The following is a 144,179-nucleotide window of genomic DNA, read 5'->3' as shown; positions in this document are numbered from 1 at the left end:
GAGGGCACTGAGAATCCACTTACTAACATTTAGTAATAAGACAAGGACTCTCAGTTGACAGCTTTGTGCTGAGAAATATGGAGATTATTTTTTAAAATGATTTCATAAATATAAACACATTTTTATTATTACTTCATTATTGTTTTATTAATTTATTTAATCTCAATCTCCAGGTCACAAGCATATGAATTTTAAATGCATCGATTTATCTAAGAAAATATTGATGTATTGTTGTACAAAAAATATCAGCTGTTTCAAATATTTAATGTAGTATAATATAAAGACAGAAAATGTAGAGAGCGTAAACATTTGAACATTTTCATAGTAGATTATAAAATAAGCCCATAGAGGAGACTGAAATACAGCATTGAAAATACAGTAGGTAGGTTTTGTTGTATGTTGTGCATCATTGAGTTAACATGGTTAAATATAAACACTGCGAATGATTTTGAACTCCATATTAGTCAGATAATCACAACCTTCATATTTCAACAGTGACTCATTCTAACTTTCGAGTGAAGGTATTAATGATCGTCTAACAACTGTGGGCCTTCAAAATATTTCCCTAATAATTAATCACCTTTAATAATAGCTTCTTCTGCGTGTACGCAAAGAGCACACCCAGGCCATATCTCATACCATGAGTAAAAAGGAGAGAAAGAAGTACATTCCTTCCCTCAAGGCATCATCATGGGAGGAGTGCTGCTCCAGGGATGGATGGAAGGACGGAATGATGCTCTTTTGTAAAGTGAAATGTCACGTTACAGTATTTGGGTATTGGTTTTACACATAAGCCCGTCCATTTGTTAGACAAAATGGTGTCAATATGTTTGTTGTGTGTAGATTGTTTAGTTTTCCTTGGCAGAGTTTGTGATTTTGGGGCCTTATTTTCAGAGAATATGAATGATAATACAACAGCTTTTCTTTTATTCATGGCTAGTGTTTGGGTGAAGCCATTTATTATCCAACAATGGTATTTGTCCTTTTTAAATCTTAAGGACAACAGAAACTACCCAAATGACACCTGATCAAAAGTTTACATACCCTGGAAATTTTGGCACACACACGGGTTTAAATGGCTACTGAAGGTAACCATCCCCATCTGTAATAAGTGTGTGCTTCAGCTACAACTGCCAGGAAAATTGTTCGAGATGCAAAGAAAAACTCACAAATAACCTACAGGACTCTCTGATAAAAAGTGTTTCAAGATGCAAAATAAGGTTGCACTTGAGCTGCATTGTTAAGTCACCAGAAGAAAGCCCTTATTATGCCAATCTCACAAAGCAGCCCTCTTACAATATACCAAACACTACAGAGACAAGCCTTATAATTTCTGGAGCATTTATTTGGAGCGATGAGACCAAAACTAATCTTTTGCATTTTGAGAGGAGTCTGACCTGTGATGAAAAGTACACCCTATTGTGAAAACACAGGTACAGGGAGCTTGGTCAAAATTGATGGCAGAATGAATGCAGCATTTTATCAGACAATACTGGAGGAAGATTTGCCCTCATCAGCCTGGAAGCTACACATGGGAGACACTTGGATGTTCCAACATTACAGTGATCCAAAACACAAGGCCAAGTTGACCTGTCATTGGCTACAGCAGAAAAACCGAATGTTGTGGAGTGCCCACCTCAGTCTCCTGACCTCAGCATCATTAAGCTGCTTTGGGGAGATCTTAAGGGCAAGGGTATGTAAACTTTTGATAAGGAACAATTGTTTGATAATAAATGGCCTCCCCCAACCACTAACTATGAATAAAAGAAAAGTTGTTGTATTATCATTCATATTCTCTGAAAAAAGTATCAAAAATCTCAAATTCTGCCAGGGTATGTAAACTTAGGAGCACAACTGTATGAGGCTAATGAGGCTAACTGCATGAGGCTAATGAGGCTAACTGTATGAGGCTTAGTAAGTTCCCAAATTAGCATTTGCGCCTTGCCTTAACTTTTGACGAAATGTTGTCATTATATGGTATGACACTGTTAGTTAACTTACAATACAGTCAGGATGCCAATAATATTTAGATGATATTCTGCCTGAGTGTATTAAATATTTTTAAAATAATATTTTTAACATTTAAATCTATCATTTTTAAAACCATTTAGAGGCTAGAGATGCACTACTGAGTGGTTCCTAACTTTTACAAAGTAAATAAATGCTCTCTATTCACACAAATGCAGACATTTCCTGCTTAACTAAGAATTTAAAAAATCAAATTCTATTTTAATTACACAATAATGAGGCCAGGATTTATAAAAAATATATTAATTCATTAATTACCCAGAAACTACAAGTGATGTTCTCCTGTTCTAATCAATGAATAACTCCGCATTTGTTTAAATCTTTGCTTGTCTTATTATAGGGACATAAACATAAAATTAAACATAAAATAAATTAAGCATAAGATAAATAACTTTAATTACAATATTAAGACAAGCGAGCATTTAAACAAATGTGCACTTGAGAGGTACATTTTTCTACTCCACCTGTCTTATGAGCTGCTACATTACTGGACCTACCGACCTGCTGGGAGGAAGCCAGTACTGAGCCAATTCTCAACATATGATTCAAAACCATACAATGAAGTACAAGACATAATTTTATATGAATCCCTGGAGTTAATGTTTGCTGAATTCACATGCATAAGAACAATATTACTATTTTTTTTTATAAAAGATTACTATTGGTGTAAAACAATATAACTATTATTACACCATAAACTCTGGAATATTACATGGTAAATATGGGAAAGTTACACTTAAGATTAATTGTTACTTGTTTCTTGTTGTCCTTGTTTTCTTTTGCTGTACATACATTTAAGTACCAGTATAGGAACAGATAAGTGTTTCTAATGATTCATACAGGGAAGTTACTACATAAGTTATGGGATGATGCTCTATAAGTACTAGATAAGTACACTTTAAAATGCAGGAAACTACTCCCTAAAACGTGGGTAAGTACACTTTAAAACATGGGCTGTGGTTTCGGCAGAAAGAATAGATAAGATTGTGCTAGTGGAAAAGTGTGGACCAGGGAATGAAAAGTGTGTAGAGCCGTGCTGAGCTGAGCCGAGTAAGTACCATGCGTGTATGTGTATGTGTGTTTCATTCTCTCAAACTGTTGATTTCAGGTAATTTGTGTTTCATCTGTGGGTGTCAAAGAGCCCCTATGTGGGAGACTCCTGGAATATCCTGGAGAGGTGCGATGTCTGTGTAAACATTAATAATTTCATTCATTCATTGTCTGAAACCACATATCCAGTTCAGGGCCGAGGTGGGTCCGGAGCCTAACTGGAATCACTGGTGCAAGGCGGGAAGACACCGTGGAAGGGGTGATAGTCTTTCACAGGGCGACACAAACTCACACACTCACACCTATGCACACTTGTGAGTAGCCAATCCACCTACCAAGGTATGTTTTGGACTGTGGGAGGAAACCGGAGCACCTGGAGAAAACCCATGCAGACACAGGGAGAACACACCAAACTCCTTACAGACAGTCACCCGGAGTAAACATATAATGTTTTTATATTACATGCCACTGCCTCCTGTAAAAAACATTTGTATTTTTTAATGAATTTTCTGGTGTAATTTGTAGATTTTAAAACTCATATTCAAAAACACATATTCTGTGACTTATATGTATATTATTAAACTGCCTGAAACTAGTATTGCTAAAGAAAGATTGCAAAATGTGTTTTTCAGTTATGACGAAAGGGACTTTTTTTTTTTTTCACCACCTTGCTTTTGTATTCTACTTGTGTGCGTGCAGGCCACAGGGAACATTTCCTTAATACCAAACCACGCTTACTCAACCTCTAGGGCATTATCAAGGCTAAAATTGCTTATCAGGATAATTTATGTACTCATAGTTTTAGATTTCAGACATGATTGCCTAGAGATGAAGAGGGAAATTTTACCCAGTTTACGGCAAACCTTTATCTGCTAAATTTAAAATTTCTAACTTTGCAGTCGATTTTTAAGACTAATGTAAGATACAGATACTTATATTAATCAATTCGCATGGTGTTTATTGTTCCTAAATCATCACAAACTTTCCTCAGATTGTGTTCAAAATTTTGGATCACAAAACTCTGCTCAAAAATTCTGAATGGTCTTCTTTTCCTCCAGAGAACACAATACCATTGGTCCACAAAACAGTGCATGGTTTTATACCTACACTTTGCTCAAGATTATTATGTGATATTAGACTAATTATGCCCTCAGTACAATTGCAGGAGTCTTCCAATCAAATCATATGCATTTTCTGATTATATACTGTGATAGTTTTATACTGGCAGGTCATTTTGACATTTAGTTTGAGTGATATAATTTTTTTGTGCTGAATGAACAGTTGGTATTATTTAGAGAGTAGACATTTTATAATTATTGCTTTTGAATTGTTTATACTAAGAAAAACTAATTTGGTTCACATATTTCACATGATAACTATTTATGGATGAATAATTAGAAAAACATTGTGCTGTGTTGAAGTTCAAATATGATTAAGTTAGACTGACCAATGTAGAGATGTTCAAAAGGATCAATTTAATACATTGAAATCTTCTGTTCATAGCATGATAAACTGATATTTATTAGTGACCATTTTTATAATGTCCATAACTCTAACCCTTGACTTCTCGGTAGAATTGGGGGGATTTGCCTGCAAATAACTTAAAGATTCTAAAGTAGAATCACTTCATAATTCTGATGTATAATGAACTCTAAACTCAAATCTATTCATTTTATAAATGCCTTATAAGGAATTACCATTTTCTAAAGCAGTGAATTTTACTTTGAATCTTGGACATACCTAGTGTAAAGCACTGCAAACCGGAAGTAAAATACATTGGGGTAAAACAGAAACTATACTGAAAGTTACATTTTGCAATTTTTATTTTTCCCTTAAACTGATATTTTTATTTGTTTAAAAACCAAGATCAAGGATCACTGCATTATTATCCTAAACATATGTAACATAGAATAAATGAAGAATGACAATTTAATGACTGATTTACATGGACATCAGGCAAACTCTGTGTAGGTCCACTCAGTAACTGCTCACTTAGAAGGCACAGAATCTAAAAATGACAAAACAACAACAAAAAGAGACATAAGAGAAAATGAAAGCTCATCAAAGAATGCTGTTATCTTTGATTGTATACCTTTATCTTCTCACACATAACCATCTTGTTTTGAGAGTTTAAACAGCTGTTATTTTGAAAGTAAACATTCTTTCAGCTCAGGTCAGAAGCTTGTGTCTACCTCTAGTTATGGTGTTTGTGGCCATTGTTAAAGGAAGTCTTTCAATATCACATATTTTAGGAATCTAATGCCTTTCAAAATGAGGAAGAATTTTGTATCAAAACAGGCTACTGAAATCTGCTCAAATCACATATTCATCATTTTCATCAATTGTTGTGATCAAGCCACCATAAAATGCATATGGTGCTTATAGGTGAACCATTTATTTTTATATAAGACATGGGCATCATGCATCTGATTTCTGCCTAGAACTGGTGCTAAATAGGCTTAATACATCAAGCCAAAAGACTTTACAAATAAAATATATATAAATATGATATAGGAAACTATTTGGCCAGGTATTAATCCCAAACTATATATGATATCTACTTTTCAATATATCAATTTTAAATTTAAATTTACCATTCACCAATTCATCTTCAAAAGAATTTCCCTAAACACTCTGGTCTTTGTTTTAAATGTAAACAAAAAAGGGTACCTATTGTCATTCTTTTTGGTTTTGTAATTAGATACAAACTTTTTGGAAGGGGATACACTGCAAACGTCATGAAGGCCCTTTTATTTCTGAACTTTGACATAAAATCTAACTCAACGATAAAAGATCACACGGGTAATGATGGTACTACCTTTGGAACAACTGACTTAATTTGCATCAGAAAATGCATAAAAATTTGGCAGAGGCTGACATATTATCTTGAAGACTGGGTATAATCTATCCATCTCTGTTACTGCATTCTATCTTTTTTTTTCAATCTGTATTTTTTTCTGTCACACGTATAATGCTAATTATGAGCTTATCTATGTCAATTATGAGCTTGTCTGTCCAATGTTGATGTTGACAAACAAATGTGAACCAGACTTTATGTGGCAGAATTGGACAGCCTGTCCACATGTTTTGTCAGGGCAGTAATCAAATCAAATCAAATCAAATTTATTTATATAGCGCTTTTCACAACTGATGTTGTCACAAAGCAGCTTCACAGAATTCCAGTAAGACAAAGATTTGACATGAAATGTAAAAACAAATGTAAAACCCTCAAGTGAGCAAGCCAGGGGCGACAGTGGCAAGGAAAAACTCCCCCAGCTGAAGAAGAAACCTTGGGAGGAACCAAGGCTCACAAGGGGTGACCCATCCTCCTCTGGTCAATCTATTGGTGATGATAGTTAGTAGTCCATGAGAACTTCAGTGTAGAAATTCAGTAGCCAGAATGAGCCAAATACAATAAATGTTTATGTAATAATTGTCAGATTTTAGGAGTGATTTCAAATATGGTTCGGAAACATACCTGTGGCTTTTATTTTGAAATTTATAGGTCATTCGTCATTAAAAGACACGGGAGCCTTATTTGAGTGACAATAATTGCCTGGATGCGTTATCAAGATGGCTGACACAAGAAAAGACTATCATGACTTGGGTTTCACTGAATGAGTGCATGACCCCTATCTAGACTGTAGATATGCTAACGTAAACTTGTGCTGGGATTTGTACAGACTCTGTGTGAAAACACACACATAGCTCAGAGTAAATGTCCTGTAGATGTGTTCTACTGTTTCATTTTACACTCGCAGATTCTTTGAAAACATTCCTGGTGTACTGAACCCTTACTGGATTTTTTTTGAACTTGTAAGCATGACTTTAGCTAATGTGTTCTTGGTGTTAGAGGCATGCAGGTTGCTGTTTACTGAGCATTTGAGGAAACTGTTGTGTGAAATTTCAATGTGCAGTACATTTAATCTTTCTGGTTACTATTGGGTGAATTATAAATGAACCTTCATATAGTCATATATACATTTGTCAGCAAATTCTGTTGATTCCGTTGTCCTCATTAATGATATTAATGTCCTCCACCGAGAACATACGTCTGCAAACATTTCAAAGCACAATTATTTTGCAGAATTTCACTTATTTACTTTTACTGGGAAATAGATTTAGGAGCTGACACTCACCTCTGATTCAGGAGCATGTCCTATATTCATAAAATGAAAAAGAAAATCCAAAAAATAAATCTCCTTCCTGTCTTTGTAGTTTTAGTGTACTTTAGTTAAAGTCTCCTGTTACTGAGATATTTCACTTGAGAAACAGAGCTCAGAAATCACAAATGTTTCTCCTCAGTGGAGATTTAGTGTAAACCTCTGTAAAGTCTCACCCTGCGCTCAGATTAGCTGAGATAATGACACTCATGATTATCTAGAGCTGAACCGAAGGCAGGAACTCAAATATAGCTCATTCAACGTGTTGCAGTGAGCAACTGTTTTTTTGTTTTTTTGTTTTTATCTGGACAAGTCTCTTATTTGTCTGGTGTTATTCTCCTGAGAAATTGTAGGAGAATTACCATAAAGTCTTGTGAGAAATATTTTTTTTTTTATCAGTGTTTGTATGCATTGTGCATTGTCCCCATCTGTGTGTATGTTTGTGCGTGTATATGCCAGGAATGTATCATATTGTGGGGACCTGTCTTCCTTTTGGGGACCATTTTTTAATGTGAAAACATGTTTTAAAGTTGGGTTAGGGTTAGGGTTAAAGAAGTTAGAAAACTTGCAACTTAGAAAAAAGAAAGTAGTAATAAATAAATAAATAAATAAATAAATAAATAAAGACATTAATTAATTAATTAATTAATTAATTAATTCATTTTAAAAAGTTTAATGTCTCCAAAATACAAGTGTGTGTGTGTGAGTTTATGCGTGTGTCACAGGGTCACTCTCATATGTTGCTGGACCTGTTCGGGCCCTTGGCCCCACCCTGTCGTCTCTGCTCCATCTGCAAATCACAGCATTTCCGGATCAAGCTTTTGTTCCCTGAGGCTGTGAGGAGCTCCTCTCCCCTCAGGGGTTTCTTTCATGGAAACTGTATTAACTGTAAGTCTGTCTTTTACTATGCACTGAATGATCTATGCATCTCCAGGTGTATTATTTCACAGCAGCTGTTGTGAGGCTGGTGGATCTTAAACCTTAATTTAAAGAACACTGGTAAAGATCCCATTCAACCTGAAGAAAAACTGTAGTAGCTCAATTCTGAGTTTGTCACAGTGCCTCCATTTGCAGTCCGTTAGTAATTCAAGCTAATAAGAAAGTTTAGCAATTATTGCCCATAGAATGATGTGCTCAAAAAATAAAAACTCTCAGAAAAACGGACAGTATGGGTACATTATTGTTCACTGAAGGTACAAGCAGTCTAAATCTACCTTTATAGGTACAACAATGGTTTTAAGGTCCAGTTGTGTTCCCTAAAGTACTTTACATTTTATTCTCCAGATAAAGAGGTGAACATTTGTAATTGTTCATTATATAACTGTGTAACGTAAAAGAACATACGTCCTGGAGATTAAACTGGGCATATGAAATCAACACAGCTGTAAACTCTAGAGAACTCTATTAGAATAGAATAAGGTAGAATCATGTTTTCTAAGATACAGAAAATGCAAGTCTGAGAGTACCACCGCAGTGACAGTTTTTCTGACAATGTAGCAGCTACAAACAAGCTTAAATTCACCATTCTCAATGTGTGGCATTGGCTAGAAGGGTATAAAATCTCCCAACTCCTGTCTGGAGATTTGCAAATCCTGCATCCCTTACTTCATGGAGCTCCATCAAATACCTTTGGAATGAGTTGGAATGGATGTTGTGAGTCAAATGTAAACATCCAACATCAGTACCAGACCTCACAAAAAAAAGTTCATGAGGCTGAATAACATCAGATCCTTACAGAAATGTTCCCTCATCTAGTCTAAAGCATTCCCATAAGAGTAGACGGATAGACAGCACAAGAGAACTATGATAAACATATAAAGTCAAAAGAGTATCATTGACGACAGAGAGAGAGACAAATAGAGGCTTAGCATTGTGAATTTTCACTAGGGGAAACAAGGTCAATGGACTTTACAAATAGAATGAAATGTGTGTGTGTGTGTGTGTGTGTGTGTGTGTGTGGGTGTGTGTCTGAGACATGCTCCACCTGAAAACTACAATATTGCTTTGTGAAGAATCATACAACCTATCATGTTTGAACTTTTCCTTTATATACTGACTTTTCGTGCATGTGTGTGTGTGTGTGTGTGTGTGTGTGTGTGTGTGTTTGTGTGTGTCGTGTGTTCCCCTATCTGGCTTTATGCCAGTTAGTCAAAAGCCTCCAGTATCATATCTCTATTTCTCCCTGCACAGATGTCATTCAGATGTGTGGGCTGGAGATATAGCTGCTCATCCAATATTTCTTCAGAAATTAAGACTATTAATAAGAAGTTTGTCTCATTTTACTGCACCTAACAGCTTCAAATCTTCTGTAAATTTTGGAACATTGCTCCGACTATTGAATATATTCAGCCATAAGAGCATTAATGATGTTGGATGATTAGTTGATGTAGTGAATGTAAATATATGGTGTATCTATAAATATTTGGAAAGACATTTTTTATACATAAGACATATCACAAAACTGACAAAATGTAGATTGAGTGAAACTAATTATGTCCTCTGTAGTGATACATATGGTACTGTGTCTTACATAGGTAATGTACATTGCTTTTCATGAACATTAAGTTTGTAATGATTTTGTGACATTGCCAGTGCATGTGTGTGATGTTGGTGTTTGCGTGTGTTTGCGTGTGGTAGTTTTTGAACCCCTTCCCAATGGAATGCTAGAACGTTACTGGGGGAAGTAAGCACATTTCTGACAAACAGGTTTTACACACAAGTGCTCTGGTCTATCATAGAGAAGGAATGTGTGAACGTTAGCGGCAGATAGAATAACCAGAATGAATGAGACTCTCACTGTATGCCACAGTTCGGCCTCTCTTTGCAGTCTCATTGTAAGCACTCTTTAAGCAGGGCTGTAAAATATTAGAATTTTTTGTTTATTAATATTTTAATATATTAATATGAGAATAAATTATATATAGTCATATTATTGAATTAAGTGATTCATTTAGTCCCATGGCTGCAGATGTATAAAATCAAGCATCTAACCCAACTAAACTCCATTTACCTACATTGGAGAAAGAATGGGTTGTTCTATAGTGTGCTGTAAGAGGATGACAGCCAGTCAGTTAAACTAGCACCCTACGGAAAATTACACACAATATGTAAAAGTTGCCAATGCTCCACCGTGTTCCAAAACTCATTAAGATTAGCACAAAAACTTTATGCTGGAAGCTTGTGGCATGGGTTTTCATAGTCGAACATCTGCATGGAAGTCTTACGTCACCAAGTACAATGTCAAGTGTCAGATGAAATGGTGTAAAGCACACCACCATGGAACTCTGAAGCAGCGGAAATATGTTTCCTGCCTGACTGCTTTGTGCCAACTGTAAAGTTTCATGGAGGAGGGATAAGCGGTTGATTTTGAGGGTTGGCCAAGGCTAGTTAGTTCCAGTAAAGGGAAATCTCAATGCTTAATTGATTTTGGAAAATTGCATGCTTCCAACTTTGTGGTAATAGTTTGGGGAAGGCTGTTTTCTGTACCAGCATGACTGCGCCCCTCTGCACAAAACAAGGTTCATAAAGCCATGGTTGTTTGGTGTGGAAGGACACAATTTGCCTGTAAACAGCCCTATATTTATATGGTACTCTATTGGGCCCATCACAAGTACCCAAGCCCCCTACTGCATCACTAGCTCTTCACGGCCAGAACACCTCCTGAAGGCTCAACAGTGAATTCTGGTGAATTTATAGAACTAAGAAGCGCATCAACATAGTCAGTGAAACCGATGAAATGGACAATGATTGTAGGAGTTTGTCATGTTTGCACTGCTTGGTTTATATATTGTGTGTGGATATGATGAGGTAGCTTAATTTTCAGTGTTTCCAAAGAAACAGCACATTTTGAAGAGAGGCCCTTCATCAGCTGTGTAAACAAAGTGGCGCTGAGAGGTTAGAAAAGTTTATATTCTAAATTACACTCGTTTCAATCTTAATTTTCTTTCCAAAAGGAAATAGAGAAAATGTTGATTCTTCATGTCATTGCTGCCACGGCAACAGCTGACAATGCAACAGATACGTCATTAATGGGGAGTTCATTATCAGTGAAACGTCTGGCCACAGGAAATAACAAATCCTAAATTCTGATGGTCTGAATGTGCTCAATGAAATGGTCTTCCTTTCATCTCCCCAACTGATCACATCTGTTGCATAAGAAGGAATAAACAGTTCCTGCAGCAATGCATGAAAAGGAATGTAAGTGAGTAATCCTTTCAGGCCAGTTATTTTAGTTACAACAGCCATTGTCATAAACATTGGCATCCCTGCACGTCTTCCAGAAAATGTAGTATTTCCAGAAAATGTTTACAATTAAAAATGCTTTGATATTCACCTGTCTATGTCTTTTTTACCAGTGAGAAAGTATTGTGTCTGTGTGTACTATGCTGAGAATGCAGAAAAAAAGATGAGCAAAGAATTGTCAGAGAATGTGAAATCCAAAATTGTGGAAATGCACAGGCAGTTTTGACTACAAGTCCATCTCCAGAGATCTTAATGTTCCTGTGTTCACTGTATGCAGCATCATTAATAACTGTAGCTGACATTCTTTGATGTAATAATAAAAAAAAACAATTAATAGAAGAATGAAGTATTGCTCAAATGGTGGCAAAAGCCTCCACTGCTGACACAGAAACATAAAAAAACAGACTGGAGATTGCCAGAACTAACCTGAGGTATCCACCTTCTCAGAGGGTTTCTCATGGACAGAGCAAATTGCACAAGAGACATTTGGTAAAGCACATCATTGTAAATGTGTTATAGGTACATGGAGGACAGGACAGGTGAGTGCTGTGGTGTGTTATTGCGGCTGACGGTGATGTATTATGTAAAATTCACATGGAACTGGTGGCACTGAGCATGATTTAACAGTGTTAGTGGGTCTTGGTACAGCCTTTGTCACCAGGGAGGCCAGTTTGAATTTACGGTTGTTGAAGGATGGTAGGCTGTAAAGTAGCTTGGAGTGGGGTGGGTCTGAGACATTAGATTTCACTGTCGAGCCCTCTGGAAGTGTTGTGGGCTTAATTAAACACAACACTGATATGAGGGAGACTCCTACCTAATGACGCCTGTGAAGAGCTGAGTAGGTGGTAGGTTTAATCAGCTGGTTGCTGAATGGATCGCCAATGGCTAGAACAACCTTATTGGTTTGTCATAGGATGTAAATGGCCAAAGGAATATTATTACAGGAATGTTGTGGCTGCAGGTAGGAAGAGAGTGAAGTGGACCCTGTGTGAAACTCTAATGGAGTGCCATTAGATATTTTACATCTTATCAAAGATATTTTACATCTTTTCCTGTGTATAATTACAGTTACAGTTATGGAAAACATAATAAGGGCCTGCAAAAAAAATCAATAAAATAAAACATTAATATTTACATGAAGCGACAGATTCCATGTTTTTTTAGTCCACTTCATGGTCTATATAATAGGTTAATTGGCAACAAATAAATTACATCAATGGATTTAAAAAGCATCTTTCAGAAGAAAGAGTCATTCAGAAGTAAAGATGGGAGGAGTTCACAACTCTGTGAAAGTTTGAGTGGACAAATAGTGAAACAAGTCAAAGTAAAATGGCAAACAACCTGGGGATTTCTTTATCTACAGTACATAATACCATAAACAGGTTTAGAGAATCCAAAGGAATCTTCATATGTAAGGGACAAGCCCCAAAACCGATGTTGGCTGACTGTGATCTTCAGCCCTTCGGTGTCATTGCATTTATAACAGACACAATTCTGTAGTGGAAATCATTGCATCTTATCAAAACCATATTCTTTAAGTTCTTGCTGCATCCACAAATGCAAGTTAAAACTCACCAAATGCAAAGAGGAAACCATATACTGCCTTGTCTGGGCCTGGGCTCATTTAAGATTGACTGGGGTGAATAGGAAAAGTGTCTTGTAATCTGACTGAATGGGTTCATTATGAAACAAAAAACACTGTTACAAAGATCCTGTGGTTGAGCAATTGGAATCCCATAACAAGCAAGAATGGGAAATCATTTTACTTTCAGAAACACAGCAACTGGTCTCCGCAGTTCCCAAATGCTTATGGGTGTTGTTTAAAAGAAGACGTGTTGCAATGTACCCGTCCCAACTTTTTTTAAATGTATTGCTTGAATCAAAATCAAAATGGACATACATTTAAAAAATAATAATAATAATAATAAAAAACAAGAACATAATTTGAAATAGTTTAAAACATTTAATGATTAATCTAACACAAAATGGCACTCTTTTATTTGTTTATGGTCAAAATATTTGTAGGGTTCCAAGCACCTTCTTCTTTTTTTTCTTCTCCTTCTCCTTCTTCTGAAGTTGTATTATTCAGTATTAATTAATTAATAATTAATAATATTGTTTTATATTGTTATATATGTGCATAAAAAAGTTTTTCAAGCAACTACTGATTTCCTTGTTTTACTTTTGTTCATCTTCTTCCTCCTCTTCTCAATTCCAAAATGTATGTTATTACATCTAAACGTTTATTATAAGGTAATTACATTATACTACATAATATATATTACAATATATATTATACACTTTTTAGTTAATAGAAATATGTAATAATGGTTTCTACTTATTTGTTTTCTTATTTCATTAACACTGCAATTTTATTACAAATGTAGGTGGATTATTTAGTAATTATTCATTTGTATTCATAATTCTTCTTCTCTTGTTATTTTTTTGATTATAGAAGTATTTATTAAACATTTGAAACCACCAATAGCTTTTAAGGGTGCTAGCATGTGTAGATTTCAGTTTTTGATGTAGTTTTTCCTTCTTCTTTTTCCTTTATGATCATCTCCATATTTTTCCTTTGTCCTCTTCCTAATTCTTTACAACCCCAGGTTTATTACTAAGCTACTGCTAAACCTAAGGTTTATTATTCATTAATTACACAGATTACCAAAAAACTTGGTTATTACAAAGGTATTCATAGGTTACAGAAGTGTGTAATAAATGTTTGGGCCGTACAGAATGCCCAGGTTTTAGGGGTTCATGCACCTGTTGCTTTCCTGCTTTTAATTGTTGTTTTTCTACCTATTAATTTAGTTCTACTTTTTTTTCCCTTACAATCCCAGGCTTATTAAAAAGATATTGCTAAACCTAAGTTTTATTACTCTGTAATTACATGGATTACAGCAGGCTAATGTGGCTGGTTGTTCCTAAGTTACAGAAATGTGTATAAAAATATATACATATATGTATATATATATACACACACACACAGAAACCTTTATATGTTCTTTTCCGGAAGTGTATTGTGGAGATACGTGATTTTTGCAGCTGGTATGCAGGTTCGTTATGGGGCTGTGGCTCAGCATGCCATTCCTAATCCATCGCACAAGCCCAGACTCGCCCAGTTACCAGCTCTGGATTATTTTGGTATTTATATGAGAGGGGACAAGTGACAGTGACACTGCTGGATGAAGTACAGGTGAACACTTGTAGGCGAGAGTTAGCATTGCACAGCACTGACTCACTTCATTAGTGCCCCGATTATTACAGCACAGGGGGTGTGACAATGCCTTTGAGATGTTAATTAAATGCTTTTTTTTTCATACAAATATTTGAATCAGAACTTGTCTCTGGCATTACATCAATTTTGGCATGAAACCACATGCCTCAAAAATCAGGACAAGGAAACAAACTTTTTAAATTGAACTGGAACTACATGGAACACAAACATTTTCCGGGTAATTTTAGACCATTTCCAATTGTCCATTCAGTATTATTCACATATTACAAAGAGCCTCTGGTATTTTAAAATGATGTCCAAGTTGAGCAGCTGTTGCTCTGTGGTTTTTGTCAGGATGCTGGGATGGCTTTGATTCTGGCACTTGCCTGGGTGTTTTTTTATCTTTCTCTTCTTCAATTTTCACCTGCTGCTGGTGCGCTGACTTGGGGAGCTGGCTGTTTGCTTGCTGCCTGGTGCATGGATCAGTGTAATATTGATGAAGTTAACATAATCCTCCAGATGTCAGGGGGGCAAAAAAAAAGCAAAAAACAAGTGTTTATTTCTTTTAATGTTGATGATTATGGCTTACAGCCAATGAAAACCCAACAGTCATTATCTCAGAAAATTCGAATATTATATAAGACCAATTTAAAAATGATTTTTAATACAGAAATGTTGGCCTAGCCCTGTGAAGGACTGGCACCCTCACCAGGGTGTGTTCCTGCCTTGCCCCCAATGATTCCAGGTAGGCTCTGGTGAAAGAATGAGTGAAAGAACGTTGGCCTACTGAGAAGCATGTACGATATATGCACTCAACACTTGGTCAGGGCTCCTTTTGCATCAATTACTGCATCAGTGCAGCAAGTCGCAGAGGCGATCAGCTTGTGACACAGCTGTGATGTTATGGAAGCCCAGGTTGCTTTGATAGTAGCCTTCAGCTTGTCTGCATTTTTGGGTCTGGTGTCTCTCATCTTCCTCTTGATGACGTCAGGTGAGTTTGCTGGCCAATCAAGCACAGTGTTACTGTGGTTATTAAACTAGTTATTGGTAATATTCGCAGTGTGGACAGGTGCCAAATCTTGCTGGAAAATGAAATCTGCATCTCCATAAAGCTTGTCAGCAGAGGGAAGCTTGAAGTGCTCTAAAATTTCCTGGTACACAGCTGCACTGACTTTGGGCTTGACACAACACGGTGGACCAACACCAGCAGGTGAAATGTCTCCCAAAACCATCACCACACTAGACCTTAGGCAGCTTGGATTGTGTGTCTCTCCACTCTTCCTCCAGACTCTGGGACCTTGATTTCCAAATGAAATGCAAAATTTACTTTCATCTGTAAAGACTTTGGACACAGAGCAACAGTCCACAATGTAAAAATATTTATGGTAAAAAAAACTGTTAAACCATGACAGTAAATGAGGGAGCTCCCAGGATGACTTGTGGCTTCATATTTTCTGCGATTTTCAGAATTTCTTTGTTTTTATTTCTGTCTTTGAAGCTTTTTGATTTCAGGTTTCACTAGGGTGATTATTTAGTGTATTTGTGAGCGCGTGTTTGTGTGTGCACTCAAAAAATTAAATATTTGCCTTACAAAATGAAAATATATTGGACATTTTTAAAAATTTATTTTATTTATTTGTTATTAGTTATTTAGGTTTTGCTAGAGTATCTAATTCATTCTTGTCTGATTTACATAAATATAGGAGTTTTTGGGTGAATAAAATGTCTTTAGTTGGGTACAACTAAAATTATATTAACTGGCACACTATTTCATTCACTGGCTCCTACTGAGCATGCTCAATTCCAAACGAAAATAAGGAGCAAGGAGAAACAAAGCTGCATGGGTGCAATATCACTGAAGGAAGCTGAAAACTGAATCTGTCTCCAATCCAAGTAAAGTTCTTGAAAAATTGTAGATATATTTTTACCTCAAAATATCAAAAATACAGGCTTATCTAATTGGTTTATTACTTTAAATGTTGCTTGCTAGCATGTGCTGCTGAAAGTAATTCCCTCTTTTAAAGCTACATTTAGCACTCAGAATTAAAAAAAACAACAACAACAACCAAGCAAATACAACCCATGTCCTAAACATTCACCTCTTGTGCATGGTAAGTAATTTATTTATTTATTTATTTTTTGGGGAATAACCATTTACGTATTTGCCTTTGTTGTGGCACCAGTAATGTTGTCAGTGTAGTTGCTGTTCAGAATTTTGATGTAGTAACCAACAGTAAATGAGATTATAAGCAGGGCAGTAATGACCAGCCTTTGCCAGGGTGCAATATATTTGGAGATTACAATCTAATTGCAAATATTTCATCTTAAACTTTAGCGATTTGAGCTGTTTCATTATCATGAAAATCACCATGATGCATTTTAGGACCCTTGTCAACACTAGAATCACTGAGCCTCACAGTGACCCTTGACAAAAAAAAAAAAAAAAAAAAATGATTTACATGACGTGCACCTAAGTACATTCTTGATTATTTACATATTCCAGCGTCCCAACTTTTCAAAATTGTGATGTAGATATATTTAATAATCACATTGACTGCATTTGGGTAAATTATATTGAATTATATTAAATTATAAATTATATTGAAACCATTGCTCTTAAACCATTCAAGTTATATAATAAAATTCATAATAAAATATTATACCAGGCAAAAGTCTCCAAAAGATCATCATGAACCTTGATGCAAAGATTATTACCAAAGGTGCAGTTCCTAAAGAAAAAGCATCTACAGTGAGTAGTTTTGCAAGAGGGACCAAAAACACTTTTTAACTGTTCGTATGCATTAATGGATGGTTACTTGTTGCTTCTCAAACATATATGTAATGGCTATATATTATTTTTGTCCAAATGAAGACTCTGAATGGTTATCCTCAAATGGTTATCCTGGGGTTACTGAATGTTTCCTGTAAAAAAAAAAAACATGTTCTCCTTGCTCCACAGTTCTGGTTGGAATTGAGCATGCTCAGTAGGATCCCCTCAATGTGTAGGGACTGGATTTTAAATAAAGCTGAGGGGTTTTTTATATTTGTTGTGCTGTTTTATTTTCTTTAAGTTAGCTCTACTTAATTGAATTAGTTGGAAAATATTTGGTTCATATTGAATTAGTAAATAGAAATATATTTGTATATTTGTAAGTTTTATTAAACCACACTACAAACATTTATATAAGTAAAGTTTGTTGTAGGGCGGCACAGTGGCGCAGCAGGTAGTGTCACAGTCACACAGCTCCAGGGACCTGGAAGTTGTGCGTTCGATTCCCACTCCGGGTGACTGTCTGTGAGGAGTTGGTGTGTTCTCCCTGTGTCCGCGTGGGTTTCCTCCGGGTAGGTGGATTGGTAGGTGGATTGGAGACTCCAAAGTGTCCATAAGTGTGAGTGTGTGAGTGAATGTGTGTGTTTGTGTCTGCATTGCCCTGTGAAGGACTGGCGCCTCCTCCAGGGTGTATTCCCCGCCTTGTGCCCAATGATTCCAGGTAGGCTCTGGACCCCCCGCGACCCTGAATTGGATAAGCGCTTACAGATAATGGATGGATGGATGGATAATGAATGAATGAATGAAGTTTGTTGCACTAACCCCGTTTCTGTGTGGGCTTCCAAAAACACGCTTTGGTGTATTGGTGACTCCGTTGATGTGAGTGGGTGGGTGAGTGAATGTGTGAGTGTGTGTCGCCCTGTGAAGGACTTGCGCCCCCTCCAAGGTGTGTCCCTGCCTTGTGCCCAGTGATTCCAGGGTAGGCTCTGGACCCACCAGATAAGCAGTTACAGACAATGAATTAATGTTTTATCATAAATGACAAAATAAAATCTGAAAGATTACACATGGATTGCACAAAAAGAATAAACTACAGAATAAACTAACATACAGTGGGTACGGAAAGTATTCAGACACCTTAAAATTTTTCATTTTCATTTAATTTCTCATTAATGTACACTCACTATCACATCTTAACAGAAAAAAACAGAAATGTGGAAATTTTTGCAAATTTATTAAAAAAGAAAAACTGAAATTTGACATGATTTGACCCTTTGCTCTGATACTCATATTTAACCCATATGCTTTCCATTTGATCCTCTTTGAGATGGTTCTACTCCTTCACTCCTTCACAGCTGTGTTTAATTAAATTGACTGGACTTGATTAGGAAAGGCACACACCTGTCTATATAAGACCTCACAGCTCACAGTGTATGTCAGAGCAAATGAGGATCATGAGGTCAAAGGAACTGCCCAAGGAGCTCAGGGACAGAATTGTGGCAAGGCACAGATCTGGCCAAGATTACAAAAGAATTTCTGCAGCACTCAAGGTTCTTAAGGGCACAGAGACCTCCATAATCCTTAAATGGAGGAAGTTTGGGCGACCAGAACTCTTCCTAGACCTGGACAATCCAAAGCCAAACTGGACAATCGTGGGAGAAGAGCTTTGGTGAGAGCGGTAAAGAAGAACCCAAAGATCACTGTGGCTGAGCTCCAGAGATGCAGTAGGGAGATGGGAGAAAGTTCCACAAAGTTAACTATGACTGCAGCCCTCCACCAGTCGGGGCTTTATGTCAGCAAGACATATGAAAGCCCACATAGAGTTTGCCAAAAAAAAAAAAAACACATGAAGGACTCCCAGACTGAGAAATAAGATTCTCTGGTCTGATGAGATGAAGATTGAACTTCGTGTTAATTCTAAGCCATATGTGTTAAGAAAACCAGGCACTGCTCATCACCTGCCCAATACAATCCCAACAGTGAAAATGGTGGTGGCAGCATCATGCTATGGGGGTGTTTTTCAGCTGCAGGGACAGGACGACTGGTTGTAACTGAAGGAACGATGAATGCAGCCAAGTACAGAGATATCCTGGACAAAATTCTCTTCCAGAGTCCTCTGGACCTCAGACTGGCCCAAAGGTTCACCTTCCAACAAGACAATGACCCTAAGCACACAGCTAAAATAACAAAGGCGTGGCTTCGGAACAACTCTGTGACCGTTCTTGACTGGCCCAGCCAGAGCCCTGACCTAAACCTAATTGAGCATCTCTGGAGAGACCTGAAAATGGCTGTCCACCAACGTTCACCATCCAACCTGACAGAACTGGAGAGGATCTGCAAGGAAGAATGGCAGAGGATCCCCAAATCCAGTTGTGAAAAACTTGTTTTATTATTCCCAAGAAGACTCATGGCTGTACCAGCTCAAAAGGGTGCTTCTACTCAATACTGAGCAAAGGGTCTGAATACTTATGATCATGTCAAATTTCAATTATTCTTTTTTTAATAAATTTGCAAAAATTTCTATATTTCTGTTTTTTTTTCTGTCAAGATGTGGTAGTGAGTGTACATTAATGAGAAATAAAATGAACTTTTTTGATTTTAGTAAATTTCTGCAATGAAACAAAGAGTGAAAAATTTTAAGGGGTCTGAATACTTTCCGTACCCACTGTACAATACACCAAATGTAAAGATATGATCTAATGGATAGCCTTCAGAAAGATATATATAAGCAGCATTTTCAGAAACACAGGGACACTTTGTTAAATTAATATAATCAATACTCAAAAGTGTCAGTAGGTGTGAGAATGTGAGTGAATGTGTGAGTTTCAACCTGCAAAGGCACCCTCTGCAGGATGTGTTCCCGGACCCACCGTAACTGGGTAACCCTGATCTGGATAAACGGTTACAGAAAATAAATGAACGAATGAAGTATTAACAAATTTAAAATAGCCTGTAACACTCCAAGATGAGTAAAGACAGGTGCAAAATAAGAATGAAACATTCATATCACATTGTTTTGAAAGCCTTACACTATTGAAATGTGAATATAAACGTTATAAAATTATTCACCCAAAGCTCAGTCTTTACAAGCAAATGTAGGTCATTGTTCTTCATTTTACTCCAGTCTCCATAAGAGAATTTTAAATAGATCAGACTGTCTTTTGTCGTCTACATTACCTAATGTTGTGAAATGATTTTGTGAAATCTAGAGAAATACCAGTTCCTATTGGGTAAGGCTGGACACCAATGCTGAATGAGCTAGACCTTCAACCACTCAGATGGCATTACATAAGAGTAATCATGCTGTGATAAATATAGAAACACAGGCTTGGAAGTACCCTGATACGTCTTTACTGAGACTGCCCCTGTTTCAAGAAATGCAACTTGAAACCCTATTACACAAGCCACACACAAATTCTTTTTGGAAATGATAATGAATTCTCTGGGACCAAGCCTGTCTTACACAGTTCAAAAGACTGTGTAAGACTTTATTTAGAGGTAGAAAGTAGAAAGGTGCACTGTGGTTAGAGGAGTCGACTATTCAGCTTGTTTTAATGACAGATTAACTAGGGTGACCATACAGACCATAATGACCATAAGTCAGCAACGGTCAGGTGTGTCCGTGTATTTGTGTCGTTTTAGGGACAGCAGTGACGGCTTTCAGTTTATTTTCAAATATAGAACAGAAAGTGGAAGGCTTGTGTGACACATAAATGATTCCACATACAAAGAAGAGACTATGATAAATTACCTTTACAACTTTCAACCCATTTCTGTTCGAGGCTCCAGTAAAACACTGTGATGTGGAGCGGAGCTCAGCTGAAAGTCATGTAAGCACAAAAAGGTACGTGCGGCGAAATGTGTCTAATTTCTGCTCTGACCCCGTGAACACTTGATCCCGGCGCGCCCCTTTTGCTCACCTACAACAACGTCATCATACGGCATCGAAGTGCACACTTCAAGAAAGGGATTAGGGCTAATTGTAAAATTTGGGACGGGGGAAGACGCATTTTTAGATCCTGAAAAGAGGAAGTCTTGTCACCCTAGATTAACTTTGTTGTTTTCTGTGCTAATGAAGAAAGTGACTATTAAAACAGATGTCACCAAAAGGTGCAAAAGCCAACATCTTTTGGCCGGGGGTGCATAAGTGACCACAGGATGGGTACTTGCATAAGTGAAAAATTTTTTATTGACGTGGAGGTGAACACTGAGTTTTTAAAGAAACATATAATGCATTCAAGACAATTTCTTATCCTGGGAAGTCCATGGTTATTTCAGCATGACAAAGCCAGAGTACACTGAGTACACAGAGTGCTGTGGTCCAGATCTGTCTCCTAAGGCGCATTTTAAGAGGAGAAGCAGGCAATCAGTTAACAACAGCTATCCCAAACAGAGTAATAGAGTGGTAAACATGCCTCTCTCTCAACTTTTTTTGGGTGTGTTGCAGGTATCAAATTTTAATGTGTTTAAATTAAATATTAGAAATATTAGAAAGCTTATCTTCACACTTTTATCAGTTGTCAATGAATGCATCACAGATGCTTGTTTTGTATATGTCAAAAAAATCCTAATATGACTGCTTCATGTTTTATAACTAATTATACAACATGTTCCCCCTTCTTTTTTATAGACATTAACTATTGTTTCACCTGGACTCCACAGGGTTATTATACCCTATTAATGGTGTCATTACACGTTCTGTGGAAACCATTTGGAACTGTTCCAGATAAATTAAATAATGTGAAATATTTCGTAAAAAGGAATACCATCGTTCTCCTGTTGGGGCAGCACTATTTTGAGACACATTCTCCACATTCCAGCAAGTGGTATTTTTAGCAAAATCTCCGTTTAAAGCTGGAATCTGAGCCACTGTTTTGTGTGAAGATTATAACAGTGACATTATTGTACACCTGATACTGGAACTGACACTCAGCTCCTTTAGAGAAGTGTTTACCTGCATATTTTTCTTCTAATAGAGATCTAATAGTAGTAGCAACTAAAGTTCTAGATATTAATCATGGTAACACTTGAGTACTAAATAGTCATTTGGGCTAATATTGAAAGTCCCAGTATAATGAAATGCCTAAGGCTCTAGATATTGAGAGGGTAAATACAATTATAGTTACATAGTACAGTCATAATATCATGCATGCACGGCTTTTATAATGCTCATAGAAAAGCATGCAATGAAATTGGATGCTCTGGAGCAGCTACACATGAGCCCAAGGTCTCAGTGTCAAGAGCTGTCTTTTCTGAAATGAAAAGCCCATCAGCTCCGAGCTGTGGAACACCATTTTTTACAGCCCAGATTTAGTTTATTTGATAAGTAATATACAGATAAACACAAGGTAAAATGCTTGCATTTAGTTCTGTTCTATGTTTTAATTACATTCAAAATAATTAAGTTACACTGTGGAATTGTATATGGTGGAGCAGCAGGTAGTGTCGCTGTCACACAGCTCCAGGGAGTTTGAGTCCCACTCTGGGTGACTCTCTGTGAGGAGTCTGGTGTGTTCTCCTCCTTTTCCGTATGGGTTTCCTCTGGATGCTCAGGTTTCTTCCCACGGTCCAAAAACACATGTTGGTAGGTGGATAGGCAATTTAAAAATTCTCCATAGTTGTGAGTGAATGTGTGTGAGTGTGAGTGTGTTGTCGCCCCTTGTGCCCCCTCCAGGGTGTGTTCCTGCCTTGCGCCCAATTATTCTGTGTAAGCTCCAGACCCATCACAACCCTGGATGAGTGCTTACAGACAATGAATGAATGAATGTGGAATATATGATCACATAATTTCATTGAAATGGAAAAAAAATGCAGATGTTGTGTGACAACACATCAGAATGACAATCAGGTTCTAGCTATTTTAAATAGTACCACAATGAAATCAGTTGCTAGATGTGAATGTGTGGTACCACACTGAAATTAAAATCAAGTTCTTGATGTTGTGAGTTTTTGGCACTACAATGAAATAAATAGATATTTTAAATGTTTGGTACCACATTGTGTGCAGTACCCCACTGGAATTAAAAACTGGTTCTAGATATTGTCAGTGTGTTTCCCCAAATTGCAATGGAAATCAGTTCCTGAATGTGGTCAGTGCAGTGCATTGAAGTTAAATGTTTTAAAATGATTTTTGAATTCTTAATGTGTATTTGCATGATGCAGAAAGACTGTACACAAATTAAAGATTTTTACACGGAACAAGACATTTTACACGTCATTTCAGACCCATTGTGTTGATTTGTGTTCATACAGTGGAAGGATGTACACAAACACCTGTGGAGTTTTCAGATATGGTGTGAGAGTAGTGGATTGTCTGATGGAGACAGTTTTGGTGCTACGCCGGTTGCTAGGAGTCCCTGAAATATGGTTCACAGCAAATGGCAGTTTTGTAATGTATCAAATTACATTTTTGTTTGCCAGAACAGATAGGGACATTCTCTGTAATGCAGTGGATGAAGAAAACAGACATTTGTGCCTCAAATCACATAGAGTCCTGAGTGAAGTCATGGTTCTCAGACTCTCCCACAGGCAGTGGATGGAATGGACTGCTTTGAAAACAACATCTAATTTAACCTTTGTGCATTACATAAAAATGTCTCACTCTTTAAATACACAATAATAGAAGCTTTTTCAATGGTTTTATAACCATGAACACTCAATGAACTTGCTTAATATATCCTTTGCATTGTAAGCACTGAATTGCAATAACACAAAAAAAGCTCTGATATTTTCATTATGTCAAGCTTTGTATAACCATTTTCTACCAAGATTCTACCAAGAATGATTCACTGACTATTTTCCATCAATTTGAAGAGTCTTTTCACAATGTAAGAATGCAAATGGTTGATAAGAATGCAATTGTAGAACTATTGTTTTTACTATAGAAACTTTGAAGAACCATCTTTGTAGGATGTATGCAGTATTATTTAAAGCTGTTTATTATTATTATTATTATTATTATTATTATTATTATTCATTCATTCATTGTCTGTAACCGCTTATCTAGTACAGGGTCGCGGTGGGTCCAGAGCCTACCCAGAATCACTGGGCGCAATGCAGGAGTATACCCTGGAGGGGGTGCAAGTCCTTCACATTGCGACACACACTCACATACACTAATGGACACTGTTGAGTTGCCAATCCACCTACCAATGAGTGTTTTGGACCGTTGAAGGAAACCCATCCAGAACACACCAAACTCCTCACAGACAGTCACCCGGAGTGGGACTTGAACCCACAACCTCCAGGTCCCACTACCTGCTGCTCCTTCGTACCGCCTTTATTAATATTACTATTATTATTAATACCATTAAACCTCATATTAAAACATCATATTTCATTTTTTACTGTACACTTATTTTTGTTTCATAAATTGTAGTAAAGTGTTGCAAAAATTCCAGTATTTGGTTTTGCTTGAATGCATGGTAATGTAACTGCTTTACTGGTTTATGGTGTGCTATTTGAAACTATATATATATATATATATATATATATATATATTATATATATATATATATATATATATATATATATATATATATAAAACTGTTTTTATAAAAGACGGTTTTCTCAAGGTTTTTCACGGTAGCGCAGCAGGTAGTGTCGCAGTCACACAGCTCCAGGGGCCTGGAGGTTGTGGGTTCGATTCCCACTCCGGGTGACTGTCTGTGAGGAGTTGGTGTGTTCTCCCCGTGTCCGCGTGGGTTTCCTCCGGGTGCTCCGGTTTCCTCCCACAGTCCAAAAACACACGTTGCAGGTGGATTGGCGACTCAAAAGTGTCCGTAGGTGTGAGTGTGTGAGTGAATGTGTGTGTGTCTGTGTTGCCCTGTGAAGGACTGGCGTCCCCTCCAGGGTGTATTCCCGCCTTGCGCCCGATGATTCCAGGTAGGCTCTGGACCCCCCGCGACCCTAAATTGGATAAGCGGTTACAGATAATGAATGGATGGATGGATGGATTCTGCTTTTTAGTTCATAGAACTTTAGATCCTATTTTGACACCATACTGTTTGACACCCAGTGTGTGTTAACCAATTACATTCATCCCTACCTTTTTGCCAGTAACCAATTACATTCCTTCTGCCTCAAAGGCAGCATTGCCTTCAGAACCGTTTTGAGTAGTGATTTAGCACATGAGCTATATAACAGCTCAGCTCAGCGCCACAACAAAGTTGTAATTTTAACGTAAATAGTGTTGCTTTAATGCTCCTTTAGGCTATGCTCCACATTGTATATTTTCATTTCATACTGCATAATCCCTACCAAAAATAAATAAATAAACAGGACACTCTGAAAAAAAAACCACACCTGAACCTGTGCTCACCATGCTCAATGTCAAGAGTCTGTCAAAGTGGTGCAAATCCTCTCAGCAGGCTCTGTAACAGAAAGCAAACTACAGACAACAGACATGACTTGGCTGCTTCACTAAATTTGAGCTAAAGGATAGAGAGAGAGTGTGTTGTGCAAGTGACTTTGTTTACAGTGGCTTTAATAAGGCCTCGTCTTGGAGCTCCTTCATATTTTCAGCACCCAGTAATCACAGTTTTGTTAGTCTTTAGTTCAGGTTAAACCTGTTGGATAACTGCTCTACCATCAGCACCCCCACACCCACCCCCAGCCCCTCCTTTCCTCACTCCACTCCTCCTCCTCCCCACTCTTCATCCTGTGCTTCTTTCTTTTCATTTGCAGATTTGTTTTACGGTCCGTCTGCTAAAGTCTTCATGACAGCTCAGGCTCTGAGGCAATCACCCCCACCCCCTTATCCTTCTCTCTCTCTTTCTCTCTCTCTGAAGCAGGTGTTTTCTTCTCTGGTTGGGAGGAACAGGTGCATTCCTTCACTTCTAAAGTTTCTGTCTGTGATCTACTTACGGCTTGCAGCACACTCACACTGAGCCAGATGAAGCATGCAGCATGTTTCTGGAAATCTGGCCAAGAGTTTGTAGACTCCCCCTAATAATCAATCTATTCCACTACTCAATGCGGACAAAATCAATCAGTACAGTCTTCATAGATTAGCACAAAATTACAAAGAATGCTCTGGAGCAGCAGCACATGAGTCCAGTGTCACCATGTCCTTTATTAGTAGTCAGTTTGCTTCTAGAACTAATCAAAGCTAATCCAGCAGCTGGAGATCACTTCAGTAATGCAATCTTAACCATGGTAAAATGTTCCAGTATTGGTGCTTTTCCACTGCATGGTCCCTTCTCACCTCACCTCAGTTCTAACTTTGCTCATTTGCTTTTCCATTAGGCAAATCTGGTACATGGAACCTAGTACATTGTTTTAGTCCCTGCTCTACTGTGATTCCAAGCAAGCTGAGCAGGGACTAAATGTGATGTGTAAACATAGTAGAGCGCTGATTGGTTAAAAAGGTACATTAAAGGTAAATTATAGTTAGTAGAGGTACAAACTGTGTAAAGGTACCTTTATAGGTACTACAGTGTTGTTAAAGTCCAGCTTTGTTTCTTAATGGTACATTACATTCTCTTCTCCAGACAGAGAGTTGAATATGTGTTACATTTCATTACATAGCTGTAAAATAAAACAACATAATATACAGTGCCAGTCAAACGTTTGGACACATATTCTCATTGGTGGAATAGGGCTATTCACTGCACATAAAGGTGTACCAGCCTTGCCTCTGCACAACCCAAGCTATAGTCAAACACATTAAGAAGGCAAGCAGTTCTACAGATTAACTCTTGATGAGGCCACAGTTGTTCACTGAAAACCATGTCCAGGTAACGACCTCATGAACCTGATTGAGAGAATGCAGAGAGAGTGCAAAGCTGTCATCAAGGCAAAAGCTACTGTGAAGAATCTAAAATATAAATTATATTCTGGTTTGTTTAACACTTTTTTGTTTACTACACAATTCCATATGTGTTCCTTCATCATTTTAATCTTTATTTACAATGTAGAACATAATATAACACAAGGAAAAAAACACTGAATGATAAGGTGTCCAAACTTTTGACTGGTACTGTACATTCCCAATATGTGTAAATGGCCTAAAACACACACCCTCCCTGAGTAGACGTGTCCAAACATTTGACTGGTACTGTAAGTCCTGGAGATGAAATGGGGTATATGAAATCAAGCTTATTCATTCATTCATTGTCTGTAACTACTTATCCACTGATGGATCACTGTCGAGATCCTCCTCCATGCTTCAGACCAGCTGCCCACGCTCCAGCAACCACCAAGTGCCTTGAAGCTGCCCCTACACTGAAGTTCTCATGGACTACTAACTATTATTACCACTAGATTGACCAGAGGAGGATAGGTCACCCTTTGTGAGCCTTGGTTCCTCCCAAGGTTTCTTCCTCAGCTGAGGGAGTTTTTCCTTGCCACTGTCGCCCCTGGCTTACTCACTTGGGTTTTTTTTACATTTTTTACATTTCATGTCAAATCTTTGTCTTACTGGAATTCTGTAAAGCTGCTTTGTGACAACATCAGTTGTAAAAAGCGCTATACAAATAAATTTGATTTGATGATTATCCAGTTCAGGGTCGTGGTGGGTCTGGAGCCCATCTGGAATCACTGGGCACAAGGTGGGATCACACTCTGGAGGGGGCGTCAATCCTTTACAGGGCTACACATTCACTCACACTTATGAACACTTTTGAGTCACCAATCCACCTACCAGTGTGTGTTTTTGGACAATGGGAGGAAACCGGAGCACCAGGAGTAAATCCACGCAGATAAGGGGAGAACACACCAAACTCCTCACAGACAGTCACCCAGAGCAGGACTCAAACCCACAACCTCCAAGTCCCTGGAGCTGTGTGACTGCGACACTACCTGCTGCACCACCGTGCCACCCCTGAAATCACAGTGACAGATTTTCAGACAGGGTACACTGAAATGCACCATCTGTAGAGCAAAGCCTTCCTAGATAAAGAACCATTACATACCCTCAGGTGAAATGGTTGTTGAGCTGGGGTCTGAAACATGGCTTTGCCCATATATTGAATATTTGCTACACCCATTTTTGTGATTATGTTTACATTGCACAATTTTGCATGTTCATGGATACAACATATAGTTCCAATGATACACTACACTATTTTAATGATTACACCATACCTGTTTAAATAATTGGGCTGCACCCATTTTCTTGATTACAGTACACTATTTAAATTATCACAATGTCCTAAGTTAAGCTACACAAGTTTCTATGACAACACTATACCTGTCTTCAAAGTTATGCTACACCCATCACCATGGTCACACTCCACCGGTCTCCATGGTTACAGCATGATTTAAGCTGCATTCAGAATCACTCCTTGATATAGAAACACTGCACTACATAGACTATGAGTGAAACAGTTACCTAGTCCCTCATTAGTGTAGATATACTTATGATAGAAACACAAGTGAATTTGTACTCTTCTTCTGTCCATTGCTTAGTAACAAAGAAACTCCCAAAGCATTTTGGTCCACATTCAGCTCATGCAGTGAGCTAAGGTATTTAATATAAATTACAAGTGCCCTGTGGGAAATTGTTGTTCCCTCAACATAACACTCAGGTTTGACTTTATGATTCAAATAATCAGGGAAAAAAAGACGACATACTCAATAGTGCCCTAATTAACGTAAATGGAGAGCCATTTCGGACACAGCCTTTGTCCATCTGTGTATTTCTGCTGCTCTGGAATACTTCTGTTACTGCCCTGTTCTGTACTGTTAGTACACATTGCTATATTGGGAGAGAAACGTACTTGAACACCACAACAAAATGGCTGACACATTATTGCTGTTTCCAAAATGGCTCCCTATTTATATTTTAGGGCACTGTTCAGTGTGTATTGAGGGACCCAAACTCTGGAACATAAACAGGCTCATTCAGGAAGTAAAAAGCAATGTTTCATCTTTTGTTGACATAGAAAAGTGTAAGAATAATAAATAATTTATTAAGTGTTATAATAAATGAATAATTACTTTCAAAAATTGATTATTGTGACTTTTACATTCCCCATGCCAGTTCTTTGAAATGAAAACGAACACAGAAATCATCAGGAATTCCCAGAGGCATCAGTGAAATTAAGGCATCGCTTTTATCCAATCGGAGTTAGTACTGTTTAAAAGACAAAAAACAAACAAACAAACAAATAAATAAATAACAAAATAACAATACAGTCCAGTATTATGGGAAGGAATATAGCATTTTCTGTAAGAGGCTGATGTAATGCTGAGGATTTCTCAACAGGACTTCATTGTGAGGAGATGATGAATGTGAGGGATACTGCTAACTCACACACACACACACACACACACACACACACACACACACACTTCAGGGCCCTATTCCAATATACTGAGAGAGTTTCTCCTATTTTGCAAGATGGGACATGTTAACTGAAACTGGGCGCGAGTGTGTGCGTCTGAGGAACACGCGAAAGAGATAATGAGCGTGTGTGTGTGTGTGTGTGTGTGTGTGTGTGTGATTTTGATTGATTTATGTATCTAATAGAAACACAGATTTCTTGCATGTTTTTCATGTCAGTTCCTCAATTCAGTTGAGCCAGTGAACTGTGTATATGATTGTGTGTGTGTGCGCGTGTATGTATGTGTTGTGTGTGTGAGTATGTGTGCGCGTGTGTGTGTGGTGGTGGTCTGGGCATGTTACTCTCGATGTAGAAACACAACCTGGAAAACGCAGCAGTCTGTCGATCCCACGGGAACATCCCAACTCATCCAGAAAATAGGAGAGAGAGGGAGAGAGAGAGAGAGAGAGAGAGAGAGAGAGAGAGAGAGAGAGAGAGAGAGACAGAGAGGTGGGAAGAATAGTAGATGCCTATCATCTGGGAAAAATATATGAATGATTCTTTTGCACCTACTTGTTTATGTATAGGCTATAACAATCAGCCATTACATTATGACCATCTCCTTCTACATCCATCTACACTCATTGTCCATTTTATGAGCTCCACTTACCCCACCGGAGCACTTTGTAGTTTATTAATTACAGACTGTATTCCATCAACGTACACTTGTCCCCTTTCACTCTGATCTTCAATGGATTTGAGTGGTGGATCATTTTCAGCTCTGTAGTCACACTGATGTTGTGGTGGTCTGTTAGTGTGTGCTGCACTTGTGAGGGAAGTGCTGCTCGAGTTTTTAAACCCTGTGTCCACTCACTGTCCACTCCATTAGACACTCCTACCTCATTGGTCCACCTTGTAGATGTAAAGTCTGAGACAGTAGTTCATCTGTTGCTGCACAGGTCATCTGTTTGTGCAGGTCGTCTTCTAGTCCTACATCAGTGGACACAGGATACAGCCGCAGAATGGATATGTTTGGTTGGTGTTTGGTGGTAGTCATGGATCATAAACAACACTCCAACGTATCCCAGATGTACAGAATGGAGCTCTGTCACTTCAGAGAACACAGCTCCACAGCCCCACAGTTCAGTTTGGGGGGTGCGTGGAGGGGGGATGGGGAGGGCTTTATATCCCTCTATCTCTCTGTATCTCTCTAGGTTGATCTGTAGGCAATGCATTTCTCTGGAGATTATACAAACTGTGTAGGCACACTTATATTACTGGACATTGTTCATTAGAAGGATGTCTGATAACCATTTAAGTGTTTGGTGAGTTTGTGTTGTTTTAACTTATCTGCTGGTTTTGGCTTTAATAATGACGCTTGCAGATTTTTACTTTGAACTTAGCTTGACCTTGAAATGCTCTTTCTCTCTCTCTCTCTCTCTCTCTGTGTGTGTGTGTGTGTGTGTGTGTGTGTGTGTGTGTTTTGCCCACATATTCAGGCCTGCACAGTGTTTCCCTAAGTGTCCAGGAAACCGAGAGCGTATTTGGTGTCACTTTACTGTCATTACACATCTGTTAGAAAAACCAAAAACACTGTGAAACACTGAAATATGAGACACATGTAACTTACAGGAAAGTGTGCGTGTGTGTGTGTGTGTGTGTGTGTATGGTACACTGGGGTTTCTCCTCAAGGTTTATTTCTTGCAGTTTAGCCCAGAGGGAACAGTAAAAGAAAGTGCAAATCAAAATGAAACTAAACTTGGAGTTGCTCGCGCGCGTGTGTTTGTGTATGGGAATGAAACTAGAAATAGGTCTGAAACAATTGAGGCTCTTTGGGGTGCCACGCAATTCACTTCCTATCATTTTAGCATCACAATATAGAAGCACTTAAACTCTCAATGTGTGTGTGTGTGTGCGCGCGTGTGCGTGTGTGTGTGTGTGTGATTCTTGTCTTGCTCAAAGTATAAGGTTTTACTGCCTAAAGTTTTAGCTTATAATTATTATTAAAACATTGGGCTTTAAACAGTTGATCACAGGATGACCAGTGTGCTACATTTCCAGTGTAGTGGAGAATAATGACACCGTGTTCTCAAAATACATTCTTGGCCTTCCCCCTTCCCCTGGACCTTAACATTGATCTATGAATGAGTAGCTATTCTCGCCATACATATTCCTGCTAACCCATATCTGTTACCCTACATACATCTCCATAATAGCACTCTACATTCATTTCAATGTATACGCCACACTCATTTCTGGGGTTACATTGCATCCACTCCTTTGGTTACACCAAGTTCAAATCAATGATTTCACTAAACCCAATTCCATAGTTATAATTCCCAGTGTGCGCTGTTAAGCACCATTCTTATATTACACTAATAGCCATAATTATATTACCTACATTTTTTGTTAAACTAAATAAAAATGCCATTTTTCAAATAGTTGGAACCTTTAGCTCCCAAATAATATCTATTTCAGCATAGAATTCATTTAAGGCTTTCTCTTAGTATAATAGAGGTGTTTGCTGCATTTCCTGATGCAGTGATGGACTGTGGAATATTAGACAGTGATATTCTGAAATATTCTTAAACAATTTCTCATTTAGTGCTCTCTATCTCTCTCTTATATATATATATACCTTTTGATATGTTAATGTTGAATGTGTGTGTGTCTGTGTTGCCCTGTGAAGGACTGGCGTCCCCTCCAGGGTGTATTCCTGCCTTGCGCCCGATGATTCCAGGTAGGCTCTGGACCCCCCGTGACCCTAAATTGGATAAGCGGTTACAGATAATGGATGGATGGATGGATGTTAATGTTGACATCACACACACACACACACACACACACACATATATATATATATATAGCTTGAGACTAGCAGGGGGATATTTATTTCCTTGTATTTTGGAGGGTATATATCCTTCCAAAAAACAAGTAAATACTAGAGTTTGTAACTTGAGATTTATCGTGATTAATCTCTGAGTTTCATGGTTAACGTGATAAAAATTTTAAATCGATTGACACCAGTGGTACATATCCTTAAATAATGTTCAATGGCTTTGTCAAAAGATTTCATTCAATTCAGTTTTTCATCATATGGACTGTTTAATCTTGGTGCTGCATGGACTGACTCATGATGGATGTTTAACTTTCGCTCACTGTTTGAACTGAGCATGTGTGTGTGTGTGTGTGTGTGTGTGTGTGTGTGTGTGTATGTGAGTAGACTAAAGGATCTATGTTGAGCACTGGTCAAAGGTCACATCTCAGAATTAACCCTGACGCCATATCCCCCTCCTCGTCTATCGATAGATAGATAGATAGATAGATAGATAGATAGATAGATAGATAGACAGACAGACAGACAGACAGACAGACAGACAGACAGCTGGGTTTAGCTAAGCTTCAGTTCCCTCCAACCACTTTACAGCACAATTACCCCTATCCAGAAGGTCAAAGGTCCAGTGATGCTTGTGGTGATAAATCTCTGTCTCTCTCTCCCTCTCTCTCTGTTTGTGTGTGTGCAGGTATATAGGTGTACAGATGCACTGATAGATTGGTTGTCTTCAGATTGTTTCTGTCTAGCTGACCAGACAAAACTGGCTATAGCACACACTGACTTTGAGGTTGTATAATACTACTACTAATATTAAAAATAATAAAATTATAACACAGAAATGACTATAACCAATACTACTATGTTCCATGATTAACTTTATCTCAAACACTACTACACTTTCCCCAGAGAATGCAGTTCCACTGCTCTACTGCCCACCGCTGGAGGCTGTAGTGCTCCTCTGGCTGACACCTGGCCATAACCTCAGTGATCTTATCCTCGTGTGCTGCATTGTAATTAATTTTTTGCTTTTTACAAATAACTAGATGTGTCTAATAGCTTTTGGACATGTAAATGTGTGTAACTCTGAGTTAAATGATAATAGCCTCTGCATTGTTTTCTCAGAGGATTTCGGAGTGTATTTCGTCACTCTTTTATTGTAAGCAGTGCAGGGGGCTTTAGGTTTGTTTTCTCTCCTTCTGTTGGACGAGTGAGGAGAGGAGAAAGAAAAGACAGGGAGAGAAAGGGAGATAGAGAAAATGAAAGAGGGGTGGAGGGGTGAAAGGAGCTGTTGAAAGAAATCCTCAATGGCCTCACGCCCACACAGCCACAAATATTCAGCAATGTGCCTAGACCCTATAGAAACGTACTTAAGTTTTATATTCTGTTAAAATGCAGTGAGAATTTAGGAGTCAGTTATTGCATGTACATTTGCATTTTAGTTTCAGTTTCAGATCCGATGTTAAATTCTGATGTTAAAAACAGCCAAAATAAATGTACAGTGTGTAAGGGAAATCTCTAAATAAAAGTATAAGCCCAATGACCAATGCCAGGTTTCAGTTAGAGGGGTATAAAGCCCCACAGCATTGGGCTGAAGAAGTGGAATGCCTGACCTCACTAATATTTTTAAGTAGACTGCAATAAAAACTAAAATAATAATAAAAAAAATTAATTATTTCAAAAATTGAAATTCAAAACAAAAAGGGACATATTTCCTATTACTGCATTTCATTTCATAAGAAATAGACGAGGGAGTGTCCAGATGCATGACCACAATAGCGGTATGAACTAAAAGTCAAATAGTCCATTTCTAGAGGTGTGTGTTTGTGTGGTTTCTAAGTGGATCCATGAACTATTAGAGTCTTGTTTCCTTCTATAATTCTTGCTGCAGACATTAACACCTGTTGCTGCTGATCTGAAAAAACGTTCACACATTCACATTAAAATCCTGATTAAGATTCAGATCCTTTCATTCAAAGTCATTCATTTCATTCAAAGTCATTCATTTCAAAGTGACAACCTTAAGAAACTAGATGGTTTTTGTAAATATGAACACATTTATAATTAAATACCTGCAACACACTTAAAGACCAAATTAGTGCGAAAATTGAAGTATTCTGAAGTATCCCATTTCTGGAACTTTTTGATAAGCAGGTCAATAAGGAGCATCCACCAAAATCTGGGACACTGCAAGCAAAGACAGGTCATGGCTCATCACTGTCTTCCAGACTCTGAGAGAATTATTTGACATTTCAAAAAGAACATTTCTCAATGTAGGAGTGTCAAGAATTTTGGCTTCTACACGGTAAACCCTAATGTTCAAAGTAATTAACTGGACTCAGCGATTCTAAATTAAAATACATTGAAAAGTTTCACTCAATTAAACAATTCAATTTATTTAAACAATATCTTCTTTTTGAGTTTGTGAAACTTTGATTTAACAGGGTACTGTTTGTGGTTTTAAGTAAAAACAGCTGGATATGAGAGATTTAACTGAACTTAAATGTTTGAGATTAAGCAGCATGGCGTCTGAAGTCACAGACATAGGACCAGTGCAGCAATTTTCAGCCGAGATGGCAGATGGTCTGGGGTTCACTGCGTTTAGTGAATTTGGATTTAAATGTGTTTATTTCAGTGCAAGGGGCGGTGGTGCAACAGATACAATCACTGTCACATAGCTCCAAAGTCCTGGGGCCGTGGGTTCGAGTCTCACATCAGGTCACTGCCCTGAGGAGTTTGGTGTGTTCCCCCACAGTGCAAAAACACAGTAGGTGTGAGTGTGTGGTGCCCTGTGATGGACCTTGGTCACAGACAAGGAATGAATGTTTGGTTAGATTAGTCAATAGTACGTAATAGTATTGAGTACAAGGAATGCCTATTTTTGAGTTGTATTAAGCATTAAATGAAGTAGTAGATACTGAAAGTAACTGTGTACGCATGCTGCTGATATTTGAGTTTATGAACTCTAATTGCCTTCATTTGTTTTTGGGTTTACAGTGTAGTGAAAAAATACAGACATGTGGGCTTGGGATGAGACTCTTATCAGACAAAGGTGCCAAAGCCAAATTTTGTCATGGGTGTCTCAGCACCAGTGGCACGAATTACCTTCAAATGTGTGTAGGTATCTTTGATGTAAAGGCATGTATTGGAGTTTTTAAAAAAGACATAAAGTGTCGTTAAAGTGACGTCTTTTGCTGGGAAGTCATGGTTATTTCAGCAAAATGATATGGGGCCTCATTCTGCACATGCCCCAACAACATGGCTTTATAGACATATCGTGCATACTTGACTGACCCATGCACAGTCCAGATCTGTCTCCTATGGACCAAGAGATAAAGAGAATAAATAGTTACAGAGAGAGAGAGAGAGAGAGAGAGAGAGAGAGAAATTCACAATGCTCTCTAAAATGTCTTTATGAATAAATGAGTCATTTGATTCCTATCTGAAACCAAGAGGTCATTCTTCTATGATTTCGGCAACACAGGGATTTGTTGCAACTCTAATAAAGTTTTAAAATGCTGCAGAATCACTGATATCTCATTGTTAAAGCAAACCTGACTCTGAATCAGTGTTTTTTTACCCTCAGTCTAATGGTAAATTAGTGCATCCCTCCATCTCTGGGTCAGTGCCAAAGTGCCCTCAGGTCTTTCTCTGTGTGTGTTTACGAGTGTGTGGGAGTTTGGAGGCAGGCTGCATAGCATACACACACTTCTCTACCACACCAGTTCTCCGCAGGGCTCTGCAAAAGTAAAACAAACTCTGAGATTATATATTAATACGTGTGCACAAACAAACACACACACACACACACAAACTAGATTATAGGACATAGCTGTGCCAAAAGTGCATTAGTTATGTCAGGTATTGATGTTAGAGTCATTCTAATTCACACAAAAATTACTGGCTGGACCTCCATCAGATCAACAGGATGCGGGTGTTTATCTGAAAACAACAAAGTTACTGAAGTATATTAACTGTGTATATGACTGAGAGAGAGAGAGAGAGAGAAAGTATGACAGAAAGGGAGAAGAGTGAGCGATATCAAAAATGAGAAAGAAGGAACAGAGAGTGAGAGGAGTGAGGAAAGAGGGGCTTGAGATTTTGGCTTCATGAGAGAAATGAATGCATTTTAATTATTTATTAATAACTAAATAATATGTTGTACATCATTTATAAAAAACATTCTGTAAATGAATATAAAGACAAATAAGATACATAGACACAAATAGATATCCTGTAACACTCACACTCCGTATATATATATATATATATATATATATATATATATATATATATATATATATATATATATATATATATATTATTGCAATTCTATTGCATTGTAAGAATTGTAAGGATTGTGGCCTATTTGATGTTTGGGCAATTTATTATATATATATATATATATATATATATATATATGTATGTGTGTGTGTATACATTTTAAAATATATTATAAATTGCCCAAACATATATAATACTTTAATATTGCCTATAGATTGCCTGTAAAGACTATGGAACAGTTTCACTAATCGTAAAATAGGCCGGTAATCAGTGTTATTGGTAGAGACCAAAACTTCTAGAGTTTTTGATCCAGTGTTTGATCCAGTGCTGATACTAGGTCTTCATTAACATGATAAAGAGTTCTTCTCTCAGTCTGCTTTTGGTTTCTAAATTTAAATAACACTCTTTTCACACCTCTGTGGATAAAGCTTGGCCCTTTAGTACATGTGCTAATGACTTGCATTCACACACCTGCTAGAGTTTCTCTCCAGCACAGCACGGGTTAACGGGGGAGCAGCATCCACCTGTGCTATCTCACACCTGTCCCGGCCTGTCAGCCAATCAGATGAAAGGGTGAGAAAGCTTACCTGTCTGGGCCTTTAAATGTACGAGCTGCTGCAGGTCCCAAATCAAAACCTCTTCACTCCACAGATAAAATCAAACACACAGCTTTCTCTGCTATAAGCAAGAAAGCTCACGAGAGAGGAGAGTGCAAATACGGATTTAATTTCTACTGCCTCTCAGGGAAGAAATGACCAAGGAGACTGAGTAAGTACTCAAGATACTTGGTTAAAACATATTTTAATGTTTTTTTAAATCTAACATTTAATTAAAATCAGATAATCTCTTAACTATATAACTTACAGTCTCTGTCAACATCATCTGTCTGATTAAAAAATGTGATTATTACATAAATAAATTAAAAAAATGTAAACGTTTTTACTGGGTGTTTTAACATTTTGAGCTCATTACATTCATTTTTTTAACAGATTTTTAAGACAAACAAGGTCATTTTTGTGAAATGTTTGTGAGTGTGAGAAATTTTAAACTTGAATGAACAAATAAAAAGTGTCCAAAAAGCTGGAATTTAAAGGCTTAACACATGTCTCAACTTGCTCAGAAAATGATGCTTAATAAAATCAAACTTCAGGTTTACTATAAAAACAAATACATTTAATTATTTTGCTTTGTTCCCTCACATTGTCAGTTAGTTTAAGCTTTGATTTTGGTTGCATTTTCTACTTCTACTTTGCAAATATGTTACATGTCATGAAGTTACATTTGATGAAATAATGAAATGGTTTATCTGTCAACCCAGAATGAAATCCCAACCTCAGAAGTGTAGTCCTAAAGCTACTGAGAAAAAGACTTTCACTATAGTGCTTGCTAAGAAAATAAATCTGTAAATAATCTAAATGACTGCCCAAGTAAATTGGGACTGCTTCTGTTGTTTTTCTTTTTAAAAAAACAACCTAAAATCAGCTAATCTCTATATTAATTTCTATTTCATCAAGTTAGATAAAGTTTCACTGCTCTAAGCTCTGACACCCCATCCTCTTTTTCCTAGGACATGGGGGCTTTTAGAGATAACTGACACCAAGACCAAGAGCTTTCACTGAGCTGTGACAAGAGAGAATAGTTATAGCATGTGTCTGTCAATGGCTGCATCTACTGTCCTAAGGGCTTCTGTCTCACAGAAGTTAGCTTCCAAAAATAGCTGTTTGCTTACTGTAACATGGACACATAATATCACCTCTGAGACATTCAAGCATCAAATGTAGCTTTTATTTTGCCAATACAAGATTAAATGTTCATAAAAACAGGTTAAACATACTTTGGAGGCTTGTATAATAAACTAGCTATAGCATCTTGTCTAAATGTTCAGAATCCTTCAAGTGTTAAAGGACGACACGACAGAGGGACAAGGAATGTTTTGGTAGAAGAAATGTATTTGCTTGCTGAGGGAACACTCACTTCTAACCAAACATATGCCGTGAATTTAGCTACTAAAGAGCTAGCTGAAAGTAAACACAATGTTTACTTGCTAGCTAGCTGCACGCCTCCCGAAACATGAACCACACTTAGGCACTTTCCTAATGCCTAAATTCCACAGTTCTACTCTGCAGTTGTAACTAAGCTAAGCAGTAAGCAATAACTCAGAATTAACTGACTGAACCTAGTTTCATTAATCTGTTTTGCTCCCAGAGTAACTTGAGTGTGGAGGCTAGCTGTGTTTCAGCAGGTTAAATGTGGGAAGGAGGTGTAAATATTGCCAGTCTTAACTGCTACTCACTCAAAGTCACTGAAGATTTTTTTGTGTTTTTGCAATCGAAACTGCTGGCTGCCTCAGGGCGAAACTCAGCAGAAGCTGAGTTTTAGAGCTTACATTACCACATGTCTGGCCCTATTTTTCATTTCAAGACTTATATGTGGACAATTTTTTTCTGCTGACTGAATATATTGATCTTACCTGAAGAGATCCTCAAAACTTTCTTAAAACATTTTTGTTGAATAATTCTCACATTTTTTTTTTGTTTTGTTTTGTTTTGTTTGTTCTCGTTTTGTAGGGCTCTGATGATTTTGCAGAACGAGAATTTCAGTTACCAGCGTTATTTTGACAGTTACCTAATGGACTCCTGGAGCTGTTTGGACGACATCAGCAAGGCTAAACCCAAGCTCTCCACAGATGATGACCTCAACCTCTTTTATGACACTTGCAAGGTACAGGTAAAGGGGAAAAACAGTGGGGAATTTTCTGAATTTTTTGTGACTGTATCATTGATTCTTACACATAAATAGATTGTCTGAGTGATAAGTCACTGTTCATGTTTTGACTGACTTCTTGATTTATTAATATTTACAGATTCAAAAAGAACAGAAAATGACCTCCTCCTGTTCGCGTGCTGGCAGTACATTCAAAAATATGGACAGGTAAATATATGCTCTAGCTTATATTCAACATAGAGTTAGCTAAAATGAGATACATGTCTGGTCTTTTTTATTACTCACACTTTAACAAAATAATAAAAGTCATACTTACACAAACAGGCAGGAAAAGGTGTGTACCAAGAGAGAAAGTATATGGCTTCTCACAGACTAGCCTTTTATTTATTTCATGTGTATATAGAAAGCTAGCAGGATTAGCTCTGATTTAGTTGAGGTCAGGCTTGGTTTAAAATGCTAATCCTCTTCCCCATCCCACCCCAGGGAGGACTGAGTCAGCATCCTTTTGTCCACATGAAAAATGTCAGGGGACAGGGAGCAGTTCATTTTTGTCCTTGCGTTCAAGTCTGAGAGAAAGACAAACAGAAGCAAAGATGTGGATTAGCCAGCAAACAGCTCCCACCCAGCTTTATGGGCTCCATCTCAAACAATGCTGAGATTGAGAGTAACTTCTGTTGACATTAGCACATTATACAATCACTGCTTTAGTGGTGTTAGAATTAGTGTATGTGACTAGCAAGCACTTTCTACCAATCTGAGTTTATTGCTAGTGTTTGAGTTAGCATAAGTGCCCAGTGAGAACCTTGTAGTGTCTCAACTAGGCCATTACTGGAGTGAGGGTTAGAGCAAGTGACGTGTGAGGTCACTGAAATAGCTATACATTTACTACTTTGCCATCTCTAATAATCCAGTTATTTTCTGATTATTTCTCAGGACGTCCAATGGCTCCTCCCCTGAGCTGACCCCACTGGAGAACTCCCACATTCTGAACATGCTTTCCGAGAACATTTCTGTCAGCCAATCACAAGTCGCAAAGCAGTTGTCGCCAGGCAACAGTCGCTACATCCAGAACATGGCGGCAGACAGCTATGACAAGCAGGTCATTAATAACATAGTGGAATCCCTTCTTCTGACCACACCACAAAAAACGTGGCATTCTGACCCTTCCTACACAGGCAATAGCACTGAGGTGAGTTCTAAAGTTCTATCTAAATATGTTTAAGAAAATATACATCATCTAAAAGAAGTAATTAGCCATTTTCTCAAATGATTCTTCTTCATGTTATAAAACAACCTTCATACTGGCATCTAGTAGCTTGTCTATCTATCTATCTATCTATCTATCTATCTATCTATCTATCTATCATGTCCCTGATGAATGACTTTTCCTATTGTTTTTTACCAAAACAGCCTCTGGGCTACAGCAGTGGCATTGTGGACCACCACAGCCCTGTGTACTCAGACTCGTACTCACCTCCAGAAAGATACAGGTAAGATATTTTTAAATCATATACCACCATTTTACAATGTCAGTCACTTCCTTCTGTTGTCTGTTTCCACTGAGATTAATGTCAAGATTGCACTGCTCTAGGGGCAGAAACATTTTTTTAAGACTCAATTAACAATTTTATTTCTTTTTGTTAACTACTATTGTTTTCTTCCTATTCTATTTAAATGACTCAGTAATTTAAATATAAATATATAAGCATATATGTAATTATAGGTTTACAATAAAAGTGACCAAGACATGGTAATAACATAAAGAAACGTTTTTGCAAAGCTAAACCGTAAAATAATTTCTCATCAAATTTGAGACAGAATTTGTGGATACCAACTGCCTTTTACAATGTGTGAAAATTTCATTTTGAACATATACAAAACTCCTCAGAGTTCTCTTGGATGTTCTTTATATTTTAGAAGCTATTTTATACCTGTACATAAAAGCAAACACAGGCCCACTCTGTAGACCATAAATTGGTCCATTTAGGGATGACAACTTTTTTTTTTTTTTTTTTTTTTTTTTTTTTTTAAGTTGAAAGATTTTAAGATTTTCCATTTTCCTGGCTCTAAGTATTTGTGTGTCGTGTTTTGTTCCAGGAATGATTTTCAGTTCATCCTGGGTGCCCCTCAGGCTTCTCAGAACAAAAACACAGAAGTACCCATGGTGTATCTGAACAAGGGTCAGTTTTACCCCATCACGCTTCAGGGAGTGGACAGCAGCGCTGGAGTGTCGTGCAGCAAAGTGAAGGTATGCCACCACTAAAAACGTTCAAATTTCTATTAGTCCAATCATTAGGAATGTAAAGGCACACATAGTTTTAATACACCATTCTCAATGCCAACTGTCTGGTAGAGGGATATAAAGCCCACCAACACTGGACAGTGGAGCTATGAAACTAGATTCTCTGGAATAGTGGAGAATCCAGTCCAATGCCTATTCAACATATACATCATAATTCATGCAACCAGATCTTCACAGCAGTGTTCCACAAACTATTATAAGGCAGTAGAGGCTGACATACCCCTCCTGACTCTTGAGTCCAATTTCAGTCAAAATTGTAAAAGCTACACACTTTTTTATATATTCACCAGTCATATTTCTACAAAGTGATGCTAATTCCTTTCGGAGGAATGTGTACATGCTCCTTTTTATTAGATGCTAAGTTACCTTTTTGAGATCTGTGTTGTGAAGTGTCTGTGTGACGTGTCAAAATCTGGCCGTGCCCCATCGCCTTTAGCACAAAGCTGGTGGTGACTAAAGCCTTAGACTGAGAGAGAAAGAGGTGTGACACACTGAGAATTTAAGTGCATACACACGCTATACAAACAGCTAATATCCTTGGACAAAACCTGTAAACACAGGTATTAGCTTGATGACAACTGTGTCTAACTAATGTTACACGCTAGCCTAGCAAAAAGGTCACAGTCTTCTTTTTTGTTCTTCCAAATTTAATTTATATTCATAGTAATGTTCCTGAATTTACCATTGAAGTCTGCTCCTATAAGTTATAAACTATAATTTAAGTAATTTCTTTCTCTATATTCTCTCCTCTTTCTGTCTCAGACGGTAATAATGGCAGTGTTTGAGAATGATAAACCTCCAGAGATGCAGCTGAAGTGTTGGAATCACTGGCATTCGCGACAGCCCACTGCTAAGCAGAGGGTAATTGATATTGGTAAGTATGCTTTAGCATTAGCACTGAAGCCATGATTTTTTCACCCATTCAAAGCCAAAAGAGCTCGCTCTTGTATGAGAGTAAATAATTGTCTGGGTGTGTCACCAAAATGGCTGCAATGGACAGATTTACTCATAAGCTCCGATTATTTGTTAGTTACATTAGCTTATTAGCTCCATTGCTACAAGTAAAGACCTATTATGTCTTAATGGATGGACTACCTTTGTTTTTTTGTTGTTGTTTTTTTAATGGAAACCTGCAAGAGAAACCATTGCTTTATTTTCTTGCTTTTATGTTTCCCTTTCCAGCTGACTATAAAGAAGTGTTCAGTGGAATCAGCAATGTGGAGGAGGTGGCATTCAATGCTTTGTCCTTCATCTGGAACACCAATGAAGAAGCTAAGGTACAAACACACACAGGGCGAAAGGCAAAGGAATTCAAGGCATGACACCACCCCAGGCACCTGTCATGAAATCAAGGAGAGAGAGAGAGAGAGAGAGAGAGAGAGGGAGGAAGAAAGAAAGAAAGAAAGAAAAAGAGAGAGAGAAAGAAAGAAGGAAGAGAGAGAGAGAGCGAGAGAGAGAGAGAGAGAGAGAAATGAAAGAGAGAGAATATCCTGAGGCAGTTCAGGGCGGGACGCTGAAACCAAGAACAGGTGGAGGAGAGAAAGCATCAAAAAGAAAGCAAGAAGACATAAAGTAAAAGAAAACAACACACATGCACACGCCTGATAATTACATTGACTGAAAATAAAATGTTGACTGGATTCTAATAGGAGACACACTTTCTAATTTATTCTGTTAATTAATAACAGAATGTTGTCCTATAGCTCATTATATCTTAAGATTATTATGCAATCCTATGATTGTAATAATTGAAGATAATACATGCATGGTACTTCAAAGAACTGGCTTTTAACACACCCACTCACTCATGTTTAGCAGACTAAAATCTCTCCACATGGGGGAGCAATTAACAGTCTAACAACAGTCAATGCAATAAAGACAGTAGATCTTGGTCTCTTCTAAGTGTTTTAAACATAAATGAGTAAAATGTCTCATAATAAATTACATTTAAGATGCTTTCACTGACTATATTCCTTGTGTGCTATTGTAAATCCACTGTAAGGCGGTAGTCCAGTTTGTACTATCCTCTGAGATGCTAAAAGCCTTCCTTTCTTTCTCACCTTTGGTTCTAGACATGTTCCGTCATGCTCCGTTTGTCTTTCTTTCCTTCCACACCTTTCCTTTAGAAGAAACGCTGCGTAAATGTCCGCCCACACTGGTCGTGCTTTAGCTCAGGACCAGACCGGGTCATCCCTGATAAAATCTGTTCTTCTCCAACAGCCAATAAGATTATATCTAACTACACTTTATTTAACATCAGCGTTTAAGTTGTGATTACGCACTTCACAGTCACATGCTCTCAGAGGTTATGAACCTGTAAAAGCCTTTTACAGTGAAGCAGAACTGAATCCCCACTCAGATTCACCTCTTGTAGCTGAAAGGCATAGTTAAAGTTTTTTTTAACTTTAACCCAAATGTAGTCAGCCAAGATACGTTGGGTGTCTTCAAATTATGCTTCAGAGTCACCCAAAACTTAAATTGTGGCACCACTGGTCAATTAGTTGGATGAAAATGGATGAAAAAATAAATAAATTAACAATTGTGGCACATGCAACATTTACAGTACATTTTATTCTGTCGTAATGTGTTAAAGATTAAACAGGTCTTTTGTAAACAATTTTGCATTTAATATAAATCTATAGATTTGTGTTTTTCTTTTTTTTCATATAACCCTAAACCCAGTCTCGCTGGTTGTTTTGTGCAGGTGTATATAGGCATTAACTCCCTGAGTACAGACTTTTCATCTCAGAAGGGTGTGAAGGGTCTTCCTCTGAACCTGCAGATCGACACCTACGATTTCAGCACCGGCTCTAACCGCCTCATCCACAGAGCCGCCTGCCAGGTCAAAGTCTTCTGTGATAAGGTACGCTTCCGATTTGTTTTTATTATTTACATTTTTTTTCAAGTGTTTTAGCTCAACAAAGTCTTGATAAAGTACTAATAAACAAGTTCCGTTGTGGGGATGGGAAACACTGGACTGGGCAGTGTTGTGGTCCTTGGGCATTATGGTTTTTGCTTATCCTGTTCATGACTCATATAATCTGCTGAAACAACAACCTCCCCATATTTTAAAACATAATTTGAAAGCTATAGGTGGCTTTTATATTTTGCTCAATTCTCAGCTTAATGAAATTGTAACTCAGCTAACATTTTGAAATTCTGTTTAAAAAAAAAAAAAAGAGTCAAGTTATAAGTTCCTAAAACAAACCATTAAAGGATTTAAATTCATTTAACCATTTTAGTGGATTGTCCAATGACAGTAAACTCTGCTGCTAACGTTGGACTTAAACCCTCTTAACTGCTGTGTTGTCAGTCAATCAGCAATAGAAACTGGAGAAAATAATCTCTGAATCTCCTTCTCTTCTGTCTGGTCTGAAGCCAGCAGAATGTCCCTCAGACACTGCATTGATCCCATTGTTGTGCAGTGATCTGATAAAAACTTACAGGCCCTCATCTTCTTTTTATCTTTTTTATCTGCTGCCCTGTGGGGCTGGGGCTGCCTCTGGCCTGCGCTTGTAAAGACCAAGACCGGTTGAGCCATGGCAGGTGAACTAGGTTCAGTCGCCTCAGCATGAGGAGCCTTTGAGTTATTCATTAGGTGCTGCTGTAATTTTTTATTTATTAATTATTTTTCTGAATCATAGGATAATTATTGGATGTTGAAGCAATGTTTTAATGAGAGAAGCTACAAATGGTTAGCTAAGCTATTGCCCAAATGTTTGTGTGTCGCTTTTGTGCAGTGAATTCAGCTACTTTGTCCATGCACCTCTTGTATAATCTCTATAAAAAAGCACACACACAAAAACAAAAACCCACACTGGAGCAGCTGCACATGGACGTAAGGTCACCATGCTCCATGCTGTGTCAAAGCCACTTAACTGTGGAGCACTGGAACTGTGTCATCTGACATTAGTACCTGACCTCACCAGTAATCTGGTGAATGCAAGCAAATTCTTAAATAATGTGTAAAATTATGTTTTTTCTCTCGCAGGGAGCTGAGAGGAAGATGAGGGATGAAGAACGCAAAAGAACGAAGAGGAGGGTCAAACCTGGCGCTGACTCAACTATTAATAGTGAGTGTCAGTCACATCTTTCAGACAGTTACACAATTATACAGCGCTCATCTCCTTCAAACAGCCAACCATTTACTGACACAGATTCCGATGAATTTTGGATACACCCAGCAACAACACTCAACAACTGAGAAATGTAAACAGACTAGATACTGCAGGAGCTGCCAAACAGCTGCAGATACTGTATCACCAAAAACTATATTTTATTGTGACATTTAAAAACACTTCTAAATTTTCTACCTATAAAACTGAACTTATTATTATCAAGAATCAAACAAATGGAACCTTATAAGTTAGAAATTAGCATGATGCTAACTGACACTTGAATCATGACACACCTCAAACAGTTTAAGTTGTTCTTATATAGTTTCTTGTACTATATTCAAAGTATAAATTCTGTTAAAATTGCATTGCTAACCATCCTGTATGAAATCAGTTAAGAAGCAAGTTTTGTTTCCTTCTCGTCAGACACCAGTAAAAACGCTGCAGTGTCCAGCTCCATTGGGAAAGACTCCACCTTCTTCAAAACACTAGATGACCACGTCACACAGCCTGTCCTCTTTATCCCAGAAACACACTACAGCAACATGCAACGCCTGGTAAGCATTGATATGTAACAGTGTTATGTCCCATATTGTATTATAAAAATCAAAACACAAAACCTTCTATCTTCATTTTTGTCCATTTTCTGCTTTTGAGCGTAATCTGAAAACACCAGCTGCTCTATATATTAAGCCCACATCCAGTAAAATATTAGATATTCCTTCTAAATCTTCCCATTTATATAGTACCTACATGTAAATATAATCTCTCATGTGTCCCAAGCTATGTACCTTATTGCAGATTTCTGTGAAGTTCTATTTATTTGCTTAGTCCAACATAGAAAAAAATGGGACCAAACAAAGGAGAACGCTATTCCCTTTTCCATTGAAAGTATGAAGCATTGAGCTGTCATCACACACACACACGTGAGACACCTCCAAGAATCCCAGGATTTGAGGATGGCCTCAGCGCTGTTGAGTCATGTTCCCAAACGCCCGCAGCTCCAAGAGCGCAGGAAAAGCGTGGGAAAAAATGTAGTGGGCTGGAAAAAAGAGAGGGAAAGTGTGTGTGATTGGCACATTATGGAGTTTAAAGCCACGGTGAACGAAACTCACCTCGGGTGCAGACGGCCACACTGCCACACACACACACACACACGCGCACACGGGAAGAGTTTACACAGTTCTGTCCTGTCCAGACAGGATGGTTTTCCCACAGTGTGTGTGTACACTTAGTTCAGTTTTTGATACATTGTTTTATAAATAATTTTAATAGTAATATAATAATTTTTTGTTTGATTCCATGATTCACTTTATCATTTGTCTCCTAACAATTCAGAATGAAATCAGTGTGTTAGACGTGTGTGTGAGAGACTATGAGAACTCGCTGATCAGGCAGTTAGATACATACTTCACTGACAGTACGTGTGTGTGTGCGTGTGTGTGTGTGTGTGTGTTATTATGCATCGCTAGGCAGCACCTGTACAGGTGAGAGAATGATGACAGCGATAAGATGGTTTGTGTCACCAAAAGATAGGAAATGAGGGAATGCATCCATGGCCTTTTCAGTTTCCATGATACTGATTTTATCTCACAGGCGCCCTCTAGCAGCACGGAGGACAGTGAGAGAAACCCACTGAAGCGCATGGGGGGCTACGAGTCAGACCAGTGTAGCCCACCACTCAGCAAGCAGCCACGTAGAGAGCAACAACAACAACAACAAAAACAACAACAACAACAACAACAGAGAGGTAAACACACAACAAAAGAACAAGTCCACATATCACATCACACAACAAACACAAAAACGCATTTAGAAAGCAGCCCTGCAGAGAATAACACACATCAAAATAATGAACATACCTCGTTAGCTCAAGCTTGGCAGTTAGCATCGTGGCATTAGCATAAGAGGGACGATCCTACAGACAACAACACCGTTACACCACAACACAAACACTATTATTAAAGTACAAAAATCATAATTATTGATTTGTTTGAACTTACAGTTCTGCTGTACGTGCGCCAGGAGACAGAGGAAGTGTTTGATGCGCTGATGCTCAACTCGCCCACACTGAAAGGACTCAGACAAGCGGTCAGTTCAGCATTATTTTTTTTTGTTACTTTTACATTTCTCTTATTTACAGTTGTTCTGTAACCCTGTTTCCCTCTATCTCATCTTTTTCAACTCTTCATTCCTTTGTATTTTTTTTCTGTTTGTTATCTACTCTACTGTCCCTCTCCTTCATGTTTCACTTTTTCATTTTTTAACTCTAATTGTCCTTTATCTCTGTCTAAACCACTACTGTTCTAAGCTACTTCATGTTTCACTCTTAATTTTTGTGACGTATTCAAACTCCCTTTTTTCTTTCCTGTTATCTCTTTCTCACCATTGTGAACATGTCGAAACGTCCTCTGTGTGATTCTCATCATCTTGTTTCATCTTTTGCTGCTCTCAGATTTCAGAAAAGTATGGCATGCAAGAAGAAACCATTGGGAAAATTTTCAAGAAATGCAAAAGAGGGTAAGTAGATTTTTTTCCCCCAAAATATTTAAACTGGCAATAATTCAGATACAGACGGGGTGGCTGTGAGTTTGGGGGAGATTTGAGAGATGGTTTCGGCCCTTAAAGGTAATGATAGAGTGGGTGAGTGAGATAAAGAAAGGCTGGGACATGTTGAAATGTCCTTATCCTTTTTGGGTTTCTCCGTCAGCCCTGTGGAAGCTAAGCTGACAGACCGGGCAATCTAGAAACCTGTGGCTCTAAGGAATGCCATAATTGCTGCTCGCTTTACAGGAAAAAGAGACTTAAAAAAAAGAGAACAAAAGGAAGAAGAGGCATCTATGTTTTCCAAACAGAGCAGATGACTGAACTGATAGGGAGGAGGTTAGCGTGGAGCTTAAGATGTTTTGATTGTGTAAAACTCTGCATGGTGTGATTACAAGAAAATGAGGACTGTCTTGAAGGAAACATGCTAGTTTCCCCTACAACTGCTTGTTATTATAACACACTTCTTGTAAAAGTAAAATTTCAACCAAAAGGTAGCAATAATAATGTACAGTTTTCTATCTTACCTTATTTGTAGCATAGGTTTACACCAGTGCTACAAGACAATAACAAGTAATAGAAGCTAGCATCATGCTAGCTGCATACCACATCACACATTTTGAATATACATGCCAGCATGGTTTCTGTATACTATGATTATGACTATGATACTATGACATATATATATATATATTTTTTTTTTGCCAAACTCTAGGTTTAGCCGCTAGTTTCTTCCTGAATAAAGTTACCATTTACAGCAAGACTAGGAAAATTTAAATTATTTATACAGGTTTATGTTTATCAAGTGCAGGTTTAGCAGGCCACACAGTTATGCTGGTTGACAAGAATATCATCACCGGTGTGTTTTCTAACAGAAATAACCCATTTAGTTCAATCCGTCATTGGTTTAATGAGCTAAGACAGGTGTATGAGAGGAAGCAAAAGAGAGATATGTGAAGTTCTCAGAGCTGTAACTGAGAACCAGCCGTCTAAATACTACTGAAACATCCTTACATAAATGAGCTGGTTTGTTTTACGGCTGTGCCTCGGGCCATAGACCCTCATAGACTTGGGATGATGATAGTGTTTTGGAAGAGTTGGACAGGTTAGGTCACATTCTCTCTTGCTCCGTCCGCCCCATGTCTTAATCTGATGCCTGTGTTTTTGCCCCCAGGCTTGGCAGAGCTGGCAAACATACAAAACACACACATACACACACGCATATATATAAAAACACATAGCTCATGTTAAGGTCGATTGTTTCTCTGATTAATAAATTCACAATATACATACAATCCATTACTGCATGTCTATTTAGCTCACTAATCAAATCCTCACAGCATTGTTCTACCTACTAGTCTAAAGCCTTCTGAGAGGAGTAGGAGTTACTGCAGTAAATTCAGAAAAAAACATACTAATGTCCTTCATTTTCTTTTCTATTTTTCAGGATTTTCGTGAACATGGACGACAACATCATTGAACACTACAGCAACCACTCAGCCTTCCTCATCGACATCGCCGAGATCATGCTCAACCACTTCCAAGTCACGCTAATGGAGCTATGAGTGACTTCATGTTCTGAATGTAGGCTCCCTTATCCCTCACCCTCCCCAACCTGCCAATCGAAAAGCACTGCTGCCTCTGAGACAGATCCAGCGTTTGCCAAAGTGACTGAATACAAACGATGTCAACACTCTGGCTTTTGTAAATACAGTTTGGAGTTTATGCTCCACTATTCTTAATTATGTATTGAACTAAACCAAGACAAATGAGTTGTAAATATGAGCTGTACATAGAAATATCTATTGTTAATGAGAAGAGTTATTATGATGACCTTGATTTATGCCATTTACTTGCAACATCTGCTTGTTTATTTTTTTATTATTTTTTTTTTACAAGAAAATGCCATTAACAAAAAGCCCTCATCATTTCTGTGGGAGGAATAAGAAAGTATACAGTAATGGTATTGCTTATGTTTGCTTGCTTGTTTATTATTTACGCTATAGCTTCCCACTAGCCTGCCTGTTTCACATCTGGATCTGTCCAAGCAAAGGACAGCTTCAGACCCTGCCCCAAAAAACCTGTCACACATTTCCACTTAATTTCCGACAGTGTTTCAGACACATTTCGTCCTCCCACATTTAATTATTGAGATTTTTATCCCAATGAACCACTGGCAATTGAAATTCACCATCAAAACTAATCAGATTTTTATTGTTTTTTGGAATTCTCTTCACAATATAAAAATATACTTATGACATTTCAAATATGCTTTGTGCTTCTGTTGTGTATTGCTGATGTGTTTTTTTCCTTTTGTATCTGACCCACTTTTATAAAGAAAAATAAAAGAAAAAATATCCAAAATGTTATTTACTGTTTTTCCTTAAAATTATATGAACACATTCAGAAATATAGGAATCTTCTCAGCCCCTTTAGAATATTTTTCGTCTTTACCTTTCACTCTCTTTTGATTTTCTTCCCTTGAGCATCATTTCAGATTCTATAAGAAATCAACAATGTTATAATTATTGTTGATATTGTTTACTAACTTATTAATGCTTTTTTAAATGATATATATGATAGGTACAATTTCCTTGAGGCTTTTTAATATATATATAAATACACTTCCAAAATTTGTGGACTCCTCCTGTTAATGAGTGATATACAGTATTTTAATGATATAAGATGCAACCACAGCTTAATTCATTTATTTATTCATTGTCTGCAACCGTTTATCCAGATCAGGGCACAAGGCAGGAACACACTCTGGAGAGGGAGCCAGTCCATCGCAGGGTGACACACACACTCACACCTACGGACAATTTTGAGTCAGCAATTCTCCTGCCCAAATGTTTTTTTTTTTTTTTTTTGGACTGTGGGAGGAAACCGGAGCACCCGGAGGAAACCCACACAGACATGGAAAGAACACACCAAACTCTTCACATTCAGTTACCCAGAGTTGGGCTTGAACCCCCAAGCTGTATCCCTGGAGCTGTGTGACTGCAACACTTCCTGCTGCGCCACTGTGCCGCCCCAGCTTGAATCATTCTCAACAGAAGTGAATAAAAACAAAAAAGGGGCCAATATTACCAACCACTGGGTTGTGGAGCATTCAAAATGCATTCTACTGAGTGTGGGAGGGATCTTAAATCTACATATCTGACACCAGTACCAGACCTTACTTATTATCTCATGGTAGAATGCAGTTAAATCCTCACACTATTGTCTATATTAATATCTACTGTAAAGCCTTTCCAGAAGAATTGAAGATGTTATTCCATTAAAGCTGGACAAACTACCTATAAATATCCTTCATTTCAGATGAAAACTTGAGCAAGCGTTTGTCACTATTAACTGTAGAGGATGAAGACAAAAAGCTGCTGTAGAAAGAGATTTTGCAGCCAGCTCCAGTGTTTGGTATTTCATTAATAAACTGGATTTGATTACACCATAAAAATTGATTTTAATAATCTGTGATGGAGGGAGCTCCTAATGAGTATGAAATGTAATAACATTGTGCATTTGCTGTAGATAATTGACAGCAGCCTATTCACAAGAAGGAAGTGTTTTTCTCATGAGACTGAAAATGATCCGGATGATAACAGTGTAACCAAATCTGATGTAGCGAAGAGTCTGATTATAAGAATACACAATGTCCCTGTTATCCACTAATCTGTCTATTGTTTACCATTAAGTCATTAAGTATATATAGGGACTGGTGATATAGGGACCCAGATAAAGATTAAGCTTAATTCTTGACAATATCCTTTTTTATTGGAAAATCACAATTAAAAATGCCATGTACCAGGACTAGAATTAATTCTTGTCTGGGAAACCATTCCTAGAAGTTGCAATTTAGACCAAATGTAAATTTGTGTATGTATTTTTTTATTTAATTATTTATTATTTTCATTTTTTTAATTTAAAATCACAATCAGGGAGAACTAAGGGGAAAAATCCTACCCGTGGGTGCAAACAAAACAAACAAACTGAATTAAAAAGCTGCTCATGAGAGGCTGTGCAGAGCTAGACTGAGATGTGGTAATGTGTGCTTTTTGTACGATGACAGTACAATGCAGTAGTCTTCTAATCAAATCATATTCGTATTTGTCTGATTAAGTTTTAGGATTATTTTATGCTGCAGTAATGGCAGGTCATTTTGACATTTTGTATTTAAGAGTGATATGATTGTGTTGTTTTGGATGAACAATTAATATCACCTAGAGAGTAGATATAAAGTAGATATTTAATATAAGTTAAATGCTTTAGATCTGTTTATACTAAGAAAAACAGAAATTGCTAAATTTAATCAACTAAAACATCATCTGTTCTTAGAGTGATTAATTATGAACCGATATCTGTTAGTTTTATCTACTTTTATTAGAGCGGCCATTTTAAAATGTGTCAAATTTTAACATTCCATAACTGTGGGGATTTGGCTGGCTAAAAATTCTACTGTTGAATCACTTAATAGCTCAGATTTACTCTGAACTTGTATCTGTTAGATTTATGGGGGAATTATTAGATATGACCAAATTAAAAAGCAGTGAATTTAATTTAGAGACCACGGATGACTAGTTTAACTGTGTTTTGGTGAAATGCAGTTGGCTTAGCGACAGATCTGATTTGCCTTGGGTGCATACGAGCTGTTTTTTTTTGTTCCTTGCACAAGGTGGTTCCTCCCACTCATGATTTTTTAATTGTATCTGACACCACAATGTTAGCACGTGGTCACCGCAGTCAGATCATGGAACAGCGTCTTCACCCAGAAGCCAGGCTTGAACATTTCAGGTGTGAACATGCTTCTGAAGATGAGGATCTTGGTGATCAGGAGCTAATGTCAGCTATGAAACTGAGATTTAACTTCCAATTTAAAAGTGCCTACAAATATTGTCTGAATTGCAGAAAATCAAATTTGAAGACCTTTTAAAGACGACAGAAAATCTGACTGCCTCAAAATTGATAAGACAAAAAATGCTGAGTTACTCATATATCTACATTTACACTTGCCATTTATGACATACCTTTGCCATAGTTGTGAGAACAAAACTTCAACAGTAGAAATAGGATTAGATTCCACATACTATTGAACACTGCTAGAGTCTAATTTGAACCCTAAAGGGAAATAAACTTAAGTGCAATAGGAAGCCACTCTTAGTGCTGATGCCTGAGAAAGAGACAGATTTCAATACATTAAGACAATGCTCAAAGATGCTTCATAAGTTCAGATTTAGTGTTCATTTAAATACTGCACTTAGAGGTTTTTCTATCCCTTGAGACCCCCTGAGGCCCAGTGGATAATGGTCCCTAATAAAGGCCTGGTCCATAAATCATAATGCTGCTAGAGTCATCGTGCCACTGCTAAAGTCTGGATTTTCCAGAAAGGCACAACAAGAAAGAAACACATGTCAAATATTCAGGTCAAAGGGCTTTGCTTTGTGGTTGTTAGCAGATGATGTGATATTTTCTGATATGATCAGAACTATTAGGACACAGACAGATGTGTTTTGTTTACCGATTTTGACTCTGTTGTTTTCTTAACCATCTACGTGTGTTTCCTCATGACTAACACCAGTGATGACGGCAGGAGGTATTAATAAAGGAATGAATTACGCCTTTTCTCTCTTTCACTCTCCTGCTGTATCTTTTGCTCCCCCGCCTTCTCTCTCTCTTTCTCTTGCAATGTTTCTTTCTCTCCTTTTGTCATTTTCTTTTACATGCCCTCAGCCCTATCTCTTACCTCTATTTTTAACTCTTACTCTCTCCTTCATATCCCTCTTTTAATTATTATTTCTCATTTTCTCCCTCTTTCACTCTCACATTCCCTCCCTCTCTCCCTTTCCTTTCTGCCTCCTCCCTCTCAATGTCACTGCTCCCATGCCTCTATCTGGTTATTTCTCAGTTCCAGGTTATTTTTATCCCTCCTGCTGTTTCTGAACAGACTCAGAAGGAAAAGAGGGAGCGAGAGATTTTAGAGTTTTAAACTGAACTTTATTAATGCCATCAGTTCACATTCCACCAGTTAACACTGACTCATGAAAATACTGCTAAATTCAGACTGTCACTCAGTCCATAAAAAGGTAACATTAAAAGAAACAAGCAAAAAATAAATTAAATTAATAATAGGTCTGTATATCGTAAGCCACTCACAGAAGTATTGCACAAAGCCCTGCGATAATCCCATACCCTCTCAAATCATCGAACCTTCATCACATAGTAAAACATCCACATTCATCCTCGCCTGCATCAACCGCTTAAAAACCAAAACCACATCACAGTCCCACGTTCTACTCTTTCTGGAATAGAATTAATCAACTGACATTTCTTTGAGAGAGAATGAGCAAGGGAGAGAGAGAGATAGAGAGAGAGTGTGTGTGTGAGAGAGAGAGAACTTGTTCATCCCATAGACCTGAGCTTCCAGTGCATCTCCACTACCTTCTTTATTAGAAACACAAATCTTTGTGTGTGTGTGTGTGTGTAGTTTATTTTCAGTATTGTGAAGAAGATGCTGAAAAAGACCTACGTCTACACCATTCTATTGTTGTAAAATAATAAGGTTTATTACAATGAAAAGAACAGCATCCTAACAAGCCCCAGTGGACAGCTTGCTGAGAAGTGTAGCCAATGCCTTCTGACATGTTAACTGCAGGTTCAGCTTATATAGGCTGGTCAGTGTCAACATATGGTGAATACTATGGCTTTTGTTCACTTCATTTCCTGTCCCTGTCCCATTAAATGGCCCTCCCTGTACATCGTGTGTGTGTGTGTGTGTGCACTTCTGTGAGACTGCAAGACTGATAGTGGTCCATCAGCCAAAAAGGGCTGTCCTGTGGTCAGAAACCGACCATTAAAGGAACACTATTTTTAGCCGAAAATTACACCTCCATCCCACTCCACATTGATTTCAGTACAGTGCTGCAAATATGAATTACACTAGGGGGAGCCCCTGGGGAAAAGAAAAAAAATCTGACACGGTGTTCCTTGTAAAAACACAAATTGTGCATCATCACATAAGCTTCAGTTTAGTTTAAAGTTAAGGTGGTGGTGCTACATAATAGTGGGGATCCAATAAAGTGGCCATGCCGTTGAAGCATCTGTCTTTCAGTTTCTGGACCAACAAGGTTTTACTCAGGACAAATCAAACAAATCAAATGTTGATTTAACAGCTGTGTGTAGACACTAGAATGTGTGTGTAGATGAATATCCTGTGTATCTTGGACATTATAATGCAGGGTGCTTGTTTCGTGGTTTCCATGACGCCAGCGTGTCTGTATTTCTTGGCTGGTATTTAACACTGTGTTTACATGATGGTGACAAGGCGACGACAATTTAATTTGCAGTTTTAAAGGAATTTCACATTGTCACATATATCACGAGTTGGTTTTGTGCATGTGTGTGTGCGTGTGTGTGCAAAGGCCAACATAATATTCATTTGAAAAGAGACATATTTATGATAAAAGAAACCCCTTCATGTGCACATTTATTTGGGGATGTGGAGCTCCTATGAACCCAAGTCAGGGTTTATTTGTTTGTTCGTTTGGTTGTTTTTGCACACTGAACTCCGCGGACACAAAGCCTTTCGCTGGTCGGTACAAAAGAGCCGTGTCACAACACTTTAAGGAGCAGGTTAGATGATACAAACACTTATAAAGACACCCAAACTGTGTCAAACTCATGGAGAGAACAGCACATTCTGCACATCCTGCTACGTCACAGAGAGGATGCTAATCTTACCCTTATTGGAAAATTGTTGACCGGCAAAACAGGTAAGCCATATATGTTTAACGATTATGTATTTTAGTAATGCACAGTTCATCATAGAGGCTTAGAGTCAGACTTCTAACTGGTTAAAATAGAGTGTGCAGAATAGGTGGGTGGGGCTTAACTTCAGCAGCCAATGGCTGTCTAGATCCCGCCCCCATTAAAAGTCAAAAGCGAGAAACTTCTGGAAGCGACAGTGAGACTGAGAGAAGCACAACTGACAAAAGGTGGAATGAAAGCGAAAAGGGGTTCTTCAAGAATATTAAACTCAAAATAGACGATTGTATACAGAAATACCTGTTTTTTTAACTCGCAATATTACAAAATATTTTATTAATGATAAAATGTCATTTATCTGTTATGGATTCAGGTTTTGGTTCTCAGAACTTTAGAACCCATTTTGACGCCATGCTCTCAGTTCGCCCATCCCTCGCAAATTTCATTTTGAGAGAAGTATGCTGGGGCCTTAAGTCACAAAACAAGAGATACAGTGAGTTTTATCATTTCTGAGTTTGCCCCATCAAATGCAGAGACTTTACAATTGTTCCACCCCCTCATTGGTGTATGTCCAATCACAACGCTGGATCCATATTTATTTGAGAGCACATAGTGGTGGTTAAACAAAATGGCAAAATGAGAAAAGAGAACCAAGAGAACTGAGCAAAAGCAAGAGTTTCTGCACCTTACTTCTCATTGCTATGCACTAGAGGTGGGGGTGAACTGTGGCTAATTCAGGTTGTTTAGACAGGGGAGAACAGTGCTGCGTTTATTGATCCTAGAGGTATTTTCACTTATGATAAGACCTGTTAACTTATGTAAACGGGGGATAGCTAAAATGTCCTATTTAACCTCAGCGATGTAACCTGTAGAGATGTATTTTTTTGTAATGGCTGCTGTTTGGGCTGTTGTCAGAGTGGAAAAGGAAGCAAGCAGTTGTGGGTTTTGTTTGGTCAGGGTCTTACGAGTCCTATTTTCTCTAATAAGGCATTTTTCGCTCATGCAAAAACATTTTGTCTCCACTTTTGTTGGTGGTGTTGGGTTCTTTATTAAAGGAAATGGTTCTGTATAGAACCATGAGCATGTAAAGAGCTTTTTTGCATGATTAAAGGGTTCTTTGCATTGTAAATGAGTTCTTCAGATTGATGGAGAATGTGCTATAGATGATTCTATATAGCACCTTTCAGAAAAGGCTGCTGTATTGCACCAAAATGGCTTATTCTATTGTTACAATGGCAAATCTGTTATTTTTCATGGGTGCAACCCACATACTCAGCTCTACCCTCAAATGCATGTCCCTTACAAATGTGGCACAATATAATATATATATATATATATATATAGATAGCACTGTGTATTAACACTTCTATTAACTCTTCATTATTACACACAGATTTGTTCTTTATTAAAATGCCAAGATGTTTCTGAAGCCGTTTATGAATTATGAACTGGGAATGCCCTTTGTAAGTTACCTCACTTTTTCTGCTTCTATCACTCCATCTGCTCCATCCATTTCTTTCAGTTTTACAACACAACCTCTCTGTCCTTGGCTTGAAACAAAGGGGGGTTTGACTCATTTGCTTGCAACAATGCGCGTCCGAGACGTCAGATTATGTTTTGTTTTTTTCCTCCCGTCTGGGATACAAGCTGCTTCAAAATTCCAACAGCACAGTCATGTACTGCCCGATAACAAGGTCAGTCCAGCTGTCTGACCTCACTAAAAAGCCGTCCTGAGCGAGGAGGCATAAACATATATGACTGAAAACGCTCTAAACATGTCAGCAGGCACGCAGCCGCGAGATCGCCTGGGTTACCGTCTCTTAGCAACAGGCAGACATTCAGCTCCACTCTGCTGGTTGCCAGGGGTGACGGGGGGATGCTCGGAGCCATTCTGTGTGTGTGAGCTCAGAGCATAGATGGACCGATGGAGACACACACACACACACACACACAGTCGCATGCACTGTGGCCAATAACACAGACTCAACCTCCATGCCGACGCCAAGAAGACGGAATTATTTTCTCCCGAGTGTTTGAAGACGCTCATCTGGACTGCAAAAATATGTAAATATCTGCAAACATCTGCTCCATGGTAGATCCTCCCCTGATCTTCAAGGGTCCTACGCAAGCCTGACAGAGAAAAACCTTTTCTGTCTTTGTTCCTTTCCCGGGTTACAAGAGGAGGACACTAAAATCACAACAATCTTCTTGGATCAATGTTTCTTTTCTAATTTCCAAGGGAAATTTCATTACGATCCAAACGGGAAGCTGAAATCGTAATAACTGTCTTCATCTAAGGAGCTGCAGAACCCACCTGTATGAGGAGCTATTTCCAACCTCCATTAAAGAGCTGGACACTGACATTTAACATTTTCTGTTAGCTCAAATAACAATTTTTCAGGAAATATCTTCAACAACAGTCCTCCATACTGTGAGAAGTAAAACACTTGTTTATGAAGAGAGCTAGTATCCTGACCTTTTCTGCTCAAAAATCCTTTGATAAAACACCATCAACAACAACAGGATCTTTCCAGTGCAACTCTCTTTTCCTCTGCAGCTCAATATCTGAAGAGCTATATTTTGCATCATTCATTACCATACCAAGATATGTAAGAAATCTGCATAACGTTGTCAGGGCAACGCTCCATTTCTGAACTACTTCACCCACTCATCTGAAGAGAAGGATGCTGTAATGCTGGTAAAAAATAATTATAATAATAAATAATAAAGTGCAATACTGCATTTCTTAATTTTATAATTAAGAAATACATTACCAGTCTGTGACTATTCACAGAACAAGACATCAAATAACTTTTTCAGCTCAACAGTTCTTTTCCAGGGAACCACATTAGAGTTCTGCAGCCAGAATAGCCTTTTCAGTTCACCACTGCTTTCCATGGGAAAGTGGGAACTATCATCATTGAAGCTGGACACTTAGTGTTAATTTTCTAAGGAACTATATAAACCACTCTCAGCGGGATTTCCTGAGTGCTGAGTCATTTTCAGTTCCATTTTCCTTTTCCAGAGAACTATATTCCTATATTTCTTAGGTGGGGAGCTACTTTTCCCATCAGTATAAAAATAATATGCTGAAATCCAAATAATCGTCACAGCTCAACAGTTCTTTCGTTCAGAACCATTTTCCATCGCCAGTGTTGAATTTCTAAGGAACTATATATCTGCTGTTTTCCTTGGACCCTGGACATTCATTATAAGCTCATATGAAGATTATGGTCTTCTTCCAAAACAAATAACTCCTTCAGTACCACACAATTCTCTGGGGTTCTACATTACCCACAATGCACACCCCGGCCTCCATGGTCATGGGCATCGTCTTCGCCCCATTGGGATTGGTGCTGCTCTTCACAGCGGCCATCACGCCGCAGTGGAGGGAGGGACAGGCTCGGCTGGGTGGAGTTGGCAAAGCTGTGGGTGGAGCCAAGGGGGCGGATCTCCTTCTCCTTCGTTCAGACGGTTTGTGGGAAAGCTGCCTGCAGGTGGCGCACTCTGAGCTCAGGGAGTGCTGGCCGGTGTCTGGTCCATATCAGGTGGGGTATGTTTTATATGGGGGATAATTAATTAATTAACAAAAATTAATTGTGATAATATTCAGTAAATGATATCCTCATTTCTGTTTTAGCAAAGAAGCTACATGCTTTTACAGTCATTACACAATGTACAACGAAATTGTGCCTTCACATTTAAGTCATCCATGACAGTGAGCACACACTAGTGAACTAAGGGCAGTTAGCAGAGCCCATCTCCCAGGGAACAGTTGGAGGTTAGCTGTGGATGTTGAGAGAGGAATCAGCACTGTTGTTTCATTCACCCTGCCCCCAACGGCCAAAATAATCATACAAAATGTTTACATATAACTCAATTGAAAACAATACATGCTAAGAATCTGAATCTACAACCAACCAATTCAAATATTACTTTAAACTTTCAGTGAAGTATTTAAGCAGGAAGTTTCCATGAGCTCTATATACTGTATGGGGGTGTGTATATAATTCTTTCTACTGTTATAAATTAAGTATAGGGTTTAAATGATTTGCAGGTTATTGCTTTCTGGTTTTATTTACATTTAGCACATTGCCCATTCATTTCTGGAAATGGGGTTCATAGAGTTGTCAGTGAAAACAACACAGTGAAAATATTGTGTATATTGTATCTTTTCTACTAATGGGGTTTGTAAGAATGTGTGTCAAAATCCAAAGTGCATAGCACTGCTCCAAGTATAAAAAGAACTGGAGATAAAATCTAATCTAGAATCAAACAGAATCAAAACTGACAAAATTGAAACTGACTTCCCTAATCATGATTGTTTTCCTTGGTGTTTGTCATGTTATTCCCAGCATGATTCCCATGTCCGAGCAGCCCAGGTCCTGGTTTTGATCTCTCTGTTTGTGTGTGGGTTTGGAATCATGTTGGCGAGTGTTGGACTCCGGTGTTGGACGGATGCTCCCCTGAGGAACGTCACTGCCGGAGGCGGCCTGATGGTGGCACTGGCGGGTTTACTGAGTTTGGCTGCTGCGGCCGTATACACTCACCACTTGCCGGCTCTGGGGGCAGAGTTAGCATCCAGCGTGTCCGAGCTACGGGGGCTGAACATCAACAAACTGCCAAGCCTGACTCTGCGTCCCGCAGGGTCATTGTATTTTGGCTGGTTGGGGGCGGGGCTACAGCTCCTTGGGGGCCTGGCTCTGCTGTTTGGGTTCAGACGCCCGACGTGTCCGTCTTGCCCCAAACAGGTTCACACGGAGAGGGCCGAGGCCTATGAGGTCAGCAGTTAGATGGAGCACAGTTCTACTGAAATATGACATTTCAAGCAGAGCTGGAACAGGCAACATTCCTGCTTGAAATTCTGACCACAGATTACTCCCAAACAGATGAGGTATACATTGAGAAAACCTGGATTCAGTACAGAAAATGCTGCACTACAGAACATGACAAACATCAACAAACTACCAAATCTGACTCAGCGTCCCGCAGGATCACTGTTTTTCGGCTGCTTGGGTGTGGGGCGGAGCTGGGCGAGGAGGGGGTAGAATTTATTCGGAATGTGTGAAAACTGTAGCAAAATTGAGTTAACATTATCATAACAAAGACTTTATGGCTACCGACCCCAGTTCTAGAGTTACTGCTGTTTATGTTTGTTTCTGTTTGAACTGCAGTATTAGAAAAAGTGTTAATATCATCACCGTTGGAAGAAAATCTTGTATCTCCAAAACGTTAACTATACTGGAGAACAAGAAATCAATTATTTTTCAGTGTTTCTTTTGGTCTGCTCATTGTGAAAATTTCACACTATGTAACTTAAGTTGTGCTGACAAAAAAAGGCTTATTTTAGCAAGGGTACAACTCATTCAAGAACCCTGCCAAGGACTGCATGATGAGTAGAACTACTTTAAAAATTGTCTAACAACAGGTGATGCTGTTTTTACCATGTTGGTTTAACATCATATCTCTGCCTATATATAAATATATAAATATTAAAAATATTAACAGGAACTGATGAATTATTTTCCATTGCATGGTACCTACTTGAGGCTCAACACGCTTTCAGTCCCTGGTTTTTTCACTAGCACAGCTCTTCCGTGAAATGTAGCCTCTGACATTGCAATACACCACCATCTCTAACGCAAACTGCAGACTTTGAAAACCACAATGTGTGACATAAGGTTAAGCATTGTTTACTCATTATGTTGTTGTGTATTGGATTTCTTTTGAGACTGGATATGGCTCCACACCCCGTTTCAGATAAGATCAGTAGAATTATTTCATTCATTGTTGTACATACTGCTCTCGCTGGAGTCTTTTGTCGGCCACAATCCAAGGAGCATCTGAACCTCTTCAAGAGACCCCAGCGTAATTTCAGATACCAGATTTGCCTAAATAAAAAGCAAAACAGCTGAGTAAAGCCAAGCAGAGTCAAGTAGGGACCATGCACTGGAAAATCACCATTTGTCTATGTTGTCTGGACTGAAAAAAAAGTATCTAAACTTTTAGTGTAAATGCTCTGGATATAATAGTATATTTACAGAGGGCTAAATGCTAAAGGATTATTACAGTTTTGTGTATGTAGCACTTTCCAACAGACATTGTCAAGAAGCATGCCCAAAAATATGGGTATTTCTTCTAAGAAGAAAAACAAGAGGAACCAAGACTCAAAAGTTAAACTTCGTTAGTTATGGACCCCCGTGACAGACATACAAAAGCACTGGAAACGGTTTTCGCTGTCAATGTCTCTCAGTGGTGATATAAGTCAAATGAACTGTCCATCTCCGTGTTGTGCCTCAGACACCACCGACTCCAACACCATCGCTGTGTGTTGTCAGAAACTTTTGACTCTGAGCTGCGCCCTCTAGTGGACGTACCGCCAATGTAACGGACACACGGAAGTAGGAGCAGTGACGGTTACCTAGTTTGAATTGGACGTCTTCATTTTTGTACATAAAGGGAGCATAAATGAGCCTTAATCACTTTATCGGGATCAGGGTCCAGGTGGGTTCAGACTGTGCAGGTTTTTTGGGCAGTGGTTAACGTTTCAGAACCATGAGGCTTCAATGAAGAATAAAGTGTACTAAACAGTGTTGAAAACGAATGTAGTTCAAGTGTATAGACCAGAAGAAATGTGTTTTTTTCTTCTTTGGGACAGTTTGGAATATGAATATATAAAAAATACTTTATGGAGTCCCTTGGGCTTGTTTTTAAACTTTATTAGAATAATATTTTAAGTAATTAATTTAGTCTAGAAGTATAAATGTATATTATTACTTGGAGGTGGTGCTGGCAAGTCTGGTGTGATGGCGCTCCATCAAATATCACAGAATGCAGTTCCACTCCTCCACAGCCCAGTGCCAAGGAGGCCTTATATCCCTCTAACGCATTCTTTGCATTGAAAATGGTGACCCTAAGCGCATGTTCTCGTGTTATTTCTAAGGTGGTTATGCAAGCTGTTTGCAGAATTGAACACAATGAGTGCAGCTTGAGTATTGGAAATCACAAAGTTTAGCCCCGCCCACTCATCCTGAAGTTATAAGGAGTGTTTTCTAATGAATTCATATGAATATTTGGGACAGTTATCTTCCCGATATTTACTGTGACTTTATTAAAATATTCTTCTCTTTCAAACAATCCCACATAAGCTTTAATATAATAGTGGACATTAACAAAGGATGGGTTCTTATGTTTTAAAAACAATGAAAAGCTCAAAACTGTGTAAGAATATTAATAAAACCCTATTTGGTTTTATGTGACTTTTTGTTTGTGTACTATTAATGCCCAGCAGCTACTTCCAAATTACTGGATATGAGAGTGTAGTCGATTTTTTTTAAAAGGCTTCTACACATTGAATGTGATTTATTCAGAACAAAAATGGGGTATTCTTTCATTCATCATCTCTTCCATTTTGGCAGGGACTAAAACTAACTTTCTTGATCCTTTATGGTAGGTAGTAACCAATGCTTACTTGGAACACTCTAAAAGACCTGACATTTTAAAGATACCATAACTAAAACATTCAGTCATCACAAATTGACTGAACAGATGTCCACCAACTTATAGCCATATAACGTACTTTATACTACAGACTTTATACTAGATGCTGGGCCAGTCCTGTGAGGATATGATGGCATTCGACCACAAGAACATTAGTGAGGTAAAGGCAATGAAATTGGATGTTGGTTCTGGGTCAAAAACGCCTACACACAGCCTAATGCTGAGTGGTTGTGTATATGTGGGGAAGCTGCATTTAGATCCCTTTAACTGAGACTTTGCATCGGGTACAGTGAACACAGCAATTGCACACATGGGGTGAATACTTTAAAGCTGAATGCAATAAAAAGTTATCCCATCTACATTTTGGGGGACAGGAGCATGGTGCACCCAGATTTTGGAAAATCTGCATGAAATATACTGTACTTTTGTGTATTTAAAATATGGATGGTATCTCAAAATGAGGACAGTATTTATGACGTGTGTGTGGTGTGTCAAATTCCATATACAGGGGGTCCTCGACGACGTTCCTACATCGCCTTGTAAACCAATTTTCGGTGTAAGTCGGAACATACATACATACTGTACGTAAATAACATACTGTAAGCACTTATCGTATCCTAACACCTATCCTCCTCGGTCCCGAGCCGCGTAACCGTGTATTCGTCCGCCGCGCACAACAAACACGAAGTTCGCATTACGACGTTTACGACGCAAAACCACTTAAGTCGAAACAAGGCTTTATACAGTAAAATGGGAGATGTGTCGTAACCACGAAACATCGTAACTCGGGACTGATGTCACCCGAGGACCTCAAGTAGTTCATTTATGTGCATTTAAGAGAGTAACGTGGAGGGGGCGCTGTGGGAGCTCACTGACTGGTGACGTCACACCAATAAAAGTGTTGGGAGAAAAATAGTCTCGTAGCCCACTGCAGTGGTGACTTAAGCACTGAGTTTGGGTTAAAAGAGAGAAATGTAGCTTACACGACTTTATGCTCACAGGTATGAGGCTTTATCCTCTAAATATATGTGTTTTGAGACTAATTTCACTGGAAAATCATCTGCTGTGGTGTGCTAAACCACAAGTGCCTGTTAGCTGGCCAGCTATGCTTCTAAATAATGTAGAATATTTGGAATATTTGTTCTTACATTATAAAACAGTATGACTGGGGCAATAACACTATGCATAGCAGATTAAGAAGAATATTTGGTTGTGTTTTTCTATATTCTAACAACTAGCTAGATATAGTATAGATTTTCTTAAATGTATACAACATTTGCTTTAAAGGAGTAGAGTATTAAAGTGTGTAAACAAACAAGATATTCAATGATATTAAATACATATTTAGAGGTTTTAACTGTTTTTGCGCATTTTGTTTTGAAACCAATCCTCTTAAAATAATAGTAGCACCAGTGACACAAGACCTGCTTTTCTTTACATTATAAGAGGCAAACTTATTTATTTGTGGAATTTTGGAGCTCCACCATTTAGAGTTGGAAAATGGCTCCATTAGGTTATGAACATGGTTAAAGATAGAAAAACTCAGAAATTCTTCACCATTTAAGTATTACAGCATCAAAAAATGACTTACTTCAAACAATCCTATCTATCGTTAGACTTATATAGCGCCTTTCTAGACACCCAAGGACGCTTTACAATTCTCACTGCTCAGAACACTCAATCCACTCACTCACTGGCGAGAAGCGGCAGCCAAACGCGCACAGCGTACTCTCGACCAGGAACGACCGTCCACCTGCAGGACTGCATCGGCTTCACCCAGGGCTCTCACACATTCACTCACACACCAGGACAGTTATTAGACAGAAGCCAATTCACCTACCCTCCATGTTTTTGGACTGTGGGAGGAAACCGGAGACCGGAGGAAACCCACGCAGACACGGGGAGAACATGGAAACTCCACCCAGATTGGACTTGGACTGAGAGGCGAATGTGCTAACCACTAAGCCACCGTGCTGCCCGCATTCTGTGGAAGAGGAGCCTTTGACAATGTTACAATCTTAAACATAAAATACTGTTTCCAAGACAATAAACACGATTCTCTCCGGCTGTGTTGTACAGCTTGACCGAGGAGCTACTAATGGAACTGTAAACATGTTTTGTAAGGGCTTATAGGTAATAAATGAACACAGCAATTTAATTTGAAAGTGAACAAATGTTATTTATATAAATCCATTGATGTAATCCATTAAATGTATTCTCAACATTGTATATTTAAGCTGTAACTATTGGAATTCAGTTACTTGTGTTCTATATTTTAAATATGAAAAGCTGGTACACGTTCCGTTATTTCACAAGTGTCATGTAATATTGCACATAACATTACATACATTTTATGCATTTATGAATTACTAACTTGTCAAAAAATCTCAAAATTGTGTCAAAATGATTTAATTGTGTCAAATTAACTTTTTTTTTAACCAGTTTAATTATACGAAAGTCTTAGGCACAAACTTATACAAAATAATTGTATCTTCTCAACAAGCATGCTTATATACATTTATTTATATCACAATAAATGCAAAAGCAGTAAAAGTACTTTTTTAATTTATTATTATAATAATTATTATTATTTTATACAAGTAGATGTGTTGTGCTGGTGTAAAGAACAAAGTTTGCTTCCAGATATTCTCCTTGATCATACAGATGTGTTAAATAAACAGCACACTTGATTTATAATAATGAAGTATTAATTAACTGGTAAAACTACGTATTGAAGGATAATCAAATAAAACTGGACTGCCACCAGGAGAGACGTGCAAACCAACACATTTACACACAGAATTTCACTACTTATTGTGATAATGTAATTTGTTTTTATTCAAGTATTAAGGGTTTGTTTGTTTGTTTTTGAGCTGCTCAGATAAATAGCTTTTTACATCTCATTTTCTCAGGTGCCTGATCATTTTGCACTGTGCTGTGTGTTGACATTGTACAATACTGTATTATTGATACTATATTATTCATATTAAACAAAATCTTTATTCTGGAATTTAAATTTTGTAAGCATTGTCATGCAGATGTTATTCAAAATAACGTGAACACTGCAACACTTGTAAAACTATATTTTATCATTCCTTTGTTCTCTATAAATCATATTTATTTGTTCTGTAGAATCAGTAGAAACTCCATCAGTAGGTTGCGTCATATACATTGAAATCTTTTTCTGTATTCTGTAACATTGTACATATTCACAACATGCAATACAAACAGAACAGGTTAAAAATACATATATTATCTAAAAAATATAATTTTAAAATGATTATATGTAAAAATTAAAGGCCTTTTTAATGTCCAGTGTACGCCTCTGGTTGGCTTTGTTCTTATATATATTTCATTATAGACAGTCCATCAGAAAAACAGCCCCCAGAAAGAGTTCTGATACTTGAGTCCACTTCCATAAAAAGTCTACAGAGACTTTGACTTCCATTTATTTCCGTTGTTGGACAAAGTTTACAGAACACTATTAAACATCAGTTCAGGTCCAGCAGGGATTGGAGACTTCAGTGATGACCACATGGCTAACAGACCTTTGAAATCATGCATCATGCCCATTATAAGGAGTTCTAAAGCCTAGATGGATTTCATTCATTCATTCATCTGTAAGCGCTTGTCCAGTTCAGGGTCGCAGTAGGTCAAGAACCTACCTGGAATCATTGGGCGCAAGGCGGGAATACACCCTGGAGGGGGCGCCAGTCCTTCACAGGGCAACACACACTCACACATTCACTCACACCTACGGACACTTTTGAGTCGCCAATCCACCTGCAACGTGTGTTTTTGGACTGTGGGAGGAAACCAGAGCACCCGGAGGAAACCCACGCGGACACGGGGGAGAACACACCAACTCCTCACAGACAGTCACCCAGAGTGGGAATCAAACCCACAACCTCCAGGTCCCAGGAGCTGTGTGACTGCGACACTACCTGCTGCGCCACTGTGCCGCCCTCTAGATGGATTTGTTGATGACAAATATGAATGAGATTTTTAAAATTGTCTGCTATCACGCCTTATGGTAAACAAACAAACAGTAATAAAATGTCCTTTACTCCATTGTCAGGGGACTCTGGGTTACAAGGCCATTAATAATTGTACATCCACATTTCAAATACGCAAACACTCATTCTAACTAAAAAACTGCAACAGTAACACTTATAAATCAACACTAGCTCATCAAACTGTTGGATAAAACAACTGAAATCTCAGAAGGAGAGTTACTTTTATTAATATCTTTGGGAAATTGATTCTCTGCATTTAACCTATTTGTGGTAGTGAACACTTAAACACACACAAGCATCTTTTTTTTGTTTTAGCCATGCACTCTAGAGACAGTTAGTGTGCGCGCGCACACACACACACACACACACACACACACACACAAAGCAGTTTAGGGGTTGGATTCCTTGTTCAAGGGAACTTCATCCATGGATTTTTTTTGTCCTGTTGGTCCTAGGAATTGAATCAATGACCCTCCAGTCTCAAGCTTGCCTCCATTCTTTAAGGCCATGACTGCCACCAACCACACTACCACTTGGGGTATTTTAGTGAGCTTTCATGATAATGTCAGGCAATTCTTAAAGATGTTGCAAATGAGAGTATCCAATTTTGGAGCCATTTTGAATACCACAGCACAAGATAGCAGTGGTTTTCAAAAATCCAATCCATTTATACCACCACAGTGAAATCCAGCTTAGATTCAGAATTCTTTGTATGATCATGATGCTTACTACAGAACAATTACATGACTTCAGGGTCCAAAATTTAATTAAAAAGTGTGGCTTTTTAAATTATACTGGGTGAATAACTCTGAAAGGTCCATCCCTTTACATTAAAGACATTTTATCCTTTAGTGGTACTGATCTGTCTGTGTGATTTTAGATCTGGACAGTCGTGATGAACTTTATGGGTAAAATGGGCCTTGGGGGGAGAAGAGGGAAAAAAAAAACAGAACAGAAGAGAGCTCATTCAAAACGAGCCCTTGCGACTAGCTGGCTATGCAAACTAGCTTTAAAATAATTGATTATACATGTTGCTTAGCAACACTGACGTCCATTACTTCTCAAAACATTGAAGTCCAGAAACTGAAACATTACCAGGCTCTTACAGGTCCTGAACACATCACTACACTCATTATGTTTTTTTTGAGTCAGTTTTGAGAGTAGATTTAGATATCTTTAGGTTCTGAGAACGTGGGTTATGCTGGGGTTCAGGCAAAACTAGAGCCATTCTCTCAAATCCACATAAAGCCAAAGCCAAGACTAAAAAGAATTTTATCTGGCGCCACAACTGAACTCAAGACTAGGCTGAATCCATGTCTAGGAAGTAGGCCTCTGGAGCATTGGGCCACATTTCCAGCCATATCTCCACCAGAGTGTCCCCCACCGGCTGTTGATAGATGATTTCAGATATAGAAGTAATTATCAGAAGAGCTGCCTTCCGCTCTTCCGGCATTTTCCAGTTTTGAATCCTTGACAGGCTCTCCATCACTGGGCAGCTCAGCATCCACCAGCTGCTCTCCGTCACTCAGATTTAGACAGCACGCCTCGTCTACAGTCTTCACTAGGCTCGGTTCGGTTTTCTTTTGCTGTTTTTCAGCTGCCAGTCTCTCGATCTCGTGGTGCAGGTCCTCGTTCCTCTGCTTCCACTGGCGGAATTTTGTTGGCGTCAAGTCCTGATCTTCCAGAAGCTTATTAATGAGCAGAAGCTCAGCCTCCTTCGCCTAAAAGATACAGCCAAAAATGATAATGAACTGCATGATTCATACAAATATAATCTCTGGCCACTTTATTAATGTATGGCTAGTTCCAACATCTTTTTGAAGTGGTTGGACAGCTCAGCACCATGCTGGGTTAGCTCTAATCAGGGGTTTCTAATCATGTGACAAGTGAACGGACACACAAGATCATACAAGTTTCTAAAAAGTGTCAAGTGATTGAAAGTAAAAAGATGTTTATATTACAGTAGCCAGTATGTGCAAATAAAAAAGGAGGTGTTTTTTAAAGAAGTGGCCAGTGAGTGGAAGGAGAAGTGTGTTTCTGTGTGTGTGTCACCTTGAGTGTGCTCTGCAGTGCTCGGAGTGTGTGGATCTTCTCGTTGATGACAGGGTTTTTGTTTCTGCGAATAAATGACCTCCTCAGCTGGTCGTGAGTGACTGGCTGGTTATGACCAATTATAGACACTCCTCCCTCTTTCAGTTTATTGAACAACTCCCCCATCTCATCCTCTGCTCCTGAGAGAGAGAAAGAGCAAAAAGATCCAATAAATACATGATCTTCCAATCACATATTTCTGATTAATGCCTATTTTACTGACTCTGATGAATTCAGATTTCAGGGTTGAGTCTAATTGCTCTGTGCAAATATATATATACATACACACACACACACACACACACACACAAACCTGTAGTTTTGGTGCCCCCTGCTGGGGAAGTGGTCATTCCAACGCCTCCTGGTGGTTTGCTTTTCCTCCCCAGTGTCCGAGGGAGTGTATTGGACTGGGCCTTCTACCACAAACAGAAAAAAATCATGTGCGCTGCCTTTTGATTACAGACATTAAATAATTATTGTTTAGAGATCATGTATTTGTGGAGGTGTGTTAATCAGTCCAACATATCTACAGCTGTTTCTGTGTGCCATTACCGTGGAGACTTTTTTCTTTATAGTCCGCGGAGAGTTGGATCCATCCTCCTCTGACTCTGTCTCACTGTAACATTCTGTCAGGACAAACACAAGAATTGTTCACAGTGGTGGTGAATAGAAGCAGACGTCTGAACAGTTTAATGTTTCTAAACTCAGAAAGTCATCACATGTTTCTGAATACACTGCCTGATGTCTGGGGATGGTTTTGTTAGGTTGTGGCCTAAGACCCATTCTTGGTGGAGGGATACATGCAAAGTGTTGTGAGGAAAAATAGTCCTCAAAGACAATTTAGCTTTTCTGATTTTCTACTGATTTTGGGTGAATCCCGTTTCAGAATTTTACTCCTGTCCCTTGTTCTTGAGTGTTATCTTGTCCCCTGGAGCGGAGGTACAAGTTGTAATTAACAAAATCTTCCCGTACGAAATGGGACAGCCCTTCAAGAGCATGATACGTCATCAGTGCAAAGAGCGAGCAGCACTTCTGCTGCCAGTCTGCAGTGATATCAGAAATTCTGGCCTTTAACCTATTTCAATTTATCATGCTCTTATATTATTAATATCTCCTAACACTGCAATATGAAGTTGAATTCAGCTGCATATTCTGCTGCATCTTGCTTCACCTTTGCCATTGAAGGTGGAACTGGAAACTCCAAGACATTGGCAAAGAATTAGGGATGTTTTCTGCTTGTTATGAAATAAGGGGACACAGTGCACTGAAACTAGTGCGGCATGTGTGGCTTTTTTGGTCTAATTTGTGGCCATCTTGGCAGGAATTCCAAAAGGTGTTCATTGCCCTTTGTTTCAAGGGGTATATAGCCCTCTTGACCTTGACCCTACCGCTCTTACCCAACAAGAATTGAGACACCCTACCCTCAAGGTTAGGGCTAAGTAGCGGGGATACATTTTTGCTATTGAATTATTCAAAACAGGAGAAATATGAGTGGAATCTTCATTGAATCATGAATGTGAAAACTTTTAAAGAGGAAAAAAAAGTAAATAAATAAATAAAAACACAAGCCCCAAATCCCCAATTATTATTCATTTCCAATAAAGTAATGAGGATTTTAAACCTGAAAATACAAAAAAAATACTATGAGTTTTATAATACAGAACAATTTTATTATCTTTTTACATTTATAATCATACAACACCAAACAAAAAAGCTCCACATACCGTGTTCACTGGCTGGAGGATTCTGTTGCAGTTTTTTATATTTCTGAATAGTTGTGATCAGACAGTTGATCCATCTGTTGGAGGCAAAAACACAAATAACCAACTGGTTCTTCCTACTGTACTCATTCTGTACTTAATAAACAAAAAAGTTAACTAATTCTAATTAAAGTGTTTGTGTGTATCACTCTGTATTGGCTGCATCATACAAATCACTTTATTATGAATGTGGACTCATCGGCGGACATTAATTGGTAGATTATGTCCGATTTGCTGTACATTTTTCTCCTCTGTGGATTCTCTCCTGAATGAGGCTTGTACCAACAGATCTACTGTAGATCTGTCTCCTCATATATTTCTTTTTTTTTCAGCTGCATAATAATGATTTTAACAGATGCTTTTTATATCCAAAGTTTTTGTTGTTTTTCTACACACTATTTTTTATTTAAAATAGCCATGTTGTATTAATTATATTGCTGCTTTATGCAACACTGCTGTTATGATTAGTTATTAAAGATACTAGTTAATAGTAATATCTTTTAGTATTTGTTGCCTCACCGCGACCCTGAAATGGAGAAGCGGAAAAGAAAATGTATGTATGTATGTATGTATTTGTTGCCTTCTAGAATCATTAGCTCAAGCTAAGTCCTTCCCAGTAAACATGGTGTATTTGGATCAGTGTTATTATCTTTGTCTATAGTATTTTCACAACTACAGACCGTGTAAAAGCAGTGTGATATATAAAAGCGTAATGTGGGTTTTATTTAATTATTTAACATAAATCAGTGGTGATGAATTAGCTTATGGAAACATAATAAAAACAATGGCTACTGTTTTCAAAACACTGTGGTGAGGAAAAACAAAACAAAACTAGACCAAAATATTAGCAGCTCAGGGTCTGACCACAAAGTCTAACCTAACTTGGCAATTATTCAGAGATTCCTCTCCACTGGATTTGCAATAAAGTTTTTGCAGTAACAGCCAGAAGGAGGCACTGTTGATCTTCATTCGAATTTAAAGAACTTTGAGACTCAAAAGGCCATAGAATAATATTTATGCATTTGTACAATGAGTTGACCCACTAGGACCAAGGTCTTATGCATTCATGGGTTGCAGCTTACATCACAGTACAGACTAGCCGCCATATTATGGACCTTTGTATTGCTCAAACACAACTCAATTTAAAACTGTTATTGTTAAAGGAGCAATCTGTAATACTGACAACAAGCATTTAAATTGGGAACTATAAAACAGTTTCAAAACAGTGGAGAGCTGTCTGCCTCCACCCCCATCTCTAGGGGATGTTAGTGCTTCAATCTAGCCTGTTTCCTTAATACATGACCACACACCCTGGACATTTTATGATGAAGTACAGTAAATTTGTTACAGATGGCGCCTTTTAACTCAGTAGAGCAGCTCCGTCCGGGTCCTAAATTAGTGCAATACCCCTTACATCATACAGTAATTACACTCTCATTCAACAGAGAATCAGGAACCTTATACCCTCATTAAAATTTTCGACATACACCTAGGGTTGAACAAAAATTGAATTGAGAATGACCCCTATATTCCCATTCAGTTCATGAATTAGAATTGAGATTGCAAATAGGAAGCAGAATTGCAATTCAAATCCGAAGTGCAGGAAGTAGAATTGGAATTCCATGAAATTCAAAGAAATTCAAGATACATAATTAAGGTGTATTTAACAATGAAGCTTTTCAGTATATATTGCATATGATTACAACATGAATTTCACAGATATTATTTTAAGGACACAATATTTTATAATACTAAATAGGCCTTTTTTAAAACTACAAATGAACATTAAAAACCATACCATATAAAGCAGAAAGTAGAAAATTGTAATAACCTTTTAATTGTGGAAAATTATAGAACAACACTTCATTTTCCAGAATATCTTGCTTTATCCAAGTCTTCAAAATGGTTGTCCAAACATTTAGGACATTTTGTTTGAAGTACACTCTAGTGAAATAAGCTAATTGAGGGCCAGATCTGGTTTGTACTTTAGATTCTTGTAATTACAGCAATATGCAAAATGATAACATGCGTAAAAGGACATCTGTGCTCATTCATTTGAATGAGCCAACTTCCCACAACACATGGAAACCACAGAGCAATCTGCAATTACTGCAGTGCTCCAGTCTGTGATTCCATAAAGGCTACCTCAAGTTTCAAACAGCACCTCCAGGTAAGTTTACAGATTTGTGATCCATCTTTTTTTTATGACCATGGCATGTATTTGCATTGGGAACTGTGAATCAATCAATAATATATTACACTTTACTCATCACTTGAAACATGTAAAATATTCTCTTATAAACTACTCTCTTTTAAAATTATAATGACTATCTAATCACACTGTTTCTCATTTGCTTGTGTCCAAATTATGAATCTTGGCATATAATGTGAAAGCAAAGTAGCCTTAGAGGCAGGGGTCTGGGCACAGCATTATAGAGAGGCAGAGAATCCAATAATCTTTGCAGTACAAAAGTAATTGTAGTATAACATAAAAACTTGCTTGCACTTTTAACCAAAGCATGAGCAGTCTTTGGACTGGGAGAATATTGATTGGCTTTCCTTCTTACAGAAGAAACACCCTGAAATCTTGCTGGAGTCTGCATCCAGCAGTGGCTCGAGCCAACCAAATCAAGATGAAGACAGTCATCCTCCAACTTCAACTTCTAAGTGGTCATCAACCAATACACATCAAGTAGCTCTGACAGATAGCATCGTTCCATTAATTTCAAATGGTCTCCTCCCCCTCTCTACTGTTGAAAATAAGGATTTCATTAATATCTTGCAACGGGCCCAACCCTCATTCACAATGCCTGAAGAACTCTCAGCGAGAGCCTTGTTCCACAATGCTCGGATTCTGTGAAAGCACTTCTAGCTAATCTGACAGCTGGCCATATTTGCCTGACCATCAATTTATGGTCAAATCGACCAATTAGGTCTTTTTTTGTAATGATGGGCCATTTCCTGGTTGATTGTAATTTGCAGAGCATAATGCTGAGCTGTCAGCGTTTTAAAGGGAGACACAACTGAATGATGATGTTGTGGGCAATTACAATATTCAGAACAAGGTGTCATTCATTGTAACTGACAATGCATCCAATATGATAATGACATTCACTGTTTCCACCAGTTCATGTTAACAGTGAGGATGAGGAGGATGACACCTGTGATCTAGAAGTGGTCAGTGTAGAAGAGGAGATTATGTACTTTCCACCAGAGGGACAATCTTGCTTTGCTCCTAGTCTCCAACTGGTAGTGCGTGATGCCTTTGATGATGCTGGCTCAATAAAAACCCTTCTGGGCAGGGTCCAGAAACTTGTTGCTTTTTGTCATAAATCTACCCATGCTACAGAGGTCCTGAAGAGAATGAACAAACTTCAACCTGCTAATGTCATCCACTGGAATAGCCAGTTGAAGATGCTGAGGTCAGTCCTTAAAGCTCCAAATGATGTCCTTGCTAAGCTCCACTGCCCAATTCAGCTATCAGCAAATGAACTCATTTTATGTCATGTCGTGTCATTTTGCTTTGTTATTCCTTGTGTTAGAGGACTGAGCCAGCCTTAGCCCAGAACATCAGGCATTAACATTTTTGCTCTGTAATGAAAATGAATTTAGAAAGAGGAAAGGGTGGGTGAGAGTAAATGGGTGGGGGTGATGTGTCAGCAGTGCAATGCAGACCCTCAGCATACTGTACTTCTACTTTCATAATCTACCAAGTATTGCAATATTTCAAACTGTGCCAAATAATGTATGTGCATTTTTTATTTTTGTTTTTTTACACAATATCATTTAAATCATTATATTGTCATTTTTTTTTGTTTAAAACAAAAGCGCCATTTTGTATTTTGTTTATTGTTCATTACATTTAATTAAAATGCTGCAATCTATATATATATTTAATTATTTAAGTATTGTGTTTTTATATATTATTTAAAATAAACCAACAAATTGAGAAAAAGAATCAACAGATTAATTGATTATAAAAATAATCGTTAGTCGTAGCCCTACTTTTAACAATAAGAACAAGTTAAGAGCAATCAGTCATTCTCCAGTGATTCGTCTCATGTTGTTAAACAGCTCACAGAGTGATTGATTACTAATGAACCAGTTTATTTTACATAGCGTGGGTCCCTAACATGAGTGCAGCTACCATGTTTAAAACAGAATATCAGGCTTTTTACAGTGTAATTCAAAGACCACCTCCATAAAATTGAGTTTTTATACATCCTATATAAAATGATGACAAATATCCATTTTTATTATTATTAATTATTCCATTGTGTTGCATATAAACTTACTTGCTCATGTCGGTAACATGTTCAGCAGCGAAGAAAAAACTCTGGAATCGTGGGTGGGACATTTTGAACACACTGGGAGAGAGTGAAAGAGAGGGAAAGGACAGACTGGTTAATTCTAATAGTAACTTTAATCAACAGAATGTTGTGTGGTAAATTAAAACAATCAGTCATTGTACAGTGTGTGTTTATTTCCTGATGACACATGAGAAAAATGTCAAAAGACACTGAAGTCAAAGACACTGACAATGGAAACGGACAGTTTTTCTTTATATGTCATGTTCTACATTTTAGTATAATAATGAATATTAGCTATACTTTTCTTTGGGAATCCCTGGGCATGTGAGAGGCACTATAGAAGTGTAACCTATTATTTTTGGCATCAGGACTGTGAAGTGGCTTGTCTACAGTTACCTAGCAGAAAGAAAAGCATTAAAGGGCCCATTTCATTGGGCCTAGTCCCTGTGCTTTAACGCAGGTTTGCATCATTTTGTGTGACTGTTTTGTGACATTCGAAGTAGTGTAACATCACTGGTATCCACAGAGCAGACAAATGTTTCCCAAGAATCCCATGTGTCTCTCGGCAACACGCTAACGCTGCACTGTTCTACATTTATAACATGATTATAATTGTAAGTGACATTGGATAAGAGCATTTATCAAATGTCTAAATTATCTAAAGGTAAATGACTTTGGAACATACTATTTCCTCTTGTGCTCTCCAGCACTCTCGATGTTGTAGCTGCCAATCTTCACCAAGCCGACTGCCTTCTCCTCCTGTACACACCAGAGAATTTACACACATCTAAAATACAATGCACAGCTAAAAACAGAACTTTGAAAATGTCAGAATAAAAAAAAATCAAGCTAAAACATTAACAGACTGCTTTAAAAATAAGGTAGTTAACTCAGGGCCAGCTCTCAGCTGGAAACATACTTTAATACCCATGGTAAAGGCATGTTAAAAATCAAAACACAAAAACCATGTTATTAAAACCAGATATTACTGAAAGTGTTTTGGCTTTGCAACAACTTCATACTGAAACATTCAGTTGTATCTTCACTGTAGGGCCAATGATCATGAAACCAAAAGCCTTAAAGGCCACAGTATAACTGCTACATAGTACAGCAGACAAAATCTGATTAAAATACGCTATAAAAATCTGAGATTCTTTACTGTCCCTATAGGTATGAAACCAGCTTTCAGTAAACAGCTTGTTAACATGCTGCTTTACAGAATTTAGCCTTGGGCAATTCTCAGTGAAGACCAAATGATTTCTACAAACCCAAAAGAACATGGGTGTAAATGTAGCTCATGTAGTGCCAAGCTCTCCCATCTGCTGTACTTAAAGTCGACATGCATGGTTTTAGTAAAACAAAAAAAACTAAATATAATTCAGATGTTTCATCCCCATTTGCTGCTCTCCAGTCTGTTTGCGTTCACAAAACCTGTCAAAAAAACTGTAGTATGCGGCTTTATAATGGAGAGAACCCCAAAAGTTGAAAATAATAAACCAATATGAGGATATTGCTCTATTCCTTGTCCATAGATGGTAATATTTATTTATTTTTGCTGTTTCAGATTACTTAAAGTGGAATGTTTCCGAATCTAGTAGATAACTAACTGTATTACCCAGTGTTACAAAACCAAACTATTCAAATTACCACTAGTTTCAGTAGTAATTCACACAGTGAATAAAAACATACAGACAAGGTAAATTCAGCCATGTACAAACTTTCTTTTTTTGCACACAAACATATCATTTCACCTAAATGTTTAGACAAAGAACCACCCATTATCAAACCAAAACCTGCAAGTACCACCTATGATTTTTACCACAGAAACTCAGCCCCTGGTCCTTCCTCTGTTCTAGGGGCATAAGGCAAAATCTTGCTTAAATTTTTGATATTGATGGCATTTTGAAAGAAATAAAAATGAGAAGAGGTCAATGTAATATCAGTTATGTGCTTTAATAGACTATAGGTGAAAACAGCATGGCTCAAAGCGGCTCTTAGCACTTGTATCAGAAGGTGAAAGAGGTGCGGCACTGTTAAACTGGGTTTTAGGAGTCCAATGATATGAAAAATGTCAGTTTTCTTTCAGCTGAGTTTTTTCTTCCATTTTGTCATGTAAAGAATTCTTGCTTAGTTTCTCTATATTTTGCCTCTGGATTTTGTTTTTCTGAGCTCTGGAGTATTTCTCGAACTTGATCTTGGATGTTTTTCTTGTTTTTGCTTTGCACTTTTTATAATAAAATCCAAATTGCTCACATCTGTCTCTATCCTGTTTGAAAATTACTGTGTTAGATTAACTACAAACATAAATATGAAGTGAGAAAGGACTTAATCAACTAAAGGAACACTATGTAGTATTTTTACATTACAATTACAGCTTCAGAATCATTGCGATGCTTCAGCGACCTGTACTAGTTTTCCTTATACTGGTCATAAATAACAGTGTGAGCTTGAAGTTAACATACATTTTATTTCTTGGATTTTTTGCATTGTTTGTTTCCTTTATATAGAGTTTAAAAACTGTGGCTTGAAAATTCCATAAACATTTCACTCTTATTACGCACGTCCCATTTTTTCCACCAGGTATGCTGAAGAATTCCATTTCAAAAACTGTTTATACAACTTAGTCAACCAAAAACACAGGAAGTGTTTGAATTACAGGTTTGTTTGCATTTCATTTTACGTAAAACAAGTTCTCCAGAAACGGGGTTTGTACTTTATATTATATATTTTTTTCAGTAAAATAATAATAATTCTTAAGAAGTGTTTGTTTGTTTACAGTAGAAAATATCTTGATCTCCCTCTGCTTGGTTGATGTGTGATAAATGTTGGTTAAATTGGTCTGGAATATTATAGGAATTAATATATATTCCTATATTATTATAGGAACAGGAATTAATGATTTAGTTTCTTTTATTTTTACATTCATTTTTAAGACTTCAATTCAGCCTTTAACACTTATTTGGCTCTTAGCTATTGACATTCCTTTGTGCCACACAATAAGTAAATAAATAACCTTAGCCTTCTACAAAAAAAAAAAAAATTGACTCCATAGTAAATAGAAATTGCAAATCATGTCCTTGTTTAAAAAAAAAAAAAAAAAAAAAAAAAAAAAAGCATATGTAAGCGTATGAACTGACCTGTTGGCTTGTGTACCAGTAGATGGTGGCCCCCTTGAGTACAAACCAGAAACGTTGCCATTTCTGAGTCATGAACATGTTTGTCTCTTTCCTCTTCTTCCACAGCCATCCGTCACAGTCCGGGCGGCCCAGCTCCCGGCACGAGACTCTCCTGCGACTCATCGCCGTCCGAGTACCTGATGAGTCACATCACACAATATTACCAAAGAACATTCCTTTAACATGTGGACTTGATCAAAAGTCACTTATATTCATAAAAAATAAATACGTAAGTAAGTAAATAAATAGCACACTAAAAGTGAATATCTTCAATAGTGCTGGGCGATGAAATGATTTAATTGATGAGATAATTTTTGCACACTTTATTATGACATGTAAGAAACCATATGAACAAGGGTATGTATTAAATATGAACAGGTTATAATCTCCTGTTCTTGTACAAGGTTATTTTTTTCTTCACATTAGATTTATTTTCCTCCAATGAAATGTTTTCCCTTTCTTGAAAGCACTGTTCACAAAGTGAAGTAGTTTCTTTTTCTCACACAGATATGTTTTCCACTTGCGATTGTTGAATTGGATCCAGCGCCATAGATCAGGCCACTCTTCTTAAATAAACGCACCCAAAAATAAACACTCCCAAGTGCTGAACTGTAAGTGTTCTCGTTTCCCCAGTGTAACAGGCCTTCTAATGGGTTAAGTGCAATACATTTACAGTTTACCATTTGGGAATGTTTCTTTATTTATTCTTTTATCTTCTTAATTAATATGGTTGGTCTTTCTATATCTTTAAATGCTTGACATTATCATGACACAAGACAAAGATAACAGATTACTTTTTTAATCATATTATTATATTGTTCATTATCTGAGTAGGGGAAATAAATTATTTACATTGTTCCAGTGAAATTTCTCCTAATGGATTTGAGTAATGTGCATAATAATTATATATTAGGTTCTGATAATAAAAATGTAAATACGGTATACGATGTCCTTTAAAAATTGTCACAGTGTTACAAAATTATATATTGTGATAAATATAGTGATTGATCAATATACATAAATTTATTGTGATAAGATTTTTGGCCATATCGCTCATGTCTAATTTGGGTTTCTTCTTTAGATTAATATGCTATGTTACCTTTAGTGGAGCTGGCTTTGTTCTCTTTCTCCTCCTGTAGAGAAACAAGAGAACAGTCAACATAACCAAAACCATATTCGGACAAGACTTGTCAAAAAACAAACCATGTAGAGACTGATGTGTAGTCAAATAAAAATTAAAATCTATAATTAGTGCGAAAGTACAAATCTTTTGACTGGGTATTTTCCTGGTTGAACTCACTGTGTGGCCCACCATCTCAGGGCAAGAGCCGACTCTGGACCGGTTTGAGTCCAGACTGATTTTGGATGGACTCCTTTGCACAGCAACAGGACTGTGTTCTAACGCCGCAACAGAGCCTGAACATACAGAGACAGCAGAAGTATGTGTACATTCAGAAAGGTTTACATATTGTGTATCTAAATTTGTATTATATTTCACTAGATAACAACTAAATATGCAGCATGAAATCAATGTAGATACATTATAAGCTTTAGCAAGAACAGCATTAAGAGCGAATGACAAAATGTTATGGTTCATAAAAAAATTATGTAGTTATGCAGTTTATTTGCTGCTTTTGGGATCAAATAAATCAAAATATGAAGAAAAGGTAATTGTTACAGTGAGGCAGCATGGTATAAAATTCACAAAAACAAGTATGGAACCGTTTGAAATCCAACAAAACAAGAAAGAAACAGCTATAGCGTGGCTTAAGATCAACATAAATAAAGTTTACAACTTAAAATCTTAATGGCAGTGGTATTTCTAATCCACAGCAGAAAAAAATGAACAGCGAACAAGGAAAAGCATAATTTTGCTTGTTTTTCAGTCTTTGTGTGGTCTTGACTCTCACCAGCCTGCTGCTGTTGGCTCGGTGTTGTGTGAGATCCATCAAAGCTGTGATCAGCCAACAGCTCTGAGTTGTCCTGCAAGTTCAGCTGCAGCCCATCAGAGGGAGGAGCCGAGACCCTGAAAAACACACACACTTTGTAGACATCACATTTTATATATCAAAAGGCAACACTATTTTACGGAACACAATTTAGGAGCTCATTAAGGTCTTGTTCTTAGATATTTATAAATGATTTATTCGCTTTTTTCATTGTGATCTTTATTAGGACTTAACTGGGTGTCTGATTTGTGAAAAGTATGTGTTATGTAGTTGTAACAAGGCAAAATAAACACATTGTTTGGACACTTATGTAAATTACTGAGCATGAATTATTACCCCAATGTACATGTTATTAGTGTGTAATTGGCAGCACTTTTATTCATGTGGGTTCTAGATAATTCCAGATTCATATGAGAGTATATTTAATTAATTTAGTTTAATAATTGACTAATAAACTAAGAAGTGTTTCATGTTCTACTCAACACTAATTAGAGAATAAAAAGCAACCTGCTTCACTAATTCAGTATCTATTCATGATACTTTGTGTGGATTAGAACATCGCTATGATTTCAGTGTGTTTTTCATACAGGAGTTCAACAACCTATAAGCATGTAAGCCAGCTGCATGTTGTATAATGACAATTGCAGGTGTTATAATAGAAAACCAAAAATATAAGTTAATGTTTACTGAAGGTAGTAACTAATAATAAACCTGGTACTATCTAGAACCCACATGAAGTCCTGCCAATTACATACTAATAACATGTACATTTAGCATTTAGGTAACAGCACCATGACAGCAGTATGTAATGATTATATAGCAGTGTATAAGGTTTCGAGGTATAATACATAAGTCTCTCAGCCACAAAATTACCCAAGCTTACTGTTTCACCACCGAAAGTCACAGAAGATTAAATAGGTCTTACACACTCAGCGACAGAGAATGAGAGGGGGAAAAAACCCCACAACAATCAGAGATAATCCTCAGAACAAAGGAAACCAAAATGCTCAGCTTATCAGGACAATTACCTTCAGAGAATTACGTCAACACAGTGCCTTAAGGGGTACAAACTCAAAGAAAATCGTACTAATGTCCAATCCATTTACAGTTCTCTGGGAAAACTACACCTAATACAGTCACCAATAACAGAAGTATAATACACCATAAAACCTCTAATATTATCTGTATATCATCTAATACACTATATACATCCCCAAGTCACATCAGCAGTAAACAGACCACAAATGACACCAACAAAGTATATGCAAGCGCTTCTATTAGTAATTTAACTGAACAATGATCTGTCTTATTAAATTAAACCAGCCAAGTTACTCTTTTCTAAAGGTCAGAACCATTTTACAGTGCATCTAATAAAAACACCATGACAGCTGTATGTAATAAGTCCAGAGGTATTTAACATAGGCTTTACAAATATTACAAAGTAGTGACAGCCGTAGGCAGCAGGTAGATTCAGACAAGACGTCTCAAAACTCACCTGAGAAGGGAAAGCATTGCAGCAGAGTGGTCGTAGGTGCGTGTTTGTGAGTGTGAAGCAGCAGCAGGTGTTTGTGTGAAGCTACTGATACACCAAGTAATTTTTATTTTTTTTTTTAAATATGTACAGTACACCACACTTCCCCAGGTTGTGGTTTTTTACAAATTGTGTGGGAGAGTGTGGAGCAGCAGACCTCATGTGAGTTGAGTGTGAGCTCAGGTAAACTCACCTGGATGTGTTGGAGCGGACGGATGAAGCCACTCTCTCGAAGACAGAGCCTCTGCTTCTCCCCTCCTCTACATCCTCCTCTTCCCTCTGAGAGAAAAGATAGAAGGGGGGTTTCCGTTCATTCACAGGCAAAGTATCAGACGCCCACAACAAGAAGCACTTCTGCTTTGGAGAGAATGTGTGGTGCTGTGTGTTTGTGTTGATTTATTCCCTTAGGTACATATCACTGGAGGTCTAAAGGCTATAAAAGCATACACACACGTACACATGTATTTGTATGTCTTCTGTATTACTACCATACTGTGTGTTATCAAATCGTCACTGTCCAAAGAAAAACCATGCATTTCCAAAATAGTAACTTTACTAATGTGAAAACCTTCTTAACTGTCAGTTGCAGTTAAGTAAAAAATGGACACACACAATGAACAGAGAGGGGCTTAGAGTTTGCTGTTTAAATGACCGACTTGTAGCATATGAGTGCAAATATCTGGCCTTAACAACAGACATATAACATTTCCTACCATGGTATGGCTGTGTGTGTGTGTGTGAGAAGATAGTGAGAGTGTGAGAGTCATGTGTTATCTTTTGAAAGTTAAGAGACATTTTGAACTTCCCCCTAGCCCACAGGGGATTCCAGGTTTGATTGAGTAAACACATCCCTTAAAACTCAATTAATAGAAACATGAAATAATAAAATGCTCAACCCCATCAAACAATCACAAGATTCATCATGATCTGGATTGAAACACACACACATACGTATATATACACAGCAGACATGGAAATGACTCTGAGGTCTGAAGAGGAAGTCAGAGTTGCCATAGTGACTGTCCCTCTGGACAGAAACTACAGAGGACATGTAACTCCCGCCTCTTAACAACAATAGAACAACACTGTTCAGTGTCGAACACAGTAAAACTATTTGTCAATGTGCAGTGACCAAATATGACACAATCAGCTCTGTTGCTATGCAACGGTAATTAAATACCACATGGATCGAACTCATTATATCCTCATTATATCATTATATAATATATAAACAGCCCTGCTCAGAGTAACCAGTTTCAGAGCCTGTTCCTTTAAATGAGAATGAGCCACAGCATGAGTCACTTCAGCAAGAGCCACAGGAGTGAGGAACGAGGAGCAGATTGCTGGTCATTAGCCATCCCCAGCTGGTTTTCTTTCTTCTCCATTTTTGTTTTTTGCCACTTTTAATTAGTAGTTTTTTTTTGTGTGCATTTTGCTCCATTTAACCTCATGTTTCCATTCTCACATAAAATTGTATCCAGCATTGTGACTGGAGATACTCAGACAAGGAGGCGGGGCAACATTAAAATGTTGGCACTTGTAAATACACACATAATCGGCACAAAATCAGAATAACTAGGGATTAGTTTTACACGTGGAACTTCGATAATGTAATTTTAACAAAGGACGTGAAATAAAAATAAACCTATGATGTATTAATCCTGTTGAATTTATGTGTGTATGAGTAATCCGTCATAATTGAGTGTTCCATGGGTTATCCTGAGAATAGAGAAGCTGGAGGAGGCTTTAATGATGAAATATTCGATTCAAATACAAGTTCAGCTGCTGCTCAAATCCACAAAACGACCTAAAGGTTCACTCAGTGGGGAGATGTTTCTGGAAGTTGTAGGTAGGTTGTGAACAATAGCAGACTCCATATGTGTGTTATGAACCTACTTTGCTACTCTAAGATACCATTAAACAGTTTAAAATATCAGTTATCATAACCGTGTGAAGGATTGGTCAAGCTTTTTGCCATCTTACTCGTTATGAAGGACTAGAAAAATTAGGTGGTTAACTAATAGATAGTTTTGGTGGGAAGGCTGTTCTCCGAACAGTAGTCTCATTCATTGTCTGTAAATGTGCATCCAGTTCATGGTCTGGAGCCTAGCCAAAATCACAAACAGGCAGGAACACACCCTGGAGGGGGCGCCAGTCCTTCACAGGGTGACACACACATTCACACCTTCACTCCCACACTCACAATTAGGGACACTTTTCTGAGTCACCAATCCACCTACCAACGTGTGTTTTTGGACCGTGGGAGGAAACCCATGCAGATACGGGGAGAACACCCTCCTCACAGACAGTCACCCGGAGCAGGACTTGAACCCACAACCTCCAGGTCCCTGGAGCTGTGTGACTACGACACTACCTGCTGTGTCTCATCCACTTTGTGATGGCAATGCATGAATCAAGTAGCCACAGCCATCTCTGTCATTTTCACAGAGATTTCTCATCCAGTGCAAATCCACCATAAACATTACTGACATCCTGTAATAAAAGATATTACCCCAACTCCCTGCGTACAACGAATGCTTTGTTTCAGTGTGCAGTTTGGTAGGCTCCAGATCCCCAAATTAATGTGTATATGCAGATATAAAAGAACATAAAATAACTATAACACATTTAACATATTACAGACCATTTCCATCTTTAGATGGAAACAGCTATCGTCAGGCTGAGATTAGATGAGTATATTAATACGTGGATGTGAGTTCAGACGGTGATCAGACTCACCTCAGAGTACACAGATTCTGTTGGTTTACTGTGGGCTGAAGAAACAGATTCAGTTTTCTCTTTCCGTCGGAGAGACACCGGAGCTCGTCTCAGGACTAAAGTCACTCCTTTCGGGTTCTCCTGAAGTTTCTGCACCAGGTTCTTCCTGTTCCAGCCAACCTAGAACCCAGAGCAGAAAGAATAATTACAGTAAACACACTAGCATTTGTTAGTGTGGAATGCCTTTGCAAATGCTTAGCAACAACAAAGCAACCACCACCTGGGACACCATAGCTACAATTTAGAAACACAAAGGGAAAATCTACGATTGTGGGGAAACACTGTTCTCTCTGGTTTGTTAATGTTCAGAAGCTTTTAGGGTGGAATGATATGATTGAGGAAACAAACCATTGTTGTTTTTTTATGTGGCTGAATTTAAAATTGTCTGTAAGTTTTTAGTCACTGTTTGAATTACCACAGAAACTCATTTTTAACTTGAGTTTTGTAGCACTTTTGGTCTGTGTTTACATTGAGGCAGTTAGCGGTTTCCGAATTTGGAGATTTCTACCATAAGTAATCTAAAAGAGTAAAGTTCCGTTGTTTAAAAAACTCCTGATACACTAGACAGGTTTCAAACACGCAAACAAACTGGAAAGAGCTAGCAAATGGTGAGGAAACATCCTCAAACTTTTTTTTTTTTTTTTTTTTTTTTAAATAAGTGTTTGCTGATTAACATCTTGAACGTAACCTTTAGGCAGCTACAGTGGATTCCATAAAAACAGGCTAGTACAACACCTTCAGAAGCCAAATGTATAATCACATTAAACGGTCTAACAATGTGCACTGTGAATATATTTATTGTAAATGAATAGGAAAAATATATTTTAATTAATCCACAAAGGATGGAAATCTAATTATTCCCATTAATTGACACTTAAAATATTCACAATAAACATTAATAATATGGATAACATACACATTTCATAACAGAAATATTAAATATTTATTTTATAACACCTTTACACTTCTTTTTACTTTCCTTGCAATGTGACCAACAAAAGCTAGTCATACCCCTTTAAAGCACAACAAACCGCACACAAACAAATGACACAGGGGTGACTCTTGCCAAATCTCTGGCTGCGCTCCCTCTTGGCTGCTCTGCATCTATAATAGTAATTATGTAAATGAAGGCTTGTGATATTACACTCAGACCAATGACGGTAATCTTCTGTAATTGAGTTAACTCACCACGATCTGGTCGTTGACCTGAATCACCTCGTCTCCTGCGAAAATCTTCTCTGAGAACTCAGACAAGGTCTGAGAGGAAAGAGAAAATATTCCTCATTCATTATTTTTTCACTGGCTTACATTACATTTGCATACAGCACAGAAGATGGTTGCTGATGTTTTTGAAAAGAGGAATCTAATATTTATGCATTCAAGTCATTTGCTGTATCTGTATGATTTCATCATAATCTTTTTCTAAAGCTATTCCATGCGGATCTCATTGTATATTTATAGATCGCATACAAATACATTTTAAAGCTTTTTGTGTAACATATAGTCATAATTATAAATGAAAATGAAGTCTCACACTCGTCATTTGATGGTACCTGTCGCGTAGTATTAAACATGAGAATCGTCATTTTATTTATTTTAATCACATATAAAATAAAGAATTAATATGCTACATTCACAATCGGTAACATAAAAATCACAACTCAAAACTTCAAACAATATTATCCCCAAGAACAGAACAAATCAAGGCATGTTTGGCACAAGGCTTGACCCTTGATGGAACTCAAATATAATGACAAATAAATGCTTCTTGTGTAATAACAGGTGCCTGTTCTTATCTTCTTTAGTGTTTTAGCAGCATTGAAGCTAAGAGGCTAATATAGCCAAGTAAGAGTAGTTGAAGTTGCCATTCTCATACTCATTCTTTTATGTAAACCAAGGTGAATGAGCTACCTGTGTGTGTGTGTGTGTGTGTGTGTGTGTGTGTGTGTGTCCTCTTAAACTGAAATCCAGGGGGAGTTTTGAAGAAGTGTGAAATCGTCACCACTGGTTTGGATTCTTGGAGAAATCATTTTCAGAATTCATTTCCTCAATTAGCTCAAACATAAACGCGCACACACACACAAAGCCCCTAACATACTGCCACGTTCTTTCCTTCTTAAACACATTATCTTCCCTCTGTCTGTTTTCTGTATCATTTATAAATACATCATTCACATCTGGACTTGTCTTTGTATAGTTACCTTATACAAACTTAGAGCATAAACGTAAATTTTCCAGTTTTCTAGTTTATCTTACATCTGACACAGTGACAAATGAAAATCGAGAAATGATGCTGTACCTCAGCTGTGGTTCCTGAGATGTAGTGATGACTGGAGGCTGTGGAAGTGATCTCAATGCCCTGAAAGCACACACACAGGTTTGTTCATTAAAGTGAACAAGCCTCCCTTCAACTATATCTCCAGAGAGCTGCTGTTTTTCTGAAACAAAAGTATTTTGAAAGGAACTTGATAGAGAATTTGACCCTTCTTTGATGGTGCTAGATTACTCCACAGGATTCAGATGCTCTATGATCTAATGTCCAAGGGCTTTATGCCCTTCTAGCCTCCAACCTCTTTTGGTTCCATGTTTCCTTAAGAGATGTGCAAGTGTGAAGAACCTTTTAAAAGTTTAAAAATCCAGCACTCAATCTTAATATTCTTTTCCCATTAAATGTGTCAGCAAAAATGGTTCTTTAAGGAACCAAAATTGGTTCTTCTATGGCATCACTCAAATATCCTTTGTAGTGCCTTTATTTTTAAGAGTGTGTGGAAGTGGAATGGAAGCAATTGAAGTGCGGACATCAGTTAGCAATTACTCAAACTCAAATAGTTAGACACAGCCGGCTTCTTTTACTCTTTACGTAACTCTCTAAGAACGTCCACAATCCGTCTACCACAAGAAGTCTGAAATGTAATCTGTTTCCTTTTGTAATAACTTGAAACACTGATGAGAGAGAGAGAGAGAGATAAATAGATGGATAGATAGAGAGATATTAGTACCAGTTGTTCTCCAGGTGAGATGGGAACGAGGTCAACACTGTGTAGCTTAGCACTGTGGGTAAGAACAGGCTCTGGAACACTGCTGAGTACTTCGTCACAGATTGCCACCAGCTGACGAGACTGAGGGAGAGAGTTATTATTAACTCAGTTGAATAATATATATTAATGAATTTTTTTTCTGAATCAAAATGCTTTGAATTGAATTGGCTCAGTGTTATCATAGAAAGCATATTACCGCTTTCAAAGTATTTCAGTTTTAAACAAAGTGACCAATGGGCTGCTTGTGATCCATTCAGGGGGAGTCCCTAGTTTCCGTCCTGGACCTATGGTAGCACGAGCAGTCCTGTGGGTCTGCTGTGAAAGGAGGTTGTTTGGTGTGAAATGCTTTAGCGTGAGAACTGTTCACTGTGATGGTGAATGGAACCAGGTGTCCGCTTCTAAAAGCTGCTTACAGAATGTTACTGCATGAAATGATTATAAATAACCTGCCTGACACCTGAGGGTAGTTTTGAGACTTTTTTCCTGGCTTACCATTCAATCATAGTGGAGGGATACATACAGGGAGTTGTGAGGTAAAATAGTCCTCTAAGACATATTATTATTACAAATTTGCTACTATATTAACAACATCAACTTCCATATTAAAACCCGTTAGACTGGCGAAGAGCACTGATGTTTTTGAAGAGTAAATATGTTTCTCTTAGTTGTAGAAATACATTTTAAAGCTTTTTATGGGGGGTAACATAATTGTAACCCAATATATATACACCACACCACAGTTATTTATATAACTGTTATTTATATTTATATATATATATATATATATATATATATATATATATATATATATATATACATATATATATATATATAAACTTAAACATTAAGCATTTATATTCATGCTATTCATAATATTATTATTATTAATAATAATAATAATAATAATAATATATTCATGCTATATTCATGATCACTAATTTCAAACCATCTTTAACACTGACTTTTGGGTACAATATCATCCCCAAGAACAGAACAAATTGATGTACATGATTTCGCAATGCTTTTTCCTTAACTCAAATACATAAACCGTCATTTTTTAATTCTACTATTTCTATAAAACGACAAAGTAGCTGGAGAATGTTTAAATTTCAAATTACAATTTTACACTGCAAAAAAACATATTTGTACACCTAATATATTTTTGTTGTATTCATGGAGACACCTGGGTCCCATCACCATCACTGTTCACAGTTCACCTCAAAACACCCTGAATGGCTTTATTTAAATCTCAACCACTGAATTATGAAGAAAGTCTGATCATAACACTTTACTTTAGGCCATCTTTAATAGTACTAAAATAAAGTTAGCTTTTGGTGACACCAGATTTGGTAAACCTTTGAATAAAACTACACATATAAAAGTCTATAAATCAGTTTACAATCTGTTTATTAAATGGTTCTGAATTAGTTTGTAAACACATATATAGAAAAGGGCAACACTGACCTCGTATTTGCCAAATAGTGAGTCCACATCCATCTACACTGTGAAAACCTAGATCTTGCAGAATACTGATCTTACTTTGTCTAATCCATCAGTCAAAATTAGGCCTGTCAGCTTCAGCACATATTTGTTAATATGTTTTACCATTTAACAACCAAGTTTAATCAATTAACCGCGGATAGAATGTGTTTTAGACATTGGTGGTAATTTGGTGCATCTTTTATAAAATTCACAGGATGTTTCCTCATCATTTGCTAGCTTAATAGACTGTTTGAAGCTGGTGTAATGTTTTTACAAAGCTGCAGTGTCTGTAAATAAGTAAAAAATATGGTACAAGATTTCTCTTGCTGCATATGGGATAAAAACAGCATCTGGAGGTTTTTAGACAACAAAGACACCTCCATACTCTGAAAAGCATGCACCAAGATAAGGATATTGCTCTATTCTTGCTGCATATGGATAATATTGACCTATGGAACTGATGCTGAATTCAAGAGAGCACAAACTGCATGAAAGTAAACACAGACCAAGGGTGCTAGGAAAATAAACAAATCAAGTTAGAAACAAGTTTCTGTGGCAATTCAAACACTGAATAAAAACAGTGTTCAATTACATACGTCTTTTCCCCTCAAACATAACAGCTTAAAAATGTAAGCAAACATAAGAACAGTTTTGCCCCACAATCGTAAACATTGCTTTTATCTTACGAAATGAATAATTTAACATTTTCTGGTCTCAGCTTATTCTATACATTTTCAATTTCAGTAAGTTCTGACTCTTTCACTATTAGACAAAAAAGGAGGTCACCGTTTCCCTTTCTATATCTGGGTTAAAAATTATTAAATGACCTTTAAAGTGTTCCAACTCGTTTTATAAACCGATTTCTAATAATTTATAAACCTTTAAAAAAAAATTTTATTTTAAAGGGACAACATGCTCTGGAGAATCTGACACTTGTTGGAACAAAGCTTCATAGATGTTTGTATCAGCTGTATGTCAGTTATCATGAAAAAAAGCTTATGTAGAGGTCATGCAACCTATAAATATATGAAGGACAGCCTACAGTAATGTGTCAGACATTTAACATTCAGTTTTAGAGCAACGAATATAAAGAAACAAAGCACAATATAAATAAAACTTACGATAGATATGATGTCCTTCTCTTTTTCAAACACGGTGATATCCTACAAATAGAGCAGAGGGACAGTGGTCAAACGCACTGTTCCTGTTTGGAGCAGGAAACGTTAGCCGCTGCAGAAGTAAGCCTGACATTTTAAGCACAGAACCACGACTCCATGTAACTATGACTCCGTATATAATCCTCAGAGCTGACTCAGCTAACTCTGGCAACTCATTAATATCCCCCCTCACCCCACACACACACTCCCTGCTGGCGGCTAATTGAGCTTATTCAGTGCCCTCAATCTCCTCCCCAACCCTTCAGACTTACGCAATACTGTCACACGCCTAGCATACCTCATACACCAACACACACATAGCAAAAACACTGCTTTGAGTACATAAAGTGACTCTAAATTTGATTAGACAACCATTATCATATTCAGCTCTTTCATGGTACATGATGCTCAGTGCCCAGTGTTGGTTAGAGAGGTATAAAGCCCCCATCCAACAATGGTTTGCGGACCAATAAACAGATACTCCAACTCATTCCAAAGGTACTTAATCTAGCTCAGACTCCAGAGAATGCAAATCAGATGCTTTATATACACACTGAAAGATCACTGGATTAAGAACATTTACCTTGTCCACTTGTTTCTCTACATAATTTATCCCCATTTCACCCTGCTCTTCCATGGTCAGGACCACCACAGAGCAGGTATAGCGCTGCAGTGACAATGACCTGGTGGTGGTGTGTTAGTGACCTGAGATTTTCTTCTAATTAACTTACCCATGCGGTGGAGATCTTTCACAAGAAATGTTTTATGCTTTATGGCACAAAGCACATGGTTGTTTACCTCACTAGAAGAATCTAGATTGGTTTTCCTGGTACAGACGACATGGCAGAGTAGAAGGAGGAGGAGAAAGGGAGAGAGTGAGAGAGGCCATGCAAGAGTTAATATTGGCCTGACTTTACTCAAAAGTGAGCTGAAACAGACAAGAAGACACAAGTTGGAATAGTAAGTAAGTAGTTTGTTGGACTTTCTTTACGTGTTGTGGTGTTTTTAATGCGTTTTGTTGACGAAAATGCTATCATCAGGTTTTTGAGAGTCACTGAACAGTGAGCCAGGGTTTTGCGGCTGCTAACCTTAGCTGGACTAGCTAATTTTCTTTTGGATTATTCATCGGTTCTTGTAATAAATACTCTTCCCTGGTTGCTGTGTGTTTATGATGACCAGAGTTACACTCTGTGTTGGTGGAACCCAATCTTTACCCTATTCAGACAGGATTAGTTTTACCTGTGGACGTGTGGTGAAGTAATTATTATCAGAGTATCTCAGTAGTTTTAATCCCGTCCGAATAGACCATTTCAGTTATTATCCCAGAGTGTATGTAAGATTCCCGAGCCCTTTAACTACTGTAAAACAAGCTGTAAAAATAACTCCATGTTATATTAATCCTGTCCAAGTTGTCATGTGAGGGAATACTGCATCATATCCCTGGGAAAGGGAGGTTTTTTTTAGTAAGTCCTCCCATCTCTGTTATTTTCACAAGACTTCTTATCCAGTGCAAATCCATCATAAACATTACTGTCTTCCCCACGTAAAACCTATCCAGTCCAAATAAGGCTTTTTCTGATGACATAGTGTTAGAATCAGGTTTTGGAAATTTACTGATGAAGTGGTAGGGCCTTCTAACTTTAGCCAGAGTAACTCAATTTATTAGCATTGGACATTGATACTTGTCAGTTGTTGTGTGGTTATAACAGCTATAATAATACCAAAGATACACTTTATGGTTGTACTGTATGGTTGTACAGTCCATATTATAGAAGTAAGAACAGGTTTTTATCATGAGGCTCAACATTGAAGTAGTGTGTGTGTGTGTGTGTGTGTGTGTGTGTGTGTATCACTAGAAGCCCTGTTTGGGTTTATCAGATGAAGCCCAGAGAGATGTTCATGACCGATGTGAATATTCCTCCAGAAGGGGTGTGTGTATGTGTGTGTGTGTGTGTGTGTTTGTCTGTGAGAGGGGGGGAGGTGAAAGCAAGGATAGGGTGAGATTTGTTTTCATGGCAGTACTGTAAATACAAATTAAACTCCTCAATATGTAGGGGATCTTAGGAAAATCAAAATAACCTTACATAATTATTCTCATTTTAAATATTTCCCCCCCTTTTTACTTGCTTGCATTTGCTTGTTCCATCTCAACTGATGCCACATTTGTGAGTCATTTAAGGTGGAAGGTACATTTAGAATAAAGTGACCAGGTCGGCCAATCTTCTGGTCTTCCTAACTTTTTGTCGCCCTTTATTTAAACTAACTTAAGTGAGGCCAATCCATTATTTCCCAGCTTCAGTTTCAAAAACTTTCCCATTCTTTAATGGGCTCATCATAACTTTCTGATGCCTAAGCCATTTAAGTTGGAATGGGAAAAACTGAACAAATAGCAGAGGAATAAGAAACTGAGCAGCTTTATAATGTTAAAGAATGTACAGCAAATCTTTAGAGACTTTGTTTCTGACATAATGCTGTAGGGAATTAATAATGGGAAAGTCCCTCCTAATGTGTTTAAATGAAGAAACCCCTACCCCCTGTTTAGGTTCTCCTCCAGGTTGCTCCATGTGGCAGAATCACATGACTACATGCGTGGTAGTGTGGTTACGGGACAGTACATGAACACTCAGTGGAAGATAACATAATTAAAAAGAAAATCTATTTAATTGATTAAAAAATCTTAATGTCAATTTTTCCAATGAACTGAGACCAGAAACACTTGCTTGCAACACACTGATGCCATATTTCAAGCTTCAGATAGAGATCATGTTTAAATTAAAGGCTTATGTGAGAAAAGAATAAGTACAGGAACTGTCAGACTATGAGAAGCTTTAGGACTAGCTTTATTTAGAACATTTAATCCCTAATTACACAAAAAACATCCTCCACATCCTTCACTACACATGTAAACAGGATTACCTTTAACCTACTGAACACACACACACACACGGTATAAACCGACTGACACTGAGCAGTGACCCAGTGGTTTACTCTGTGTACTCCTGGAACTGAAATAAAACATCACTAAAGATCCATGTATTTCAGTTTTTCACCCCAAACCCTGAAATGTAGTCAAACTGGTGAAGGCAAGTTATGTTTCAAAATGGTCAAAAGCAGAAGTAAACAGCAGCAGGTAATAGCAGACTTTAAGGAAGCTTAACTTTAGTTACTACTTTTGCTTGTGGTTAATAAACAACAGCACTTTTATTATACAGTGTGGTGTGCAATAGTTTGGTTGAACGTTTAGTAAAGGCATGTAAACACATCCTAAAATAGGAACATCATTTTTTTTACATTTTATTACATAGTTAGTATGGACTTCTCTGAACAAACAGTGACATCAGCCTGGGAGAATGAGGGCAAGCACATGCTTTCTTCAGGACATTTAAGGCGAACTGTTTATTTTTAACCCGCAGCTAATACAGTGCTAAATTTCCACATATATATATATATATCCTCAATATTTTCTAGCTCTGTTTGCTTGCTTGAAACTTTGTGTTTACAAAGCCCCAGTGCCTCAGTCCAGTATGCTAGACTTTCTCTTGGCAATCATGAAAGTGTAAGCAACATTAAAACATTAAAACCAATGTCATGAAAGAACAGCCTTTCAAAAGTTGCAAAGCATTAACCAAGATGAGGTTATTGCTCTATTTCTGTTTCATAGGTAGGTAAAATGGACTCAATTTTACTGTAGATGGAACTGACTCTAAATTAGTTAGAGTGCTAACTGTACAAAACTAAACAACTTGGGTTACAAACAAGTTTCAGTGGTAATTCAAACAGCGAATAAGTACATACAGAGAAGTTAAATGTCAGCCACACACGTCAGCGTACAAAGAACGGTCTTTTTTCCCCCCTCTCAAACATAACATTCCACCTTAAAAGACATGGAGCTTCTGAATGTAAACAAATAGAAGAACAGTGATTCCCCAGAGTCATCAAGTTTAGCCTGTGCTTTGTAAAGCTTGGGTAACCTAGCAACAGTAGCTATGAAATTTGTGGGTGGAGCCTGAACAGGGGTATGAACTGCTAGACTGTATGAACAAAGTGTAATCATTGTTGTAATATTCTACTTACAGATTCAAAAAGAGCTCTACCTTCAGAAGCATGTGGGAGTGTGTCTGTGTGTGTGACGTGACTGATGGAGCACTTCTCATTACATCAGTTTCTTAGTTCCTTTGTGGTTTTAAAACACACACGTAACACTTCGAATATTTATAACATCATCAAGAGAGTCAAGAGAGTTCATCAATGCACAATAGCAACAAACCTAAACTACACTGCATAAAGATGTTAGTAAACTTTAATGGACCCACTTCACATATTTTTACTCACTTGTGTTTCAGAGCATGAGTTTTTGCAGAGCATATAAACACGGTCCAGAATTCAAAATGTGCAGTCCATAATCAGCACAAAGATGTAAATCTGCCCATTTTCAATAACTTGTTTTTGGGGTGTTATAAAACCAATATATTTACATGCTTTTTCCCATTTATTCTACAGCAATTTAGTCCCTCTCATCCCCTATATCACCAAAGGTTTATTATTAGTGAATTCAGCTGTTTAATGGTGCACTCATTATGTGTACACAAACTTGGGCAATTGGGCAAACAGTTTACATAATCTAATAATGGGTAAATAACCTTAAGATCGAGGGAAGGATTTTTAAACCATTAAAGGTTTTTCCCCAAACGCACACATCTCTTAAACAAACCTGGTTCTTTATGGAACCAAAAGTGCTTCTTCTATGACACCAAACTTGCTAACCACACAAATCTATGGAAAGTCAAGTGACCTCATTCATTCAGACTCAGGCTTTGAAAAAAATATTTATTCAGTGATTCTACTACTCCCATTTTTAATGTAAATTTTTAAATAAAACAATGCAATGTATTGTGTATACTCTAACTACTAAAGGTACATATGTTGTACATTACAATTTATTTGTACTTACTGAGCTGCATTGTGGTATTGCTTGAACACACTACAGAATGTAGTGTCTGGACACTACTAAGAAATGGGCAAAGCCCAAAATCACACATTTATATAGTCAATGGGGCATAGTTTCCGACACAGCGATGGATGTAATTGGCCATTGGGATAGTTGTCATGGAAACAACTGTATATGATCATGTGGGTGGACAGCAGGGCTGTTTCTGCTCATGAATAAAGAAAAACTGTTGCATAGACATGGCTATATACACACACACACTTCCTTTTCCATTCCTCATTGTTTTTACTCTTTTTCCTCATTGTTTTTGTACTTTTTCCTCTCTCCTTTTTCTCTCTCCATTCTCTGTAAGTAGTGTTCTCACTTTCTGTTTTATTTATTATGGAGTTTGGAGTTAAATGAAATGACTCTGTGTCTAACTTTAGAATCAGTCGGGTTCTCAGCTGAGTTGGACTCTATAAAAAGCTGCAGAACATTCCACAAGATCTGTTTACACCTCTCCATAAATGCCACCACACTCACTCAGGACTGATCTAGAACTACAACCGGTTCTAATGTAGTGACACTCAAAACCCGCAATCAAATTAAATTGCCTGATGTACATCTGGAGTTATGTAAATTGCCTTATGTAAATTAACACAGAAAGTCCAAAAACTTTAAATCATACTGACAGCCAAAAGAACTCTAAAGCCAAGAGTTAATAATCCTACTGACAGCTCTTAGAACTCTAGAACCAAATTAGTTCAGTTGGTAAAACTATATTTTATAGTAGAAAATTCATGTTGCGCTGTTTTGAAGCATTACACTATAAATGAGTATAAAAGGCATAAATTGAACATTACCCAAAGGCTCAGTCTTTGCCAGTAAAAAATGTTTATTGCTTTTTTATTAAACACTTAAAAAAAATTTTTATTTCAAGGTTGCAAACAATTTAGGTCTTTCACCAAATCAAGTTCATAACATCATGAAAAGATTCAGAGACTGAGGGAAAATCTTGGTGCGTTAAAAGCAACGTTTACAATTGTGTGGAAAATCTCTCTGGTTTGTTTACGCTGAAAAGCTCTGCTTCTTTTAAAGGTGGAACTGTATGTTAGAGGTAATTTAAATAAATAAATAAATAAATAAATAAATATTAAAAAACCACCTGTACGTGGCTGAAGTTTAACACATCTAAGTTTTTATTCACTGTTTACTTACCAGAAAATTTTATTTTTAACCTGAGCCTTATCTGTTTATTGTCATGCATTAAGGGGTCTCCTGCATTTGTAATTAAATTCATCAGTGCAAAATCAACACTGTAAAAAGTAAACACTCATGAACACTACAACGTAGATTCAACACATGTGAATTTGCCGTGAAGGACAGCATAAATAAGTCAATATTACCCACCTATGGAACAGGAGTAGAGCAATATCCTCATCTATATTTATGATTTTCACTGTTTAAACCATTCCTATGTAGTGAGCAGAGAGAGGGAGAGAAAGCCTAGCATATCAGACCACGACACTGGGGCTTTGTCAAGAAGTTTTCAAAGAAGTGTTGTTTTTTTTGTTTTTTTTTTTAAATCATGAACATCGCCTTTAAGCCCAAGGGTGGAAACCACTGCTGAATGTGTGTGACCATTGAGCCCTCAGAGTATATTGTTTAATAAGCTGTCATACTTCCATAATGGTCTACAGATATGTGGAGGTATCATTTATGCAGAGGTTTATATTGTTTTTTGGATAGGCATCCAAAGACAGCATCTTTGCCCAGGAACATGTCTGTTTCAGCAGGACAATGCCAGGCATCATTCTGGATGAACTACAGCAAGAATGAAGTAAAATGTCAACAATTAATAGTATTAGTGTGATGTATCATTTATAAATTGGTTTATATTTAATAGATAGTATCAGGTTTCACATAAAAAAGTAGTGTGTCTGTTAAATAAAATTTCAAGTGAATTAGGAAACTGCAGATTTCAGTTTTTATTGCATTTTTAGAAAAGAATTGAAAGATAAATAAATTTGTTAGGGTGTGTTCAGACTATGGTCACTCTTTATCCATTTTACCACCTCTTACCTTGTTTCCAGTTGGTAAAACTACCTCACAACCCAGACGAGCGCATTAAGCCAATCAGATGACTCATACAGCGTGTGTCATATGTCAGTGTTTAACTAACTTTGGTTTGAGTGTAAAATTGTCAGCGTCAACACCAACCAAACCAGGACTAAAATGTATAATTTTCTTGTTTGGTCCGGTCCAAGGGAACCGAACTACAAGTCTGTTTAAAACACACCTTTATCTGAACCTACTCTGATCAGAGTAGTGAGGGAATGAATACAAACAGCAAATCCTGAAGATGAAAATTAGGAGAGCATTAGGAGTCAACACCATTCACAGCTGTGAGAGAAGAGACAGAACATCTCATTTACACAAGTAACAGAAACAACCTTCAGCTGCTTCAGAAATTTCATCCAGATTTTAGACAAAAATACACACATCTCAAATTCAGATCACACTCAACTCCAGCTCCAGCTCCTCTCAGTAAACTCAAGTCATAAACTATAACACATTAAACCACCGTCACAAACAAACCGAACTATGACCCTGAGCTCAGAAGGATTAAGTTAACTGAAGGACACGCACAAACAAACAAACACACACACTCCAGTTCTATTTGTGAAAACACAAAAAGTTCCAATAACTTGCACTGAAAATTCTGATACATTATATGGAAACACCAGAAAGGCCCTCATTTGCTTAAGCATTTTTTAAAATTAAAACATTATTCACAAAGTTTGAATCCATACCTTTTGATTCGATGACCTGTCGATGAAACTGTAGAAGCCTTTTTTGACCTTTAGTAACCTATGCATCTCTCTCTCTCTCTCTCTCTCTCTCTCTCTCTCTCTCTGTTTTTGGAGTCCCCCCCACTCTCCAAGTCACACTCTCTCTCCCTCTCTCTCTCTGAAGGAGTCTATCTCTCTCTCACTTTCAGCTAATATACTTCCTCTTTCTCTTTAAATACAACCTTCCTTATACATTGGCCACTTATCTCTCACCTTCTCACCTTCCTCTTTACAGTTTTTTTTTTTTTATTCATCTTTCTCCTTCCCCTCCTCAGCTCTACTACTTTATGTGATGATGTATTCACTGTGTACTGAACAAGCCGATATTGGTGCACTATTAGAAATATTAAAAAAAGACTTAGCATTCAAAATATGGACTTTTGCTCAATATTTTCTTGTGTTGATTATCAAAATATTTTTATATTCCAATTACAAATGTCTGAATATTCCTAATAACAACATTTTCCCTAAAAGTTAATTGCGCTTTAATATATTGACAATATACTGATCCCGAAAATGGCTATTGTGACAGGACCACCTTATTACAAGTGTAAATGTAATGATTCAAGGTAGATGCATATTAAGGTATTTTCCAGTGCTGTACTTTGTACTACTGGATTTGGGTGGGCTCCTGTAATGTGCCTGTGAAAATGACAGTGAATGACTGTGTGTGTGTGTATATATATATATATGTTCAGTTCTTGCATTTCTATGACTTTAAAATTTCAATTAAAAGATTTTTGTTTTAAATCTCTCTCACTCTTTCACACTGAAATAGAGAAAGTTATCACCTGACTCTTGGCTGCATTTCAGCCTCTGGTCTAAATACATAAAAACACATTGTTCCATCTGTTTATTTTCGAGCCCCTGAGGTGTAGGACACTTCCCCTCTCTCTTTTCCACATAACAAACTCACTGTTTCACTTTCAATGGCTCAGCACTGACCTGAGAAACTAATACCTATGGCATCAGCAGAGCTCAAAAAGCTTCTAGTCTTCTATTTACAATCTAGAACCAGTCAGGTTTAGTCCAATCAAGTCCGGTCAGGTCAAGTCCAGGGGAAGTCCAATGTGTATCAATGCAGTGTGTGTGCGCGTGAGTGTATATAATTATATATACATATATACAAATCCATTGGTTAAAAGTGTAATCACAAAAATAAAGTTATTTCCTTGTATTTTTGGGAAGGAAATAAATGTATACTGTGATACGCATGACACTCTGGCTCATGGCTCAAACCTGGAAGAATTAAGTGACGTAGATGAAACAGGAGCTCTCTCTGGGTGTCGGAGAGGTGCAAGAAAAACATTCATGACTAAAGCACCTGATTTCAGTCATTGTTTCCAAAGTGTGTGAGGCCAATTGTTGAGTTGAGGGGGCCAATAATTTTGCGCAATCCATCTTATGCCCATTTCATGGTCTGTGTGGAACGAGATCAGATTTGACTTTGATTCTCAGCTCAGTTCCAATGCAAACAACAGAAATAAACATGTGAATACCACAGAGCTTTTATTGCAACAGTTTTCTGGGAGAAGTGCAGGGGTGTCAATATTTGTGAATGTAGCTTTGAGACCCCCTTTGATTCTGACACTGCACTGATTCCACTGAGGGAACAACAAAATGGAACTCTACAAAACAATGGTCCAAAGTCTGGTTGGCCCTAGAGTACTGACAGTCAGCATGGACTCTAATTTCTGTTATTATAAATATAAACTCAATAAAAGCAACACAATCTAGAACCAGCATCAAATCTAGAACATGGCTTGCAGAGTTGGCATGGACTCTAATTTCTGTTGTTTTAAACCAACTTGAACACACATCAAGTCTAGAACGTGGTTTCTGGAGTTGATGTGAGTTCTAGTTTATGTTAATGTTATGTAATAAATTTAGATACAGGGTGATCATTCTAGAATCCTATTGTCTGTCAGTGGGGTTCTAGAACTAACCAGACATGATACCGTAAGTACTTAATAACAACCTTTTGTTCAACCCACTGTCCCATCTCTCAGAAATTTTTAAAGCAACCTTGAAAGTGTGATACTCCAGTACATCAGTGACTAAAGGAATCTACTTTTTAATCTGTTCCATTTAAGCTGTTCATGTTTAGTGAGAAATTACTTTTTTGGGATTCATGCCAGTTTTGTTGTGCTGCTTTGTGATTGGTCATCTGGCTCTAAAGCTTTAGCTTTTTATTTTAGACCAACATTATTCAAAAACTGAAGAATAGCGCCACGCAGATTTTTTAGTTCCTTATGTTTCTGGGAGCTGCTGGAAGTACTGCTTTAGTATTTCTCTGTATGTTGTTTTTGAGAAGGTGCTTTTATTTATGTTACCAAATTTTGTTTTACCAAATAACCATGCTTCTAATAAATGTGGATTAGCTTTGTGTACACTCTATAGACTGCTGAGTGACCATATATTCATAGAGCAGAGCGTGACATCAGAACAGCGTCTTTGTATAAACACCTGTCCAGCACAGGTGCTGATCTAAAGGTGACTCTCTCTAAAGGAGGAGGAGGTCCAGAAAAGCAGAGCGATCTCAATAGTGACCCCACAGTCCTTTGACCTTCCAAAAGCAGTGGTCCATATTTAAACAGAGAGATATTTATAAGGTCAGTCTCATGCTCCACGCTGAGAGATCTGACCTTTTCACTAAAGCTCTGTGGAAATGCTCTGAAAACTGACATTTCTGTGTCCTGATAGACGACCCCCCCCCTCACAAAGCTATAGAAGCCCATTTCTGCCAACTGAACAAAATACAGCAGTCAGCCATTACATTAAAGCACTTTGTACTCCACATACAGGAGCACTTCTTCAAGTACAGACTGTTGCCCATCGGTTGCTCTGCATACTTTTATAGCTCTCATTCAGCCTGCTCTTTGATGGTCAAGGTGCCTACAGGACCACCACAGAGCAGGTATTATTTGGCTGTTCAGTCATTGTCAGTGCTGCAGTGGCACTGATATGATGGTAAGAATACATTGTAATTCATTTGATTTATTTATTTATTTATATGAAATAGTGTCTATTTTATTTGAACATTGTCAAATATAAACCTCTTCGCTTTGTCAGAGATGTCATGTTTTCTGTTTTGTTCTTCGCAGTTCTTTTTTATGGTTTATATCAATATTGGAATTACATTGAATTGACCAAAATTAAGAAATATAGTATGATATAAATTTTGGCAATATCATTCAGCCATACGTAGTGTTAGTTTATTAGTGTCCGTTGTGCTGGTATATGTGGATCAGACACAGCAGTGCTGCTGGAGTTTAAAGCTCTCAGTGTCACTGGCCTGAGAAGCGTCCATTAACCAAATAAAAATCCAGCCAGCAGTATCCTGTGGGTGGCGTCCTGTGTCCATTGATAAACGACTTGAGGACTCCTACACAAACTGTGCAGCAACAGATGAGCTACTGTCTCTGCCCTTCCATTGACATTAAATATATTTTCCTGTACCTGCTGTACAAAGGCCACTACTTCTCCCAGCAGGTTTCATGTGGTAAGCACGGGGCTGGCCCTCAGCATTTGTTTAATCATGTGACAGCGGTTGATTAACGTTGAGGCAGGTCAGTTATTTCTTAAGTTTGCCTCATTATTTAAAGCCCCCCCCGTCTCATTTCCACACTTTCCTTCCCCTCTCTGTTGTTTAATGGTGTTTTTCCTTCTCACTGTACACTGACTCAGAGACTGTATTCTTCATCTCTCTACACGTGTACACAAATACACACTCATTCAACACAAACACACATTGTCTAAAGTATTTTAGCATGCACACACAAAGCAGGATACAGCTTGCATTACTTATCTTGAAAAAATGCAAGAAATGCAGAGTAGCCTATAATCTTTATATCTCTGGGGCTTAGTATTCAAATACAACACTCATACAACATGAATATTACTTCAGAATTACTGAGTATCAAACAATACATAAACTAACTTTACCATCAGCATCCATGAGCCAGTAAGTGTGCACCACAGTCTTGTTCCAGAACTAATCATCCAAAATCAATACCTGGCCTCACTAACACTCTCAAGGCCGATTGTCACCAAATCCTCACAGAAACATTCCAACATCAACTGTTGATCTTTCTAAGAAAAGCAGAAGCTATTACTGCAAAGAGGCCGTTTTCTATGACAGCTGTATCAAGAATGTTTTAAAGAACCATTTTCCAAACTCTGTTTTCCATAGAATGTATCAGGCTCTTTTTTGTTAATGTGGCTTTAAAACTGTTGTAGGTAAAAACAAGCTCATTTCTAATTGGCTGGACTTACACTCCTTATAACTTTGCTGGTATGTGTGACATCACAAAGAGCAGAAAATGTGGCTGTAAACTTTACTGTTTATTAATGATTCTAAAGAAAAAAGAAAAACAGAACACTCCCCAACAAAGGACACACAAACACACACACACTGATAATAATGAAGACAAATAACAGGTTTAAGTGTATTGTAAACGCTGGTTTGGGTTTGGGAGAGAGAGAGAGAGAGAGAGAGAGAGATCAATAAATGAGTTACTCTTCCTTGAAGTGTTTGAAAATTAAAGCCTGAAACTTGAAGGTCTAAGGAAAGAAAGAGAGAGGGAGAATGAGTGAGTGAATTAATGAATGAGTGAGTGAGTGTAAAAGCCTATTTGCTATTAATTGCAAAATAAACTATTACTTACTGTTGATGTGCTAATCCAGTATGATCTGAGAGTGAGTGTGTGTGGGTGGGTCCTTACATTTAAAGGACTGCATCACCCTCCTTCCTTTGCCCCACTTATCCGCCCATTCTTCTGTTACCTCCTTCCATCCAAAAAACAAATGACTTTCACCCCACACTCCTCATATTTCTCTCTCTCTCTCTCTCTCTCTCTCTCTCTCTCTGTGTAGACTGAGGTGGAGTCTACATATCCAAGCTTCAACACAATATAAGCAACACATTTAAAGATATAGATCTAAAACAGTTCTGCTTCCTCCAGACACTTGGCATAAACATGTACTAACTGGTGAAGTAGTAGCTCTGACTTCAATTGAAAACTGCAGTTCTGCAGCCTTCCGTTTGGTTCACAATGCACTAGACCTAAACTACAGGGTCAAAACTGATGCAAAAAATGTAACTGTGCATTGTAGATAACACCAGACACATCTTATTCTGCTCATAAACAGTATTAAATGTTATCCCGTGGCAAGCAGAGAGGTAAGAATTACATAATCATGGTGAACAGAATTTTGAAACCTTATTGGATAGCAAGGCTACTCTGTTTACTCTGTCCACTGAGATGTTGAGAAGTCTGATGTAATAAATTAGGACTGAATGATGAGGAAATTATAAATTATTTTACTGACCAGTAATTTTCTGTTGTGATTTAAACTGGAATTACAAATTATATTAATTCTATACTTTTTTTTTTTTTAAATAAATCAGGCTTTAATTTTGAATGCTGAATGTAGGATGCCTGTCATTCAATTGTAGTTGTTGTTTTTATGCACACAGCAGTGTTTGATTCACTCTGACTGGTCTAAACATTATATAAGATGTACTTAGTGATTTTTGTAACATATAATTGCAATTCAAAATTCAAATATTCTCCCAATCTTTTGTCATTTTATGGTAACTGTATTAGCATTAAAAATGACAATTGTCAGTTTTGACAACAATATAGCCTATATAAAATGTAGCCTAAAATTTAACTGGTTTTAAATGTGATATTGATGTTAGCGATTGTGAACATAGCATATTTCAACTTCTTTTCTTTTTTTCCCCCCTAAATAAAATGTTAATTGTTATTTATGCTAATTGGTATGTTTTAATTCAACTAAGCATTCTGTCTAAACATCAGGGCTGTTCTGAATACAATTTAAGGCTCTGGACCTGCAGCAGAATATATAAAATATGAAATTTCACCCCAGGGGCAATCTCCAGGCAGTTTTTCTTGAAGAGTGCTGCAGCTCACTCCACAGTTTGCATCTTAGCCTCTCTTAAGGGCACAGTGTATGCACTGGTTAACCAGCCCTTTGTGGAGGTGGTGGTCTATCCTTAGGTAGGAAGCTGACAAAATAAACTATGGCATCACTGTGCTTCGTTGTATGTTGTTTAGTATTTTAAGGGAAGAAATGCATTGTGAGGTTATTTTATGTTCAATCATTGAAGGACTTATGTTGAAGAGCCTGAATATGGGTGGAGTGGGAGGTTTCCAGGAGCACAGAGTTGTGTTTTAGCGCTGAAGAGGCTAAATACATGTAAAGGGGTGCACAACAGAAAATGTTTTTTAGTTGTTAGCTAGCCCTGTAGAGGCTGTTTTTCCTTCTTGCCATGTTTGGCCCTGTTTTTTTCACCTATTAGCAATAAAACAATGTGTTATGGACTGTAATGTGGAATCGTCATATTTCCTCTCAGGATCAGAGAATATTACAACATACTGCAGTTCGACTTTATTGATATCAATAGCCTACATTTAGGGGGGGGGGAATAAATAAAAATTAAAACAATTTTTACCATGCACAAGGATGGTAAGAGAAGTAAAAAGTTCTCCAAAGCTCACTGTAAGAGAATTGAATCAAATGATAGCATCTTGGGGTTATGAAGGTCTCCCAAACAAATATCAGGCACTATCTACATGCCAACAAGCTGTTTGGTGGCATGCAACAGAGAAAGCCTTTTCTGACTTATAAGCATAAATGCAACAAACACTAAAGGCGTCTGGTCCAAGGATGAGTACACAGATAAGTATTGGGGAGGATTGGTGAACTCTTTGAAATATCAGGACATTTTGAATCAGAATCTGGTGACCTCTGCCCGAAAGCTGAAGATGGGTCATCACTGGGACTTTCAGCAAGATAATGACCCTAAAGATGTGACCAAATCTACTCAAAAATGATTCACAAGGTACAAAATCAAGCTCCTTTCATGGCCATCTCAGTCCTCAGACCTCAACCCAATAGAAAACCTGTGGGGTGAGCTGAAGAGGAGAGTGCACAGGAGAAGACTCAGGACTCTGGACGATTTAGAGAGGCAAAGAGGAATGGTCAAAGATTACTCTTTCTGTATTCTCCATCTTGTGAAGAGTTACAGGAGAAGGTTAAGTGCTGTCTTGCTGGCCAAAGGAGGTTGTACAAAGTACTAACACCAGGGGAGACATGATTTCATTCAAATGATTTCTTAATGTGTGATTTTTTTCCTGCCAAATAAAGGCACTTGAATTAAAGCTTAATTTTTTCTCTTTTTATTTGCATTGTTGTCCTAATATATATATATATTTTTTATTTTATTTTAAGAATTTATTAGAAGCCAAAGAACACTTCTTAACCATGGGTGCCAATAATTATGGAGGGCGCTGTATGAATATTTAAATTTTATACAAAATTGAACCAATATCCGAATAGTTGAATATTCAGGTCAATTCTACTAAATATCTTCTCATATTTCAGGACAAACATTCATCAGATAGGACAATAATCCACTATACTTCCATTCTACCCAATTTTCAGACCAGCACACATTCACACATTTAATAATCAATCCAAATGTCCAGCAAAAATTTAGCCCACAGATTCTGCAGCACATACAGAAGGAACAAGCATGAGTACTAACCTTATGAACCGTAGAGCCCAAATCGGTACAGAGAGTGATGATGTTCTTATTGGAACTCTGTTCTGTAAACTGTGTATAATGATACCTGTTTAAAAAAAGAAAAAAGGGGGGAGGGGTCATGTTTAAAGTAGGTGTAGTAAAAAAAAATAATAATAAAATAAAAATATCTCCGAAACTCTCAGGTTGATAGGTGTCAGTAGATGGACTGGTTCATAAAGTAAAGAATCAGCATTGGAGTAAATGACTAGTTGCTCATTTCTCCCCTCTTTGAGAAACACTTAACCTTAACGCTCCCTGTTCTCATTAAATGACCCTCAACACTTTTTTATTTTTTAACTGAACATGTGACATGCCTGACCTCACTTGTGTAACTATGTAGTTAGTGGCACAAACCCTGTGACATGTGAATCATACCATTAATTAATCCTTTATAAATTCTTGTTTTAATTTCATTTTATTCTCTTCACATAATGCAGTTCATTACACCAAAATGCTAGTATTTACTGCTATGGCTACTTGTGCAAAGTTAATTACAAACTTAAGGTCAAAATGATTCATAACCCTGCCAAATTATGGGGTATAATCCATTCATATTTGAACAACAAGTTTCTTTCAGCTGGATACATAAACACATGACAGAAGACAGTAAGACATTGTGCTGGAGATGTTGATAATACTGTTCTTTAACTATTTCCATGTTCATATTTTTTAATTGCTAACAAGCTGTTTTCTTATCACTGGTCTGTATTTCTATACACAGATTTTTGATGGGGTTCCGGTCTGGTCCCTGGCTGGTTAGCTCCAAATGGTAGATTCTTGATCACTTTACTTTTATGTTTCATATTTCAAATCCTTGTTTGAAAATTTGGGTGACGTCTACATAACCTGTCTGAGCATGCACAAAAGGTAGTTAATTAAATCAAAGATGACAAAAATTGAATAAACTAAGGCTAAAAAAAGAAAGAAAAAGGAACTAAACATCACAATTAAAAGGCAATGTTCACAATTTTAATCCACATTTTATAAAATTCAGAGACTGTGGAGTGCTGGAAGAATGTACGTTGTTTATACACAGCCCTGGCTGTTAATGGGAAAAAATGGGAATATCCTTGCCTGCCTCAGCCTTAAATGGCTCAGGCCATTTCTGTGCGTTGGCTGAGAAACACAATCTGGAGGTGGTTGGACTATGGGCCATCGAATGTTGAAAATTCCATTTCGATGAAAGTAAACACAATAATAATAATAATAATAATAATAAAAAAAGCAATATAAAACTAAACAACTGGAACTACAAGAGTGCTTCTGTCATAATTCAAACAATAAAAATGATAAATTAATCCACAACCACAAACAAAATACAGTTGGCTTCTTACTCTTTAAAAAAAAAGGGGGGGGGGGTTGTTTTGCTCTGAGAACAGTAGATCCCCAGAATCGTCTATGTCTAAGTGATAAATGGTTCTGGGTTTTCCTACCTATAAACACAATAGCAGCTGTTTGGGTCTTTAAAAGGGACAGTAGCTGCTTCCCAATTGCACACTGAACACTAAATCTAAATAGTGTTTCAATGAGTATGTAGTAGTTAAAAATGTCAAAGCTGAGTATGCTAAAAACTCCACAGTGCATACTTAGTACCAGTCCATTGATGGATATTATTGCCAACAATCTAATGGGAAATGGAAAAAGGAAGAGCTTCTCCATCTGGGAAAAAAACCTCTGATCCTAATAACGCCCTATTCCCTACACATTGCACATCACATAAAACTTACACAGACAAAGCTACACAGACAGTGCACTAATTTGTAGACTGTTAAACCAATATAAATGTTTTTTCTGACATACAAAGCACTATTTTAGTGCAGAAACCATTATTGTTTGCCCTACACTGTGCACTATGCAATATGGAGGGAGATTTTTGAGTTTCAGCCTTGATGACAGACAGTTTTGGTATGATGTGCGTTGTCACAGCAACCGTTCATCACATACTGTTAGTAAGAAACAGTGTAGTAATTTAATGTTTTGTAGAACAGCCTATTGAACTGACCCTTTAAAGGTTAGTACACAGTAAATACTGCATAGTATTAGTGTGTAATTTCATTTCAGTATAGTCAGCCACAATTGCACTGTCTATGGTGCGCAAAGCCAAGTTTGCTCTGCAGAATGCCTAATGTATTCCACCAAAATCAGTATGGATTGGTCTTTTCCCATGACACTTAAGTTTGCCATGACCTACTGGCTGAAGAAAAAAAAGCCCAAAGCATTACATTCCCACCATCACGCTTGACCACGGTATTTTTAGGTTGAGTGCTTCTCCTTCTTTCACCCAGCAATAGCCACATCACTGTGTCCAAACAACTCCATGTGTCTCATATTCTTGAAAACATCTTGTTGCCCTACTGACCACATAACAAAGAAGACTTTTAATCATCAGTTCTGTGGTTGGGAGAAAACACCAATCACTCTGTAGAAAAACTTGTTGTTGGGCAGCACTGGCAAGTGCTGACAAGTAGTCAAGACATGGTGAACAGAAATAAATACCAAAATATTGGAGTGGTACAGCCAGAGTCTAGACCTGAATCTCATGGAGAATCTGTGGAGAGAACTAAAGACCAGAGTGATGGCAAAGTAGGATTCAAACATAAATATTCTCGAAATCTTGGATAATAGGTTGTCTCCACCCTCTATCTACTCTCAATCTCTCTGCATATGATTGTAGAATATGAGCTGCAGTGTGTCTGCGTGCGTGCGTGTGTGCTTTAGAGTTTCCATTTTCATTATCCCAAAAAGAAGGACATCACAAACACCATATGGAGGACATTATACCAGAAACACGGAGGCATAATAATAAATACACAAAATGAAAACATTAGAGTTCACAATCCTGAACAAGACATATATAACATTAATTATTATTTTATCTCGACATTCCAAAAGTTTGCTTTTGGCCAGGAATTTGTGAGAAAAGTCCACACACCCTTCCGCAAAATTCACACAGATCTGCAACTTTGACTTGGCACTACGTGCCTCAAGAGAACTCATCTCATTTCTCCATCCTGTGCTCATCGCCGAAAATGCACAGGTGAGGCCTAAGCTTCTGCAGTAGCCAGTTGATGAGCTATGATGTCTCATAATGATATTACACTTATTAAATACAAATTTTTATCAGAATACAGATTCTGATATGTGCATGAGCCAGTGGGAAAAAAAATGAAATCAGTCCAAAATGAAAGGTTTAGCTAATTTGCTACAGGAGGACTATTTACTCTCCGTCCAGGAACTGCAGTACAGGGAGTACTGGGAGAAAAACCAGACTGTCCAGCCTAAATCTGGATGTCTGTCCACCATAGTGTGTGTGTGTGTGTGTGTGAGAGAGTTTGTTTGTTTACCTTTGTAATAAGTAGAAGAGTCCCTTGGATGCAGTGATGAGTTCCAACACAGCCTGTAGTACCTGTGCTGGCAGTTGGGTGGCGCTCTGTCCATCATAAGTGTTCACTCGCCAGCGACTTTGAACTCCCATCTGCAGAGAGTGAGCCACAGCTCTCAGCTTCTCAGCTACACTGCGCACTGTCTCTCCACACACGCTGTATGTCTGAAAACACACACATGAATATATATATATAACAACAAACATGATCTACATCTGGGTGGGTCTGGAACCTCCCCGGATTCACCGGGCAGGACACACCCTGCTCAGGGTGCTAGTCCATCACAAGGCCTCACACACTCATACCTATGAACAATTTTACATGGCTAATCCTACATGACCTAACAACATGGGTTTTTGAATTGTGGGAGGAAACTTAAGCACAGACATTTGAAAATTATTCACTCATTTATAATTTGGGACCAGGAACACAAGACTGGTCAAGTTGTGTAATGCTCCAATGCTAAATCTAAGTAATTGGCAAGAGGTCCGTGAGATAATCAAGGTTAAAAAGAGCCTTTCGTACAGAGAAACAAACATAAGAATCAAGTTTCTCAATTTAAAATAGTAAGGGACTTCATCTACAGTACATAGCATTATTAAAAGATTCAGATAATCTTATAAAGAAATCTCTGTATAATAGGCACAAGGTGCAAAACCAGTACTGGTTAAATGCCCCTCAGGTGTCACTGCATTAAAAACAGACAAGATTGTGTAGTGGAAATCACTGCATGGGCTCAGAAACACTTCCCCCAAACTACTGTCTATGAAAACAGTTTGTCACAGTGCAAAGAAAAACAAACATAAAAAGATCCAGAAATGCAACCATCTTCTGTAAGCCAAAGCTCATTTAAGATGGACTAAGGAGAAGTAGAAAATTCAAGAATGCCACATCCTCTGGGCTACTGAGGAGATGAACACTCTGGCTTGTTATAAGCGAACAGTTCAAAAAGCAGAATCTGTGATGGTATTCCCATTCATCAGTGAACATGACACTGGTGACTTGCACATCTGTGATGGCACCGTTAATTCGGAATGAAGTGATGCAACACAGTGGTTAACAAAACCCCTTTTGTTCCTAGATGCAGACAAACACATATACACAGGCAGGCCCAGAGCTACACAAGATCACTGCGCGTGTGCGTGCGCACACAAACACACACAATACCCTAGAACTGTGGCTGTGACACTAACTGCAGCACCACTGCATCATCCCAGCCAATAACATTCAATAATAATTTTTCATTTAGAGTGTATCTAAAACATTATAAGAGTATAAGACATTATTCTAACATGGCACACTGAATCCAGTAAGAGCTTTTTAGATCTCCCCTAGATTATTACATAAAAATAAACAGGAAATGTTCCTTATGAACTCATGTAAATACATTTAACTCATATTTATATTGCAATAGGTTTTAAAAAAAAAAAACACAAGATGGGACTGTCATTTTCAACAACCTCAGAAGAATTGAGCACTAACACAGATAACACACACAAACACAAAAAGAGGCAGGTCGTACCAGGCTGCAGAGTTTCTCCACTGCCTCCAGGATGAGCTCCTGATGGCCAATCTTGTGCACTCCCATTTTTTCCAGCTGTGCACAAGATAACTGCAGCAGCGCTGCTCCATTCAGCTTCCATTCTTCAAACGTATACTGCTGCAGAGACACATCCAGACCTAGACAGACACAGACATACATTTACCATCTCAGGACAAAGCAATTAATAAGCATATCATCACTGTCCAAGGGAAAAACACGCATCTCCATTTTTGTTTTGTGATTTTTATTTTGCTACATCATTTGAACAAAGCAGCTGTCCTTCACATTGTGTGAAAATTTCATGGTAAATGCACCAACAGAAATTCTCCAAAATTACTTAATTACATAAAAAATTTTTTTACATTGACTACACTGAAATGTAATAAGTTTTGTCCTTATTGTCCAGTAAAGTGGCAGTTTTGGAGATACATGTATTTAATTCAACAAAGTCAATATAATTAGTCATTTCAGATATGTTTAATAAAATAGAGGATTTCCAAAATTGGACAATTTTAGTCTTAATGCTCAACTGGGAGTTAAAACATGACCTACTAGCCACAGTCTACATGCCCTAACAAGAGGAAGCATGTGTGTTATGGAATGAATTCTCAGGTGTGTGCAGCATGCAGATAATGTAGATCACTGGTAACAGCAGCACCGATCTAAGATCAGTCAATACATATCTAAGTTTGTCTATAAAATGTACTTAGGATCTTGTTGATGATGTTCCCTACAGCCTCTTTCTGCTGAATGGAAATCATTCATTCATTAACTGTAACAGCTTATCCAGTTCAGGATCGCGGTGGGTCCAGAGCCTACCTGGAATCATTGGGCACAAGGCGGGGATACACCCTGGAGGGAGCGCCAGTCCTTCACAGGGCAACACACACACACACACACACACACACACACACACACACACACACACACACACACACACACACACACACACACACACACACACACACACACACACACACACACACACACACACACACACACACACACACACACACTCACACCTACGGACATTTTTGAGTCGCCAATACACCTACCAATGTGTGTTTTTGGACTGTGGGAGGAAACCAGAGCACCTAGAGGAAACCCACGCGGACACGGGGAGAACACACCAAACTCCTCACAGACAGACACCCGGAGCGGGACTTGAACCCACAACCTCCAGATCTCTGGATCTGTGTGACAGCAACACTACCTACTGCTCCACCGTGCCGCCCGAATGGAAATCAACACAATTTTAATTAATATTGCACATTGTTTCCCCTGTAACTTCATTAGATTAACTGGGACACTGTTGGCTCCCCGTGTGTGAAATATTTTAACTGTATGCTGAGCTAGCTGCTTGTGAGCAAAGTGGGTTCACATTGGGGTTTTGAAAAGCACCTACTGTGAAAATGTATGTATTCAATAAGCCATGTTCAGATAAAAGGGAGAGCACAATGGTAGCCTTTTTTTCATATTACATGCTTCCTTTATTAATTGAGACTCTCTGTTTAATCTCTTATTATAGGGAAGCAACATTAAAGGGGACATGTTATACCTCTTCACACAAGTTAACACCGCTACTTGGGGGACTTAATTAGAAGTCTGGCATGTTTGGTCAAACTACTACAGGGATCAAGCACAACAGCTGAGTCCCGTCCCCCCCCCCCCCCCCCCCCAAATAGCCGTCTTCAACTGAATTTAATGAGCGCGCCCAGGGGCGAGTTTTTTTTTTTTTTAGCCATTATCACTTTGTTCTCTTTTTTTCCCCTCCATTCTAGCTTTTGCCATGTTTAGTCATAAGTGCGTAAGTTCAAAAAGTTAACTGAAACATGATGAGGTAGACTCAATTGATTACAATCTGACTAATGGTTGGAAATGACACAATTGCTGGATGACTCCATTCTCTGTGTTCCCGTACATCATGATTAACGATTTAAGCACTAGTGAGCTGCGAGTCTACATTGGCCTTAGTGAAATGGACGAACATGTGGTTTCTGTGTGCTACTATATTGTCTATCACTATATAAAAGGAGCTACATGCTGCCTTTATTGTTGGACACACTATGATCATATAATTTCTCACTACCAAGGGAAACCACTATTGAAAGCAGGTAGTCAACTGCAGAAAGCCATTTCTGAATAGGCAATGAAGGGTTAACCTGTATGTAACAACAGCAGAATCAGGTCTTGTTAAGCAGGCAATAACACAATGATTTCCTCATAAGGGAATCCAAAAATAACTAATCTTGACTGTTACTATGACACAATAGTGTTGGTTACTATTTCTAATCTCGTCCCAGAATTCAAATGTGAGGATAAGCCTGAAGCGCGGCTGCTTAGAACTGATCCATATTTGACCCCAAACTGAAATGCCACACAAACAACACGGCTGGTTGCTTTCAGGCGATTTTTGGCCCTCGTTCCAAATATGATAAACCTGTAATGTGGCTGGTTCCAGTTGGGCCACTTTTGATGCATAACAATGTGTCTTCTATAACAGCTAAAACGAACATTAACAAACTCAACCGTATATAATACCAGTTAAATCAAACCATCAAACATCTTATATCTAATCATTTCTTTTGTGTACATTTACATTCTATTGACAACTGTCCATAAAAAGAAAAAGCATCACAAAACTGCATTAAACAAAAATAAACAAAATACAGACATTGCTTTATAAACTATTCTAAAAAATTCACAAATTCTAGAAAAAAATCTAAAAATATAAAATGCAAATCTGAATGCTATGACGTAAACTGTGTATTTAACAAAAAATTGTACTAAGACAATATTTCAAATGTTGAAAATGTGAAATTGTATTGTTTTTGGAAAAATATTTACTTATTTTTATTTTAATGCCAGCAACATGTTTTGAAAAAAGTTGAAACAGGGAAGTGTTTACCGCTGTGCTGTATCACCTTGTCTTTTAACAGCACTTCCACAATTTTTGTATGTTTGGAAATATGAGACCAATTGCTGTTGATTTTGATTTGTCAGACCACAAGACTTTTTCACTTCACTTAGGCCCATCTTTAATGAGTTCAGGCCATGATGGCAGCTGCATTTCTGGATCCTGTTTATTTATGGTTTCTTCTTTGCATGACAGAGATTTAACTTGCATTTTTGGATGCAGCAAAAAAAACTGTTTTAACAGACACTGATTTTCTGAAATGTTTCTGAGCCCATGCAATGCCTGTTTTTAATTCAGTGCCGTCTGACAGCCTGAAGATCACAGCCAGTCAATACTGGTTTTGGAACTTGTCCATTTCATTCACATTTCTCTGGATTTTCTAAAGCTTTTAAATGTTATTATATAATCCTTTCACTGACCTGTTGCTAATTAAACTTGAAAACATGTTGCTGCCATTACATTTAAAATGTGTTGTTCATAAAACAATAAAATGTATCAGCTTTCACTATTTTCAATGATTTGCATATCAATGGATTCTCTTTTCATTTACATTTTCCGTGGCCCAACTTTTTTGTAACTACAACTTAAAAATGTTACATCAGAACACTATCACAACCCAAAGGGATATATTCTACCCATTATCCACAAGTGAACATGGTTCTGGGGTTTCTGAAGTCTATGACATGCTTTGGTCAAAATACCAAAAGGATCAAACACCACAGCAGAGTCCTCCCCTGTCTAAACAGCCCTGTTCAGAACAACCTCTTTCAGTGTCTGCTCTTTTCAACAAGAAAGAGCCGTATACAGCTCACTGCAGTAAGAAGCGAGCTAGCAGAAGCCAGAAATCAGAAGCCCTGTCCTTTTTTTCCCCTGCAACATTAGCAGATTATCTAGAACACTACTGGTTTTTAATGTAGTTAAATTTCAGGTGTCACGTGCATTCAACAGAGTTGCACAATCCTATATCTCCCATTCCTTACTCTCTGTGATATGTTTGAATCTTCCAGTCCCTCCTTAAATACTGCAGTAGCCGCAGGCACTAGAATAAAGGCTTCACCATGTATGGTGGAACTGGAAATTCAGAGACATCATCATAATACTATGGACATAATGCAAGGAAACTATATTAAATGAAGAAAATACAGTGGTTATCATAGTGCTTTAAAGGAGAAAATACAGGGGGTCCTCGACCTACGATGTTGATCCGTTCCTACGTTGCGTCGTAAACCGATTTTCGGTGTAAGTCGGTACATACGTACATGCTGTACATAAATAACATACTGTAAGCACTTATCCTATATTAACACCTGTCCCGAGCCGAGTAACCGTGTATTCTTCCGCCGCACACACTAAACACGAAGTTCGCGTTACAACGTTTACGATGCAAAACCACTTAAGTTGAAACAAGGCTTTATACAGTAAATGGGAGATGTGTCGTAACCACGAAACATCGTAACTCGGACCTCCTGTACTGACATTTGAGGCTTTCTTTGGTCACTTGTGCCGACATGCTCCCAGCAACTCGCAAGGCATTCATAACCCTTTGTTTGAAGTGTGCCACTGAAAAATCTCAGTTTCAAGTGGTATATAACCCTACAACTTGACCCTACCCCTCTTTCCCAACAAGACACAGCTACATCTTGGCAAAATGGAGGGGTAAGGCGAATGGGTGAAATGGGATTCACCCTTAAATATTTTAGCTCATATCTTTACAAAAATAGTTCATGGATGTGGTTGTGTTGCCCATAATATAATTAATAAAACCATACGCTTCCAATCATGTGGTAATTTTAAGCTAAATGCTAAGCTTTCGATAAAGATTTGTTTATTCCCCCTAACATCCCATTATAAAACAGGGTGATTTCTGGTTATGCAAGGTGTGCTGGCCTTTATGCTGCAGTGTGGTAGACACAGCAGTGTAAGGTGAGGAGATTTCTGTAAAGCTTCAAATATTTCAGGCTCCAACCACTGCAAAGTTGTGGGCAGCGCTTATCCAACAGCCTATTTATAAGCTCTGCACTTTTTCCCCATGCCATTAAAATATGTTCAGAATGCATAAACACTACACCATCTCCAGGGCACGATGAATTAAAAACACGAACCTCCTATGTGATACGAATATGAATGCATTATAAATTACAGGCCTGCTGTGTGGACAGGGCCATATGAACAGAAAGTAGGTCAGAATTACAGCTTACATCTCAGGTCAGGCCTCATTCTGGCCATTTATCTACCGAGTTTGAGTTGGAAGTTGGATTCCCCTTTAATAACACGTCAGATACTCCCCTCAGACCAAACACTGCTTGGCCTCCACGGCCTGCACTAATGTCAAAGCAAAACATTAGATAGCTCCAGATGTGGGTAATAACGATGTCTGTTTAATGTCAAATATTTTCCCTTATAAAGTTCCTCAATGGTTCTTTAGGTAAGAGAGTGGTTCTACGTAGAATATTCTGCTAGGATACACAGTTTGTTTATTTTTATTTATTAATTTTTTTAAGGCACATTAATGTTCCTCTCAACATCCAATAAACTCCTAGAGTTTATCTGTTTATCAATCTTATATACAGGTGTGTCTCACATTACAATATCATCAAATTGTTTATTTCTGTAAATCAATTCAAGAAGTGAAACTCATAGATTCATAACAAACAGAGTTGTCTATTTCAATTGTTTATTTCTTTTAATGTTGATAATTATGGCTTACAGCCAATGAAAACCCAAAAGTCATTACCTCAAAAGTAGAATAATCAACACAAAACACATACAAAAGGTTTCCTAGCCTTGAAACTGGACCCTCAGTCTGGTTCAGTAGGCTACACAATCATGGGGACGACTGCTGAGTTGACAGAAGGCCATTCAAAGATTTGGGGGAGATTCACAGGGAGTGGACTGCTGCTGGGGTCAGTGCTTCAAGAGGCTCCACACACAGACGTGTCCAAGACATGGGCCACAACTGTTGCATTCCTTGTGTCGATCCACTCATGACCCAGAGACAACACCAGAAGGGTCTTACCTGGGGCAAGGAGAAAAAGGACTGGACTGTTGCTCTGTGTCCAAAGTCTTTACAGATGAAAGTAAATTTTGCATTTCATTTGGAAATCGAGGTCCCAGAGTCTGGAGGGAGAGTGGAGAGACACACAATCCAAGCTGCCTAAGGTCTAGTGTGGTGATGGTTTTGGGAGACATTTCACCTGCTGGTGTTGGTCCACCGTGTTGTGTCAAGCCCAAAGTCAGTGCAGCCGTGTACCAGGAAATTTTAGAGCACTTCAAGCTTCCCTCTGCTGACAAGCTTTATGGAGATGCAGATTTCATTTTCCAGCAAGATTTGGCACCTGTCCACACTGCGAATATTACCAATAACTAGTTTAATAACCACAGTAACACTGTGCTTGATTGGCCAGCAAACTCACCTGACGTCATCAAGAGGAAGATGAGAGAAACCAGACCCAACAATGCAGACAAGCTGAAGGCTACTATCAAAGCAACCTGGGCTTCGATAACACCTCAGCTGTGTCACAAGCTGATCGCCTCTGCGTCTTGCTGCACTGATGTAAAAATCTTTTTTTTTTAGATTTGTCTTATATAATATTCTAATTCTGAGATAATGACTGTTGGGTTTTCATTGGCTGTAAGCCATAATCATCAAAATTCAAAGAAATAAACACTTGAAATAGATCACTCTGTTTGTAATGAATCTATATGAGTTTCACTGCTGATTTGAATTACTGAAGTAAATTTACTTTATGATGATATTCTAATTTATTGAGATGCACCAGCATCTAGAACAAATCAACTAATCCCTAAAATTAACACTACATCCTCCTCTTTATTCAGCATGCTCAGCCCTATGAATATGCAATTAGCACCTGCTAATATCACCACCTTACTCGTTTGTGGAAACCTGCTCTGTTCAGCTATGGCTAGTTATTTAACTCATGATATTCTACCATATAAAAACTTAACAACATTAACAACTTTATATTCACTGGAATTGTGTCTTTAATATGGTTATATATAGTGCCAAACACTGTTGAAATATTGTCTTAACGGCTTTGCAAAGAGTTTAGGATACTTTTGATAGATTGACTTAAAAGAATGGTGGACTTTTGATTAAATAATTCAAATTTTCTCATTTTATTCAAGTCTGATTTAGTCCTGGTTTGTAGTTTATTTCTGACGGATTAAGATCATTCTGTTGTGTTTTAGACAGCTTTACTGGAAATCTGGAATTTTTAGGCCACACAAGAATAAACATTGGTTTAGAAAACGCATTGTTTTGAGAGATATACCATTTAATTCTGCTTAAATAATACACGATAAAGTACTTCAAATATTCTTGGACTTAATACCATTTTCTAACTAAATGTTGCAGGGCTTTGAAGTAATAATTTTATTTGTAATAACTGTGAAATATCAACACCTCTAACAGATGTTCACTTCAATGTAAAGCTAATGGCTAAAAGCACATATACTACAACAGTTTCCACCCAAAATATTCAGTTAAATAGTGCGTTACAAGATGCTCCATTCACTTATTAATTAGATATAATTAAACTGGACAAATTGAAGTAGTCTGTGCTAAGCTAGCTGAGAGTGTCTGTGCTGAAGACAGAGAAAATAATACAACTTCAACTTCAGTTACGAGGCCAATACACGACTTAAAGAGGTTTAGTGAAACGAAACGCCATTCAAAACGCACAAAACAGTGCAAAACAACGACGAGTTGACGCTAAAATGTCTTTAATAATTATAACGCAGTTTGCCTTCAAATGCAGCGTTCACTTACGCGGCAAAAGCAAGTGAAAAATAGTTTAGGATATCTCCTATAGTCTTAGGGAAAAGTGTCTGTTTCAACGACAAACTACACTTTACTACAACACAAACGTGTTAAAATCCTTTTCATTTTTACTGTAAACCCGTCTACAGTTCAGCTCTCTCCTCTTCCAGCTCCAACTTGTAAACACAGCCGAAAACTTCCACTTCCTCATTCCTCCCTTTCCCCCTTATCCCTAAGGATTTTGGCGTCGCTTATATATACTGCGTTTGTTTTCTCCGGTTTGAACGGCTCTGAAAGGCAGGACCCCGCGCGGAACAGGTGAGCGCGAGCCCACGGCTCACCTGACGGGGCTCACCTGAGTGTTTGCGCTCTTACCTCTGAGCCAGGCGCTCGCTTGCGCGCAGTTCCAGCTCGAGACGGGCTCCATGGCCGGACACGCGCTGGACTCTCCCTTCAGTTGCGCGCTGAGGGCGGGACAGGTGGGTTGAGGCGACCACGCCCACAAGACAGGTAACACAGAGAAGGACCCTCCAGAGCCAATAAGAAGAGACGAGGAGCGCAAGTGCCGCGGGCAAGGGTGATTTACTGTGTTTTCTTAACAAAGTACAAATCTGCCCTTTTTCACACAAACGCGCGCGCACACACACACACACACACACACACACACACAATGTACACCCAGTTAACACTTACAGCGCCAGATTTAAAGTCACTGGCCTTAGTAAACTCTCACTCTGCTGGATAGCATTAACGTTTACAGTAATTGAACACATTTTACTTTATTTTAAAATCACTCCCACAGTCTTAACATGATTAAAAATAATCATTTTACAACCATTAAACATAAAACTGAAGGAATGAACACAACATTCTGCGTTAATTGCACTCTATATTAATTAAGCACTTTTAGCACTGTACCTGTTCATTCAGCACTGTATGAGTTCAACACATTTCAGCTCCATTGATTGTGCTGTGACCGCACCCATGTTTCAATACTGTAATTTTCCATAGAAACAGAAATGACTCAGTGGTGTGATGGTTACATGGTGTCATAGTAGTCACTGAATAATTCATAGGTATTAACAATTCTTTAAAACCGTACATGAATAGTCCCCACTGCTAGTGAATCATTTATTGTATAATAATTGTAATATAATATTATATACTGGTGCTGGTCATAAAATTAAAATATCATGAAAAAGTTGATTTACTTCAGTAATTCCATTCCAAAAGTGAAACTTTATTTATTATACTCATTCATTACACACAGACTGGTATATTTTAAATGTTTATTTCTTTTAATTTGATGATTATAACTGACAACTAATGAAAACCCCAAATTCAGTGTCTCAGAAAATTAGAATATTGTGAAAATCGCAGTCACACAGCTCCAGGGGCCTGGAGGTTGTGGGTTCGATTCCTGCTCCGGGTGACTGTCTGTGAGGAGTTGGTGTGTTCTCCCCGTGTCCGCGTGGGTTTCCTCCGGGTGCTCCGGTTTCCTCCCACAGTCCAAAAACACACGTTGCAGGTGGATTGGCGACTCGAAAGTGTCCGTAGGTGTGAATGTGTGAGTGAATGTGTGTGTGTCTGCGTTGCCCTGTGAAGGACTGGCGTCCCCTCCTGGGTGTATTCCCGCCTTGCGCCCGATGATTCCAGGTAGGCTCTGGACCCCCCGCGACCCTAAATTGGATAAGTGGTTACAGATAATGGTTGGATGGTTCAATATTGAAGACACTGTAATCAGCTAATTATCTCAAAACACCTGCAAAGGCCTTTAAATTGTCTCTCAGTCTAGTTCTGTAGGCTACACAATCATGAGGAAGACTGCTGACTTGACAGTTGTCCAAAAGACACAAGCAGAGCAAGACACAAGGTCATTGTAAAGAGGCTGACTGTGGAGGGATGGAGAAGATGTTGTAGAAAAAAGTGTATATGCAATAGACATAACCACACCCTGGAGAGGATTGTGAAACAAAACCCATTCAAAAATGTGGGGGAGATTAACAAAGACGGGACTGCAGCTGGAGTCAGTGCTTCAAGAGCCACCACGCACAGACGTGTCCAAGACATGGGTTTCAGCGTCGCATTCCTTGTGTCAAGCCACTCTTGAACAAGAGTCCATGTCAGAAGCATCTTGCTTCCACAAAGGACTGGACTGCTGCTGAGTGGTACAAAGTTATATTCTCTGATGAAAGTAAATGTTGCATTTCCTTTGGAAATCAAGGTCCCAGAGTCTGGAGGAAGACAGGAGAGGCACAAAATCCTCGTTGCTTGAGGTCCAGTGCAAAGGTTCCACAGTCAGTGATGGTTTGGGGTGCTGTCATCTGCTGGTGTTGGTCCACTGTGTTTTCTGAGGTCCAAGGTCAACGCAGCCGTCTACCAGGACGTTTTAGAGCAATTCATGTTTCCTGCTGCTGACCAACTTTATGGAAATACAGATTTCATTGTCCAACAAGACTTGACACCTGCACACAGTAACAAAGCTACCAGTACCTGGTTTAAGGACCATGATCTTAATTGGCCAGGAAACTCGCCTGACCTACACCCCATAGATCTATGGAGTATTGTGAAGAGAAAGATGCAATACGCCAAACCCAACAATGCAGAAGAGCTGAAGGCCACTATCAGAGCAACCTGGGCTCTCATAACACCTGAGCAGTGCCACAGACTGATCCACTCCATGCCACGCCGCATTGCTGCAGTAATTCAGAAAAAGGATCCCCAACTAAGTATTGAGTGCTGTACATGTTCATACTTTTCAGTTGGCCAGCATTTCTAAAAATCCTATTTTGTGTCGGTCTTAAGTAATATTCTAATTTTCTGAGATACTGAATTTGGGGTTTTCATTAGTTGTCAGTTATAATCATCAAACTAAAAGAAATAAACACTTGAAATATGTCAGTCTGTGTGTAATGAATGAGTATAATATACACGTTTCACTTTTGGAATGGAATTATTGAAATAAATCAACTTTTTCATGATATTCTAATTTTATGACCAGCACCTGTATTATATATAATATTTGCTAAACTCCATTTACAGCAAAACTGGAATGCAATATAAAGTGATGTTTATGACATTTAACTGACAAAAAGTGCAAAGAAAGAATTCCAAAGTTTGCACTCAACAACATGGTAGATTTTTTATTTCCAGCGAGATTTCTAATATTACCAATAATAACATTCTAATTTATATAGTTTTAATAATAATATTAATAAATTCATTTTATTTATAGAATGTTTTTCAAGAAGACAAAGTGCTGACGATATAAGACATAGATTTCCCTATGCTGTTAAAGTGATGAGAAGTAGTCTGCAACAAAGGAGGAGCTGCAGAAAAGACTCATCATTGAGCAGAGGTTTCCTTACACTAAAGCTTATAGATAACAGAATATCCCCAAAACACATGCATTACTGTGCCAATTATATTATTAGCAGTATGGATTGGGGGTGAGTTTCATTAAATATCTTTTCACAGGGATCTTAAACATGACTGAATTTTGTAAATCATTCATTCATTATCTTCATACACTTTTCCAGTTCAGGGTCTGGGATCTGGAATCATTGGGCGCAAGGCAGGAATACACCCAGGAGGGGGCACCAGTACTTCACAGGGCAACACACACACTCATACATTCACTCACACACTCACACCTATGGACACTTTTGAGTCGCCAATCCACCTACCAACGTGTGTTTTTGGACTGAGGGAGGAAACCGGAGCACCCGTAGGAAACCCATGCGGACACGGGGAGAATACACCAACTCCTCACAGACAGTCACCTGGACGGGTGACTGCCCACAACCTCCAGGTCCCTGGAGCTGTGTGACTGCGACACTACCTGCTGCACCACCGTGCCACCTTAAAATGTAAAATGCAACACACTAAAAAAAAAAAAAAAAAGGGGATAAACAAGTTAAATTTTAATTTAATATTCAAATGAAAAATATGCAATATGAGCATACATCAAATGCTCAGGTTTTGCAAGCAAATACAGGATGTTGCTTACAACACTTGACCCAAAATTACCAAAGAGGCATGACTGTTTCTTATGAAGTGCCACCAACAATGGTTTCTGGCCTTGCTCTACATGGACTGAGAATTCTCAGTTTTCTGAATCTTTTTCACAGTATTACGTTTGTTAGAAACCTATGTTTGTTGGTGAGAAGCCTAAAATCTTTGCATTTTTGAATTAAGAAATGTTCCTATATGAACTATGTGATGGCACTGCATGTGAAACAGTCAAACCAATGTGGTAAACATAGCCTCTTGCACTCAGTGGTACTTCAGAAATCTATTGTAACCTAACCTAATCTGTTTTAACCTCTCTTTTAGAGAGATTCACTATATTCAAGGAAACCCCTTTATCCAGGAAGCCCATGGTTATTTCAGTAAATCTATTCCAGGCATTCCTATGCATGTGCTACAAAAAGAAATTGATGTGCCTGACTCCTGTATGCAGATCTGTCTCCTATAACTCATTATGAAGATAAGAGTCACACAACACTGATGACAGACTGTTGAGTATATAAAGGGTTGTATCAAGCTAGAATGGGCAAGAATTCCACTTACAAAACAGCAACAGTTTCCTCTGCAACTGCAAAACTGCAACAGTATTCTCATTTCCTAAATGCTTTAAAAAAAGAGTAATTAAATAGATAATATAACTCTGTAGACATGACACTGCTTTATTGGAGTGTGTTGCAGGCATCTATTTTTAACCAAATACATTCAGGATGTTCAATTCCAAAAATTGGAAATAATCTTTTTTATAATTTTGTTCTGTAAACGGGGTTTTTAGTTATGGATAATTCATAGTAAGTGCTGAATAATTAGCAGTGACTGAAGAATTAATAATAATAACCAAATCATTAATAGTTAACAATCCATTATGGTTACTGAATAATTCAGAGGAGTAACTGATTAATTGAAAATATTTTTGGAAAATTCATAGCAGTTACTCAGTAATTTATAGTAACTGCTGAATATCTGATACCTAAAAATGTGTAGTACATGTAGTAAATCAATTATTAGTCACTACTTTTTAATAGAGGATTTTAAAGGTTAAAGAAAATAGTCTTTATTTGAGTATAATTATGTCCCAAAACTAATGATTATCTAACAAGTTGAGAGATTTAATCAATGCAGTGGAAACAAAGCTTTAAAATATAGCTCCCCCTACTGACTGGTGCTTAGAATAGAATAGACTAAAAGAAAAAAAAAACAACAAAACAGAACGTCTGATTGATTAAAACTATACTAGCAGCTGGATTTTATATCAATTATATGTTGTTACACTCAGAATAAAACATTTATATCTATTTTTATATTTGTTTTACCTAATTAAGGAGTGGTATCCCCCTTTCACATTTTCTGAATATATCACAATGTCTGGACAGAGAGAAATGCCCCACAATATTGGGTGGGTGTGGTGGTGAGAGATAAAAATAAAATATATTATTTGCTTTATGTCAATAGCTACCTGTTCACATCAATAAAAAGAGAAAGAAAGAAAGAAAAGTATTGCTCCAAAATTGCACTGGTATAAATATTGATCCATTAAAAGAACAATAAAACATTTTAACTATCTTGATATTAAAGTTATTTAGCTATTGTTTATACATTATTATTTATGCATTTTGTCTCTGCAACTCATGAAGTAAATGATCAAATTATAATCCCAGAATGAACGAGACTGTAATCCATACATTAGGTTCCCCATGGGGCAGCCATTTTAAAAATAGCTTTAGTACTGCATCTTTGCTATAGCCAGGCCACAGTGTCAGTATAATGTTAATTTCATAATGTGAAGAAGACTCACTGGAGAATATGACTGCTCTTTTAACACAAGGAGTGAGTAAAAACTAAGATGTACGGCAATAGCAAGGTGAAGGCGAAACATGGTTGGTCCACTGAGGGCAAAGTTGGAGGTCCACTGGCATGTTGCAGGTCTGTTTTCTGGGCGGACCACCGGTGATTAAACAGAATTTTAAACAAAATGCGACATTTTTTTCCATTAACAGTCCAATTTCCTAATAGTTCATTCATTCGATTTTTTTGTTATTCTTTATAAATTAGATTAATAAATAATTTTAGTCCAGCACAGTGTCAACATTTTCAGCATAATTATTTTTTATCAGGCTTATACTCATTATTATATCATAGTTGTTGGTGATATTTGTATTAGTTTGTTTTCCAGAATAAAATTCTGTGAATTTAAAAGCATAAATCAAATCTAAAACACTTTATTTATTTATACACTGATAAATATGAGCAATACTCTCAATCTCCTGCTAATATTGCTAAAGTATTTAAACAAGAGGATTTAAACACAAGTGTTACATAAATCAGCTAGTTAAAACCATTGCCTGTGGCAGGGCTAGCTAATATACAAATGTTAGCTAGCATTTTAGCAGAAAAATAGAGTTTAAAATGGACAATTATAACTGAAATGAAAACCAAACAGCAAACACAAATGTTCCTATATTCACATTGTAGTATTTTACTGCTGGAAAAAAAGCCTTGAAGGAGTGAAGTGGGGTATGTTCTATTTAGCATGTTAGCACGACTTCACCAGAGCTAGCTGAAGAGCTTCTCTTGCAAGTCCTTGAACTTTCCAGAAGAGCTCCAAACAGCAGAAAACAGAATTAGCTACCGATCTGAAACTACAGCTGAGTGTATTATATAACCAAAAGTCTGTGGCTACCCATTGATGCATCATGTATAGTTTCCTCCCTTGTTTTAGAGGTTGCATAAATAGACTTAACATACTTAATAGCACTGTTGCTCACAATTTAAGAAAAATATGAATAAATAAATAACACATTTTAGAGATGCCATATAAAGATGGAAAGTAAATTTGACATTTTCTCTGAAATGTTGCTTTAAAGGCATGAGAAATCCAGCCCTGATGTGTGTGTGTGTGTGTTAATGAAAAAGGGCATGGCTGAATACCAAACCATTTTCTGCATGTCTGGGCGTGCTCCAGCCCACAGACACACATTCTCAAGGTTTTCACCAGTCTTAAAAAAATCCTATATGTCCAAGTTTGTTGATACCCTTTAGAATAAGTGAATTCAGCTAGCTTTAGAGTGCACCCATTGTGGACATCTTGTATCATCATAGTAAAGCAAATGAAGAGGAATGGTCTGAAGCCCACAGGACTGGAAGTGATGGAACTCTAGCCATGGTGATCCAGTACTGTTAGTACTGTTGTGATTAAATACCAAAAAATACAGGAATATTCCCACATCCATTGTAAACCTAGCAAAAGGGAGGAAAAGTCTTATTAATTCCTTTAATTAAAAAAAATCATATGTTTTCATTTTATATGTGTATTTTATATATACATGACTCAGGCTATTATTTTCTTATATGTTTTCTCCGCCACAGTACAGATCCTTTAGTTTTATTAATGTTTGTCTGTAATTTAAGCTGTTATTCTGATCTTTCTCAGCTCTGACTGGCATCTCATAATTACACATTCTCCAAGCTCTGCCTGAAGGAGTGACTAAGTACACACTCCCTCTCCCTCTCTCTCTCTCTCTCTCTCACCCCTCCCTCCCACTCCCCCTCCCTCTCCTCCTCCCTCTCCAACAGCAAAACTCCCAACTCTCTCAGACATTACAGACTTTATATACATTACAGCAAATATGACTCCTGTCTTACACTTTCTTATGAATGAATGAATCATGTTTTGTTTATATAGCACTTTTTAGGACTGAAAGTCATCACAAAGCAGCTTTACAGAGATCTGGGTCCAAGCCTCCTATGTGCATGCCAACGGTGACAGTGGCAAGGAAAAACTCTCTTCTTATCCATCCCTTCCTTACTCTCTCTCCCACTCCTTAGTCCCCCCCCCCCTCTCTCTCTCTCTCTCTCTCTCTTTACCTTTCCACTGTTACTCTCTTTCTCTCTTCTGTATTAGCTCTCATGTGGAGGACTGACTGTTATTAAATGTGCTTTTTGCAGATAGAGGAGGTGGAGGGATAAGGAGGAAAACTGCAAAATGGTCGCAGCCCCAAGATTCTTCCTTCATCGTCATAAAGCCAAGAAGTACAGCCTGATAAAAAATAAATTCTAAATAAACAATACATATCACTTGCATAAATATGTTGGGGGTTTTATTTATCATGATTCTTAATATTATATGTTTAAAAAAAACCTTAATGAAGGCTCCTGAGTTTTTGCATGAAAAAAGAAGTGTGACAATCCAACTTCTTAAAAGAACTTTGGCAGATTCTTCAAGACACAGTAAAACTATCATCTAATTTCTTTTTAAAACTGTATAAACCATTCCTAGGACTAATATTTAAGACAAAAATGCAATTGGTCGTCGCATTTAATACTGACTTTCTTTCGCAGCATCAGAATAAACCAGGTTTAAGAACATGAGTGATATTAGGTGATATATTGCAAGGTTAGTCCTGGATCACAAATGCCATTCCAACACAAATTACTGGATGGAGCACCATTATCCTGGAGAACACAGTTCACTACTACAAACCCCAACTCTGAGGGTTTCTTATACTCCACTAGCTGGAGCTCAGCACTGGGCATTGTGACTTAAACTCATGTACAGCAAATGGGCACTTGAAGTACGCATGGATTGTACTTGTGCTTGATTAAGTCACAACAGATTACAGCTGCTGCCAGAGGAATAAATATAAACATGATGTGGAGTGTTTATATTTGACCCTACAAGGCCACGGTGACCACTGAGTGACCACTGAGCTGTTATTCATGGTCAGAGTGGTTCACCCTGCTTCGAAATCATCATGACAGATGACTATGCATTTCACATACACCATGTTGCCATGTTGTTACACAGAGCTTGTACTAGAGTTAACTTTGTGTGTGTGTTTGTGTGTAAATTATGACCACTTACTGTCTACATGCACTGCCCATTCTCTCAGGTCTCCTGACCATACAAGAGAATGTGTAATTCTACAATTAGAGACTTAATCCTGAACATAATCTTCCACACACTTTTCATTCAGTAAAGAGGTTGGAAATGCTCAGGTTGTTATATGACTGCATGGTTTTTGAAGGGTTCATATCATTCATTCATTTATTATCTGTAAGCGCTTATCCAGTTCAGGGTCGCGGTGGGTCCAGGGCGCAAGGCGGGAATACACCCTGGAGGGGGCGCCAGTCCTTCACAGGGCAACACAGACACACACTTTTGAGTCGCCAATCCACCTACCAACTTGTGTTTTTGGACTGTGGGAGGAAACCCACGCGGACACAGGGAGAACACACCAACTCCTCACAGACAGTCACCCGGAGCGGGAATCGAACCCACAACCTCCAGGTCCCTGGAGTTGTGTGACTGCGACACTACCTGCTGATTCACCGTGCTGCCCCAGGGTTCATATCACTTTTATTATATTTCTTTTTACCACCAAAATTGAGAAACTATAGGTATTTACATTTTTTCTGTAAAGTGAGATGAAGAATTTGTTTGCTTTACAGGCATTTAACAAACTAGTTTATATTCCATACAATGTCTGTCCACTCCAGGTGTGTGACCTGTTAAATGTAGGCACAATTTAATTGTACTGATGTGTATTTATGATCATATTCAGATTTCCCACATGGGGGTATCCATTTAAAAAAGATTGCAGTTATAAACACTGTATTTTAAAGGTGCAATTGGCCATTTTCTGTAAGAATATCTTTCATGTATTGAAATGACCATCATACTGACATGTAATGGCTGGAATGTAGCAGAGATTCTGACTAAACTGATTTTAAACATATACCCACCGCCACTCTGGTTCATTTAAGACTGACAAAAAAGTATTGGATGCTTGATTTCATATGAGGTGCACCTTATAGAGATTGTGTAAAAAGTATAAACAATCACTTTGATATAACAGAGAGATTAGAGTGGTAAAAAATAACAATAATTAAAGGGAACATGTACAATTGTGGGGAAACGCTGTTCTCTGGTTTGTTTTCGTTCAGAAACTCTGCATCTTTTAAGGTAGTTTGAGGGGGGAAATATTAGGTTAACTTGTATTTTTTTTAATGGCTAACACTTAGCTTATTATGCAAGTTTTGACCAGAAGATATTTCAAGGCTTCATTTAAACAAGAGAAAAAAACTTCTCAGGATTTAGATGATAACAATTTGCATGCTGTTCCAACTTTGACCAGCGGCAGATTGTGCTCCACACCAGACAAAAATACTTTGTTTTTTTAACCATTTACTGACACTGGGGCTCTGTTAACACATTACACTGGCTTCGAGCATGCAAACAAACTGGAGGGCTAGCGAATGGTGAAGAAACATCCTCAGAATTTTATTAAAAGTTTATTTTTTTGATTAATATATTAAAAAATGTGTCACCTTTAATGTTCTTTCTTTATTTCTTGTTATTTCTATCTCTGCATTTCTCTCTCTCTCTCTGAGAGTATGAATGGTTCAAATTGCCTAATGATGCATGTGGACAGTAATATATCTGGAAGATATCTGTAATTACTTGTGATCACTGAGCTTCCATTAGCATGAGAGCTTCAAGCAGGAATTAAACTCTGTTCACACTAACTGCACTTGCCACTGTCCAATAAGAAACGATATATTAAACAAGAATATATTAAATCTTACACTGCATTTGACTGATGTATGGTTGAAGTTTAATAGTTTTTTTTAGCGCTCAGTGACCTCAAAATTATAAATGCACATCTTCATGTTAGCAAGCATTACTGGCTAGATGTTAAACAGCAAACATCAGTGATAAGAGTGATCAGCTATTACCCAGTTTCCTTTAGTCAATGTCATTTTCACCTGCTTACTAGGCCTCCCCAAATGTCAGAGGACAAATATGAAAATGACTAAAACAAATTGATCAAGTCCCACTCCGGGTGACTGTCTGTGAGGAGTATGGTGTGTTCTCCCCTTGTCTGCATGGATTTCCTCCGGGTGTTCCGGTTTCCTCCCACGGTCCAAAAACACACATTGGTAGGTGGATTGGCGGCAAAAAAAAGTGTCCCTAGGTGTGAGTGAATGTGTGTGATTGAATGTGTATTGCACTGTGAAGGACTGGCGCCCACTCCAGGGTGTGTTCCACCTTGCGCCCAGTGATTCTGGGTATGCTCCACACCCACCACGACCCTGAACTGGATAAGCGGTTACAGACAATGAATGAATGAATGAATGAATGAAAGATAAAACAAATTGAAGCCAGACACTGCTTCTTTTCATAACTACACAATGTCACTAGCAGTACAATAAGATTTGAGGAGAACACTAATGGCCCTATCTTGCAGATTGATGGGTTAAAAAACACATAAGATGACCTGAAGGAGACCCACACAATCACAAAGAGAACACACCAAGTGTAAAATATTACCCTGTGTTGCTTTAGGTCTTCTTTGTTGGAGTTTATTTTAGTAAAAATCTTCTGTCTGCCTTTATCATGGAGTGAATTATTTTTGTTGCCATTTTTGTTTTATCCCCTTTCAACCTGGACTACAATAAACTCACATGTATTTCCTGCTGCTCTGCCCTTTTATTACAGTGCATAATGAGATATATAACGTTTTCAGCATTAAATCAAATGTTATCTGTCGCTATGAGAAATATATTGAAAATATATTGAATATTACATGCCCAGAAATTAATGATTGCACCTTTAATGCCAGTTGATTCACCATCTTTTCAAATCAGTTTGACATCTGTTGCTTAATCTTTTATTATGCTGGTAATTTCTCATCAATGCAGACAGACTTTCTTGGTGTCCCATTGGCATGTGAAGGATGTGTGAAATGTCATGAGTTTTTGAATATTAAAGCTGTGATGGAGGTTGCGTTTTGATTGAACTAGCCCGTCCAAACGGAGGTGCTGCTGTTTGTCATTTCTGACAGCGCTAACAGGCTTTCAGATGCTAATGCTGCTCTCAGATTAATATATTAGTGAAAAACATTCTCCCCTCCAGTGACATGTTTCATTGGCCTGTAATTGCTTCAGAGGCTTTTTTATTTCTATCCAGCATATCGAGGGATGAATAAAAAAAATATGAGCAGAAACAATAGTCCTCAAACTCCTTTCATGGATACAGTCAGAAAACTGGAACCATGGGATAACTGTATTAATATTTTTTATATTTATTATAAATCTACACTGACCGATCACTGGATTAGGTATCTATGCTCATTGTCCATTTTCTCAGCTCCACTGACCATATCGGAGCACTTTGTAGTTCTACAATTTCTCAGCATAAATTCTTATCCCCATTTCACTCTGCTATTCAATGGGCAGGACCACCATGGAGCAAGTATGATTTGGGTGGTGGATTATTCTCAGTGCTGCAGTGACAATGATGTGGATGTTGATGAGGTTTCACCTTTCAAAAATGTTTTTTAGACAGCTGCCATGTCTTTTTTAAAAGTCTTATCATTGTTGGTTGGGAACCTTCTTTTAAGCTAAAGCACTAGCATATATAACATATGTCTGCAGTAACATAACTCTGTAGCCCGTAGCTTGAAAACAGAATCAGCTCCACTGTAACTGTGTAAAACTAGCCCTTAATAAAATCAGTTAGTGGACCAGGTGGACCAGGTGGACCAGGGCTGACCACTGCATTAGCTTTAGCAAGTGAACAGTAGATTCAAACAGCTACAAACACTACAAACAGCAGAAACATAGCCAGGATCTGATTACTCTAGACACTGGAGGTTGGACAAGTTTACTGTGTCCTGATACATATTGGAGTTCTTGACTTAACTGTGCTGTGTGATACCTTTTTAAGCCAAACACTTGTTCTTCTCTGGCCTAATGTTTACAGCAGTTTAACATGGGACAAATTATCTATTTCATATCATATTTCATTTCAGTATTTTATATCTATCCCGTGTCTGTATCATGCAGACTTTACATAATGCCCATATAAGGAGCTCCATGTCTAACGCACTTTTCTCCACGAGAGAAATGAATGCAGTTTACATAAAATAGCTGCTGTCGCATCCTGCCGTAAACAAAGACATCACAAACTCTGTCATTTATAACGTGATTACATATATTTCTCCTCCAATTGTTACTGGGTCCTGTGTATATTACAAAGTAGTTAGAGAGACATCAGAAGATTGTAAACCTCAAAACACCTCACACAAACCAACAACCTTTAACTAATTAGGTATTTAGCAGGTTTTGACCATTTCAGGCTGCATGTTGAGAAGAGTTTTAGTACTTACTTAGTAATGCTGAAATTTAAATGTAGATTTACTTTAATTTCTTTAACATTCCAGTTATGTTACGTTAACATTGCATACACAGTATTAGCTTTGATGCAGCCATATTCATATTCATTTAGGGTAACCAGACGTCCTCTTTTACCCGGACATGTCCTCTTTTTTAGACTTAAAAAAATGTCACCATCTCAGATCTGGTCACCCTATTTTCATTGGGCATTCAAAATACATTTTATCCTTTTCTGTGGAGATAATCCTGGATAATATAGTTCTGTATCAATTTGAATTTTATATTACAAACCCCATTTCCAGACAGGTTGGGACAATTCCTAAAAATGCAATAATAACTGAAATCTGTAATTGGTTAATTCATTTGAATAATTATTTATTTGACAAAAGGACAAAGAAAAACATTTCAGTGTGTTCAATGATGGAACTAATTGTATTTGTTCAATATAAACTAATTTAGAAATTGATGCCTGCATATTAAAAAAAAAAGTTTGGACAGTTTCATGTCTCTCACTGGGCCACATCATCTTTTCTTTTAATTACACTTTTTAATAATTTGTGTTTTCATTTTCAATCGAGGTTTCTTCTAGAATATCATCTGAGGGCTCGATGGTCACGTACATTCAGCAGCGGTTTTCACCCTTTGTTTTTGTGCTCTGGGATTTCCCTTGACCTGAGTTTTAACATTTTTATGTCTTGATGAAGAAAATTCTGTGCTACACTGAAAAACTGACAGAAAATTTCCTCACAAAGTTTGGCACAAAGTGGTGAACAACAACGCATCCTTGCGTTCTCATCCTTGCGCATCCTGGTCTTGATGGCCTCACCTGTTACCAGTTAAACTACAAAGTGTGGAACCTTCCAGTATTTCCAACTGATACTTGTAGAACTTTTTATCCTTATTTGGTCCCACTGACCATACAATAGAAATAACAGTAATAATAGAACATTAGTGTTTAGCCCAGTGTGGCTGGCACTCAAGGTAAGCTCAATGAAACCAACACTAGCACTGTAGTCTGTTTATTCTATGTTTTGAAAATCCAGACCTGACACAGCATCCTTCTCATTACGCAAAATGAATGGTGTCTTAAAAAACAGAACTTCCATTTTCCTCCTTAAAAGTGTTCCACCAATATTGGGCTGAATGGAACTGCTTTCATGCGATTCACACTTCAGATTCACGCCCTATCATCTTGTTAAATGGGCTTTCATTCAGGCGCGGCTTTTACGCCGCTCTCCTTGATATTTGGCAGCAGATTGTGAGGAACTGGCAGCCGTTCTCTGGTTGCCAGTAGTAACCACTTGGAGCCACTTGCCTCCTAAGTGTGTGTGGTAACGGTGTATCACAACTTTTGTGCCAAACGGCTCAGTATGACATCAGATTTACTGCCAAATACAACAAAGCAATGTCCAGATTTTATGCTGTTGGATACAGTGACATTGCAAATTTATTTATTTTTTCTTCCCTGAGCCAAATACCATATTTGACTCCTCTGGGACTAGTGTGTGGGCCATCTTATAAAATGTTTCAAATATCTCCTTCTCTGTTTGTATAAAACAGAGACTTATCTACTCTCCCTGAACTGATACTTACTGATGTACAGTTAGAACCCATCTGTTGATGCACAGTTTGCACTAGCCCTTCAACAGTAGTCAGTTACCGACCTCAGAGGGGTAGTTGGTAATTTGATGAGCAGGGTAGATGGGGGTGATTTATTGTAATGAACAGGGTAGAGGGGGGCTGGTATATTATAATGAACAGGGTAGAGGGGGACTGATTTATTGTAATGAACAGGGTAGAGGGGGGCTGGTATATTATAATGAACAGGGTAGAGGGGGACTGATTTATTGTAATGAACAGGGCAGAGGGGGGCTGGTATATTATAGTGAACAGGGTAGAGGGGGACTGATTTATTGTAATGAACAGGGCAGAGGGGGACTGATTTATTGTAATGAACAGGGTAGAGGGGGACTGATTTATTGTAATGAACAGGGTAGAAGGGGACTGATTTATTGTAATGAACAGGGTAGAGGGGGACTGATTTATTGTAATGAACAGGGTAGAGGGGGACTGATTTATTGTAATGAACAGGGCAGAGGGGGACTGATTTATTGTAATGAACAGGGTAGAGGGGGACTGATTTATTGTAATGAACAGGGTAGAGGGGGACTGATTTATTGTAATGAACAGGGCAGAGGGGGACTGATTTATTGTAATGAACAGGGTAGAGGGGGACTGATTTATTGTAATGAACAGGGCAGAGGGGGACTGATTTATTGTAATGAACAGGGTAGAGGGGGACTGATTTATTGTAATGAACAGGGTAGAGGGGGACTGATTTATTGTAATGAACAGGGTAGAGGGGGACTGATTTATTGTAAAAATTTATTGTAATGAACAGGGTAGAGGGGGACTGATTTATTGTAAAAATTTATTGTAATGAACAGGGTAGAGGGGGACTGATTTATTGTAATGAACAGGGCAGAGGGGGACTGATTTATTGTAATGAACAGGGTAGAGGGGGACTGATTTATTGTAATGAACAGGGCAGAGGGGGACTGATTTATTGTAATGAACAGGGTAGAGGGGGACTGATTTATTGTAATGAACAGGGTAGAGGGGGACTGATTTATTGTAATGAACAGGGTAGAGGGGGACTGATTTATTGTAATGAACAGGGTAGAAGGGGACTGATTTATTGTAATGAACAGGGTAGAGGGGGACTGGTATATTATAGTGAACAGGGTAGAGGGGGACTGATTTATTGTAATGAACAGGGCAGAGGGGGACTGGTATATTATAGTGAACAGGGTAGAGGGGGACTGATTTATTGTAATGAACAGGGTAGAGGGGGACTGATTTATTGTAATGAACAGGGTAGAGGGGGACTGATTTATTGTAATGAACAGGGTAGAGGGGGACTGATTTATTGTAATGAACAGGGTAGAGGGGGACTGATTTATTGTAATGAACAGGGTAGAAGGGGACTGATTTATTGTAATGAACAGGGTAGAGGGGGACTGATTTATTGTAATGAACAGGGTAGAAGGGGACTGGTATATTATAGTGAACAGGGTAGAGGGGGACTGATTTATTGTAATGAACAGGGCAGAGGGGGACTGGTATATTATAGTGAACAGGGTAGAGGGGGACTGATTTATTGTAATGAACAGGGCAGAGGGGGACTGGTATATTATAGTGAACAGGGTAGAGGGGGACTGATTTATTGTAATGAACAGGGTAGAGGGGGACTGATTTATTGTAATGAACAGGGTAGAGGGGGACTGATTTATTGTAATGAACAGGGTAGAGGGGGACTGATTTATTGTAATGAACAGGGTAGAAGGGGACTGATTTATTGTAATGAACAGGGTAGAGGGGGACTGGTATATTATAGTGAACAGGGTAGAGGGGGACTGATTTATTGTAATGAACAGGGCAGAGGGGGACTGGTATATTATAGTGAACAGGGTAGAGGGGGACTGATTTATTGTAATGAACAGGGTAGAGGGGGACTGATTTATTGTAATGAACAGGGTAGAGGGGGACTGATTTATTGTAATGAACAGGGCAGAGGGGGACTGGTATATTATAGTGAACAGGGTAGAGGGGGACTGATTTATTGTAATGAACAGGGTAGAGGGGGACTGATTTATTGTAATGAACAGGGTAGAGGGGGACTGGTATATTATAGTGAACAGGGTAGAGGGGGACTGATTTATTGTAATGAACAGGGCAGAGGGGGACTGGTATATTATAGTGAACAGGGTAGAGGGGGACTGATTTATTGTAATGAACAGGGCAGAGGGGGACTGGTATATTATAGTGAACAGGGTAGAGGGGGACTGATTTATTGTAATGAACAGGGTAGAGGGGGACTGATTTATTGTAATGAACAGGGTAGAGGGGGACTGGTATATTATAGTGAACAGGGTAGAGGGGGACTGATTTATTGTAATGAACAGGGTAGAAGGGGACTGATTTATTGTAATGAACAGGGTAGAGGGGGACTGGTATATTATAGTGAACAGGGTAGAGGGGGACTGATTTATTGTAATGAACAGGGCAGAGGGGGACTGGTATATTATAGTGAACAGGGTAGAGGGGGACTGATTTATTGTAATGAACAGGGTAGAGGGGGACTGATTTATTGTAATGAACAGGGTAGAGGGGGACTGATTTATTGTAATGAACAGGGTAGAGGGGGACTGATTTATTGTAATGAACAGGGTAGAGGGGGGCTGGTATATTATAGTGAACAGGGTAGAGGGGGACTGATTTATTGTAATGAACAGGGTAGAGGGGGACTGGTATATTATAGTGAACAGGGTAGAGGGGGACTGATTTATTGTAATGAACAGGGCAGAGGGGGACTGGTATATTATAGTGAACAGGGTAGAGGGGGACTGATTTATTGTAATGAACAGGGTAGAGGGGGGCTGGTATATTATAGTGAACAGGGTAGAGGGGGACTGATTTATTGTAATGAACAGGGTAGAGGGGGACTGGTATATTATAGTGAACAGGGTAGAGGGGGACTGGTATATTATAGTGAACAGGGTAGAGGGGGACTGATTTATTGTAATGAACAGGGCAGAGGGGGACTGGTATATTATAGTGAACAGGGTAGAGGGGGACTGATTTATTGTAATGAACAGGGTAGAGGGGGACTGATTTATTGTAATGAACAGGGTAGAGGGGGACTGATTTATTGTAATGAACAGGGTAGAGGGGGACTGGTATATTATAGTGAACAGGGTAGAGGGGGACTGATTTATTGTAATGAACAGGGCAGAGGGGGACTGGTATATTATAGTGAACAGGGTAGAGGGGGACTGATTTATTGTAATGAACAGGGTAGAGGGGGACTGATTTATTGTAATGAACAGGGTAGAGGGGGACTGATTTATTGTAATGAACAGGGTAGAGGGGGACTGATTTATTGTAATGAACAGGGTAGAGGGGGACTGATTTATTGTAATGAACAGGGCAGAGGGGGGCTGGTATATTATAGTGAACAGGGTAGAGGGGGACTGATTTATTGTAATGAACAGGGTAGAGGGGGACTGATTTATTGTAATGAACAGGGTAGAGGGGGACTGATTTATTGTAATGAACAGGGCAGAGGGGGACTGGTATATTATAGTGAACAGGGTAGAGGGGGACTGATTTATTGTAATGAACAGGGCAGAGGGGGACTGGTATATTATAGTGAACAGGGTAGAGGGGGACTGATTTATTGTAATGAACAGGGTAGAGGGGGACTGATTTATTGTAATGAACAGGGCAGAGGGGGACTGGTATATTATAGTGAACAGGGTAGAGGGGGACTGATTTATTGTAATGAACAGGGCAGAGGGGGGCTGGTATATTATAGTGAACAGGGTAGAGGGGGGCTGGTATATTATAATGAACAGGGTAGAGGGGGACTGATTTATTGTAATGAACAGGGTAGAGGGGGACTGATTTATTGTAATGAACAGGGTAGAGGGGGACTGATTTATTGTAATGAACAGGGTAGAGGGGGGCTGGTATATTATAATGAACAGGGTAGAGGGGGACTGATTTATTGTAATGAACAGGGCAGAGGGGGGCTGGTATATTATAGTGAACAGGGTAGAGGGGGACTGATTTATTGTAATGAACAGGGCAGAGGGGGACTGATTTATTGTAATGAACAGGGTAGAGGGGGACTGATTTATTGTAATGAACAGGGTAGAGGGGGACTGATTTATTGTAATGAACAGGGCAGAGGGGGGCTGGTATATTATAGTGAACAGGGTAGAGGGGGACTGATTTATTGTAATGAACAGGGCAGAGGGGGACTGATTTATTGTAATGAACAGGGTAGAGGGGGACTGATTTATTGTAATGAACAGGGTAGAGGGGGACTGATTTATTGTAATGAACAGGGCAGAGGGGGACTGATTTATTGTAGTGAACAGGGTAGAGGGGGACTGATTTATTGTAATGAACAGGGCAGAGGGGGACTGATTTATTGTAGTGAACAGGGTAGAGGGGGGCTGGTATATTATAGTGAACAGGGTAGAGGGGGACTGATTTATTGTAATGAACAGGGTAGAGGGGGACTGGTATATTATAATGAACAGGGTAGAAGGGGACTGATTTATTGTAATGAACAGGGTAGAGGGGGGCTGGTATATTATAATGAACAGGGTAGAGGGGGACTGATTTATTGTAATGAACAGGGTAGAGGGGGGCTGGTATATTATAGTGAACAGGGTAGAGGGGGACTGATTTATTGTAATGAACAGGGCAGAGGGGGACTGATTTATTGTAATGAACAGGGTAGAAGGGGACTGATTTATTGTAATGAACAGGGTAGAGGGGGGCTGGTATATTATAATGAACAGGGTAGAGGGGGACTGATTTATTGTAATGAACAGGGTAGAGGGGGACTGATTTATTGTAATGAACAGGGTAGAGGGGGGCTGGTATATTATAGTGAACAGGGTAGAGGGGGACTGATTTATTGTAATGAACAGGGTAGAGGGGGGCTGGTATATTATAATGAACAGGGTAGAGGGGGACTGATTTATTGTAATGAACAGGGTAGAGGGGGACTGATTTATTGTAATGAACAGGGTAGAGGGGGGCTGGTATATTATAGTGAACAGGGTAGAGGGGGACTGATTTATTGTAATGAACAGGGCAGAGGGGGGCTGGTATATTATAGTGAACAGGGTAGAGGGGGACTGATTTATTGTAATGAACAGGGCAGAGGGGGGCTGGTATATTATAATGAACAGGGTAGAAGGGGGCTGATTTATTGTAATGAACAGGGTAGAGGGGGGCTGGTATATTATAGTGAACAGGGTAGAAGGGGGCTGATTTATTGTAATGAACAGGGCAGAGGGGGACTGATTTATTGTAATGAACAGGGTAGAAGGGGACTGATTTATTGTAATGAACAGGGTAGAGGGGGGCTGGTATATTATAATGAACAGGGTAGAAGGGGACTGATTTATTGTAATGAACAGGGCAGAGGGGGGCTGGTATATTATAGTGAACAGGGTAGAAGGGGACTGATTTATTGTAATGAACAGGGCAGAGGGGGGCTGGTATATTATAGTGAACAGGGTAGAGGGGGACTGATTTATTGTAATGAACAGGGCAGAGGGGGGCTGGTATATTATAGTGAACAGGGTAGAGGGGGACTGATTTATTGTAATGAACAGGGTAGAGGGGGGCTGGTATATTATAATGAACAGGGTAGAAGGGGACTGATTTATTGTAATGAACAGGGTAGAGGGGGACTGATTTATTGTAATGAACAGGGTAGAGGGGGGCTGGTATATTATAGTGAACAGGGTAGAGGGGGACTGATTTATTGTAATGAACAGGGCAGAGGGGGACTGATTTATTGTAATGAACAGGGTAGAGGGGGACTGGTATATTATAGTGAACAGGGTAGAGGGGGACTGATTTATTGTAATGAACAGGGCAGAGGGGGACTGATTTATTGTAATGAACAGGGTAGAGGGGGGCTGGTATATTATAGTGAACAGGGTAGAGGGGGACTGATTTATTGTAATGAACAGGGCAGAGGGGGACTGATTTATTGTAATGAACAGGGTAGAGGGGGGCTGGTATATTATAGTGAACAGGGTAGAGGGGGACTGATTTATTGTAATGAACAGGGCAGAGGGGGACTGATTTATTGTAATGAACAGGGTAGAGGGGGACTGATTTATTGTAATGAACAGGGTAGAGGGGGGCTGGTATATTATAGTGAACAGGGTAGAGGGGGACTGATTTATTGTAATGAACAGGGCAGAGGGGGACTGATTTATTGTAATGAACAGGGTAGAAGGGGACTGATTTATTGTAATGAACAGGGTAGAGGGGGGCTGGTATATTATAATGAACAGGGTAGAGGGGGACTGATTTATTGTAATGAACAGGGTAGAGGGGGACTGATTTATTGTAATGAACAGGGTAGAGGGGGGCTGGTATATTATAGTGAACAGGGTAGAGGGGGACTGATTTATTGTAATGAACAGGGTAGAGGGGGGCTGGTATATTATAATGAACAGGGTAGAGGGGGACTGATTTATTGTAATGAACAGGGTAGAGGGGGACTGATTTATTGTAATGAACAGGGTAGAGGGGGGCTGGTATATTATAGTGAACAGGGTAGAGGGGGACTGATTTATTGTAATGAACAGGGCAGAGGGGGGCTGGTATATTATAGTGAACAGGGTAGAGGGGGACTGATTTATTGTAATGAACAGGGCAGAGGGGGGCTGGTATATTATAATGAACAGGGTAGAAGGGGGCTGATTTATTGTAATGAACAGGGTAGAGGGGGGCTGGTATATTATAGTGAACAGGGTAGAAGGGGGCTGATTTATTGTAATGAACAGGGCAGAGGGGGACTGATTTATTGTAATGAACAGGGTAGAAGGGGACTGATTTATTGTAATGAACAGGGTAGAGGGGGGCTGGTATATTATAATGAACAGGGTAGAAGGGGGCTGATTTATTGTAATGAACAGGGTAGAGGGGGGCTGGTATATTATAGTGAACAGGGCAGAGGGGGACTGATTTATTGTAATGAACAGGGCAGAGGGGGACTGATTTATTGTAATGAACAGGGTAGAGGGGGGCTGGTATATTATAGTGAACAGGGCAGAGGGGGACTGATTTATTGTAATGAACAGGGTAGAGGGGGACTGATTTATTGTAATGAACAGGGCAGAGGGGGACTGATTTATTGTAATGAACAGGGTAGAGGGGGGCTGGTATATTATAGTGAACAGGGCAGAGGGGGACTGATTTATTGTAATGAACAGGGTAGAGGGGGACTGATTTATTGTAATGAACAGGGTAGAGGGGGGCTGGTATATTATAGTGAACAGGGTAGAGGGGGACTGATTTATTGTAATGAACAGGGCAGAGGGGGACTGATTTATTGTAATGAACAGGGTAGAAGGGGACTGATTTATTGTAATGAACAGGGTAGAGGGGGGCTGGTATATTATAATGAACAGGGTAGAGGGGGGCTGGTATATTATAATGAACAGGGTAGAAGGGGGCTGATTTATTGTAATGAACAGGGCAGAGGGGGGCTGGTATATTATAGTGAACAGGGTAGAGGGGGACTGATTTATTGTAATGAACAGGGCAGAGGGGGGCTGATTTATTGTAATGAACAGGGTAGAGGGGGGCTGGTATATTATAATGAACAGGGTAGAAGGGGACTGATTTATTGTAATGAACAGGGTAGAGGGGGGCTGGTATATTATAATGAACAGGGTAGAAGGGGGCTGATTTATTGTAATGAACAGGGTAGAGGGGGGCTGGTATATTATAGTGAACAGGGTAGAGGGGGACTGATTTATTGTAATGAACAGGGCAGAGGGGGACTGATTTATTGTAATGAACAGGGTAGAAGGGGACTGATTTATTGTAATGAACAGGGTAGAGGGGGGCTGGTATATTATAATGAACAGGGTAGAGGGGGACTGATTTATTGTAATGAACAGGGTAGAGGGGGACTGATTTATTGTAATGAACAGGGTAGAGGGGGGCTGGTATATTATAGTGAACAGGGTAGAGGGGGACTGATTTATTGTAATGAACAGGGTAGAGGGGGGCTGGTATATTATAATGAACAGGGTAGAGGGGGACTGATTTATTGTAATGAACAGGGTAGAGGGGGACTGATTTATTGTAATGAACAGGGTAGAGGGGGGCTGGTATATTATAGTGAACAGGGTAGAGGGGGACTGATTTATTGTAATGAACAGGGCAGAGGGGGGCTGGTATATTATAGTGAACAGGGTAGAGGGGGACTGATTTATTGTAATGAACAGGGCAGAGGGGGGCTGATTTATTGTAATGAACAGGGTAGAGGGGGGCTGATTTATTGTAATGAACAGGGTAGAGGGGGGCTGGTATATTATAATGAACAGGGTAGAAGGGGACTGATTTATTGTAATGAACAGGGTAGAGGGGGGCTGGTATATTATAATGAACAGGGTAGAAGGGGGCTGATTTATTGTAATGAACAGGGTAGAGGGGGGCTGGTATATTATAGTGAACAGGGTAGAAGGGGGCTGATTTATTGTAATGAACAGGGTAGAGGGGGGCTGGTATATTATAGTGAACAGGGTAGAAGGGGGCTGATTTATTGTGTAGCAAAAGATCTACACAGTAAAGCTGTAAGGCTGTTTCCAAAAAAGTGGCAAGTGAGAAGAACAAAAAAAAGGATGTTTCTCATAAAGTGGCCTGCTGATGAATATTAAATGGGAGAGTTTCTAATAACGTGACCAGTGAGTTTATTTTCTTTTAAATATTCAGTTTCATAGTATGTGCAAGCACTCGAGGTACCTACAAGTAGGACCAGCAGGGGGCGTAAAAGAGCGCTATTTTCATTCAATGGGTTTAATATTTACTATTTCCACCCGTTCTCCGCTATGCCCCGCGTCTTCTGTGCTGAGATTGGCTAGTAGATTTTGTTCTCAAGCAATATTTTTTGTAGTATTCTAAAGCCACGCCTCTCCTACGTTGGGATTGGCAGTCCTCCGTCTTGGAGCGCAAAAGCCCCGCCTCTTTTACGCTGCAGCACAGCAGGTGAAGAGAAAAGAATGTTCTAGAAGATATTCTAGAAGCATCCTCGAACACATACAACTGTTCTAGGACATTCTGAAAACACAAAGCGTTCAAGCACAACGAAGCACAGATGAGTGTGTGTTAACTAGTTATAAGATATAAGAGGAGGAGCTTGTCGCAAAAACGGGTGGGGGAAAAAAAACATAACGTGACTGAAGCAGCTGACTGACGGTCCGCTCGGTTTCCTCAAATTTAGAAACGCACGAGTGAGAGTGTGTATGTGTGTGGGGGGTGAGTGAGAGGGAAACTGTGAGGAAAAAGGGGAGCACGGAGGTTGTAACGAAGCGTCTGCTGGAGAAATGTGTGCACGCACGACAGGATAAAATCATAAAAAACACGTCTACGTGGGAGATATTTCAATACAGCTCGAGAGTACGCTGGATATCCCCTGAGTTCAGTCGTCGTGCCGCCAGAAACCGCCAGGAAAAACCGTCGACGTCGAGTAAACGTGAATTATATTCACGCGTAAAAACGCGCGCCCAGCACTGGACCGGTGTAACACTCGGTAGAGCAGAAGTGAGTAACGTTACAACATTGTTTTCGTTGGCGTCGGATTAACAGCAGCACTCTTCCACAGGAGAACCGCTTTTGCCGGGACTTCTCAGCGCGGGAACTCCCCTTCCTCCACAATTCACCGTTTCACCGAAGAGAAGGAGGACACGAAGTCGTGCCGACAAAATGCCACTTGCTCAGCTCGCGGAGCCATGGCCCAAAATGGAGCTGGTGCAGCTGGAGACAGAGGTGAGGTCACTCTACTAAAGTAAAACTCCCGTTAGTGACCCGTCTTTTCATATCAGTAAGGGTAAACCCATGGTGTTGACCTTTGTATTGAAGTCAGAATCACACCAGTGACCTGTCTGATCTCAGTGTTAATGTACAGCTCATTAATAACGACTTCTCTATTAGTAGCACTGGCATACAACTCCTGTTCATGACCCGTCTGATCTCAGTGCGAATGGAAACCGCATTATTGACTTGTCTGATCAATCTACGGTCATTCATCTCACATTAATGACCTCTCTGGTCACCCTGCTGAGTACAAGTCACATTTATGACCACAGCGATAAAGCATTAAAGTACAAGCCACACAAATGAGCTGTCTGATCTCAATGCTAATGTAAAACTTTGTGACTTTTATAACACGAATGTGCAGCATTGATGATGAGACTGTTGATGCTACTGTCATACAGCTCACGTTAATGACTGGCTTTGATTGTACTTATGAAATGCCTAT

At 38.3% G+C, this 144,179-nt stretch overlaps 4 protein-coding genes across 10 annotated transcripts in view; 3 read left to right on the top strand and 1 right to left on the bottom strand.

Moving 5' to 3' along the window:
- The first annotated feature begins 37,498 nt into the window (after positions 1–37,498).
- Positions 37,499–50,889, top strand: grhl3 (grainyhead-like transcription factor 3). The gene is made up of 15 exons (XM_066682410.1): positions 37,499–37,624; positions 39,424–39,577; positions 39,720–39,787; positions 40,514–40,769; positions 40,991–41,070; positions 41,678–41,828; positions 42,645–42,756; positions 43,065–43,159; positions 44,587–44,745; positions 45,874–45,955; positions 46,424–46,554; positions 47,594–47,747; positions 48,003–48,088; positions 48,453–48,517; positions 49,989–50,889. The coding sequence occupies exons 1-15, from the start codon at positions 37,608–37,610 to the stop codon at positions 50,104–50,106; spliced, it is 1,728 nt and encodes a 575-aa protein (XP_066538507.1). The 5' UTR covers positions 37,499–37,607; the 3' UTR covers positions 50,107–50,889.
- An 8,192-nt stretch (positions 50,890–59,081) lies between these two features.
- cldn23l (claudin 23-like) lies at positions 59,082–63,520 on the top strand. The gene is made up of 2 exons (XM_066685953.1): positions 59,082–59,847; positions 60,655–63,520. The coding sequence occupies exons 1-2, from the start codon at positions 59,599–59,601 to the stop codon at positions 61,090–61,092; spliced, it is 687 nt and encodes a 228-aa protein (XP_066542050.1). The 5' UTR covers positions 59,082–59,598; the 3' UTR covers positions 61,093–63,520.
- Positions 63,521–66,095: 2,575 nt separating this feature from the next.
- Positions 66,096–119,636, bottom strand: cnksr1 (connector enhancer of kinase suppressor of Ras 1). 2 transcript variants are annotated; one of them, XM_066672070.1, is made up of 21 exons: positions 119,480–119,636; positions 111,387–111,544; positions 109,826–110,028; positions 106,443–106,527; positions 91,052–91,093; positions 88,410–88,529; positions 87,710–87,769; positions 86,599–86,667; positions 85,372–85,530; positions 82,826–82,911; positions 81,063–81,178; positions 80,453–80,568; positions 80,252–80,285; positions 79,114–79,289; positions 76,662–76,735; positions 75,962–76,033; positions 71,631–71,704; positions 70,459–70,532; positions 70,220–70,322; positions 69,868–70,046; positions 66,096–69,536 (listed from the first exon to the last, which is right to left on the bottom strand). In XM_066672070.1, the coding sequence occupies exons 1-21, from the start codon at positions 119,529–119,531 to the stop codon at positions 69,219–69,221; spliced, it is 2,370 nt and encodes a 789-aa protein (XP_066528167.1). In that variant the 5' UTR covers positions 119,532–119,636; the 3' UTR covers positions 66,096–69,218. The 2 variants fall into 2 exon arrangements, with proteins under 2 accessions (XP_066528167.1, XP_066528175.1); XM_066672078.1 differs by having other exon boundaries at positions 66,097–69,536; positions 70,220–70,319.
- A 23,359-nt stretch (positions 119,637–142,995) lies between these two features.
- rps6ka1 (ribosomal protein S6 kinase a, polypeptide 1) overlaps positions 142,996–144,179 on the top strand; it is a 90,020-nt gene continuing 88,836 nt past the window's right edge. For 5 of the 6 annotated variants that reach the window (XM_066672040.1, XM_066672030.1, XM_066672011.1 and 2 more), the window contains exon 1: positions 142,996–143,686. In XM_066672040.1, coding sequence (XP_066528137.1) covers positions 143,624–143,686 — 63 coding nt within the window. In that variant the 5' untranslated portion in view covers positions 142,996–143,623. The remainder of the gene's footprint in view (positions 143,687–144,179) is intronic. The other variant, XM_066672003.1, reaches the window with a different exon arrangement.

Source organism: Hoplias malabaricus, chromosome 1 (assembly GCF_029633855.1).
Source record: "Hoplias malabaricus isolate fHopMal1 chromosome 1, fHopMal1.hap1, whole genome shotgun sequence".
NCBI classification, from domain to species: domain Eukaryota; kingdom Metazoa; phylum Chordata; class Actinopteri; order Characiformes; family Erythrinidae; genus Hoplias; species Hoplias malabaricus.
The sequence above is the reverse complement of the archived record's forward strand: the minus strand, read 5'-3'. Positions and strand labels throughout refer to the sequence as shown.

Bases quoted from the DNA above. Each gene is read 5' to 3' on its own strand.
- grhl3 (XM_066682410.1), top strand. The intron at 39,578-39,719 runs GTACAGGTAAAG...TAATATTTACAG, and splicing joins TCTTTTATGACACTTGCAAG to ATTCAAAAAGAACAGAAAAT. The intron at 47,748-48,002 runs GTAAACACACAA...TTGAACTTACAG, and splicing joins ACAACAACAACAACAGAGAG to TTCTGCTGTACGTGCGCCAG.
- cldn23l (XM_066685953.1), top strand. From the start codon at position 59,599: ATGCACACCCCGGCCTCCATGGTCATGGGCATCGTCTTCGCCCCATTG. The intron at 59,848-60,654 runs GTGGGGTATGTT...TGTTATTCCCAG, and splicing joins CGGTGTCTGGTCCATATCAG to CATGATTCCCATGTCCGAGC.
- cnksr1 (XM_066672070.1), bottom strand. From the start codon at position 119,531: ATGGAGCCCGTCTCGAGCTGGAACTGCGCGCAAGCGAGCGCCTGGCTC. The intron at 106,528-109,825 runs GTAAACAAACAA...TTTTTTAAACAG, and splicing joins CTCTTCTACTTATTACAAAG to GTATCATTATACACAGTTTA. The intron at 81,179-82,825 runs GTGAGTTTACCT...TGTGTTTTTCAG, and splicing joins GTCCGCTCCAACACATCCAG to GGTCTCGGCTCCTCCCTCTG.